The sequence below is a fragment of the Fistularia commersonii genome, chromosome 28 (assembly GCF_037954325.1).
Source record: "Fistularia commersonii isolate RoL2024-O1a breed Wild chromosome 28, RoL_Fcom_v1.0, whole genome shotgun sequence".
Classification (NCBI taxonomy): domain Eukaryota; kingdom Metazoa; phylum Chordata; class Actinopteri; order Syngnathiformes; family Fistulariidae; genus Fistularia; species Fistularia commersonii.
Window position 1 is genome coordinate 11,926,849 of NC_141311.1, and position 144,179 is coordinate 12,071,027.

Here is a 144,179-nt window from a genome sequence, read left to right on the forward strand (position 1 = left end):
TAATTGTGAAAAACATCTCTATAAAGTAAGGCAAAAAAATCATCCGTATCAATGAAACAAAATTTTGAGCACATTAAAAATGATATATTTGAAGTGTTTTCCTCAAAGGATTTGTTGTCTGTATCAAACGAAAACTTTTTAATATCCTAAAATTTGTACATTTTAATTAGGGGTTTGTCCTTTTTCCAGGATTTATATGGGAATGTTTACAGAATTTAATAGAATTAGAAGTCTCCTTCCTGTCTATTCAGGCCATTCTCAAGGTAACATGAAAAACACATCGCAGAGGAGAAATCACTGAAAAGGGCGCAACACTGGGGATAGAGGGAGCAAGACACTGGATAGAGATGAGGAGAAAATAATACTGAAGAAAAAAGGAAAGAACAGATAAAGAGATGACATAGATGAGAAGGAGGAGGAGGAGGAGGAGGAGGAAGAGAGGGGGAATGCTGTTAGGAGGGGAGGACGCTTTGTAAATCAGAGAGACTGAAGGCGCATTTGAATTCAGCCTGTGTGTCTCCTGCGCTAGCTGAATGTTACCTGCTCCAGCATGGCAACAGAGAGAGCAAGAGCTGTGAGCTTAAGCTGCAGCCTCAACACACACACACAGGCACACGCACGGCTTACACAGTTACAACAGGAGAGCAAAGAGTGACTCAGGTAAGCAACAACACCCCCGGTGAGAGAGGACCCTTCAGCAGGGGGGTAGCAGGGTGAAGTGAAAGGGAGAGATGCCGGAGGAGGAGCTACAGAGCTGTATTTTTGAGGAGGAGGAAGAAAAGCACAGAACCCCAAATCTATCTGGACTCCCTGGGTGGGTTTACGAGGGAGGGGAGACAGGCAAGACGGATGTGGAGCGATGCAAGAGCTCTGACTGGATTATTCCGAAAGACAACAGATGCAAATGAAAGAAGATAAGATAGTTGTTTCAAGACTACACAAGGTGCTTAAATTGGAGGAGACTGAAGAAGGCGGCTCTGACAGGGTTGAGGTATGGTAGGCGGGTAAATAAAAAGAGGATGGCAGATGAACCACCCCTCTTCTTGCAATAAGGTGAGCAATCATACACCTTGACACAAGAAGACATACAAACCAAAGGCTCTCATTCTTAAGCACACCAGACTGGTCTCACTGGGATTTAAAGACACTGTGAGACTCCTGGATTTGAAGACAGAACTTATGAGAGGGATCATTCAGTGAAACTCCAGCTAATCCTCTCCTGCAATAACCTGTGGACACAGGACATCTGATAATGTTGTCTTGTATTTCTGATGACCCGGTGATCAAGTAGATCATCTTTGCCATGAGGATCCTGTGTATGAACCTGATTTGAAACAAACCACCTCTGGAGGCTTTATCAGCCTGTCCCACTCTTTCCCTCCAACTGGATGTCTTGATGTATTGCTGTGGGCTGGGACACTGGCGGAGAGTGCAGTCCACCTATGTAAGTGACCATCACATCATTAACAGCACCCATCCCCATCTTATGGATCCCATAGCAACAGCGAAATTTTTTTGTGGCATTGTGAGGGGGGGCGTCTGGCATTTGAATGCCCGATTTGAAAACACGAACCCTGGAGGATTATCACAGATCATTTACAAGCTGTTGCAACATGCTTTCGGTGTGGCAATAAGTATGCGTATTCTTGTGAATGACCGCGAAGGTGGTTCATTCATTACTTGCAGACATACTTTGCGGCCACATTGCGGTGCCTACAACCTGTTATTTTCTGTTTCTCAGTGAAAGTCTGCCTGAGTTGGCAACAGTTTGCATCTTCCTCAGTTGTTCTGCTGTTGTGGCGTACAAGAGACAAGGTGTTTTTTGAAAGAATATCAGAGTTATTGAAACTCTTCTTCATCGTCCTCCCTGGCGGAGCTGTCTGAATGAGGAGAAGGGTGGGGAGGACAGACAGGTGTAGAGATCTCATTACAAGACAGGTTTGGCTGAACTCTCAATGACAGAGGAGCAGAGGACAGCCTCGCTCTTCCTTTTGACTTTCCTCTGATGCTTTCTACATTGCCTTCCTCTTTTTCTTCCAATTTTCTGGTAGTTTTGTAATTGCATTCATGACGGATTTCATGTGTCTGTTTGACCTCTATGAAATCTTGTTGCTGATGATAGTATGGTCTTAGAGGTGAATATTGTGCGGTGGTGCTGACTGCAATAATAACCACACTCCAACATGAAAACAGGCTTACTGTGAGCCGTCACTGCTTGATGACTTGTTAGCACAGAACCTTGCAGATTACCAAAAACTGCTGCATGCAATGTGTGCCCACTTGAGAGACAAGCCAAGGAAATAAGCTTATAGAATCAAAAGCTATGATGGCTAAAATCAGTTGCGTATGAAGAATTTGAACCGCGGGTCCATACGCGATGTAGTTTTATAGGTCTTGTGCTGTTGTGATTAGCAGAGAGGAGCCACAGTCAAATGAATATATTCAGATATAAAAATGTTTAAATTTGCCGATTGAATTTAAAAGAAAAAGAAAACAAATCAATATACAAACAAAAACAACAAATGTACAGTGATATGTGGCTGATTGTCCTTTGACAGTTGCAATCCAAATATCAGTTCCTTACCAATCCATATGTCTTGCCAAGTGTACATTGTGATAAGATGAATTTAAAAAGAAGCCTTTACAGATTTCAAAATGGAGACCGCAATGAAGTACAAATCAGAAAAATTGTAAGATGACAAACTTCAGTTGCCGTGGAAGAAAAAGTATATTCTGCAGCAGTCAGCTGCATTAAAAAATATTTTTTATCATGGTTGAGTACCATTGCTTGATACAGTTTTGACTCAGCACTCCATTCACATCATCATTGCTATTGCACATTCCTGCAGGTGTGCCCTTTGTTGGCAGACGACAGCGCTAGATTGCCTAAAGAGCCTCCCTGGCTTTGAGGAAGAAGTGAAGGAACAGCTCTGCCAACAGGTGAAAGGCCCAGCACAGATAAAATGTAGTCAGCCTGTTCAACAACTCTACCAAATGAATGGAATTCTTAGAATGTATGAATAAAATATCATACATGTCGTCACATAAAAGCCCATGTACTGTTATGACACAAATTCCAACAGTAATCTGATTACATAAAACACTTAATCATTTATTATTTTGACAGTTTCAGCTGTCCCCTTCCTTTTAGACCATGAAAATGGTGTTCTTCTTTGTAGAAGCAGCAAGGCTTCTCGATCGAGATAAAATATGCTTAACGTAGCATTGTTATTCTTTGTTTAGCATCATAAATTACCAGTAATCTAAAGATTATACAGTGGATGTGACAAGAACGATGTTGCATAAACTTTGAATAACAAATGTAAAAGTGCCAAAATGATTTTGCTTTCTTGACCAGAAAAGGGTATTTGATATAAACGTCCAGGAGCGTGTACCACTGAGGACATTTATTGTATGTTAGTTTTGCACACCTCACATGCATTTTCATGATGGGGTAGGTGGGTTCTAACCACTGTACAGCTGGTCTACATGAATTTACTGAACTGAGTCAATTATAGAAATATATCATAGAAGCAAATAGCGCGATAAATACTAATGTGAATTTATCAAATTACAAGTCAGTCCCTACATAGTTTACTTATTTCCCCCTTATTTCCCCCTACGTAATTCATATTTCCAGTGTGCTTGTAAACTGTTGACCCAGTTGTAAATTATACCAAATCCTGTCAAAGTCTGCATATATTTTTCAATTCACCATATCATATTTATATATCATATAAAATTAGATGAATTTCATTTTACATAATATTGGTCTGTTGCATCCAATGCTTAACATTTATTATTTAAAGAAAATTACCAAAGGAAATATGAAAATATGTATACAAATAAAAACTATCAAAAATTATTTTAAATGATTTATTATTATATAGGTGTTGAGACTAAACTACATCATAACATCAATACATCTCTGATCTCATGTGCCATTAAAAGCCAGACATGTGTCCAATGAACATTTACCTCTTCTAAGACTTGACCCTTAAGATTACTTTTTACTCTTCAGAAATGCACCATGCCATTTTCTAGAAATTTTCTAGAACTTCAAACAAAGAGTATATTTATAAGCTTCATTGACTTTATGACTCTCTCCTGCCTGGGAAAACAATTTCGAATTTCTGCACAAACAGAGGTTGCAACGACTCCAAGGTATTTTTTTATTGTTTTTTGGGGGCACTAGACATATGTTCTAATTATTTTTCTCCCAGAAAGCGTTTTCACTCATTTGGATCATTTTTCCTTTTCAGCTAACAATGCATTTTGTTAGATGAAATTCTTGTCCTTGTTCTGTACCTGTAGGTTGTTGAAAGGTCTGCATCTTTTGATTGCTGTTGCCGATTGATTGATTTAACACAAATGTGATTATTGCTGTGGCATAGAATTCAATAGTTGTTGCCTGTCTATCACACATTCCCAGCAATTGGATCTACAGTATTTTTAAATTATATAATGGTTTCTACATCCCCAATATCTCAAAACATTATCAGTGGATGGTATGTCTTATCCTTTCTGCAGACAGTTCCTCGCAGAATATGAGGAATGCCTTTTAGGGTGGTTATATGCTACTTTGCTGACACTTCCTTCTTCAAAGAGGCAGAGAACATCAGTTATTTGGGTGCTATGGGAACATACAAACACAATTTAATTTTTTCCCAAGCGGACAAATTCTGTTCACACCACTTGCTGTTGCTCATGCAATCTATCCGTCAAACACAGTACAAATTTTCATTATGCAGTTGGGAGAACAAGTATTTGATACGCCTTCTGATTTTTTAGGGGATTTGGTGGATGAACTGAGCAAAATTAGTGCCTGTCTTAATGAAGTCACAGATTGTTTACAGCTCGGGTTTCGGCACTGGTGAGACCACATTTTGCTTCACTGTAAAAAACAAAACGGACCTCTCTGTTTGCACCCCAGTTGTCAATAACTTTATTTGGATTTCAGATATTTTCTCCTCTGTGTGTTTTAGAGCTGCATGAACCACAGCAAGTGTATAAGACTGCATCTGCCAGTTCTGATCAATGATGTGTCCTGACAAAGTAAAAAAAGCATCAGTTGTTTTTCACTGCCCACTCATTATTTGCTCAAACCTCACTGTTTGCAGAGTCTATGTTCAGTGATAATGGGACTCTAGACTTTCTTCAACAGATTCTTTATGTAGTATTGAATACATTTAAAAGATGACAAAAGCCCCTATCTTTTATGGCTAAATATAGGTTGCAAATTAGTAATAATTAACTGGGCAGTAACTCTTTTGATCCTTCAGGATCTCTGGGAATCATCTGGAAAGGATTAAGGTTTTACACAACAATGGGAAGCGGAATTATAATTGTCATAATTATTAATTTTTATTCAACAATAAAATTCAAAATAAAACGAGAGTGACAGTCCTAAAGTTTGCATAGATACATTTATGAATTCATTTTGCATTAAGTTTACCATGCACACTCAGTCCATAGGATACAATGTCATCTATCATAAGGCGAGAGACAGGGAATGTCCTCATAAGAGCACCAATTGATGTAATGGCAGATTAATAAAAAAGGCAAATAAAAATAAAGTCTCTATGTAATTCTACATATTCTAAATATCTGTCCAACATGAGCTGGGGCATGTCAGCTATATACTGCAGTATAATTTGTCTGGCATTCTTTGTCTTGCATCATTTAATTTTCTTTTACCTACTTCATAGTTTTCTTAGTTTTTCATAAATTAATCCATGTGTAAACAATGTGTAAACAATGATAGAGCATCATTCTTGGTCAAATGCAGAACTTGCAGATGAGCAACAACTGTCTTGGAAATTGATTAATTGACTAAAGTTTTACCCTGATACAATTGACTTGATCTAAAAACCATAGACTTTGCAAATTTCTCAATTGGGGTAGCAATCCATAGCACTGATACCTGGATATGCCTGTGTAAACTCTATTGTTCTGTCTTTTGTCAGGTGAGGAATGGCACAGGAGCCTGGGGGTTTGAGCATACTGCTGTTTTTGTTCAGCCTCCAATCTATACTTTTGGTATTTTATGTGTGGTACTTATTTCTCTAGTTGCTGTACTTTCCTACCACACATGTGTAGCTTCTGGATTTTCTGCCACAGTCTGACAATTTCACTGCTTTTCGCCACCACATAATCAAGACCACCCACACCTTCTTGCCCCTTAATTTTTCCATGTGTCAATTACTTTTTAAAAGACTCAATAAAGCAGAAATAGCTTTAAGTATCATAACATTAATAATAAATTTAAATCCACTCATTATCATATACTAGCATTGAGTGTATTGTGGGAGAAGGAACTGTAACAGAAGAAACTCATCACCAAAAAGTGATTTTTTTTGGACATGGTTTTGCTGTTGATGTCCATGTATAAGATTTTATTTAAGCTCCAGATGATCAGAAGGGAGTGAAGTTTTTTGTTGCTTAATTTCACGAAAAAGTAGTGGTTTGCAAATCACTGCAATTCTATTTTTTGTGTATCACGGTGGTGGCAAATCGCTACCTCACCACCAAATGGAAGCATGAAAACATTAAAATAAAACAAGAGCTCAAAGAAGATATTGACATGGACAGAAGTCCTTTGACAACAGGCTCGAAATATCAAGGTGCTGGGTTACTGTATGAACAGTACAGCTACTAGTCTGTACTCTAAGAATGAAAAGGCGTTACATTGTGTATCAAAATTTAAACTGTATTTTAAATCAAATGTAATTTGTAAAGGCTTTTTGTGCGACTAATGTAAAATTTATGACAAATGTTAAAATGCATTTGGAGATCGGAGAATATAGTGCAGAGCGGGGGGTCTTGCTTCTCATTCCTCACTCCATTTTCAGTTATTTACTGGAAATGATTTTTAACTCTTGCAGTAAAATTTCATCATCAGAACAAGCTGCGATTTTTTTTAGGATGAACTTAATACACTTCTTAGCCCTGGATTTATTGAATGTGGAGGATGCAGACTTAAGATGGTCTCCTATCATCTTTTATGCGGGCGTATGTGTCATTTTTATCCTCTGGTAGGCCACTTCCCTCTAGCCTAATCTGTTGAAGCCACCATACTATTGCATGGGTGGACATTGATTCTAATGCTGAGAAAAAATACTCTAAGATTTGGTTAGTATTGACTTGTTTTTACACCCGTGTTGCCATTTACAACTTCACCTGAGGAGATGTGACTGGATCAAGACAGGCATTTGCTCCTTGTCAGATATTTATGTTTCATTCAAACTGAGTTTCAAGAAATGAAAGGGGAGACATAACTTGCTAATAGATTCAATAAATGACAGGGTCTTGCTGTTATGACCGGCAAGCTTGTTGTGCGTCCAGTAGAAATGGTAATTTAGTCAGGTGCTTAAATAAGTTTAATATTTGTGATGATAACTGGTTGCGTATTCGACTCTACAAGCTTCAAAAATTTTGATAGTCAATTTACTAATGCGTGTTTCACACACTCAACGAGTTTGTGTGTTTTTTCATGGAATTTGAAGTTGGGTAAGTAGCAAGAATAAACAGCCTGGACTCATAAACCTACATTAATTATGTGTGACTCATGATTTTGAATATATATATATGGTTGGTAATGCTAATTATGTTATCATATATACATAAATATATAGGATAGTAACATAATAAAAAATAAAACAATATTAGGGGCTGCAACAGCTTACATTTGCCCAATCTAGAGAAGAGACAACAATTTAACATTAAACTTGAATATTTTACTTTTATTCATGCTTACCTCAGGGCTTTCCTCACAAAATATCACCAGCATGTTGTTTTCCCATCAAGAGGAGACACCACCTTGGACTTGGTCTAGACCACCCACAAAGGAGCATACAAGGCCTCCCTTCACCTTGGACTCTCTGACCACACCACTGCTATGCTAACACCGGCTCACAGACCCCGGGTGAAAGTCACTAGACCGATTCGGAAGCAGATACAGGCGTGGTCAGATGGGGCCACCTCTGCTCTTTAGGACTGCTTCTACAAGACGAGACTGACTGGAATATACGCAACCAGGCAGCCACCTACGACGACCAGCCGAAAATTGAGGAGTATACAGTTACTGTTACTTCTTACATCGGAAAATGCATTGACAATGTAACCCACACCAAAACCGTCATCACCTGAGCTAACCAGAAGCCATGGCTGAGAGGGTATATCCAACGGCTGCTGAGAGCCATACCCTCCACAGAGGACGCAATCTGCTCAGCTCTCCACCCAACCCTTACCCACCTGGACACCAAAGAATCTTATGTGAGAATGTTGTTTCTGGACTTCAGCTCCACATTCAACGCCATAATCCTGCAACAGCTGATCACCAAATTACAACAGCTAGGGCTCAACACCTCACTCTGCAACCGGCTGCTGGACATCCTCTGTGAGAGGCCACAACCAGTACCAGTCCCAGTCGGCAAAAACATCTCGAGCAGCATCACACTCAGCACAGGGGCTCCCCAGAGCTGTGTTCTCAGTCCCCTGCTCTTCAGCCTGCTGACTCATCACTGCAAACCTACCTGCAGAACAAATCACATGGTGAAGTTTGCAGATGACACAACTCTGGTGGGTCTCATCACCAAGGACAATGAGACCTACAACAGGAAGGAGGTTGACCTTCCAACCACGTGGTGCAGAGACAACAACCTCCTGCTGAGCGTCAGCAAGACCAAGGAGATTGTTGTCAACTTCCGGAGGCCACACCATGCACGCCCTGTTGACCATCGATGGCACTGCTTCGAGAGAGAGATCGCACCAAATTCCTGGGGGTGCACACCAGTGTGGACTTCTCCTGGACCACCTGCATCACTGGCGAAGAAAGCACCTCTACTTCCTTTCCAAACAGAGCAAGCGAAAGCCCCACACACATCATGCACACCTTCTACCAGGGCACCATCAAGAGTGTCCTGACCAACTGTGTTCCTTTGTGGGGCAGAAGCTGCAAGGACTACAACAGGAAAGTTCTGCAGCATCGTGAACACAGCTGGAAGGATCATCGGTGCCCCACTCCCCTCCCTGAAAGACATACACACCACCTGCCTCACCCATAAAGCGTCCTCAATTGTGACGCCAGCCACCCCACACGGCCTCCTGCCTTCAGGGAGAAGGTACTGGAGCCTCTATATTATCGATATTATCAATATCAAGTCAGGAAGTGAAAACATGTATACAAAAATATATAGAAATTTTTTAAAACCTACAACACAAGGGTACAAAGGTTAAGGAATCTACAAACTCCACAAGAACCAAGAATTCTGCGTAAGCCAACAGGGGACAGGTGAAACACATTAGGACACAGATACAGTTGAGACTCTTTAAGGCAGGTCGGGCAATCAGAGCACAGACATATAACACTAACTCAGAGGTGGGCAAACTACAGCCTGCGGGCTGCATTCGGCCCATTGGTCTTATAAAGACCGCCAAAAATTAGTAAAGAATTCATACTTGATGTGATAGATTGAATGATTGGATCAATGAATGTGGGAGCTCAAACAGGAGATTATTTCATTTTTGGAGCTACTTGAGAACACTTGAGAATTTTCCTGTGCTGAATGACACAGATTGGGTTTGAGATTTAGCCTTTACTCTAGACATACTGACATACATGAATGAGCTGGACGTGAAGCAACAAGGGAAAAACGGTTTGTGCGTGAAATCCAAGCAAACATCAGAGCCTTCAAAACAAAGCTGGCTTTATTTTCAAAGCAAACGTCAGACGAGTATGATGTGTACTGTTAACAAATACGCTTTTTTTTCTTTTTCATATGTACCGTATCTTGTGGTGACCCACCCCGTCCATCAAATTTCAAGTCAATGCGGCCTCTGAGCCAAAAAGTTTGCCCACCCCTGCACTAACCGTATCATGGCTCTTTTTCCCATATAGCAAGCTCAACACAACCTATGCAATGTAACAAGCTTTTTTTTCTCTTTAATCTCATGCCGGGTAACAGTTGCCAGCCTTCAGTGTGTGACTCCCCAATATGCTTTCTGTTGTCTGTCTAACTCCACTCGTCTGTCAGCTGTCGCTCCTCAACTCCATCATAATCCCCCTCCCTCTCTTGATTTATTCCACTACATACCCTCTCCTGCTCTGCGATCCCCTAACATCCATCCTTGTATTTTACCCTTCCTTTCCATCTCTCCATCAATCCTACTATTCTCAGTCTCTCCTCTCCCAGATGTTAGTTTTGCTGGCTCAAGCCTCTGGCATCACGGAGGAGGGGCAACAGCCAGATGTTTGCTTGCATATTCATACAGGGTTTATGAGTCTGAGGAGAACAGACAGTCACTGACAAGGAAAAAGGAGAGATATTCATGTGGACAAAGTTCTCTGCACACCTCTACGAGTTGCAATTCAGAGCTATCTTTTCTTGGTCTCTCTCTTGCTATGCTCCTCCTCCGCGTTCTTGAGTCAGTTTCAGTGTAAATGCAGCTGGGTGTGATCAGAAGGCAACAGTCCAGGCGGATGTAAATCTGGCAATACTTGATAGCACAGTGGGGAAAAGTGGAGGATATTAAATGAAAAAAAAAACTTCATCTGCTGGAGTGCTACAGCTCAAGGTGAACTGGGTTCACTTTGTATGAGGACTGCCACCGAATCTGGAGTTGGGCCCTTGTACCTGTGAGCCATGTCAAAAATGCCCAAGATCAAAAATGTCTCCTGGGTGAGTACTACCTTTCCAGTTGGGATGTCGGGGAGGGTTTAAGAGCTCTTCATTTCATAAATTCTTATCTATCTGTCTTAAAACATGTTTTTTTTTTCTCTGATTCACGGCATGGAGGCTATTAGAAGCATGAACACAATGTGGAATGGCATCCTTTTTTATTTAAAACACAGTTGCTTTGTATTGCCCAATTAAGGAGGCATTTTTCTATTTGCAAAATTTAAAAAAACTATGAAAGATCAACCAGCAATTGTTTTGGATGGCCCATTTGTGCATCTTTAATTACATTACACCTGTCTGGTTAATAATAGTTGAATTGATTTAATTGATACATACAAGACCACTAACATAAATAAGTCAACAAGAGGTGAGCTCCAGTCATTTCCCATAGAATGGGAGACATTTACATGTGTGCATGACCACAGTTTGCAGTTGAGTGACTCGGAACTGCCCCCTTGGTAATTAATTATTTTTGGGTCAGGACAGATGTTGTGATTATCTGTGTGGACACAGTGAAAACTGGGAAGCTGAAGTCTGGAGGTTTGCCTGGAATTGTGCGTGTTATCTATAACTGCCAAGGCAGCCCTGCTCTGCAGTTGTAGCTCCAGCTTGATGGCACTGGGCGCGCACACACACACACACACACACACACACACACACACACACACACACACACACACACACACACACACACACACACACGTTATAGTTATAAGAAGCTTAGGGACAGATGTTTGTTGATGGGTGAGAGCACATGTACACATGGACACGTGTCCATGAGAGCACTTCAAGTGGTCATGTGGTCCAGAATGTGTAAATGATCCAAAAGGAGTAGACTTCATTGTTTATGTTTTAGGTGAAAAAAAAAAATATATCTCCTGTCTTAATGTAAGCACATTAAAACGGCAATTCAGATAAAAGGAAAGATATGAAAGGAGCTTGATTAATGATCAAAAACTGCAAAGTCAATCTACTTTAACTTTAACTTTAACTTTAACAATCTACATTAACTTTTGGAGAACATCATGCCATTTCACAACTTTGCTTGTCCTGCAAGTATCTAAATTCTAATCATGAATACCTTTCTAACTGCATCAAAAGGCATCTAGATATTTAATAGTTAAGGGAATACAGACCTATTGCGAGATTTAAGCTGATGGTATTATGATATATATGCTACATGATATAAGCTGTGTAAAACCCGCATGTGTTTGTATGAAATATATATTAAAAAAAATTTAAATTCCTCATCTCACTTCACAGATTTTAATAGGAAGGCCCATTGACATTATTTGTGACATCACAAATATTTTGTTGGCCTTGATTACAATACACAGCATACCTGGAATATTTTCAAGCTATGAATCAACTTCATAACAAAATCATATATATATATATGTATATATATATATATATATACATATATATATAGTAGCAGGATAAAGAAAAATGCCAGAGTCAAAGATGAGTTTAGAATTTAGTCCTCACCTCCTAAACCAAGCTAAAAAAGAATACTTTGTGCCAGAACTACCCAAGAACGTAAACCATGCCCCATTTCACAGCCCTGTAGGATGAGAACGTACACATCGTGTGTGTGTGTATGTGTACGTCTTGTCAAAAAAAAAAAAAAAAAACCTCACTAACCCAAGCTTACTGTTCTGTATATTTCCTGTGCATCTTGTATTTGCAAGTGTTATTTGCAGTCCTTATGTCCTCTATTGTAAGTCGCTTTGGATAAAAGCGTCTGCCAAATGTAATGTAATGCAATGTAATGAGAGGCACCGCCTCTGGTGTCTGCCACTCAGGCCCCTTCTTCCATCCAAAATCCAGCCCGAGGGGCTGAGGTAACACAAGTACACACAACAGAAAATAGAAAACTTGCAACAGGGTTGGACTTCCCAGCCACATGCTGAATGTTCATTTTGAAAGACAGCACTCATCAGGAGCAGAACATGTGAGTGTACTCAGCTCCGTCCGTTGACAGGGTCATGTGCCTGTTAAAGCCAGAGAGCTCCATAAACTGGCTACAGGTGGTGCCCAAGGGATGAAACAGTTATAAAAATTCACCACAACTAAGAACTCCTGTAATACCTAGACATAGACTGGGCATCAAAAATAAAGTCCACGGGTGTAACCAAGCCATGAACCAGTTGGAACACATTTGGTCGCATCTGGAGGTTGCCTGTAGCAGTCTTCCAGCAGCGGTGGAGAAGGCCATCATGGCTTAAAAGGCTGGTCCACTGTGAACAGAGAGCCTTTGTCTTTGTGTCAAGCATCGAGACTGCTTGACACAGTGTGGTTAGTATGTAGGAGGACCTTTTTGTCTAAAGAAGAATAAGCTAAAGCAGCTGAGGGCCAGGTCAATGGACAGCAGCTCCCGGGAGGTGATGCAGTAGTTCCTCTAGGCGGCTGGGGGCAAGACTGAAGTAGGTAATGTCCTGCTCACCTTGTTTCCCTTCCTGGGAAAGGCCAAAATCACTGGCATCTGTATCCACAGAGACGGGACACTGGGGACCAGGGTAGGCCAAAAAGGAGGCCTTGATGAGTGCTGACAGGAGTTGGCAGAAAGCACAGTACAGTCGTCACCTTACTGAATTGCCCGTCCCTTCTGGTTCAGTGTGCCCAAGGTGCTCGGGATGGTAAAGTCTCTGACAAACTGATGGTAGTAGGCTAGGCCATGGAAACGCAACAGGCCACCAATATTTTGGGAAACTGGCCATGGCAGCTCTTGGCTGGGTCAGTGGTTACCCTGGCTTGGATATCTCTGGACAAAGCAGGCTGCACTTTTTTGGGTCAAGGTGAAGACAAGCATGACAAATGGTTAGAAAGACATCACTAAGGTTGTCCAGAGCACACTGGAAGTCTGCAGTTTGTACGAGGAGGTCATCCAAACAGACCACAGGCCAGCTTCGTGGAATGTCACTCTGGACCCTCTCCGCCAAGTGTTCAAAGATGGCAGAGGCATTGCAAAGCCCGAAGGGCATCACCCTGAACTGCCAGAACTCTTGGCCTGTGATGGAAAATGCAGTCTCCAGGTGTGCCTTTGGTGCTAACTCCACATGCCAGTAGCAACTCCTAATGTCAAGGGAGGTAAACCAGCAGAACAAGGAGATGAAATCCATGGCGTCATCCACCCAGGGAAGGGGCTAGATATATATATAGGTAACTGTTTATTAGCCAATACTCAACACAGAAGTGCAAAGATTCATCATTTTTCTTGGCCAGGACCATTGGAGCTGTCCACAGCTGGCTGAGGACTAGATGATTCCAACCACCAACATTTCTTGTAGTTTTTGTTCTGCTGCAGACCACTTGGCGAACAATAGAGGACGGGGGTGGAAATGGATCTAATGGGTCCCACCAGTGTCAATCTCATGCTGAACCAGTCCGCTCTGTGTGCATTCCTTGTGATTTGCTGGAAAAATGTCATAAAACACGTCCAGTGGGTTCCTTAGCTGGCATTTCTGGCCTGTCTCCAGGCCGCCACAGCTTTGGAAGTACAGGTCATCAATGGCCTGCTTGGGTCCGAGGAAGATGTCTGAGGTGCTCTGATGCTGCAGGCTTTATGTTTTCGAGGAGGGACAAGGTGGCCAGTTTGTGAGCTGAAGAGGAGGTGCACTGTAGTTCTTCCAGCAGGATGGAGTGCAATGGCTTCTGAACCCAGGTGGAGTGTAGCCCCAGTTACAACCACCACCGCTCTCCAATTCTCCAACAAGTCCAGACCAATTATGCAGAGGTCTTGTGTCCTTGCCAACTAGAAAATGGTGCTGCTGAGGATGGTGCATTTCCAGCCCTGAAGTCCCAGGCAAGTGGTGCCAGGCAGGACCCTGAGGCGGATAATCGAGATGGTGGACCCTGTGTCTATTGGAGCCATACATTGGGTGCCACCAATGCAGCACTCCACATAAAGTATAGTCCATGAGGTTGGCAGCAGGGAGTCTCTCAAACTTGGTGTAGAAGATTTTTGGATTGCCAGCTTGTCCTGGGGAAAAAGGGGGTAGCAGGGCTTTTTCCTTTTGTAATTAGTGAGAGCTCTGAAAGTTCTCCAGAGAGCAACAGGATTGTTAGTGACCGACTCACGCTCCAGTCTGGCTCTACAGACCTCCTTGACAGATTCAATGGCCTTCTTGAGGTCCTGTCTGGCCAGCCTGTCCATGCTGATCTCTCTGTATGCCTTCTCTCTCTGATGCCCGAGTTCTCTGAGCTGCTTTGGAAACCAGCATTTTTGGTCATTATATCTTGTGATGGTTTTAGTTGGGAAGCAGACCTGCTCACTGAGTAGCTGTTGTAGGCTCATACTGTGTCAGCAAAACTGTTGTTGTCATCCTTAGGGCCTCTCAGTGACTCCAAGACTGTGGACTCCATGCAGTACTGAAGCACGTGCATCGCCTTTGGAGTCTATCTCGTCATTGTGGCCCTGAATGGTTGACCAACTTCAGTTGATGTAGTAAGGTGCAATGGTCCAAACGCCCAAGGGGTAAGCGGTAATACGGTTTTTATGGTGGAGTAGAAACGGTATAATGTTTAAATGTTGTGTGTGGCGCATGCCATCAGCCGTTCTAGCTAAGCAGCTCCTGAGAGAGCTTACACAAGTTAAAATCTTGCATTACGAGAACTCTCGGGTTTGGCCGAGGGTTATTCACAGCGGCGATTTGCTTAGCAAGCTGCCGTGCTGCTACGTGGGTGAGGGCTTTCGGGAGGATGTAAACACCCGAAAGGATAATGGAGGAAAAGTCTCAGGGAATAGTATGGTTTGCACTCAGTAAAAATGGATTCCAGGATATCACAACAGTGTTGGTGAAGAAATCACGACTTACGAGCACCAGTTATTATTTCAGTGAAAGCATAAACCTCCTCCCTTTGATTTCCCGCTGGCTTCCGTGTTACGATCCGCTCTAATCAGCTGGTATCCAGGTTAGTCCACCACCGTGTTAGAAACTCCATCTTTAAACCAAGTCCTTATTAGTCTTTAAAAGTATGTTGATTTAATTCATTTTACTGGGAAGAGTTCGCATGTTGAAAATGCAGATGGCAGAGAGCATAGTACAGCGTCCCCTTCTCCATCTGCGCTGGGCACCGGCCTGCTGCCCCCTGCAGCTTCTGGAAGGACACTTGTGTGCCAGTCTGCGTTCCAAGTTTCTTCCGGTGGGGTTACAGTCTTTAATTGTCTTCTTCTTCTTCTTCTTCTTCTTCTTCTTCTTCTTCTTCTTCTTCTTCTTCTTCTTCTTCTTCTTCTTCTTCTTCTTCTTCTTCTTCTTCTCCTTTGGGGTCTTCCCTTCAGGGAAGAATCAGCGAATCAACCTTCTCCATCTACCCCTGTTCTCTGTATCCTCCTCTCTCACACCAACTACCTTTACATCCTCTCTCACTACATCCATAAATCTTCTACATTCCTTAATGTCATTCAATGGATTGAAAAAAAGTTGGACGCCTCAAGAGGCTTTGATTCCCTAAGGAGTAGGAGGGAATTTTGGTCATTATTTGGCACATGATGGATAAATGTACAAATGAAAAACACTGCAAAATTACACAAATAAAATCCCCCATGAATAAAAAAAGTTTGAAATATGATAAATAATAAAAATCATCATTTAAATACTAAGCATAGTAGGATTAGTCTGTGATGAAAAACCACAAGGAAAAAACTTACAGTCAAGGTTATTGAAATACCATTTCTTACCATAATTTATCCTTTTTATGGTTTATAACCATCAACCATAATTTTTCACCTTTTCGCATTCTGTGACCAAAAAGTGTCTGGGATTTATTCCACAACATTGTTCCAAAATATTGATAATGTATTGACAATCATTAATACCAATGTATCTGAAGTTCCTTAAGACACTCCACTACAAATACAGAACTAAGTTTCACTGCAGTGTCCGGCTGCATATTGAAGTAAACAAGCTTGAATTTGTAGCTTTGCTTGATAAATGCTATAGATAAATAAATACATGCATACACACATTGAAGAGTGTGTTGGCGGCTTGTACCCAGATTGCTGCCAGAGAGTTTCATCCGAAGGTAACATGAGGACAGCAGAGAGGGGGAAGGGGCTCCTTTACAATTATTTTAATGGCTTAATAAGTGTTTTAGTAACACTGATAACAAGCAGTTGAAGCGTTGTCAGACGTAAATCGGACATAGAAAAAATCCCTTTTATTTTCTTTATCCATTTTTTGGACAAAGGCTATTATAATGCTCGCACGCACATTGCGCTTACAAACACATGCACGCGCAAACCCACACTAATCAGGCTTCTCACACACAGAACGGACCGAGCCAAATGATTCCTCACCAGGCGATCTGGCGGCGTTATTTAACAGGGCGTGCAGGGGCGGACGGTTCGGACACCTTCTTTTATTTGTTTGGTACTGGAGGTCAGGATGAGAGGACCGAAGCACAACAGATGCCGCACCGGGAAATAAGCTTTTAATACCCTGGGGACTCGGGAACCATACTCACAATACAGACTTAAGTGAAACCCCTCACGCAACTCAACCGCGTCTTGGCCGCGTCCCGCGCCTCGCTGTTCCTCGGGGAACCTCACACCTTTACGCACGAAACGGTGCCATGCGTTCTGCGTCTCTTTCATTCTTTCCTGGCGGTTTTGTTTTAGTTATTTAACAGCACCTGCAGGACACCAGAGTTCTCAGAGCCAAAAAACGGATCTCAAGAATGGAGCCAGGTGAACGATAATCTGAACTGTCTTTGTAAACGTGGAATGGTTGCGTCATAGACCACTTTACTCGCCATGCCACCCAAGAAAAAGGTAATGATATTTTAATATTTCAGTGTTGTATTTATGCATTTTCTGGTGGGTGCGCGTGCGCGTGCGCCAAGCACGAAGGGTTGGAGTACGCGCCATCTGTTGCACTGGGCGTTAATCCGTGTGTGAGGCCTTTCCACATCATTGCGCTCACTAAACCAGTCCTGGTGCTCAGAGACGATACATGCTGCATGTATCATGTCCTGTGTCTGGCTGAATCCTGCAGGCTCAAGCCAATCACTGATATATTACATAACCCTTGTAGATTAGACAAGGAAGCCTGGGCCTTTGCCTTATTTCTATTAAGGTAGAACTGTGGTGGTTGAATCCTTTTTTGGGGGGCGTATAACAAGATTCAAATACTTTTTTCAGACATTAATTACCTCAGCCATGTCAAAAGGTATGGCTCAGAGTGTAAAAAAAAATGACTTATTAAGATACGACACATTTTACACTGTTCAAGTTTGAATAGGAATAGCACCTGTATAAGTCAGTTGCAAGTTCATAAACTGGCACATTTAGCAACTAAACAGGCATTCTTTTTTAGTATTATTTGTTTTTGTTGGAGGTCTGAAAGGAGCACAATGGAACATGAAGAATGGCAAGCAGTAGTTATTTTATGCAACATTGTGACCACATATTCTTAATTGTCTAGCCAGATTCCAGAGAATATGTAATACTTTTAAGACATTGCATAAGCATTTATTATCTTCTCCCTCGTGGTCTAATGAAACTTGAAATCAATGCACAACACAATGGTTTTAATTCATTTTCCCTGTATATGTGGGTGAGTGTGTCACTGGTTAGGCTCTTGCCAATCTTTGTGTAACAGACGAGTGCTAATGGCTCTTTCTAGCAGTATGTTTAACAACTATAGCTGTTATGTGGATAATTCATTGTTTACTGGCATCGAAAACCCTGAATTTACCATATCCATTTGGGTGAAATGATGCACTCCATCATTACGGAAACACCTTCTGTGAGGGCTTAAAAGCACAATAATGATGAAAGTGCTGTCTTTGTTGTTGTTGTTTGTTAATTATATTAGAGAATGTGTATCTCAAGATGCAAGATAGAGACACTTTGTTCAACACTGGCAATTTAAACCCCTCCCTACTGCAACTAAGGCTCTTGTATTGTTTATTTATTTTTATTTTTTTTGAAATATTTTCATTATGTCTGTCCTCTCAGCAATAACATGGATTAGAAAAACCTGGTCAATATTGAGGAATGTGTAATAAGTCCCCCTTTCAGGGCCAAAAATTCCTAGTCAAAAACAAGACATGAAAAACAGAAATAAATATGTTGAAAATGTTTTCTCTATATGTATATGACTATGCAATCTGGATGATACTTTCAATTTGAGATACAATAGTGACCTCCGTGTCCCCACTGTCACTGTGCGGCAGAAACTTCAATAATTGATGAAAAGTCTGAAATATCTAAAGCATTCTTAAAGCAGGAGTGGTATCTAATACCCCTGGATATTTTTTGACAAATAAAACAAAATAGATTTTATGGCATTTGAATTCATTTTTGAGTGGCCACAGGCCATTTCACATTTTCAGGAGAGTCTTCTGCTTAATGCAGGTAATGTTGACCCTCTGCTTATAACCCATATAATAAACTATATAGTTGTGTTTATGAGGACATTACATCCAGATACCTCTTCTTCTTTCAAGCAAGAAGAGCAGCAATTTAGATCAGGTTGTTTCGTATGATCAGCAAAAATGTCCACTTCTTTGTTCTACTATACAAATTTTATTTACATTAAAGAGCATTATTTATTCATAATTGATGTTAAATCTGAATGTTTGCTTTATTACCCCTTTTTACACCAGTCATAGTGTATCACATTACAATGCAACATAACAGAGCGCTGTGATTTATGAACTGTAAATGAAATGTATCTGAAAGCGAGAAATTAAGTAGATAATTTAAATATAACTATTATATATTTATCTGATAAGTGTCCAGGACCCTGAGCACATGTAGTCCAAGCAGCCCTGCTGGCCTTATTTCTCCCCCTCTTTAAATCCTGGATTGACGCATGCTATCTTAATCGCCTTACCCAGAAACAATCATGGTCCAGAGAGAGAGAGGGAGGGAGAGAAAGAGAGAAAAGGGCGACAGGTAGAGAAGCAGGTGGTAATGTTAAATACCCCTTTTTGCAATGACTTTTAAATTTGTTTTGAGGTCTCATTGCTGTCATTTTATTTGTAGCAAATTGATTCTTTTTAAGTCTCACATGAAATGAGCGGATTATCTTTCTTATAGTGGTTAAACCCCGTCAAAATGTATTTTAATAAGATTTTAACGACGAATGATTCAAAGTTGACTGTTCTAAGTAAAACTGTTTTACTAAACATTCAGGATGAGACCCGATCACATATTTTAAAATGAATAAAAACATTAATTAAGTGGTGCACTTGTAGCTGCAAACTTACAAACATCAATAATAAAAGTCAAAGCCACATACATTTTACTAACGGCAATACAAATTTGTTGCCACTTTTAATCTTCAATTAGAGATTTAAAGGATAGTGATGCAGCCTTTAACTTCACAGACAGAGGCAGGTGCCAAAGTAAAAGTGGCAGTGGCAGCTGCAACATAGCTGCACTGCACTATGGAAGCATGAATCAGAGGGCAGATAGCCAGTCTCCTTCAAACAGATGTTTCAAAACAGCTGATCAGACAGGGGACACAGTCTGCAGGGAAATGCTTGGGTTGATAATGGCCAAGAAATAGAATGGCAACGCCACAGTGTAAGTCAATTTTAATAACTTGACATAATTTCCCCAATTCCTCAGCTAAAGGGTTGACTCATATACATATTTTAACCCTCTCAGGCTCAAATTAAGTTGTAGTTGCAGGAAAAATCTGATATTTGGCTGTCGCAAATCTGCAACATCTGCCTGGAGAAGGTTAATAGCAAAAGACATATTTTTAAATACCAGGGATCTGAGCCAAATGCTCATTGGACAGTTACCACAAAATTAGACACAATGACATTTGTGACCTGCTTCCCCAAAAATAATTTTGGTCCCTTTTTGATGGCTACATTTATCATCCTATGGCCAAAAGTAGCATTCTAATCAGTTTTGCACGTTTGACAAAAATACCACTACTACTACTACTACTACTACTACTATTTTTATTATGACCACTACTTCTTATAATGATAACAATAGTGGCATGGTGTTGTGGTTAGCGCTCACGTCACGATCAAGTGCTTCCTGTGTGTTTTTCTCGGTCCTCAGGTTTCCTCCCACAGTCCAAAAATATGCAGTAGCTTCATTGGAGACCCTAAATTGGCCGCTTGTGTGAATGAGAGAGTGAATGATCGTTTGTGGGCCGATGTGGCCCGCAAGCCGTTAATCTGCCCCGCTAAAGATTCGTACAGAATTCATACTTGAATGATTGGATCTTTGAATATGGGAGCTCAAATAGGAGACTTTTTCATTTTTGGAGCCACTTGAGAACACTTGAGAATTTTCCTGAGCTGATTGACACAGATTGGCTTTGTGATTTAGCCTTTACTGTGCACGTACAGACACACATGAATGAGCTGGACGTGAAGCTACAAGGGAAAAACCGGTTTGTGCATGAAATGCAAGCAAACCTCAGAGCCTTCAAAACCAAGCTGTCAGACAATGTTCAGACAAATGTCGGACGAGTCTGATATGAAATGTTAACAAATGCATTTTTTTTTTATGTGTCGTATCTTGTTGTGAATCGTCCCGTCTTTCAAAAAGTTTGCCCACCCCTAGTCTAGGGTCTACCCTGCCTCTTGCCTGGTAGTTGGGATAGGCTTAAGCCCACTTGGACCTTGAGTATATATATATATACTGCTCAAAAAAATAAAGGGAACACTTAAACAACACAATGTAACTCCAAGTCAATCACACTTCTGTGAAATCATAGTGTCCACTCAGGAAGCAACACAGATTCATTTTGACTTGTTTTAAGGACATTACATCAAAGTTGGATCAGCCTGGAGTTTGTTTTTACACTTTAATTTTGAGTGTGATTCCTAATCCAGACCTCCATGGGTTGATACAATTGATTTCCATTGATCATTTTTGTGTGATTTTGTTGTCAGCACATTGAACTGTGTAAAGAGCAAAGTATTTCATAAGAATATTTCATTCATTTAGATCTAGGATGTTTTTTAAGTGTTCCCTTTATTTTTTTGAGCAGTGTATATATATATATATAATTATTTTATTTTATTTTTTAATATATTTCATATCAAAGTACATATCGCAGGATTTCTCACATTTTTCAGATACTTGCATACCAAATAGCGGAGTAATCGTGGAAATATTAAAATTATGATCGTATCAAATCAATTATGGGCATAAGTTACATGGATAATGAGAAACACAAATAATCGTATGTTGAAGTTGGCTATACCTGAAATTAGTTTCATGTCAGGTTTATATTGTAACTACAACAGTAAAATCCCATACTAAAGTCATTGAACTAAAACAGGCTATGAAAAAACATATAAACAAAACCATCATGTTAATCCACTAAGTAGAGATTCCCCTAATTTGTCTCATAAAAACATGGAATCTTTTTTGATCTTCTGTAGCTGCAAATGATATATAGAGTCATCATCATGATTACTATCATTTTCCTTGATTTTGTCACCTGAACAGCTGGCAATTAGTTTTTTTTTGAGGCAAGCAGAAAGAATACCAGAATAGAGTACATAATACTGCACATAAGGTATCCTGCATTTCAAACATTCAAAATATCTTTCAGAGAATTAGTCTCAACTAATGTAATTTCAATAAGGACAACAGAAACTCTCAATTTAGACAGCTGGTTAATAGTGGTTTTTACACATTTTGGTCACTATCTACAGTTAGTTAGTCTTGTTTAAATTCAAAGAGATGAAGAGTTGAGAGTAATTGTAACATAACTGATTAATTTGAAGTGGCCTATTATGAAAATTGCTAGAATTTAAATCCACCAATGTCTGTAGTCCTCTCTGATTTTAACTGCACAGTGTAGCGTAAAAACATTTTTATTTTTTTTCGTGAGAAAAGAAGCAGATGCTAATTCAACATGTACATTTCAACGCTACACCACACATTTATTTGTATATTCTTAGTGTACATTTATTGAGTTTTTGCATGTGATGACTGAAAGTGTAAATTCATGAAAAAATGCAAGTGTGCCATTAGATATTTTCTATGAAGGATGTAATTTGATAAAGTGATTTAAAATTTAGCAATAGTATGTATTACTCATTTTTGATGCTGTAATGCTAAATGCCATTATACATTCCTCAAAGTATTCAATGCACAGTAGGGGAGAAATTTTACAGTAGTGGAAGGTATTTATGCTTACATTGCACATTGCTTTCAAAGGTTGCCATAGTGACATTTCCCCAGTTTTTGAAAGAGAATGCCTCAAGTATTGCAATCGTATACTATCTGCTGATTTTAATGTTTTTACTTGTGCTTGCCTCTTAGGAAGGGGAGTTGTAAATACCGAGTCTACTCTGCTATTATAGTGACAGTTGTTTAAAATCAAGATGTGTTTTCGTAGCAGACTTTCCTATTTAATTAACTATTAATTTTGTCATTAAATTTAACTTTAATCTTATTTTAGAATAATTCATTTGATCATATTTGCATCAGTGGGAACAATAGTGGTTTGTGAGTGAATGTAATTTCTGTGCATTACATCCCAACCGTATTCGGATCATATGTGATTTGTCAGGATTTTAGTGGATAATAATTGAATAAGTAGTAGACAAAGTTATTGTTGTGCCCAGTTTTAAACCAACCATTTAGAGTTATATTTGCAAGGGAATAGCATTCCTTAGAGACTCTGATTTAGAAATGCCCCCTCCTGAGGTGTCTGTTTCATGCAGTGATGTCTGCTTTTTTTGGAAACTTGATAATAATTCAAGGTGCCATAGAAAAACCACGAAGGCAAGGGAGTCAACAGGAGCAAAAATGGGCCCTGAAAATCCTAAAAGACTGATTAATTTCACTGTGAGAGGATATATATCTCATCAAATCCATATCTATATTATCAAGGCAAAAATGGATTTAGTAGTTCCCAATCACACCATTGTGTTCCGCTCCTCTGTCTGATTATACAGTTAAAAGAGATGGAAAAAGGTGACTTACACAAGGAGTAATTTGCCCTCCAATTTCTATCATACCTTCTAAGGCAGCTTCCTAATTTTTCCTCTAGAAAGAGATGAGCAAGTAAAACACAAAAAAAAATTGAAAATACCAACAAGACAAAAATGTAACAAAAATCCTACCTTAAATTATACAGATGTCAATTAGCATGCTACCTCTGTTATTGCTGTATATGCTGTGTTAAGATCCATTCTTTTATAAATTGCATAGCAGATTCGAGCCAGATGAAGATCAATAATCATTACAAAACACATAAGGTCCACATTAATACTACTTAAACATGAGTTGGATTCAAGAGTTCTTCTTTGCTTGGTAGGATATCCTGAAATAGGAACAAATAATATGAGGTGTACCTTCAAACATACCAAGTTACTTTGTATGTCAGTAGTATTTATAAGCCTTTCTAGATAAATTCAGGCAACGTATTTCTCACTAGTGTCCACTTACAAACATTTGAATAAGAGAATTAATGAACAGGATATGTCATTGTGACCTTTCAAAGCACTGAGACTTGCTATTCACATCTGCCATGTGCACAATGTCCATAGTGTTTGTATCCTGCTGCAAATAGCTTTAAATAAGCTCTTCAGAGTACGGGGAGATCCTTGTCAATGATATCTTTATGATAGATTCAACAAGTAATCAGAAAAGTCTGTGACTAAATGCGCTCTGTGTGTTCATTGAACCAGTGTCATCTTTCTTTCATGCCTGGTCCGAAAATCATTTCATCCTCTGTGGAACCACAGTGCTCCATGTCAGCCAGCGGGCTCTTTGTGACTCACTGGTGCTGGTTATTTCTGGTCAGGGATGAGTTCTATATCCTCAATCAGTTGCTCCTTTCCTAATGTACGCTCTTGGCACATTCTGAAATAGCTGTGTACACACTTTTGGGTAGGAAAGGGGTCACCTTCAGGTAGCGCACTAGGAAATGCGGCCTTAATTTTTAAAATACTCTCGTCATCATTCATGTCGATTACATTTGCTCACCTTCTGAGCCACTTAATTGCATTAATTGCTTGAGATGGCCCTCAAAATGTGAGGATAGAGGTGAGAAAGGAAGGGAAGACAAGACTTCAGATGAGGGATGAATGAATGAGTGGTTTATGAAACTGAAAGTAGAACGTAATCAAAGGCATACTGGATATTTCATTTGGCTAGAAAACACTGAATTAGAAAAATATATACAAACAAAAATATAATATATTAGAAATTTATTTGCTGTGAAATCTTGAAACGATCTGTTGTTTCTGCTCAGGTATAAAGTTGATTTTTTTTTAAAAGGTTATTTAGGTGATAATTATCTATCTCAGTAGGAAACGCATTGCTTTTTGCGATTAACACTAAAGCAGAACAAAAATGCCAGTTGTTAATTCAAATATATATCCCTATATAGAGAGAGAGATATATTTTGTCCAAGTAAGAAACTCAACATTGTATAATAATTCAGTGGGGGGGTTTTTGTACTTTTGGCTGAATGACATTGGCTTGCAGGAGAGGCGTGTGCTGTGCGAACAGATGCCTTTACCAGCCCTGGGAAAACACATGATTATCCAGGGCATAATTCTGCCACAGGGTGATTTTACTTCCTCTTCCTCTCCATTTCCTCTGTCTCCCCCTCATGTTGAATTCCCTACTATGTCCGTCTGCTTCGCTCCCATTTTTTCTTTCTTCTCTAAATACTTGTTAACCACTGTTTGAGGTTAATTTGTTGCAAGATGATTTCAAAATTCCAGTTGTTTAATAAAGGTCCTGTGTTAGAAATCCACAACTAATGTGACCATATGAATAAATTAGATTTATTCTTGAACCAACGCTTTAATAAATCCCTTGCATTGTGTTGTCAGCCTAATTTTTGTTCAACCAAAGGAAAACAGTTACTACTTGATAAGTCTAAGTAGCCTTTAACAAAATAAATCAAACATAGAAAACAACTAAATAGTTAATTGATGGGGAATTCAAATTGGCTAAAAAGTCATGGCACTATTCTTTGTAATTTACAATCAAATAATCTCCAAGATCCTTTGTGGGATTAAATTTGGCTTAAAGAAGTCCAGGCCATAATTATGCACAATTTGATAATTTTTGCATTCTTATGTGAGGACTAAGAGGTCATGATTGAAGTGTTATAAATATTTGGGAAAGGTCTCTTCCCAATATACCCCTTTTTACCTCTAATAGCAAAAAAAAACAAAAAAAAACACCGGTTTCTCGCTAGCTACAAATCTGTACATATGCATGTCTCTACGGTGTGCTCGAGTATCAAGAGAGGCACCTTCAAATAAAAAGCATTTTCATTGTTATTATAATATCTTAACAGAATAGCTCAGGTTGAGATTAATTACAGCTAAGTATTGATTGCCTGGATAAGAAAAGCCAATGTAATTTAAATGTTTGTAGTTGCAAGAAACTGTTAAGAATAGGAGGTGGAATTTGGCAGCAGGGAGGCGCAGTACTAAGCGCTGCCTTATAACCCTGTTTCGTTTCTCACAGGTGGCCTTTTTTTGTGGCGTTTCCATGTTCTCTCAGTGTCTCCGTGGGTTTGCTCCGGTTTCCTCCAAAAGTTGCCCAGATGTGTGAATGAGAGAGTGTATGGCTGTTTGTCTCAGTATGTGGCAATTGACTCACGACCATACCTGGGGATACCACCTCTTGCCTAGTAACGGTTGGTATAGGCTCCATCATCCCTGCAACTTTGAGTGGTGTATATGCGGTGGATACAGAGTGAATGGATGTCATTAATTTGGTGGGTGTGTTTCTCTCTACATTAGTTGACTCCCTCATTCCCTTCAGCCATGCTTTTCTGCCAGATTTCATTTCATAATAAACGGTATTTAAGCCGAAATCTTAATAAGTTGACAATGGACCCATTTACAACTGACTTCAAGGCTTGTGGTAAAATCCATCAATGTCTCAAAGTCACACAATGGTTGGCCTGGCAAGTCAATGTGCATCAAAATGTTATCGTGTCAAAAAGAGTGTTGAATGAAACCAAGGGCAATAAAACAATGCATCAATCATGTAGAACAATCAGTTTTTCGATGTTGTTGGATTGCGTGTGCAAGAAGTTTTGAACCTAGACAATGTGCATGAATATGAAAGTATTACTATAATTATTATTCATTGCTATTATTATATTTAAGCTTTTTCATGTCAGTCCATGCAGTGTAGAACTGGAGCTGGCCTGAGTCAAAGATTAGACTCAAAAGAAAATAGCAATATCCTTTCCGCTCCAAAGTTAAAATAAAGCAAAATAATTAATAGATATAATGGAATAGATGGTTCCAAATTATTATACCTAAAGTTCTGAAGAACTGAAGAAGCTCCTCAGATGAGTGGTGAAACATCTTCAAGTGAAGACATTCAAGTGCAGTTGCCAAGACAAGAAGATTTCAACAAGATTTATACTATCATGGTACTGACAGGAAGAGAAATGGAGTAAGAGTTGTCTTGAAAGAGGAATTTGTGAGGAATGTTCTGGAGGTGAAGAGAATGTCAGATAGACTTATGAGTCTGAAACTGGATATTGAAGGTGTGATGCTCAATGTTGTTAGTGGCTATGCCTCCTCAAACTCACACCACACCTCTGGAGAAGGAGAAGTTCTAGAATGAGTTAGATGAAGTGATGCAGAATATCCCCAGAGATGAGAGCAGTAATTGGTATTGACTTCAGTGGGCATGTTGGTGCAGGCAATAGAGCTGATGAAGAAGTGATGGGCAGGTTCGGTATACAGGATAGGAATGCAGGGGGACAAATGGTGGTAGACTTTGCGAAAAGGATGGCAAAGGCTGTAGTAAATATGTGAAGTTGGACAAAAGAAGTGGCACACTAAGGGGACTGAAGAGAAGAGACAGGAGTACTGGGAGACACAGAGTAAGGTAAAGATAGAGGTTGATGACTTGTATGCTTGTATACAATAAGGGGGGAGAGCATGATTGATACAAGTTGGCGAAACAGAGAGATAAAGATGGAAAGGATGTACAGCAGGTCCGGGCGATTAAGGATAGAGAGGGAAGTGTCTAGGTGAGGCAGCAGCGGAGTTTCTGGTTAGATTATTCAACAGGATCTTAGAGAGTGAGAAGATACCTAAGGGATGGAGACGAAGTGTGATGGTGCCCATTTTTAAGAATAAGGTGGATTTGCAGAACTGCGGTAAATATAGAAGGAAAAAGCTGATGACATACAATGAAGTTATGGGAAAGACTAGTGGAAACTAGACTGAGAGCAGAAGTCGGCATTTGTGAACAGCAGTGTGGCTTCATGCCTAGAAAGAGTACTATAAATGCAGCATTTACTTTGAGAATGCTAACAGAGAAGTACAGAGAAGGTCACAAGGAGCTGCATTGCAGTTTTGTAGACCTAGAAAAAGCATGCAACAGGGTGCCATGAGAGGAACTCTGGTATTGTATGAGGAAGTCTTGAGTGGCAGTGGTTAGACTGGTGTAGTAGAACATGCGTGCTAGCTGGTAGACAGTGGTAAGGTGTGTTGTAGCTGTAGAAGTTCAAGGTGGAGGTGGGACTCCATCAGGGATCAGCTCTGAGCCCCTTCTTGTTTGCAGTGGAGATGGATAGGCTCACAGATGAGATCAGACAGTAATCTCCATGGACCATGACATTTGCAGATGACATTTGGATGTATAGTGAGAGCAGGGAGCAGGTTGAGGAAAATCTAGAGAGGTGGAGGTATGCTCTGGAAAGGAGAGGAATGAAGGTTAGTCACAGCAAGACAGAATATATTTGTGTGAATGAGAGGAACCCGGGTAGAACGGTGAGGCTACAGGGCAGTGGAGATCAAGTTGATGGAGGATTTCAAGAACTTAGGGTCCAGAGAAATGGAGAGTGTGAAAAAGAGGTAAAGAAACAGGTTCAAGCAGGTTGGAATGGGTGGAAAAAAGTGTCAGGGGCACTATGGTACTATAGAAGACTATCAGACAGAATGAAAGGTGTACAATACATTGGTGATACCAGCAATTCTCTATGGTTTAGAAACAGTGACATTGATGAAAAGACAGGAGGCAGAGCTGGAGGTCACAGAGATGAAGAGGTTCTTAATTGGAGTAACAAGTATGGGATATGATCAGGAATGAGTCCATCAGAGGTACAGCACATGTCAGATGTTTTGGAGAGAGGGTCATGTACAGAATACAGGCATTTGGCAAATGCTTTTATCCAAAGCAACAGTGGAGATGCCAGGGATTGAACCCAGCACCTCATGTATGCGAAACATGCACTACACATTACAGAATATATTGATAGACTAGGAATGGAATTAGAGCTGCACATGCAGGAGGTCTAGAGGAAGACCAAAGAGATAATTTTATAGATGCAGTGAGAGAGGATGTAAAGTTAGTTGGTGTGATAGAGGAGGATACAGAGAATAGGTTTGGATGGAGAGGGTTGATTCGCTGTGGCAACCCCTGAAGGAAAAGAAGAAGATGTCAGCATCAGTTGTGAATGGGCTCTAACCCAGATTCCTAGAAATCAAATTTACCAAGTCAATTTTCTTTTAAAGAAATTCCATCCATCAATCCATTAATTGTCTTTCGGCTTGTTTGGGATCCCGTTTTGTACCAAAAATTGTTCCTTGTTTATTTCTTCATTTTGCTATGTTTTAGAAGATGTATGTGTTCATGGCCCATTTGCTACACCAATTCAAAAACATGTGTACTCCACACACAAAGGGACCCAGTGAGAATCGTACTAAGGAATACAACATCATAAAAATCTGATGTTTTGTACATTCTTGCTTCCTTCTTGCTCTGCGGAAGCGCTAAACACTGCGCCGCCATGCAGCAAATATATATATATCAATCCATCTACTGCTGGAGGTGGGTGATATACATATACAGTACATATGTGTGTGTGTGTGTGTGTGTGTGTGTGTATTCTGAACATGTCTCTGAACATGTCAACCTCACAGTACCGAGTATGTTTATGAAACCATTTTTAAACATTAACCTAACCATTGGTAATGTGCATTTGTAAAAAATTGGACCGCTAAAGTCCTAATAATTTGACTTTGTGATTCAGACATGTATCTTGACAAGCCACTGATATTGGGGCCTGTAATGCCCCCTGCATAACATAGAGGGCATTAATTACCATATCTGCAAGGGTACAATCTAATCTCTGCCATGCAGAAACCTTGAGGTTTCTACTGTACCAGCTTTGTGATATTCAAAGACAGAAATTGGTCTGTAGTTGAGAGGCACAGCGCTTAGAAGAAAAGAAATGATAAAGTAGCCACTGTAAAAATGAGTCACTACAATTAGCTAAAATGTCAAGCTAACCTAGCTTTATAAAGCATTTGTGATAATTTCTTTCAACTTCTATTATATAAGTAATGTAATGCAAGGGGAAATCAAAATTATCTGGGCGGCATGGTTGCGCACTGATTAGGGCTTCCTGGTTGAATTTCAACAGGAATTTGTGTGGAGTTTGATTGTTTTCTGCATGGATCCCTTGAAGAGTGAATGAGTAACTGAATGATTGTATGTGTCGATATGACGTGAATGACAGAAAGCATGATTTTACTGTATGCCTATATGTGGCCCTGTGATTGACCGTTGACTAATCCAGGGTGAACCCCCGGCTCTTGCTAAATTTCAGGTGGGAAAGGCTTCTGTCTATGCTCAATGCAAGATAAAACAGTGTGGATGGTAAAAAATGAAAATATTTGTATTCATTCGTATTTCCTCTCAGAAATATTTTTGACTGTCATAAAAAAGAAAAACAAGTAAAAGAAAAATTGGACAGGTACTTGGAATTTGGTTTTAATTATTTAGAAATAAAACAATGAAAAGTTTTTTTGCCCCTTCTGAGTTGCATGTATGACTAACATTATACAGACATGTGTGAGGCATATACTCCACCTCCTGGGCAAAAGAAGCTTTGTCCTGCTGCATCAGCTGTCTCTCTCTCTGCTGCAGTGACTTGGTCTATGGATGGAGAGACGCCGCCGCGGCAGCACTCTGAGCACCAGAGGATCCCAGACATCCACCTACTTATCAGTGCTCTCTGTGTGATTAGTGACCTACTTTTTACCATTTTTTGGCCCCACAAATGAGAAATGAACACACATATAAAATTTGCGCTGTTGACTGTGAACAGTCGTTTCAAAAGTGACAGCAGCAGCAGGTCATTTATGGTTGTTGAACCTCAGATCCAGGAGGAAAAGTGTGGTTTTCATCCAGGTCATAGAACTGTGGACCAGCTCTATACCCTCACCAGGGGGTGGGGGGGTGGGAGTTTGCCCAACCAGTCTACATGTGTTTTGTGGAACTAGAGAAGGCATTTGACCGTGTCCCACAGGCAATCCTGTTGGGGGGGTTCTCCAGGAGTATGGGGTACTAAATCCCGTTATACGGGCTGTTCGGTCCCTGTATGACCGGCTTTTATGGTATCCATAACTTTTATGGACAGAATTTCTAGGCGCAGCCAGGGCATCGAGGGGAACCAGTTTGGTGGCCGCAGGGTCGAGTCCCTGCTTTTTACAGATGACGTGGCTTGGGCATCTGGTCATGATGCCCAAGCATCATGTTCCAGACATGTAAATTTGGGAGGAGACCAGGGGGACCCAGGACACACTGGAAAGACTATATCTCCAGGCTGGCCTGAGAATGCCCTGGGGTCCCCCCAGAGGAGTTGGACCATGTGGGGGAGGAGAGGGAGGTCTGGGTCTCACTGCTCCGGATGCTGCCCCGTTACCTGACTCCGTGTAAGCGGGGGAAGATGGATGGACGGATATATTTATAATTGTGTCCATACTAACAGTCAATGTTCAAATGCAGTTTTGTCGTTCTATTATGTGTTTGTATACGTACAGGTATATATTCTTTAAATGTTCTGCTCTCCTTTCCTAGGTTTTAGCAAGCTTGAAACTAATATTGTATAAGACTACATCAGCATTGTTCAAATTTCATCTCTTGAGTTATCGTGAATCACATCAAGCTTTTAAAATGATGTTAACCACCCACAAAATATAATGTTGATCATTTTTAGTTCTTATGTCGTTTCAGGTTATATTCAACACAGTTTGTTTCTTTATTCATCTTACCCCCCCTAAAATATTACTGACGACGTTCCACCATTAGATGCCAGTGACATTATATCTTTGATATGTAATCAACATATCAATGTTTGATACGTAAGGCCTCCTTGGAATGACACTGATTTCAGATATTTCGGTGAAAACCGACATCAGTATGTTTATATGTATGAAAAATAATACTCACTTATCATGCGCGTTGAGTATGATCCAGGTAATGTTTTTGTTTTTTTTAATACAATGCAAAGTATGTTGCTTATCTTATTCTATCCAATTCTGTCCCAGGGAGAACGTCAGGACTCAGATGCTGTTGAGGAAAGAAATGCACAGGTGCAGCTGGAGAAAGCGAAGGTAACGTTATTTGCACCGCAACACCTACACCAACGCTTCCTTTATTCACGCATTCTGTTCTCAAGGATATTATATAACATAAAGGAAACACAGACATTACAGACAAATTACATTGTGTTTAAAAATGAATAATTCATGTATTGTCTTGCTGTATTTTTAGACAATTAGTGTTTGTAGAAGCATGTTGATACTGATTCTAGTTGATGTTGGAAATAAATCTGAAGTAACTCTTACACTTTCTGCCTTCCTCCTCTGTATTTCATCTGAAGAATGGTATCAGTTTACCTAGTTCTGTATTTTCTACAGCAACAGTATACTTTCCCTGCCAAATGCAGAGACACAACACTTGTGTACATGTCTAGCTTTTATAGAAGTCACTTTAAGTCCAGGTTAGGTAAATACTGGTGTTCTGGTGTGAGAAGAAAGGATTGCGGAGATGACGGCAGGTTCTAACATTATTCATCAAACGCCAACAACAACTGATTGTGAACTTCTGGGATGGCTGATATATCCCCACCTTAACCGCGCCCCCCCAGCCCCTTGTCCCATGGGGTGAGTTGCCACGCCCCTTAGTGTCTGCCACACAAGCCCCCCCGAACACCCAAAACACCCTGAAACCCTAATGAATCCCTCATGGGAGGCCTGGTCAGCCATAACAGCTGTGTTGTCCCTCGATTGAAGGGGGACAATGTGAACAGGAGGCACCGGACGCTTGACCTGCAGTGGCGCTGCTGGAGTCCTGGACAGAGGGCGACCACCGCGGGTAACCTGGAAGGGAGACACTACTTCACGAGCCACCCTGTGTTCAACCAATCCAGCGTGACACGCTGCCTACACCCATGTCCAGCACGAAACTCTTAGCGTCCGCATCAAGAGCCTGCAACAGCCTATCGTAAGGGGGATGTAGAGGCGAGCAGTGAATGTCATGCCTCACAAACACGACATGAGGTCCGCAGGCACAAAAGCCTGTGGGAAACTGGGCCTGGAAACTGAGAGCCAAGAGGCACGACAAGATCTGTGGACAGACGGGGTGGTGAAGCAGAACTCTCAGGCAAAAATGTATCCGGGACCCGTAGCTGCTGACTTAGCACTAGCTTGGTGACTAAGACGTTGAGGTTGTAATCCAGAGCAAATGGTCAATCCAGTTGTCGCCTTAGAGCGTGGCCCACAATGCTGCCTTAAGGGACCAGTGGAACTGCTCACACAAGCCTGAGGGCGGTATGTCGTCATGCGGTGTACCGTCCCCCCCAAAGACCCTGCCAGTGCTGACCAGAGCGCCAACACAGACTGTGGACCTCTGTCCAAAATATCTGTCCAAAGTAATGTCGGATGGGGTGCCAAAATGTGCAACCCAGGAAGAAAGATTACCCTGGGACATATCCGTGGTGTCATTGAAGACAGCGGGACCATTTCCAGCTACCTGGTGGTTCAATCAACCATGGTGAGCAGGTGGGTAAAGCCCTGTGAAGGAGGTAGAGGGCCCACCAGTTCGACGCAAATGTCGTCAAAGCACTTGGCAGGAATCGGAAATGGCTCGAGGGCTGCGCCAATGTGCTGGTGAATTTTGGCGCACTGGCATGCCACACATGCAGCTGCCTTCTCCTTGACGTCTCTAAGAACGCCAGACCAGAGAAACTTAGTGCACACCAGATTCACTGACACCCAGCCCCCTGGATGTGAGAAGGTGTATACCAAGTCGAAAACAACAGCCAGCCACTAGAACCACTGGGAAGGAACTGCTGGTAGAGACGTCACAGAGGAGGGTAGGGCTACCTTCCTGCACAACCACGTCCTCTATCTCGAGGCCAGTGTTTGTTGACTTCAGGGCAAGGAAGTCCACATCGCCGGGTTGGTTGGCAGTAATAACAGAGAAATCCATCACGAAGTGCACAGGGCACACGAGCACCCATTACAGGCAGGCTATCCTGTTTGTGGCTAAAGAACGCAAGGGGTTGCAATGCATTCGCCACTTGCTGTTCCCCCACAGCCCCGACCCATCAGTCGTATATGCAATGGGAGCCACGGGTGTGGGATGGGCGAGAAAAGCCGCAATAGCCTCATTAAAAGCCCAAATGCATTCCAGAGTAGAGTCACTCGACCTTTGCCTGCCTGGACTGCAAAGCCCCATAAAGCAGCTGAAGGAGGTGGGAAATGTGAGAGAGCAAACAGTTGTAGAAATTCACCATGCCCAAGAACTCCTGCAATGCCTTGACCGAGCCTGGGCAAGGAAATTCAGGTACCGCTTGTACCTTTAAAGAGAAGGGGACTCCGCGAAATGCGGCGCCCCAACAAGTCAATAACCGGCAGTCCAAGCTGGCACCAATCCGGGTTGACTATGAGGCTATGTTCGTTTAAACCAATGGAAAACCTGTGTCAGGTGTTTCGGGTGCTCATCAGCCAATTGGCTGGCCACAAGAATGTCATTGAGATAGATGAATACAAACGCAAGTTCGCACAGCACTGAGTCCATGAACCTCTGGAGCAGCTCCTGTCAAACCGAAAGGCATGTGTAGAAACTCGAAAAGCCCAAATGGTGTGATCACTATAGGCTAGGGAACGTCTTCCATATGCACGATCACCTGGTGATAACGACTCACCGTGTCCACCTTGGAAATGATCGTGGCACCACACAGCCACATGGAGAAATCCTGAATGGGGGGGATGGGGTAGCAGTCATTCGTGGTGACATTGTTCAACCTGCGAAAGTCACCGCAAGGACGCCACGCCCTGTCAGCCTTGGGCAGATGTGTAGCGGGAGGGCGGCATGGGCTGTTGGACTGCCTCACAATTCCCAGATGCTCCATGATGGCGCACTCCTCTTGAGCAGTTGCTAGCTTGACCATCTTCTGTGTGAAAACAGGAAGTCCCAACGTGGGGATGAAGAGTTCCACACCATGGTTAGTAAATGCGGTGGAAAAGGCGGGCGTAGTGAGCATCGGAAATTCTGCCAGTTTCCTCACGTCAACGAGCAGACCATTCACACACAGGAAGTACGTGTCAATGATGGGGACCATGATGGAGGTGATCACAAAATACCACTCAAAATGATGGTCATGAAAAAAAACAGACACTGACCTCAAGTCAAATGTCTCAGTTGACAAACCGTTAGCAGCACTCAGCAGCAGGCTGCCATCTAATGCCTGTGTATCCGCTGGCGCCAGAGGGAGTAGGCTCTTATGTGAGCCAGAGTCCACCAGAAATCATCTTCCTGACCTCAACTCCCTGATGAACAACAACTCGGTGTGTCCACCGCCGTCCACAGCTGCCACTTGAGCACCAGCCATGGATCTCCTCGGCGCCTTGAAGGAGCACGGTGGAACGCAGCGACGAGCCTTTCCGCCGAACCGCTGGTAGAAAAAGCAGAGGCGAGTCCTGCGTCACCTCTGGACGGTCACTCCGGCCACTGCAGCGGGATCCACGTTCCCTGGCACCGTCTGCAGTGAATCCGGCATGTCGCTCTGGACAGCTTGCTGCCTGGTAGATAGGAGGACGCGGTTGGTCTCCTCCGCCAGACCCTGGCGGTCACCAGCGGCCAGACAGTGGAGGCAGAAGCTGCCGCAGGAAGATGTGCAGGAAAAGGAAACTGCCTTCATCCAATCTGCACAGTGACAGTATGTTGTCCATGAAGTCGACAATGGCCCCATCGCCCGAACCAGACTGGAACAGGAGTCCTTGGAAGACAGACTGCTTCCAGAGCAGAAGCTGTTTGAAGGCAGCGCGTGTCGCACAACAGCTGCAAAACTTGCCTTGCGGACTGTTGATCTAGCACAGTAACAATGAGGAAGTACCTGGCATCATTCGAGACAATTCCACACAGGTGGAAAAGCGCCTTGACGTACTGCAACCAGGAAGCAGGGTTGCTCTGCCTGACCTCCAGGAGCGCAAAGCCGAAGGAGGAACGGCCTGCTGTGGGAGTTGGGCCAACGTGGCTGAAGTGTAGTCGCGCACTCTGTTCGAGTCAGACATGTCCAGAACGGAGTCCCCAATGTGGTGTGAGAAAGAAGAATTGGAGAGACAACGTTCTAACTTATTCATCAAACACCAACAACAACTGTCTGAACTGCCGGGATCGATAATATATCCCTGGCTTAATCGACCTCCCAGCCCCTTGTCCTGTGGGGTGAGAGGCCACGTCATTTAGTGTCAGCCACTAAAAATACAACACATTATTGAAACACCTTTGGCAGTTTTCATTGGCGTAACAACATTATTTTTTTTTAACGATGATTTTCAGTGGTTGTAGTGTAAGAATTTGGTCAGGTTGTAGTGTAAACATTTGTCGAATGCCAAGATATTGAGTCTTTCAGTCATCTCTTTATCTTGAGCCTTAGAGAATTAATGATGCATAATCGATGACAGTCTTTAGCATGTCAAAGGTATGGTGTAGATGAGAAGCATAATTTCAACTTCATAGTTCGTTTAACAGAATGTATCTTCTTATTACAGGTAAAATGAGGGGATTTGAAAAAATGAAATAAATAAATACATTTCTAAAAAATCTAATTATGAAAGTGTAAAATCTTAGTACCTTGTATTTTGATTTATCCTTCATAGTTCATGTTAATTACCAATGTATTAGTTACATATATTTTAAAAAGTACACTCCAATTGATTTAAAAACATTTTCTATCATTTGGTTGTATACTTGTATGCTTTTATGTTATGGGAAATAAGTTGAAACATGTCCATACAAGTTTCAAAAAGAGTGGCATTGTAGCTTCTACTTCACAGCAAGAATGTTCAAGCCTGACAGAGGACCTTCTTGTGTGGAGTCTCCATGTTCTCCTTGTATATGTGTGCCGAATTATGACCCAGCCTACCCATGAACCTGGGTGCAAATAAGTTATATAGATAATGAATGTATGTTTCAAAAGTGCAGAACTTGACAGGTTTTTTTGGGGGGTTGTTTTTTTTTCCAATTTTGAACCAGAACATTGTGTGAAATATTTGATGGAAAAAATGAGTGTCAAGTCAAACAAAAACTATCAGCCTTACTCAAGTGGGCAGGTCCCCTGCCATGGCCATAAAGCACTCAGATAGATAAAGACAAATACAACATAAAAACCGGTATAAAATTATTGGAGTAGAACCACTGTTTACTCCTTAAAAGCATGAAATATTGAATATTGAATTTATTGGTCTCCTTTGGATTTCATGTATTCCTCCCATGGTTATATTCCCATGGTATAATTAAAGCAGCGAACATACTCATATGGTCCCTTGCTTTCTTGCAGGCCATTTTATTCCTATAAATTAATATCTCCATTGTAAAATGATCAGCCTAATTGTCACAACACTGCTACTCCACTTTCATAAGCTTATGACACCAATAGGCATTTCATCAGAAGAAAGCTCTCATCCCACCAAGAGATGGACAAAACAGGCCTTTTCAGAACAAATATTTAAGTTTATTGCTGTAATAGCATGACTGTTTATAGGATTATTGATGAGTCTGTCCTTAGACTGTCATAACTGTCACAAAGAACTGCTATTTTTTGCATTAGATGCATAAATTAAAAGCCAAGGATGTTTGTGATTCATACATTCATGTACACAAGTTCCTGTGCATTGTGCGTCAATGAAAGAGTTGAGTTCAGCATAATCAAATCAAATCTCCTTATTGGTATCAAATTCATCTGATATGTTTATAAGCTGTGAGTAAACTCCAGAGGGAACAGTGAACAAAATTACTGTATGATGCATACACTTCTATAAGACCCAAGTCTTGGATTAAAAATTTGTCACAATCCACCATCTTGTTTCCACAGTACAAGCCTGTTGCTTTTGCTGTACGCTGCAACTTCTCTTACATGCCAGCTGATGACGACAACGTCCCTGTGCCAGGTCAGGCTGTTACCTTTGAGGCCAAAGATTTCCTCCATGTTAAAGAGGTATGGAAGACACACACACACATACACAGAAACACACAGACACTCACACATGCATGGACGGTAATTTTTGCTGGAAGACTGTGCTGACCTTTTTAAATTGACATTTTTCTTTTGCTAAAAACAGAAGTTTAACAACGAGTGGTGGATTGGACGGCCAGTGAAGGAGGATGGTGTGGTGGGATTCATCCCCAGTCCTGTCAATCTGGAAACTATTCTCATTAGAAGAGAAGTCCAGGCAAGGAAAGCTGCAAAGGCCTTAGCAAAGTATGTACAACAACTTTATTTTTTAATTTGTAAGTTAGATGGTAAGTTAGTCCTTTGAATAACTGAAAGTTGTATGCATGCTATAGATTTAACCACTTAAGTAATTCATATTTCAATTTTAATAATTAACGATTAATGAATTGATTGATTCATGCATTCATTTCAATGTAAAATTCATAGGTTTAACCAATACCTGTAATGCCAGTACCTCCTTGGAATTTTGACAGACCAGTGCAAATTGACAGGACCTCTCAGCACAAGACATTCAGCCATATAACACCAAGTACAACTAATTCTTTGTATATGTGTGTGTGTGTGTGTGTGTGTGTGTGTGTGTGTGTGTGTGTGTGTGTGTGTGTATGTTTCTGTGTATGTGTTAGTGTGAGACAGTGAGAGAGACTGCATTCACACAACTTTTATTATCATAATTCTTTTAATATGAATAGATAATAAAATATTGACAAATACATTGGTTTTTATGTTAATGTAATTTGCTACCAAAACAACTGTAAACACTAACTTGGAAATTTGTCATTGAAGCAAACTCTACACTAGATTCAAGGGTTTACACATTAAAGTTTTACACAAAAGGTTCCTCTTTCGACATGAATAAATGACTTTGGAAATATATCATCATTTATCATTTTTGGAAAGAAATTGTGAAATTCGGTTAATCATATAGGCTTTAAAAACATCTTACATCTCATCCAAAAAGACAGATCTGTTTTTGCTCTATATATGTATGTGTGTGTCTTGTAATGTATTACAAAATATGAATAATCGTGCGCAGCATACACATCGAACTTCATTTGACAGCACGGTTGTGGAAACAGGTGGAAGCACCAATTAACTGAGTGACGCTGCAGTCTTGGTAATGACCCATACATACTTAGGTGTCCCCATTAATCACTACATACTGATGAACTCTCATGGATAAGCAGTGAAACTATATATTCAATTTGCATCTACATAGATTACTCACTGAATTCCCTTTTGGTCATAGGTAGCACTACATTTTGGTGTAAGAACAATACCATGTAGCATGATGTTATAACGAATAGGTAAACTCTATTGAAACATGAGTTAGAGCATTAGTTTGGTTGTCGTCATAGTTTCAAGCAGATTTCTCTTAATGAAACACAAAATAGTATATGTGGCAACAAAATTGTTATAGAATTACTTGAAAATCATCGAGAAAATTATCTCATTTTTTTAGAGAAAAGAATTTCAAAAAAGGAAAACAGACTGTTAAAAATAACTAAAATAATCCAGGAAATGAAAAGGGGATATTTTACAAGAGAACCACCGGGGGATGAGCAGTAAATAATTATAATATTGAGGGGTGACATTTTTTTTTTTTTAAATCTCTTCAAGTATGATCTGCTCTGACATTTCAGCAAAGCAGCAGCTCAAGCAGCTCAAGATATGAACTCAAAGAAATACACGCCACCCTCACAAGGTTAGTGTTTTTGTTTAAAAATACTCATACATCCTTTGTTTGGTATGGTGATGAGTTCTCCTATTGTATCTATTAACAGCCAATCAGCAGGTGAAAAAGAAACCAGTAAGTGGCTTACCTCTACATTTTTATCATTTTTATCATTTTTTTGTATACACTATATGTGAGTTGTAGATATATATATATATAAAATGAAACCACTGTCACTTTATATTTTTACTTTGAACAGTATGTGTAGATATAAACATGCAAGCATGAGAATAAACAGAAACTTTATCAGCAGTCTATTGACAATATTATAAAATATTATAGCTCGACAGATTTGAGTACAAGAAAATATAAAATCACTTTCACACCCAATTTTCAACATTGCTAAGCTCAGCCATGCCTTACACTGTATGACCAAAGCTAACTTTATGAATCTGCATGGATTTAGGGGGAGCAGGTAGCAATGTATGATGTCGTGCCCACAATGCGCCCTTTGGTTCTAATGGGACCATCACTTAAGGGTTTAGAGGTAAGTCCTCTTAAATCTCAATATATCTACTTTTGATGCCTTTTGTCCATCTTCTTGTTAAGTGAATCTAGATTTTTTTTTTGTTTTGTTTTGTTTTGTTTTGTTTTGTTTTGTTTGATTTGAAGAAAATATCAATTTGAAATGTATGTTTTTTTGTTATATTCTAGGTTACAGATATGATGCAAAAAGCACTATTTGACTTTTTAAAACATCGATTTGAAGGCAGGTTTGTTCTGATTTGTATAATCACACACTCACAAAGACAATAAAAGCACATTAAAATCTAACATCAGAAACCACTGCAATCAGAAAATGCTTATTTTCTTTTTTCTTTTTCTGCAGAATTACAATAACACGGGTCACAGCAGACATCTCTCTGGCCAAAAGGTCCATACTCAACAATCCTGGGAAAAAGGCCTTAATAGACCGGTCAAACACTCGCTCAAATTTAGGTACATGGTTTACTTCTCTCATTCTAACACTGGTATTTTTGACTAATTGAGTTTTGGCATTACTGAAACAATAAAAAAAAAGTAGTCGTAGCTGATTTCAGAAATATATTCCTCAAAACTTGTTCATCTCTTATGCTCCTACAAATGAAACCGTCCTTCTGAAATAGTTAGCAGGAATATTTATTTATTAAGTATTAATTTTCAAAACCAGTACACATCATGGGTACATTTACAATATATTCACAATATAAAGTGATATGTCTTACTGCCTCATTTTAATGGATGAGATTGTTAGAGATAACAGTATGTGTCAAAGTTAATTTGACATACAGTAGCTGCCTTATGGACAATAATGTGTTTGAATCGAAATGTAAGATGAGAAAATGTATCTTCTAATCAAGATAAAAACTGAGCTTATCAACACTGATGACTCGTAGTGCTATCATGCGATGTGTCTTCAGTTTAATCCTGGGTAACTAAGAGGAAAGTGGCATTAAGTTATCTTGTCTTTTAGCTCTCAGCTGGACAGCAAGTAAATAAAATGTCCTCTTTAAGCGCAAGACAAGAAATAGACATTTGATAAAAATATAGGTTGTTGAATTATTTCTGTAAATTACTTGTCGACATCTTTGTGTCGTGGCAAGTGAACTTGAATTTCTTCACTGATAGACATTTCACCCCTCATCTGAGAGGCTTCTTCAGTTCTAATGACCTTTCGGGAGTTTGCAAATATAACTGCCAGGCTTTTGGGCGGGTCGAGATTCTGGTGGCTTGTTATGTTAATATAGGAGTTGATCGCCCAAAACTAGGTCTAAGTGGGTTGTTGTGCTAATGGGGGATGTCGTTTGTTAGGACAAAAAAAGCAACTTTAGTGGGATTATTTGGATAAAACAAAGGATTGAAACCTGTTGGATCACATGAATTGAAGCGCAATGGAAGTTACATTGACTGGCTCTGGTGGTGAATCTTTCCTTGGTGTTTGGAGGGTGCAGAAGGACCTGGTCCGTGTGTGCTGATGCATAGCATCATACATTTGTAAAATACTGTGCCTAAGGCTTCTCCTCTGTTCAGAGATGCTTTTTCTTTTTTGACAGACAGCTTCTTTGACTCCTCTCTCGAACCAGTATCTGTCCAGAATACAGAAATTGCTGTCTCCAAAAGAATGGCCTTTGTCCTTCAGGTATAGGTGGACTGCTGAGTCCTGTCCTGAAGTGGTGGATATCCTGTTGGCCCCTCCGTTTGTGCTGAGGTTGTTTGGTCTCTCCAGTGTAGACATCATCACAATCCTCAGTGCACGTGACAGCATACACCATATTCTCTATCTTATGCATGGGCGTTTTGTCCCTGGGGTGCATCTGTTTTTGTCCCAGGGTGTTGTGGGGATGCTTAGCGTCACCTTTTCACATTCCAATCCAGATAATCCCACAAAAGTTGCTTTTCTCCCAAGGAACAACACCCCCATTAGCTTAACAACCCCCTTAGACCTAGTTTCTGCCAATCAACTCCTACATTTACATAACAAGCCACCATAATCTCAACCCGCCCAAAACCCTGGCAGTTCTATTTGGAAACTCCCCACAGGTCATTAGAACTGAAAAAGCCTCTTGGTTGAGGGTGAAACGTCTTCAAGTGAAGAAATTCAAGTCAAGTTGCCACAACAAGAAGATTTTTCAACAAGACACCATGACCTGGATGCCTCAGAGCCTCCACAGACATGTTCTGGAAAATACTTTTTCACATCATGTTTACATGGTATACTTTTTTCCCCACAGATGTTGCATAATACTATAAGTCATCTTGGGTGCAAGAGAACATTTACTTAGTTTTTTCTACTCTTGTCTTTCTAATTGCTCTCTTTGATCCCAGATGCTGCTGGTATGTATGGCTGAAAGCTCCAGTAGTTCATAAATGTTTGAACACACCACCTTCCCTCTCAGGCCAAAAAGATTAATCATGTTTTTACCAATGGCATATTTTGGCAATATTGTTTAGATATATTGTAATGACTTTGTCCCTCACCGTAAATATGAGTATTATTGATGTGAAGTATATAGTATAGATAAAGTACATAATATATAGCAATATGTTTCCATTGCTGTCCCTGATTGTATTTTCTTCCCCTCCCTCTAGTGGTTTATAAAATCTACTTCACCAGCATAGAGCTCTGGTTATTCAGTAGGATGTGTGTTTCTAAGCAAAGAAAATAGAAGTATATCAGTTGATCTAGTAGCCACATGTCATCTTTTGTGTTATTTTATGAACCTATTTTATGATCCTTATGAACCATTTACCATTTGTCAAGTGATTAGTGCAAATATATGTATCATTTGTTGGATTTGTTTTCAGAAGTGAATCACTGTCCACATAAGTACATGGACTCATTAACTTTACTCTCCCACCCATTTCAGGGTCATGTTTTAATCCCTCTGTAGATTAATGTGGATAATATAGTCAAGACCATTGTCATTTTATAATGCATATTGTGGAATAACTAGATGTAATATAAACTTAGTAATTTATTTTAAATGCTAGTGCAGCAAACATATTCATTTATGTAAAATACCTTATGGCTTTTCATCTCCAGCTCAGATCCAAGGGGAGGTGGAGCGGATCTTTGAGCTGGCCCGCAGCATGCAGTTGGTGGTTCTGGATGCAGACACAGTGAACCACCCCCTCCAAGTCTCCAAAACGTCCCTGGCACCAATTCTTGTTTATGTCAAGATTTCCTCACCCAAAGTAAGCTTCCTGTGAGGAAATTGTAAAAGATGTATATCTTTTTTTTTCCTGACATTATGGATGACTGTCAGTTTCATGATAGAGTTCCTCTTCTTTTCCTTCTGGCTGTTGCTTTCAAGGGTGGCTAAAGTTAATCATCTTCCTCCATCTAACCCTATTCTCTGCATCCTCTTCTCTCACACCAACTAACCTCATGTCTTCTTTCATTACATTTACCGGTACATTAAATAAATCTCCTCTTTGGACTTCCTCTAGGCCTCCTGCCTGGCAATTCCAACTTCAGCAGTCTTCAAACAGTATAGTCAATATAGCATGCGTGCGCTGAACATGTCCAGACTATCTCAATTAGAGTCTCTCTGACTTCTGATGGACTCATTCCTGATCCTATCCACCCTGGTAACTCCCAAAGAGAACCCCCAAATTGCTGATGAAACTGCCACCTCTCGCTCCCCTGCCTATCTTTACCTTGTTTTTTCAACGCCACTTTTACAACACCACCGGTTTCACCATTTTCTTGTACACCTTGCCTTTATTCTGGCTAATAGCGGTAAAGGCATTTAATGCTGAAAAGTGTAATATATACCATTAAATGATTTGTCCCTTTTTCCTGCCTTACAATTTGGGTGTGTAGGTATTGACTCGACTGATCAAGACTCGAGGGAAGTCACAGACAAAACACCTTAATGTGCAGTTGGTTGCAGCAGACAAGCTTGCCCAGTGTCCTCCGGTGAGTCCCTCCAATTGGTATGCACACATATACCTATACACACACACGCCAGAATTGACTGTCAAAATTACTAAAAGCATATGCATATTACTTGAAATTTCATTTAGTATTCAGGGATTTGGTTTTCCCTCTTGCCCACACTGCACTTTTCCATGATGTGTCATAACACTTGTTTGTTATATATGTCATTACCTCCAAAAGAGGTCATTGATAAATTCACAGCCTTTCATTTTTGGTCAGGGACAGTCAATGTACTTCATTGGACATTTTATTCAAGGTAGAGGATTGTATTTATAATCTAAATATATTAGAGGAATTTGTATTGTACACATTTAAAATGTAGGGGACTTTATTGGCATGATCTTTTCAGGAAAAAGGAAACTGTGCTTAAGCCTAAAAATCAGCATTTCTTAATGAATGAATGAATGAATTGATAGACATCAGGACATCACATTTGAATGAAATGTATTTCTCAGTTAATTTCTCATTTATATCACTTTATTCAATGTCTTTTTCTTTCTCCTGTACTCACCCTAATTTTCTTGTAGGAAATGTTCGATGTTATCTTAGATGAGAACCAGCTAACTGACGCCTGTGAGCACATTGCTGATTATTTAGAGTCTTACTGGAGAGCCACACATCCCCCAGAGATGGAGCCTGCAAATGTACTGGTGGCTCAGCTGGCAGAGAATACACTACCCACTAATCCCTCAGCGATACCGGTACTTGAAAAACAATACATATGACATAACAATCCATGAACACTTTAGAATAATAGGATTCATCTCATTTCATTCATCACATCAGTAAGTCTGTTCAATGTGTGAATAATCAGATTGCATGGTTAAATCATTGCTCAGCAAAAAAGGTTTAACATGAATTCACAGTGTGCCAGGTTTGCTTGAAACCACCTAACATCTTCATTTCATCTCTTCTCATCCTTCTCCACTGGAAAGATGCTGAAATGAGATAGGTCTGCCTCTGGTGAGTGAGATGCTGAACAAAAACTCAAATTGCCTTGTAAAGCTAAATGCTAAATATGATGCTAAATATGATCTGTCATTCCTTTTCATTAAAAGATATGATTCTCAGGTGAGTTTTTTTTTCCAATACTTTTCTGTGGGAAATATAATGGTAAAAGTACAGAACAGTATCCTCTTACAAGCCAGTAGCCTACTTATTAAAGGTCGGATGCAAGGCCAGGTTACAGCAGTGGCCCGACTCGCATCCACAACTACAACCCTAACAGTGTTTGTAGCAACTGAAGGGTATGAAGATCGGTTAGTTTGAGAAGTGTCAGGATGAGGCAACGGCTAGGCAGAGTGGAGTAGAAGGAGCATCGGATGAGCGGATATGGAGGAGCACTGTGCCATTTCTTGCATAACCAGGCTGATGAGGCAGGCTTTTTAGCATTGCAATCACTGAATATTGCTATTTAACCCTATGTACATGGCTCAAGAAGACTAGCGAACGCCACCCTATCTCTCAGCTAAAAATAGTGTTAAAGATGGGATGGCTTAATGTGAGTCCTACCAGAGTTGGACCAGGATTTGGTACAGGGCCATAGTGTGATTAGATCATTATGGCCATGTATATGCTTTGAATACAAAGTCAGTGAGCATGAGTTAGATATTGTAGTAAAAATGTGCTGACTGTTTGAGAGCAGCACCAGTGGATATGCACTATAAAGTATCCAAAGCATGTGTTCTCTAACATCTAAGCATTAATATTTTTTGCAGAAAGGCATAACCAACTACAGCTTCTCCTTGTAATGAATTTCTTTTGCATACTAACCGTGGGGTGACAGAAATTGGTCTGCCACATTATTGCTGAAACAAATGTCTTTTTCCAGTTTGTTAATTAAGTAAAATGTGTTGTGAATATTTTATTTCCTGTGTCTTGGTCATCATATTTAAAAATAGAATAAGGGTATCCGAGGCAGATGGCCCATCTTCCTACAGACAGTCGCACAGGGCTACACTGGATAGCTCAAGCTCAGAGACTAAAACAAAATATAATTCACTTCCAAACTCAAACTGCCACTTTGTATACCTTTCAATCATTTAATTTTTAAAACACAGTGGATGTAATTGTGTTTGAACAAGTGGTTTGCTTGTTCTATATGTGATTGATTAAATGATGCTGAACCACTTTTCATTTCTCAGGATGAGCCGAAAGGCAAGAAGGCTACAGCCCCTAAAAGGAAGAGCTCCCGTGAAAACCACTTGGATGAGGAACCTCCTGTAGTCCAGGCCCCTGAGCAAAGGGGAGAGGTGGCTCAAAGAGAGGAAGAAGAGCATCTCATGAGGACTGAACCAAAGAGGATCCAGCACGGTCACCACCACCATCACCATCACCACCATCATAACCGTAGAATGGAACAACAGAGCTATGCTCAACACAGCCAGACCTCTGGGGCGATGGGCATGCAATCTAGTCGGGATTATACCCAAAGGCTGCCCCGCAGGCATCCTCATGAGGTTAGGCAGGAGGAGATAGAGGATGTGGTCGAGGAGGATGAGGAGGAGTTTCGCTATAATCATAGGGGCCACAACCACCACCATCACAACAGTAACCACCACCATCATCATCACCACCACCAACATCATCGGGGGAACAGCCAACCGCACGTCGGGGAAGAGTATGAGGAGGAGCACAATGACCACAACAGGCAGCACAGACACCATCAGCGTGTTCCGCAGCCGACGCATCATGTGGATCACAATCCCATTCACAATCATCACAACTACCACCACTACCATGGCAGAGAGAGAGACAGAGATAGAGACAGACACAGGAACAAGGAGAGAGACACGGAGAGAGAGAGAGAAAAGGATAGGTGCAGAGACAGAGATGTTCGACAGTGGCACAGGGATTCCTGTATACACTAGTGTTTCAACTGTCGGTTGGATTTATGCTGCTCATGTTAAAATGCACTAATGGACAGCAAAGTATTGCATCTATGTAAACTATGTTTAGCCATTTTGTTTTGCCATTTTCATATTAAATCCCTGCCAGACTCAAGCACTTCTCCTTTTTTTTGCTCAACCTTGTCCAGTCATATTCTTCAGTTTGTCTTTTATTTTTTTCAAAATAATTCTTGTGGCTCTGTCAGAAGCCATTTTGTACTGAAACAATGGTCAACCTGAAAATTTAGTTTTGCAGTTTTTTGTTCTAGATATAAATTTTGCAGGGGAGCGATCACAATGACTTTATTCTTTCTGTTTCTTGATATTTTTGTGATATGAAAAATATTATAATTATTATAATATTATGGATTTTGTGAGCCATGAAAAGAGTTTCAGATATCCCTCTGACACCGTCTTCTCAAGAATAGAATAATTATATCATTCATTAATAGGATAGAAAGCTGTTACCAGCGGGAGATATATTTAGTATTATTCCAAAACAGCCGTTGAATTACTAAATTATAGATTAATGAATTAATAAAATCAAAATAGAATTGAATTTAACACTGAATTTCCAATTTGAAATAAAATTGGGAAGACTAATGTCTCACTGCACTATAGGGAATTATCTGGAAAAAAATTTTAAGGGTATTTTTAATGTTACCCCCACTATCAAAAAAATGAAGGGTCTTTTGTCTTAACAAACAGAACTGGTTTTACTTTGAATTTAAGTTGGTTAATTTGGCTGTGAGAATCACAATTCTGTGGGAATCACAATTCACTATCAACAATATATTGTGCGCAATAACAGAAACAGTTATTGTCACCAAAAGGGATGTATTAGCCAAACAAATGTTAAAATTAGTGTGGGTATATGATTCTTTGTATTTCTCTCTCAAGCATTACTCCTCTCCCGCATATATAAATTCAGTGTGTGAGGTTACCGGTAATCTGTTTATTTTTAAACACAGTAAAAAAAGTCACACTATTTTTATACATGATTCTAAAAGGGCAACTATACTTCGCTTCCAACTTTTCTTAAAGGTGGTCAAGCATACTTACTGACCTGCATTTAGAAGCATGAATAATATATTTTGACTCTTGATTTGTTCTCTGAGCTGGATACACTATGCATCTTCTTGTGATAAAATATATTGCTTGAATACAATCTCTATGCATTTGTAAATACTTCATAATTGCCTTGTTGTAGAGAACTAGAAAGCCTGTTTAAAAGAACTTGACACCAGTGAGTGGAAGAGAGTGAGATATTGCTGCTCATCAGAAAATGATGTGTTTGGGTTAGCTGTGTTTTGTACAGCATTCAGAAGTTAAATTTTACACACAGGCATTATATTGTTGAAAATAATTTAAAAATTAAACATTGAGTCTTAAATTTGTTATTTTGTAGAGACTGTCCATTTGAATTTACCATTTTCCCCTGCAGCCTTTTGACCACAGAATTGACTACTGAAAAAAAGCATTGAAAACAAAACAACTTTGGGGTTCCACTCTGGCTTTGTGATAAGATTTCATACTTCCTTGTGAGGATAACAAATAAAAGCCCAAAGAAACCTCAAATCCCATGCGCTGTTCTGTAATCAGTTTAATCCTGTCTTTCCCTGTGCTCAATTGACTGTGCGTTTGTGTGGATGGGCCGATTGCTGAAGAAGTTCCCTATTGTCGATAACCAAAACCAAATATTATTGAACAAAATAAAGTATTTTTCTATATTCTTCTTCACCCATTTTACCACCCCCACCACCTCTTGCAGGTGAATCTATAGAAATTGATCAGGGGGGGAGGTGGGCCCGATGATTGGCACATATGTGGAGCCCCATCCTGACCTTCTGTATATGACTGGCAGTTGGTGATTTCTGTCTTATATGTTAAATCAATTAGCTCATGTGAAAGTAAGTGTAATGAAGCATAAAAGTAATGTATAAAATTCTATTTCAGTTTCAACTCCTTTTGATTAATATACATCAGGGGTCTCAGACTCACGGCCAATTGCGGCCCTCGGAATAATATTTTGTAGCCCCCTGCCCGAAATCAAATCTGTGTGTTCTGCGGCCCGCGCCTTTTTTCTAACATACATCTGGTGGTTTTATACAGTGGGTTTAAAAAAAACAGGGCGAGGAAAAAATGAAAAAGTAACTTTGCAACAAATTTTTTGCTCAAAAATTTGAAAACAAAATGATTTCTAGATGGAAAAAAACATCTGTTGATATTGTTAAAACGAGCAAAATTAAAATGATTGATTAAATAACCAGAGTAGCCACCACTATCCTTGTAAAAACTATTCCTCCTCTTATACATTCTACCAATCAATTTTCTAATAAATTCTAGAGGCAAATTTTCTCTCAAATTTTCTCTTGTAACTCAGCAATATATTTTGTGTGTAACTTCATCAATTCTTTTTTAATATTCATTTTTAACATTAATTGTGTATTTTTTAGAGGAACACTTCATTACATAAAAAGGTTTATTATAATTTACCTGTTAATCTCCTTTACACTAAAACAAATGAAAAATTTGAATTTAGGGCATGGAGGCACAGTGGTTATGCTTCTTGCATATACATATATATTTTCTTTTTTCAAGCTTTGTAATGAACTTATTCATAATCATTTCATATTTGGGTTTGAGTTCCTCCTGAAGAATTAATCAAGCCAAATTACAAGTCTGTTCAATATCTTTTAAGTTTTATTTGATCTGGCAGCCAGGGTCATGTTAAGACAGAATCATGTTTTGGGATGGTTTTCTATTTGGTTGCAAATTAGAGTAAAGACCCTCAGCAAAGAATAAGAGGAGGAACTGAACAGTGGGGCAAACATTTTTCACAGAGCTGGCGACTGATGATGACCATTTTATTTGTCAGACTGCCCATGATTAAGATAGGAGGAATACAGATTTACATTCGAAGATTATGTGTAATAATAGAATCAATGTGTGCTCCATTTTCAGTCCTGAGGATGGTTGAATCTTTGTCATAATTCTAGTTGAATATCCTATATTTGACATATTCAATCAGATCGTCAGGTTTTTTTTATGAATAGAAAAAAATCTTCTCATGGGATGTTTTAGCAGGAGAAAAGCAAAAGGTTACCTTCTATGGATCAAGCTAAGTATGAATATCAACCAGTTTGTGAAACAAAGTTGTAATATGAACAGTACTTCCATGATATGTTTGATGAGGGCAAACATAATATATTCTTGTACAAATTAACAAGTAAAGGTCTAAAAGGATTTTTTTATTATTTATGTATACATTTTAAAAAGTCACTAAAGGAGTGACAAGGTTAATGTTCATTTTAGGCAAATAATTTGTACATATTTCATGAATAACAAGCAATGAACAGCATCTAGTGGGTATGACAACAATACCAAAATTATATACAGTAATTTGCATGTAAAAAAAATCAAGTACATATCAATTCCATTTAGACATCCCAGAGCCTAAATCCTTCAGTTCCATGAGGTCAGACAATGCCAACTTCACTGACACTCAAGTTTACTGACATTTTGTTAAATATATACTGTATAAAGATAAAAAAAAAAAAGAAATCCTATTAACAACAAAAATGAAGCATGAGACTTGGATTTAGTTGCCTGAAATACAGTATAGTGACCCACTAGATTGAGTTACACCCAAAATCACAGAGTAATAATTGGCTCGGGACTTTCTTCTTCAGCCTTCTCTATTAGTTTGTTGGTGTCGACCACATCAGGCTGTGACCGTTCACTGCCAAAGTAGAGCGGGTTGTCAAAGGTTGGAAAAGAACGAGGATGTCTCTTGTACAGGTAGAATCCTGCTCCTACAAGCCCGACAGTGATTCCTATAACTAAAATAACTATCAAGCTGGTATGAGCACGACTTCCAGGCACCACATAGTCTGGAACTGCAAAGATTCAACAGGAAACAAAATCAATGACAGACTTGGATTTGTGTCGAGTCTAAATTGATAATATTACGACATACTTGATCCATATATAATAAGTCTTCAAATACTATATATAAGATAGTTTTACTGTCTTATGTATACCATCTTATTCACTACTAAGAGAGAAAATGTCACTTACTTTTATTCTTGCTCACATCCTCCACCAACACTGGTAAGGAATATTGAGAAAATTGATTAGAAATCCAACTGAAATTGATGGTTGCTTGACACTCGCATTCAGACAAGATTGCTGTATCCTAGTTTCAATATTAGTGTGTCGATAATAAACCTATATTAGTATGAGCAAACCTTACATTTAGCTGTCTCACAGATGTATGCTCTGTCATTCCATCTGCGGCCAGACTCCCACTGGCCATCATAGGTTCTAACCTCTCCAAAGTCTCTGTGATCTGAATCTTCTGGACCCCAGTTGGTGTAGTCCATTACAGTATTGTCCAACCACTTCCATGTCCCTAGGGCCAAACAGAAACATGCTGTATAACTACTTTAAATATCTGTCATTGAGGCAAAATAAAATAAGAATAGACGGTAAGGTTACGTGGTGAAGTATAAGCCATCATGTAGACATTGAGTTTTTTTTACATCAAAATTAACTGTATGGAACGTTTCTCTCAAAGTTCTATTTCCTTATGAATGAGTATGTTTATTTATGGCCCTATTCCACCCTTATGTATTCATGTATGAGCAGTGTGATCATACCTTTGTGGCTTTTATACAAGCCAACCCAAAAGCTGCTGTGGCTATCTTTGAATAATTCCACATTACTGGCAATAAATACTTGCTCATCAGGATCTCCAATACTGGCCAAGGATCCCCCTTCAGAGTATAAAACAAAGCAAGCAAGTTAATCAAACAAAATTCAACTTTAATAATAAGAATGAAATGTTTCTCTGAATTGCTCACCATGTCTCATACAGCTACTAGCAGCATCTGCCCATTCAATTTCATCCGTAACAAACATGTAACAGCTACCCTTAAATGGTATCCAGGAAAAAGTATTTTGATACTCCACTGTTATTTCTTCAGGACAAACTCCTGGATAGATGGATGATTCCGTTGGTGGCAAATCTGTTGGAGACAAAATACAATGAAACTGTTGTATTGTATAGTACTGCCTTTAAAAATGTAATGTAACCTAATAAACCTGAAAGAACAATATGTTGCAACACTGGTGTTAGATCCAGTAGATCCTGGATGGGACAGTCTTTTTCTCAATGATTGTGCTTTAAAATGTGATAAATGTAAAAACAATCTGTTACCCGAGCTCTTAAATGTTACAACAAGATATATATTGCCTTCCATCAGCTCCTGCATCAAGTTTTTAAATCCCTCTATTTATCTAAGACAGAGCTTTTTGCATAGTGATGCAATGGCAGGCACAGACAGGTACAATTTCAGTAATATAATAATAACATTTTAATTTCTAGAACATCTTTTTCTCTTTTTGATTTTGGTCACGACTATGCAAACTCCCAAGCTGCTTTATTTTTGATTGAAGGAACAATTAAACCTATTTTTGAGTATTAAAACACAAGAAAAAAATGAATTAAAAAAAGAAAAGATAAATAAATCAATTTGAGTCGTTTATCTTATATTAAACAACCTAAAAAACTCTCCACTCATACGAAATGATTATAGAGGCCTCGATGATTTCCATCCATCCAACCAATCCGCTCGATCGGCAGGAAATCATTATGTTATTTTCCCAGGGAGGCAAACACCTCTAAATATTTTGAATTCCAAAGATCTAGTGTTTTGTGTTTGTTTTTATATACCAGTTTTTCATAATGTGAATTATTGACATTCTTTTATATTGCCAAGTTCAATGGGTTAATATTTCATGAGTTATTAAACTATTTATTTTTATCCGAGAGTTTTTCAAATATGACACATTTTTATTTTCTTCACTTTGGTGTGTCATGTTTATTGTCTGTGCATTTTGTTTTTGTGTGGACAGGAATAATACAGTAGTGTGAGTTTTATAGATGATAATGGGAGTCCATAAAACTATATAAATAAACACACACACACACACACACACACACACACACACAAACCCACACACACACAGACCCACACACGCACACACATACAAACACGCACACACAAACACACATATATCTTTAGCATTTATTTTTGTATGAATTTTGGCTAACATGCTAAAATTACTCCAGCAACACCCTGAAGAGTATTGCAAAATCCAAATTGAGGCCTACAATTTTTCAACAGAAAATGCATTTTCCAGACATTTCCTCTCAACAAACTCAGACAAACATACCCAAGGACATCATGCAAACACTGCTCATGGTTCGATTGCAGAGTGCAGTCTTCCATTTTCCATTCCCAAGCATGTACACACAAGGTCTGTCCCTGCTTGGTTCACCCTCTGCCCAGTTGACTGATTTCATGTGCCAGCCATCAATGTACTTAAAGTAACCCCCAGTCTAAAAGAGACAATACATTAAATGTTAGTATTATATTTTACAGAATCTAAACAACATGTAACAACAGTTAAACATTGCAAATGACATTACTTCATTAGTGGCTGAAACATCTCATGCGCCCTGTTTATTCGGTTTATTCTGTTTGTTTGTTTGCTTGTTTTTCACCTTCCCACCATCAACTGACCATGATATGGTTGTACTGTATGTCGGAAAAAAAATATCCAATTGCTATCCAAATGCAATATATGAGAAATAACGAGTCTGTGAGATGTCTATAAAACATAATAAACATATTTCACTTTTTTTTTTTTTTTGTTTCTATTTCATACTTTTTTGCCCCTTAAAAATCCCTTTTGAATTTCTGCAAGGAGGAGAACCATGAGGAGTTTGTAGATTGTGGTTTGCAGTAATTTCATGATATGGGATTTAGTGTTGTACCTTCTCTTTGTTAAGACCAATCCACAGAGGAGTGTTGAGGCGCATAGAGAGTAACTCAACATAGGCCTGTGTCAACTCGTTTTTTATGCTTGCCAGGTTGGCTTTGTCGTGTTCACATTGCATTTGGGCATCACTCCATGTAAGATTTTGTCTTACAACCTTGATGCTGTCATTTCCCAGGTGGTTGTAAATGTCAGGAATTTCCTGCTCTTGTTGAGGTGGGTATCTTTGGTCTGTTGAGAGAGACACCTATAATTACAAAAATTTCCAACATCAGGAGCTATAGATTCATTTTTTTCCTAATCATTTCTCAAATTGCTGTTTTGTGCAGATAAACTTTCGTTATGAAACTTAAATGATTATTATATTACATTCATGATGATATTACAAGAGTAATCTTCTACAAAATGAAGCTACCCTCAGTGAAATTTCTTTTTCAATGCTTCGTAATTATTGGTATTTCTGATAACTTTGTCACAGAAAATGAACTCACTACATAATATACTCCATATCAGTCAGCTTTCATTTAGAGGTTGCTTCACATTATTCCAGAAATTTGTCTAAGAAGATAGGCGGGTCTCATATCCTAGCAATGAGTCTTGCTACCAGCAAAACTGGGCGTGACAAGATATAGAAGCAATCCCTTAATGTGTCTAGTGATATTGTATCTGGTCTTCTAGCTCAAAATACAGTTGGTACAGTAATTATTTCCAGTATATGTAGCATGCCAATAATGGCCTTGTGCATCTACCAAGCCAGGAGATTAAACTATTATCACTACTCTCAGGGGTTACATTTTAAACTGTTTTAATGTACTTATTCATTGTATATCTATGAAATGTTCAGCTACCTAGAAGTACCAAAGGTGATACCAAAGGAAGCGAAACGTTAGTGAGCGAGACACTGAATCCCTAAATTCTCAAGTGGCTGCCCACTGCTCATGGTTATCCTTGATGGGATAAATGTACTGAACAGTTTCCCACAAGGGAAAGTATCTTATAAGTAATTAGGTATCTTACTTATGGAAATGAAATAAAATTAAAATAAATCTTAATCAAATAAAAAAAAAATGAAAGATAAAAAATTAAAAGACAAGATTAATTAAAAAAAAAAGTAAAGTAAAAAAACAAACATATCTCATATTACTGAGATGCCACAATTATAATGAATACAAAGTAACAATCACTCATTAGGAGGCAACCTTAATTCTTCTGTGCCTATTCAATGAATTCAATTCAATGTGAAAGAACAGAAATTCCAATCGTTTTTATCTTTTTATTGCTTCGGCCTGTGAAAAAGCGATCATTTTTAAACTTACCAACATTCTTATGACAAATATATCCATTGGTGTTATTGCAGGCCTTTGTCACCCATTTCCCAAGACCAAGAAGATGGTTGCTGGTCATTGCAACACAATTTCCCTAGTGTGGGGAGAGAATTTTAAAGTTCATTTCAACAAGTTATAGCTATAATATGATTTTTTCAGAAAACATTAGTCAACATGTTGGGTTTGCATTGAGAATAATTCTTTACTGAATTTCACGTTGAAAGAAGAACTGTGTATAAATTTAAATATTTGTGTTTCCTTACAGAATAGAACCCAAATTGTGTATTGTGGTTTTCTCATTGAATGTCCAATGACTAGATGAACCTGTAAAAATGATGTTTGTCTTTGATTGAAGTTTTATGGTCTACTACAGTCTTGCTCTAGTGCTTTAAGAGCAAATTTGTTCTAAACAATTACTAAAAGTAACTAGTACCAGTATTTCACTCTTAATATCATTCAGAGAAATTCTACCTCATTCCATCTTTGATAAAAGGACCCCTGGCGCCGCCTTTGTTTCTATGAAGCACAATCATAAAATCCAGATCAATAATAACCCAACCATGAAAAAGTAGTGAGGTTTTTTCGTATACTCACAGAATAAGACCACCAAGTATACTCCCTTTTTCTTCCATCTGTCCAAAAATATTCGTCTTGTTTTATGCTATTCAAACCAATCCACAGGTCTGTAGTTTCGACTAGCCCGATTTTTGTGGTGAGAAATACTGGAAGGTTCAGAGTCAGATGTAACCATGATATCAGTACATTTTTAAAAAGCTTTCACTTGAATAATATTCCAGGTTATTATCACATTATGACTAAATGACTAAAGACAGAGAAATCAATCTTTTTCCCTTCCTCGAGTTCTTAAAAATCAAATATTCTCACTGTATTTAATTTAGCTTCTACATTATTGATGCTTTTTATCATCACAAAACTAGTTGAAAAATATAACGCACCTTGTACACGCCTCGAGGGAATGGACACTAAATTTCCTCCAACAGCGATGCACTCTTTCCTTGCATCTTCCCATGTCATCTTCCGGTTATCTTTGATGCTGTAGCACTGTAAAAAATAAAAACAGATAGTAATTTTTAACTATCGGCCAAACTTCGACTTTTATTGATACCTCATGGTGTCTGTAAGACCAATCAAGAATCTATAATTTATGCTTTCTTGGATTTTAAATGGCTTATATAAGCACAATTTACCCAATAATAATAACAATAATAATAACATTTTTTGATTACCACAGAGTTTTTAACATTATAATGCATATTATCATTTTATTCTATGGAAGCAATCGAACATGTGCTCTAACTGTGATGAATACAAGATTCAAAAAACACATTTATCTTGCAAGAATGATCTATATTTGTGATATTTTTTTCCTAAAAGGCAAGGTCTGTAATCCCCTGAGACGCACAATATCTGTAGAAACCACTATTTTGCAACCGACCTTTACAACAACAGCTGTAACTTGAAGATGAAATGAAATTTACATTGATGCTCTAAATACATACTCTATAAAATTATTGCAGACCTTTAAGTCAAATTGTGTCCACCCAGGTGGACAGCCACCCTGTGGAGGAGCTGTGGGGGCTGCAGTGGTATTGACAGCCTTTGAACTTCTACGTTTACAAATAGACTGGTATTCTTGGCCACAGTTACAAGTGCTCCAGAAGCCTGTGAGTAAAGAAAAGTTTCTTGTGACAGTTTTCACAACGTGTGTCATCTTAATTTTATCGGCGATTGGCATTCTAACTAATGAGTCCCGAGGAACCTTTATAATACTCACCCATGTAGTGTGTCATTACAGCACAGTTTGAATCAAAAGAATTTGGGTCCGGCTGATTTTGATCCCATCTTTGAAAGGCCACTGAAGAGCCATCCATCCACCTTAAAACACATTATAGTTGATTTAATATGCTTAAATTCAGAAAAGTATTCAGTTTAATGTTTTTAATTAATTGAGAGTAACACAAAACATCAAACATGCCACATATAAGCCACCTGTGCTTGGTAATGATTGTCAGTAAATCAGAACATTTTCAGTGAATTCCTTTCACTTACCAAAATGAACCATCAATATCCACGGATAAGCCTATATAATGCGTTGAATAACCTCGGGAAATCTGTGCAAACGAACACAGAGAATGCAAGGTTCTTATGTTACAACTCATATGATGTAGACATCCTATGCAAGCTTAAGATAGTCGCGTGAGATGTAACACTGAACTATCTTTTATTTCATGAACGTGAATTGCATAAGTAAACAAAAACACAACATACCTGTTTCCATACAAAGTTGTTTTCAGCCTCACTGTTAATAGTGAGCAGATCACCATGTCTCTGTTGACAAAAATAACGAGCATCCTCCATTGCCATTGAGCGCATGTTGATAAAGTACTGATTCCCTCTCCACTCCAACCAACCATCTGCAGTGGTATTAAATTCTGGGAAAATTTTAGATACCTGTTTATTATTTCTGTTTTATATTCCACCAGTTTACATCAAGGCTTCATGATCAACATATGAGGTTATATTTGGTTTCAATAGCACATTCAAAATGTCAGTTTTTTTCAAAGCAATTGCCAAAGCATCTCTCCCATGTGGTTATGCAAAGTGTCAGCACCACTTGCTGTTGGAAATAGCCTTGGATTATATTTATACATTCAGATATTTATTCTTTTGTGTGTTTTTGTGTATCTGTGTGTGTCAGATATATTTTTGATCTAGTGGAATGTTTACCTTTTGCAGTATCATTTGGAGGTAGTCTTGGAGTCAACCCTGCAAGATTTAAAATTTGCTGTGAGACAAACATATTTTGATTTATATTAACTTTGAACAAGCAAAAACTATTAACAATAGTAAGAGAGTAATAAAATAAGTAATTGAAAATATAAGTAATAGAAATATATAATTATATTAATAACCAATGCAAAGTATTTTTGTATGTCTTGCAGCCAAACCACTTGGAAAAGCAGTCCACAAATGTTGTACAGTCCTGGTGTTAACATAGATGAATGTTAAGAATAGTTTCTGACCTATTCGGATCTGACATAGCCAGTCATTGTAACTCTCACAGTGAACGTCATTCCAGGATCCACCTTGATTTGAACTGTATAAACTGATTCTGAATTCAGTACAAGACTCTGCATTGTTAAAATTATTTGGCTCTCCTTGTTGCCAGTGTTGAAAGTTTACCTGCGGACAAAAACATTGAAACAAAAAATAAAGTTTACATATTTAAAAAAAAAAGAAAAAAATAGATAGTCTATTTAATACATATTGAATTGCCAAACAAAAGACATGACGAACTAACCGGGGACCCATCACTCCATACATAGCCTGTGCTTGGATCAGCAACATGAAGTCCAATCCAGGCTTTACCATATCTTTGGCACATGAAATTATAATGATAGAATATTGAAACAAATACAATGGCTCAACATTAGAGACAAATTCAATTTTGTGTAATAATTTTAATGTTAAGTCCGAATAATAAGAGAGGCAAGTGGGACGTGTGAAATCTTTTTTTTTTTCAGTTCTTCCGAAATACTATTTTATAGAAAAATCAATTTCTATTTCATACTTGATCCATGTGATGTTGTTATTATTATAATTACACTTTAAACAGTGTCCTATTACACAGAAAAAAAATATTGTGTGCAGAGAATAGTTTTCTATTTTGAGGTTTACTACCCTCCCACATACAGTATGCATGAGTCTTCAACTGGCAAAAGCAAGAAGTTTTATTGTGTTTTGCAGCAACACAGCCAGTGTTGCAGTCTTAATGTAGTATTAGGTTTCAAAAAAGTTCATACCCTCCGACAAGCAGCTCTGCATTGCTATGGATGCTGAGTAGATCTCCACCGATGGCTCTGCAATAATCTCTGGCTTCAAACCACGTCTTCTCTTCTGACCGTTGTCCTGTAAAAAACTTAAATGCAAGAAAACCATAGAGTGGAAGTTTTTAAAAAGTCACTGATGACTATTAACTGTTGTATATTTTTGTCAGACAAATCTCTTCCGTTCAGAACTCGCGCATCCCCTCTGATGAGAGCTAAACATCCAGAGATGCCAAACTAGTCCATTTGCTTTATCAAGGTTATATATTGTACCATGTTCTGTATGACATAAATATATACTCTATATGGCCGATAGTATTTGCTCACCCATCCAAAAAATCAGAATCAGGCATTCCAATCACTTCCAAAGCCAAAGGTGTATAAAATCAAGCACCTTGGTATGCAAACTGTTTTTACAAACATTTGTGAAAGAATGGGTCGCTCTCAGGAACTCAGTGAATTTCAGCATGGAACTGTGATAGGATGACACCTGTGCAACAAATCCAGTCGTGAAATTTCCTCGCTCCTAAATATTCTTGTCAACTGTCAGCTCTATTATAAAACCATGGAAGTGTTTGGGAATGACTACAACTCAGCCACAAAGTGGTAGGCAATGTAACCTGATGGAGCGGGGTCAGCAGATGCTGAGGTGCAAGTGCAAAGAGGTCGCCAACTTTCTGCAGATTAAATCTCTATAGAGCTCCAAACTTCACATGGCCTTCAGATTAGCTCAAGAACAGTGTGCAGAGAGCTTTATAGAATGGGTTTCCATGGCCAAGCAGCTGCAGCCGAGCCACACATCAACAAGTGCAATGCAAAGCATAGGATGCAGTGGTGTAAAGCACGCCACAACTGGACTCTAGAGCAGTGTAGACACGTTCTCTAGAGAGACAAATCATGCTTTTCCATCTGGCAATCTGATGGACAAATCTGGGTTTGGCGGTTGCCAAGAGAATGCTACTTGTCTGACTGCACTGTGTGAAGTGTGGTGGAGAGGGGGTCATGTTGTGGGTTGTTTATCAGGAGCTGGGCTTGGCCCCTTAGTTCCAGTGAAAGGAACTCTGAAATCTTCAGCATACCAAGAAGTTATGTACAATTCCATGCTCTCAACTTCGTGGGAGCAGTTTAGAGCTGGTCTCTTCCTTTTCCAACATGAATGTGCAGCAGTGCACAAAACAAGATCCTTAAAGACATGGATGACAGAGTCTGTTGTGGATGGTCCTGACCTCAACCTGATAGAACACCTTTGGGATGAATTAGAGTGGAGACTGAGAGCCAGGGCTTCTCGTCCAACATCAGTGTGTGACCTCACAAATGCGCTTCTGGAAGAATGGTCAAAAATTCCCATAAAAATACTCCTGAACCTTGTGAACAGCCATCCCAGAAGAGTTGACGCTATAAAGGGTGGACCCACATCATATTGAACCCTATGGATTTGGAATGGAATGTCACTTAAGTTCATATGCAAATCAAGATGGGTGAGCGAATACTTTTGCAGATATAGTGTATATGTGTGCTTGTGTGTGTTTATATATATATATATATATATATATATATATATATATATATATATATAGACATATCTATATAGGGAAATGGAAAAGTGCCCAAATGAGTGAGTGAGTGAACCGATATCTGTCTCTACATGTGGCCCTGCGATTGACTGGCGACCAGCCCAGGGTGAACCCCGCTTCTCGCCCAATGACAGCAAGGATAGGCTCCAGGCATACCCTTTGACCCTGAGTGTAAGATAAGCGGAAAAGATGGATGGATGGATGGTAATGTATGTGTGTGTGTGTGTGTGTGTGTGTGTGTGTGTGTGTGTGTATGTGTGTGTGTGTGTTTGTATCTATATATACATATATTTATATATATTTTATTTGTATTTTTTTATATATATATATTGAATATATTAATATTATTAGTGTTCAGGTACCAATATAGTGAAATAATTTCCTCAAGCCTTGGAATGTTGTGGATTGATTTTCTGGCTTTATTTCATTTGTTGCAAAAAAGGACAAGTTCCCTTTTACTCGGCCTACATATCAATAGTGGATGTAGCAATGTATCCAAGGGTAGTTTGTTGTTTTCATTTTGGCTTTACCTTAGTGCAGATGTTTCTTGTTCCCAGTCTGATCCAGCCCTCTGGACACTTGGGAGGGGTGGCAGTTGGTGGTGGGCGGGTGATAACAGCCCCTTCTGCCTGATGTTTGCAGATGAATTTCTCTTTATTGGTGCAAGGCAGAAGATCCCAGAGTCCGGCAAAAACTCCGGTTGTCATGGCAACACAGCCCTGTCTGTTACCTTGAGTTGTGAAAAAAAAAAACTCAAAATGACGCTACAATTTGTATGCAAAAAGTTAGAGATGTAGGGAAGCATATTTTCATACCTGGCATTTCATGGTTCCAGTGAGTAAATCTTACTAAATCTGTGTTGGTCCACACAAATTCTTCTGGATTTTTCATGTTTGATAGCCCTAGCCAGAAGTATTTCTCTGATCTTAGCCCCACCAAGCTGATTAGGAAAGCATTATCCACTCTGGAAATATTTAGAGAACTTCATGAGTATCATGTTTCAATGGAAGGTTTGACATATGAAACATATGCACACAGGATTGGTTTTTTGTTGCTATTATTCTTGTGTTCACAGTCCCTAAAAATGTTGTTACCCATTTGCAACATCAGCCAAGTAGGACTCCATGGTCTTGCAGTCCTCTTTGGCTTCATCAAATGTTTTGGTCTCTTTTGCCACAAAGTAGCAGTAGGAGCCATGCCTTCTCCAACCCTGGATAGTTTGAAACATATATTTGAATGCTGTATATTGAATATATAAATATACCTCAAATACTGTTCAGCCTCACTTGACAACACTTGAATCTTCAATATTACATGTCTTTGGAATACACAAAATTGTGCAACACAATACTACTGTGTGCTAGAATATCAACAATGATTTCAGTGTTTGAAATTGTAATGATTAATGATCATTTCATTTCCAAGCAGGAACAATATGAAACTCTGTAAGACTTTCCAATGTACATGGATAGCATCCAGTGTTTATGTTCATAGTCACATTTGCATTAAAAAGCTTCTGAATACAAAGATATTTACATGATGGCCATATATGCATGCATGACTTTTCTGCAGATTGGAGTGATGATTTGACAAGGTCCTATAAAGATATCTTATTTCTTTCTTTATATAACATGTTAAATTTACTCACAGCTTTGCAGCCAAGATCCAATTTTATTTCATCCCCATGGCTCTCAGAACCACTTGCCTTCATACAGATAAAGCCATGTTCCTCATCACAGGACCTATCTGCCCAGTTACCATTCTGTAACAAGATACAGTAACGGCAATCTTATATTGAAAAATACATATAATATGACAATGATCATGGATCCTAGTTGTATTATTATATAGCACTGTGATGGTGGGACCTGTCTTACCTCTCCTCTGATTAAAACACAGTCTTCTTCATTAGTGGAGGTACTTGGTTTTCCATACTCCCAGCTGGTGAAGCTGACGGTTACAGCGCGATCACTCCACTCAAACAGCCCCTCTATCTGTCTGTCATTGAGTCCAATCCAGAGCTCATCTGTAGATGCTGTGGTAATGAAGAGGAAAATACATATCATCCACACTTACAGTAGTAAAGGTCAGCCAGGGCAGCTCCAAATCATTCAAAAATGAAGTAGGCTGACTGCTTATATTTGAGCATTTGAGCAGTGGATGTGAAAATGTCACTGCATATTTTCGATTTCAAAAGTGAACTATTTATAAAATGTACTATTCAGCTGTTAATTCAATTAAATTAAATGTAATTTACACAAGTCATAGACAGTGAGCCAAAAAATAACAGGCAGATATGGATATTGATTAAAAATCCAGACAGCTTTAATTTAAATAAATTAAATCTAATTTAATTTAAAGATCAAGAAGTTGGAGAATTTCAGGTTCTTGGGGTCAACAGTCCCGAGCAATGGAGAGTTTGGAAGAGAGGTGAAGAGACAGGTTCAAGGAGGTTGGACTGGGTGGAGAAAAGTGTCAGGGGTACTATGTGATAGAAGACTATCAGCCAGAATGAAAGGAAAGGTGTACAAGAAAGTTGTGAGACCAGCAATGCTGTATGGACTAGAAACAGTTACAATGATGAAAAGACAGGAAGCAGAACTAGAGGTCGCAGAGTTGAAGATGTTGAGGTTCTCTTTGGGAGTGACCAGGATGGATAGGATCAGGAATGAGTCTATCTGAGGAACAGCACATGTTAGATGTTTTGGAGAGCAGGTCAGAGAAGCCAGACTGAGATGGTTGGGTCATGTACAGAGGAGGGATAGCGAATATATTGGTAGACGGATGCTGGGGGTCTCGAGGAAGACCGACGAGAAGATTTATGGACGTAGTGAGAAAGGTTATGAAGGTAGTTGGTGTGAGAGAGGAGGATACAGAGAAGGAGGTCAGATGGTGAAGGTTGATTCGCTGTGGCGACTCCTGAAGGGAAAATGCGAAAGGAGAAGAAAAATGAAGAAGAAGACGTCTCATTTAATTTAAGTAGCCAACTACTGCAAGCCAGTAAAATCAATTAGAGCAAGCTGATATTATATTATATTATATTATATTATATTATATTATATTATATTATATTATATTATATTATATTATATTATATTATATTATATTATATTATATTATATTTAATATAGGTTCTGAGAAATGCTTAATACAGTCTATACTGGAATCGATTTCGTTAACTCAGAACGTATGCTGGTGAGGTTGCTCAGTGTAGAACAGAGTTGTATTTCTCTTGTGGTCCAAAGAGCATATTTTTTTCCTTTAAATGATTAATGAATCACTTAAAAATACTCAACCTTAATAAAAAGCTATACATTGCTTGCTATATAATCTTGTTTGAGTTATAAAGTGCACAAAAAAACCATAATACTAAAGTTTATGGACTATCTATGATAACCAGGTTGTTGTTACAGGTTCCTTTGGTTGTGAGTACGATTATGCGAAAAACATCACTGCTATTTTAGATAACCCTGGTTGAAGGGTGGATCACAGGGCAAGAATAAGACTTTAATTTCGACAGATCAAGCAATGATTTTCAGTTTTCTTCAACTTTCCAACTTCGGGCTATGTTGATAATTTCATACATAAAAGTAAAACATTATATGACCCTTTAAAAAGTGAAGTGTGGATTCCGATAAAATTCAAATGAAACCATCATCATTTAATAATAGGTTGGTAAAAGAATTGCAACAAAATCACATCCTGCTTCACTGTCAGATTTGTCGAGCTATTTAAAAGTATCACATTTTAAAATGTGATGACTGCAAAAATAGACCATTTAAGAAAACAAAACAGTTCCCATTGCTGTTGTCTTCACTTACCATACCCAAGCTGAGCAATAACAAAGCTTTGGTCTTCCAAGGTGCCAATGCTCACAAGCTCCCCTCCTTCCTTGCGACACTCCTTTTGAGCGTTAATCCATGTTAGAGCATTACGGTGAAGGTGGAAACAATGCCCATTGTAGGGAATCCATGGGTTGGAACAAAATCCTTGTTCAACTGAGGATGAACAGCAAATATGATTATGAGTAAACACAGAGTATGATGAGGGTGTCAGACCAGGAGACAGTAGAGGAGTAGCAGAAACAAATAAGGGTTGAGGAAATGATTTTTTTACTGTGCACAGGAGGTGGCGCAGTTCCTTCTTTATAGCAGACATATCCCATTTTCTTGGAACAGGTTGAACTTTGCCAAGTGTGCAGTCCACTCATGTCAAGAAGACCACAATTGTGTCCAGGATTAGGAAGTGGATGTCCTAAAATCAGTCATCAGTCAAGGTCAGTCATGCTAACTGACCTAGTAACCCATTACTTGTTGAGATTCACATTATGTTACACATTTTCGAGAGAAAAATTTTTTTCATATTATAAATTGAGATCGATGTTTTAGAAAGCAACTGAAATGTTGTATATGTTGTCTCTAAATTTGACTTCAATTAAACAATTTTTATACACAAATCATATGCATTCTTTGTAGTTGGACAATTTGTCCATTATTGTCAGCTATCTGCACTGCTACTTGTTCAACTGCCTTATCTTTTATGTGCATTGAGAGATCACACCTTAACACAATTTCCACGATTTCAGCAAACGTCCGTCTCATGCATGCTTACTTATTCTGCAGCAGTTCCTGATGATTCTTTTATTCACTGTCCTGTTTGGGCTTGTCACATATATATATATATATATATATATATATATATATATATATACACACACATATATATATGCATATATATATATTGCCAATTCAAAGTATTCTGAATCTGCTGCAGGAAACAATAACAAGAAAATATCTCTCACCTTCTTTTTATATTCTAAATCTTTAAGTGAAGTTAAGGCGTACCAGTATTCCATCTCAGATAACGGAAAGGGCTCCCATTACTCCACTGCCACCCATGGTCAGGGCTCAGGACCAGTCCAATCCAAAGTTTATACTTCCCAGATCCTAATAGTGCTGTAAGTTTATGGGTGTTTGTATGGTTTGAGGGAACAAAGAAAGAAAAGAAGTAAGGAGATTGTTCCTCATTTTAATGCAAAATAAGTTCACAAATAGACTGAAATCATTAATCATTGATCAAGCAAAACTAAGATAGATTTATTGTGTTATATTGTGTGGGAAAATTATATTATACTATTTGCAATAAATCTGTAATATTACTATATTATTATGATAATACGATTTTTTTTCATATGTTTTAAGTTATTAAGTATACATAGTGACAGCATGGTTGGAATATTAACCCACACTCAAATGTAACTCAAATTACAATCTCTGTTTACAGCACAGAGGCTTCATAGGATTGGAAAAGTCCACTGCTCTGTCAGTGATCAAACTGTCACACGGATCAAGATTCTCCAAAGTATCATTCACAGCCATCCATTCTTTCACTGAATGGTTGCTCGAAACAGCATTTTCATTTGCAGTTAATATCTATAGAAATACAAAACTCACATTGCAGTGAATTATTTTGATTAGATTAAAATCATAACTTTGAGCTTCAGCAATTGTGTAATATTGTGTCTTGTTTAGTAGCAGTAAATGTCCACCGAGTGGCGTCTTACCTGAGACAAGAGACTGCTCATTGGGATCGTAGATACTGAGCAGGGAAGCACCCTGCTGTTTGCAGCTGACGTCAGCTTGCGGCCAAGTCAGTACTGACTGAGGGTTCAGCTGGTAATAAGCTCCTGTTACAATGTTTTTTTTCCAGTGTTCCGTGGCTGAAAGTTTGTAAGCAAAGATGAAATTCAAGACTTTTCTCAAGTAAGAATTATAAAACCGTAGACCTGAAGTCGACAGTTTTGCAGTGCAAATTAAGTTGTTTTTCCATTAACAATGTATGTAATCCACTTTGAATTCAATAATAGATAATAGATTTTTTACTCACATGTAGATGGGCAATATCCCCACTGTTCATTTTCATATTTTGTGCTAACTGCACACCAAGCACGCTTTATAGAAGAGTCAAATGTAGTGCAATCTCCAAACCATCGGTCTTTATAGAGGAAGGGAAACATGCAGATCTTACCAAATGCATTTCCCTCAATGGTATAAAGTTCTAGAAGAGAGGAAAGGGAGAGATTGATTAAATCAGAACTTCCAAACAAACAATACAGCATCATTTCTATCTATCTGTCTCTCTCTATGTCTTTAGATGGTTAGATAAAAATACATTTCTTCTGTTCTTAAACCTTTATTTATTTTATTTTCTAATATGAAAAATAAAGCAATAGCTGATTTTTTTTCAAAACTAAGTTTTACCTCTGTATGTCCTTGAGCAAGCACCACTCGCTGTCCCAGCAATTTTGAAGTGGTTAGTGGGTCCTACTATTCTAGAGAGACTGAGTGATCCGTCAGCTTTGGATTCAATGAAGAGCTGCCGGCCTTTGAGTGCAAGTACAGTGTTATTCTTGCATTCCCACTTTTGGAGTTCACTCTTCTCATTGCAATCATAGAGGTTAACCTCACTGCCCACGGTTTTGCCTTGTACTCCCAGGCATTTTTTGGTGCTCGTGACAAAAAGTCGGTCATCTGTTGTCCAGCGCACTTCCAGGCAGCGGATGCCTTTCTTCAACAAACATAAACTATTGGCTGTATTAATGAGTATAAACGATGAATCTGTGCAGGGAGAAAAACTTAAATGAAACAAAATAAATGAGATAAACAAATTCACAAGCAGTCACACATTCAAATTAGCACCGTTTGGTGTTTTTTTTCAATTCCTCTTATCATTTTTGTCCAAACAGAGAACTATTCTAAAGCTGAAACACAGTATGAAGTTGCATCTGTGTTTAAACTCTGAACTTAATGCATATTTGCATCAGCTTTGGCTCTGATCCAGTGATGAGCTCAGTTAAAAAGATTAAATAACTACTACAATTACCCATGAGAAAGATGCTGACACACAAAGTAGCAAGAAAATGCACAATAGGAAAAAACAAATTTATATATAAAAACACCAGCTTGGCAGCTTAATGTTATACTGTACCGTCTAATGCAGAAGTTTTATATATTGGGATGAGGAGCACGAAGGCTGCTAGAGTTATCCTTAGTGTCGGCATTGTCTTGATAAGTCTCAGAGCTGCAAGCAGGGGACTTATGAGCCTGCCCATGGAAAGGAGGGTATCTTAAAAGATTTGACACTCGCCTTGCATTTTTTTCCCTCTTCATTGAGAAAGCATCATGTTTCACATTGGCAGATTTCAACAATGTGCAAAAATGGAGGAGGGGAAGCAATGACACAAACTCAGACCCTGACAGTTGCCTGATACATTAAAGAAAGGCACAGCAGCCCCCTTCACTTCCTGCTAAGGAAACTGATGTGTAGGAGAATTTATGTTTAAATTTGCCCTGTCAACGCTTGTCTTTCACCTTCCCTAACAGACTCATAGATATGATGCAACTTGAGTTTTTCAGCTCATGGGGATTTAATCGATGTGTACGAGTGTTCAGAGCCCCTTTGAAAAGACATTTAAGCCTCTTAAGGCACCTTTCCCATAAATCTATGATCTTGAAGTTCTATCCACACTATAATATTTTACTTTTCTTGCCCAACCTCAGAGTGCTCAAGGTTTGAGTAACATGAATGATGATGAATGAATATTCGGTTATTGAGGTCTCTAGTTGACCAAACCAGAATAAGTTATTAATGATAAAAGATCCCCTCCTCGAGCCACCATCTTAGCATAGCAGAAGTCTGCGCATCCCAGTTAAGTTTAGGGGCTTTATTCCCCTGAAAGGGTTGCCCAAGGCAAACAGGCCTCAGGTGAGGGACCAGACAAAGCATGGTTCTGTGGAACCCAATGACAAAAAAGAAAAATGGTTTTTCCCTGGCACAGGGGCTCCTCCCTGCAGCCAAGCTCAGGGATGGGTGCTTGATGGAGAGCACCTGTCTGCCAGGCCCGGCTCACAAGGGCAACGTGCACCCCCCTTCCCTTGGGTTCACCAGCCATAAGAGGGGCCAAGGGGATCAGGTGCAATTTGAGCCGGATAGTGCCCAGGGTGGGGGATCTTGGCAGAGGATCGTTCTAGGAACACGACATGTCACCTCTCTGGTGGGGAAGGAGCCTGAGTTAGGCCTTGAACCAGTGAATCAGCTCTATAATCAGGGGATCCAGTTTGGTGGTCTAAGAATTGGGTCTCCTCTTCTTGAGGACGATATTGCTCTGTTGGCTTCATTGGACCGTGATCTCCGGCTCTCACTGGAGCAGTTTCCAGCCAAATATGATTGAGATCGGCACCTCTAAATCCGAGACCATTGTTCTCAGCCAGCAAAGCGTGGAGTGCCCACTCCGGGCCAGGGAGGAGGTCCCGCCTCAAGTGGAAAAGTTCGAGTATCTCGGGGTCTTGTTCACAAGTGAGGGAAGGATTGACAAGCAGATCGGTGCAGTGTCTGCTGTGATATGAACTCTGCACTAGTCTGTTGTGGTTAAGTGCTGAGCCAAAAGTTGAATCTATTTCCCATTTAGATGTAGATATGGATGTGCGGTGGTGGTTGAAAGTTTGTGAACCGTTTAACATTTGCTGTGTTTTCCCATTACTGTGACCTAAAACATAATATCATTCCCATAGGAGAGAATACCATTTATCAAATGTTGAAATCTTGGATAAATATTGGATTTGGTTATGTTTTTATTGAAAAAAGTTATTCTACATCATAATTGTATGTGGCAAAATCCTTAGGATTATCACATCATAAAGGTAAAATCACAGTCTCCCTTTTAAATCAATTGAATTAAAATTAAAACGGTAAAACAGTTATGTAACAATGAGATATCGCAAGACAACATCCTGTTTTTGGGAGGCAATCAGATTTTTCTCTCAAAACATTTTTTAATAACTACCAAAGTATGTTGTTTTTCACTTCCTCAATAGTAGCAAGTGCTCGGAGGATTGTGCTGAAATATGACCCTCTGTTACTGAACTGCTTGCGATCATCTTTCTTCAATCAAACATTCTTGGTTTTTCAGAACTAACTTTGTTTTAATGATATAGATGATTGTTCATGTCCTTGTCCCAAATCATTGTTGTCAACTCTGAATATGCAAAGTATTTCTCCAAGAATGATTTTCTAAGATAGAAAACGGACGCCTGTCAAGATTACTGTGCATGAATATTTTATTGTTTTCACAGAGTCACTTGTGAACCCAGTTGTCCTTGCAATTGTTCCTTGAGATATTCCATTTCCTGAGCACTTGCAAACCTTTGGTCAGGTTTCTTGATAGTGTACTATGTATCACCCTGTGTCATTGTCAAGTTTTATTGGCCAGAGATCAGCACATTTGCCATGCACCTGTCAGTTTCCCCCTACTGTGAGTAAAAATGGTAGAATAAGTATTGGGCAGGGACTAACCCGATAGAATTATTGTTGGTCGTAGTCAGTTGTTGGTATATTCATACAAATGTAATTCTAATATTTGATGGTTGTTGGGACCCTTCAAGTAGACACCAGATATAACTATGGTGAATACATAATGATTGTCAGATGGAACCCATAAATTCCAGATATTAGAATTTGTTGTGTTTGAGTTGCAGATGATGTTTCAAAAAACTGTAACCTTAACGAAAAAGTAAGGTATAAAAAAGGAAGATTTCTGTAGTTTATTTATTTCAGTTTATTTATCACTGTTAGTTTCAGTAACATCTTATCGTCCCAGAGAGATGATCTGAGTAGTCATTTAGTGTCTTCAGTGTCAAATACCAGCTGCCCTTCACGAAAGACTATCTTCATTCAAAGGCAATAAGTCGGAGATAATAAAACAAAGCAGTAAAGTATCGATCCATCACAACTGACATTCAGTGCTAAACAGACGATGATCTATCTCATTTTTGTGGTCATTTAATGTGAATCCATGTTTTGCAAAGCACTTGTTGACCTCATACACTGAAACTGCGTCCTGTAGTTTCTTTTGTGTCTATCTCTCAGTTGTTAGTTCAGATAAGATAAGGTGAATCCTTGACATTAAATATTTTTTACAAAGTAAAACAAGTCTGTTTCAATTCACAGACAACTTAATGTGAAAAATTAATAATACACATATTTGTGGAAACTGCACAGGGAAAAATTTCCAAGAATTGCATACCATCAGAGTAAATGAAAGTTGTCTTTGTAATAATTACATTTAAATTCGAACTTCCAAAACTTGTCGATATACATACCTATTCTTGTTTTATTGATTGCTTGCACATTAAGCAACACATCCCAGTATGTAGCCATGCCATCGTGTCTTGTTATCTAAACCTCTGCTGCGTTATGGTGTGAAAATTGCTGAGAACCATAAATGCAAGCAACATAAATGTTAAGCAGTATCCGGAGAACACCATGGACTTTACGCTATACGGGTGTGCTTGCTGCCTTAGCCAACCTGCTGTTATAAAAGTTCAAGTAATCCATCATCAACCTATTAATCAGAGGTTTAGCTGAGTCCATGATGATTATTTGAGAGTCTCGCCATCGCGTTGCCATGTTTCTCAAGACAGTGAATCTAATACTTGTTCTGCTTTCAGGTAAGGATCTTCAGTATTATATATTCCATATGACATAGTTCTTGCTTCAAAAAGGGGTGACTATGCGGGAAAAGACCCAAGAGATACAAAACGGTTTAAATGAATTTTATTTAAACCACACTCCGATTGACGCTTTAATTGAACTTCTTTACAGTATTGTCTGTCACTTTGAAAAGCTGTCCTGACGGGAACTTCAAATGTAAAACCGGAGAATGTGTTCCTGCTAAATTTGTCTGCAATTTCAAGGTGGATTGTAAAGATGGCTCAGATGAGGAGTTTTGTGGTAAGCAGATTTGTTTGCTTTTTGTTGTTTGTTTTGTTTTTTTGTTCTGCTTCCAGGCTGTATCAGTTTTGCATTTCGAATGAAATTCCACCATATGCAGGGATTTTTGATTGCACCTCAAAAATAAATGACATACAATTCTGTACAGGAAAACGGTAAAAATATTTAAAAAATGTCAAATCTTATTTTTTCTTACGTGGTGACTGCTACTCAAAGGCTCATGCACCTTTGAGAAACACTCCTGTGGATGGAACAGCCCCTGTGATACCACCTACTGTTGGAAGCGGCAAAGGGCAAATATTACTTTGATACCTGGACTGGACCATACCTCAGGAAGCCCTTTCGGTACTTTGAAGATTAATTCCATGTTCAATCTTGTTATTATTTTGATTTCTGTGTTTAATTAAATGATCTATCCAATGCTGGATGCAGGGCATGTCATGCATATAGATGGCAAACAAGGTAGTATCTTTGAAACGGCTATTTTAGAGCATTCTGTTGACAAAGTTGCAGCTCTGGGATGCCAACTCAGGTACAGTAACAATCTGACAATCGCTTTGTTTAAGAAAATGTGTGAGGTATTTAAGCAGCAACCTTCTTTGTGACCGGTATTTCAGGTTTTGGTATCATATTTATGAAGAGCACGCTGTATCATCATCAAGTCCTCTTGAAGTTAAACTTGTGCGAGACACAGCTGTGAACTTGTTGGATATCTCTAAAACAACAAATGGATGGGAGAATGCTACAGTTTTCATCGGTAATCAGCCTGGAGGATATAAGGTTAATTACATATTCTATATAAGAAACGTGGTAAAAAGTAAAGGTCTTGAACTGTTTAGTCAGACAAAGAAAAATTATAACACCAATTTGGAATTTAGGAGCCCAGGTGATATTGTAAAATGACAAATGGTGGTTATATCCGCCAAGTCAATTCCAAATATCTTTGATAACACGAATTGATAACTAACATTGTTCAGGTTGTGCAAAGTAACTTTTCCTGCAATCATTTTTCAATTACTGGGTGGACATTAACAGAAATACATTTATTGAATCCGTTTATTGACGATTATGACAATTGTAACGATTATGGTTGCTTATTGCTAAATTTAACTGTCTTGAGAAAAAAATCATTCATAGACAACAAATTTGGACAAGGCTGTAAAAGTTTTTTGTTGCTTTTGTTCCTGGTTCAAAGCAATATCAAACAGTACAATAGTGTACTGGGTGGTTGTACTTGCGTACTTATATTTATGATGCACAGGAAGTGGATTGAAACATGTGTGTTAAACATGATGTCTCCTTCCTGAGAGTAAAGCTTTTTTATGTTTCTCAACAGCTGCAGTTTTCATTCAAATGTTCATTTTTCGGATGCAGCAGTGTTATGTTGGATGATATTTCCTTTGAGAATTGTGGAGAGGGAGATATTCCTACAGGATCGGAAAAGTTGTCGTGCGATTTTGAAAAGGGCACCTGTTCATGGTACCATGACTACACTGCCAGCCTTTTGTGGAAAAGGAGCCGCGGGGCATATGGAGGCCCTTCTGGGAACGGTATGTGGGTATTTTGTCTGTGCATGTATTTGTCTTGATTTTCCCATTTTTTTAACTTTATATTTAAAGTAATCAACTTCAGTTTAAGCCGTAATTATAACATAATTTAGAATCCAGCCACTCCTTTCACTCTAAGACAGACTCTCAAAATTACAGAATATGATTCCATTTCAATTGTTTCTCGAACAACGCAAAAATTGATTGATTGTTCTTAATTATTTCTCATCTCTAGGTATGAGATAAAGAGGGTAACTAATTACACCTGTATATATATCCCAGACATTATGTTTGATGATTTTCTTTTTTGAAAAAGAGAAATATACCATATTTACTTGATATTCTCATTCACAGGATACTATATGCTCATAGAAAGTCAAAGGGGTCTCAATATCTCATCAAAAGCAAGACTCATCAGCTTTCCACAGCCTGCCGGTCAAGTCATCTGTGTCACGTTCAACTACCACATTTTTGGCAACAGCATTGGTACATAAAAAAGATATATATGAATCCAAGTGAATCCAGATGAAAAAATAGAAAAAATAGCTGGAATTTTCTAAGATCCATAGAATTACAAATTAATGGTGAATTGCAGCTGGCTGTTTATGGTAGTCATATCTCAGGGGCACACAAGGAGCTTTAGTATTCTGACCATTTGATGACATTTCTTCAATACCAGGATCGTTGCGATTCATCGTAAAGCACCCTGGTGAGCCAGAGCAAATCACATGGATAAGAAGTGGAACCCAGGGAAACAAATGGAGATTCGCTGATCTCACCTTCACCAGTGACAAACCAATACAGGTTTCTCCCTCTTGCTTTTTCTTTTTTGTCTTCATATTGCATCACTTTGAATTTCTTGTGAGTTTATTGCATTAACATATTTTCCTCGAATCCCAAATAATTTCCCCATCAAGAATGTTTCCTTTTTTTAATGTTTCTATATGAAACACTAACTGAATGTCTTATCAAATAATATTTAGCATTTTGCATTATATTTCCTGATAAAAAGTCTCCATGACCGGCTTTACAGTTCCAGTAATTCCCAACATACTCCAGTTTATCATAGAAGCTGAGGTTGGTGGAAAGCAAGGCACCATATCCATTGATGACATCGTGGTCTACAGCAGTGACAAAGGCTCTTGTCCAGCAGAGAGAGAGTGCACCTTCCAGGGCTCCCTCTGTGGTATGCAGCCTGACCCTACTGCAGACTTCAGCTGGATCCGGATAAAAGGGACCTCCCAACCAGACAACTCTTCAGGCCCCCATACGGATCACACTTTGGAGACAGATCAAGGTTTCAAACTCACTGACCAGATTCACATTACATGGCCAAAATGTGTCTTTAACCTACATATGGATACTTATGATGATAGGGTCTTTCAAAAGACATCTCATCTACAACCTAATATTTCATAGTATCTAAGACAACCTGTTGACCAAAATATAAAATAAGATAGTATGATTTGATTTCAAGATGTTTTACAGTTTCCTATTGCATGCATGTGTTAGATGTGACATTTTACAAGCTTCATGCATGAACACTGTCAAATAAAATTCCACTGTGTAGGCTATTACCTGAGTGCCCAGTTATGGAGTCACCCATCGAGGTCAAGTGGCCAAATGATGACTGCAATGATGGAACCCACCCCTCCTGATGGTGAATGCTTGATGTTTTGGTACTACATGGAAGGAAGAAATGTGGGTAGACTCAGTGTTTACCTTAGAACCCTTGACAACGATATCAAACTGTGGACCAGAAGTGGAGACCAAGGAAGCCACTGGAGGCATGGAAGAGTGGATCTTCTTAGTACTGAAACGGCTTATCAGGTACCTGTCAGGTAGTTTTTGCTCAAATTAATCAAATATCAGTCACAAATGCAGCCTCAAGGGTGACAGACCAGTGTCTCCCTGAGTTGGTCCCAAGTCCCGAGGGTTGCGTCAGGAAGATGGGATGTGAGGTAGAGGAGAAGGAGAATTTCTGGAGTGAGTAAATTAAGTGATGCAGAATATCCCCAGAGATGAGAGAGTGCTAATTGGTGCAGACTTCAGTGGACGTGTTGGTGCATGCAATCAAAGTGATGAAGAAGGGATGGGCAGGTTTGGTATCCGGGGTAGGAATGCAGAGGGCCGAATGGTGGCAATTTTTGCAAAAAGGATGGAAATGGCTGTAGTGAATACTTTTTTCCAGAAAAGACAGGAACATAAGGTAACTTATATGAGCATGGGTAGGAGCATGCAGGTAGACAACATCTTGTATAGACGAGGTAATCTGACGTAGTGGTCGGTGAGAGTGTAGCCAGGCAGCATAGGATGGTGGTTTGTAGGATGACTCTGGTGACAAGGAAGATCAAGAGGACAAAGGCAGAGCAGAGGAAGCAGAGAGGAAGTCTGGTATTGCATGAGGATGTCTGGAGTGGTCGAGAAGTATGTTAGACTGGTGCAGGACATGTATGCTAGCGAAGAGACAGTGGTGAGGTGTGATGTAGGTGAAACAGAGAAGTTTAAGGTGGAGGTGGGACTCCATTAGGGATCAGCTCTGAGTCCCTTCTTGTTTGCAGTGGTGATGCCCAGGATGACCAAAGAGGTTGGACAGGAATCTCCATGAACCATGATGTGATCAGTAGTGAGTGCAGGGAACAGGTTGACGAAAGGTGGAGGGTTGACGAGGGTTGGAAAGGTTGACGAGAGGTGGAGGTATGCTCTGGAAAGCAGCGGAAAGAAAGTTAATCGCAGCAAGATAGAATATATGTGTGTGGATGGGAGGAACCTGGGTGGAACGGTGAGGCTACAGGGAGTGGAGATTGAGAAGTTGGAGTACTTCAAGCTCTTAGGGTCATCAGTCCAGAGCAATGGAGAGTGTGGAAAAGAGGTAAAGAAATAGGTTCAAGTAGGTTGGAATGGATGCCTTGTTTAGTTTCTTATTCATACATGTAAACTGATTCATACATGTAAACTAACATTTAGCTCGCTGTTTTGAGATGACATGTTTATAGAAAATTTCACCACATAAGTAAATATATAACAGTGTTTGATATAAGTTGAATCCATTTGTCTTTGTGAGGACAGGTGATTTTTGAAGCGGTGGCAGGGGATGGACCAAGGAGGGATATTGCTATTGATGACCTAACTGTCCTTAATGGGGCCTGTCCACCTCCAGGTAAATAAGTTTATCTTCTGTATTTTCAGTTTGTTTGTTGTTGTTTTTTTTTTAAAATCATTTTCATTTGCTGGTATCACCGGCAACTTAAGATGTGTGTCTGGTTTGTTCTTTTTCAGATTTCTGTGATTTTGAGATGGACTTCTGTGGATGGGTCAACAGTCCTCCAACAGAATCTGCAGTGGACTGGGACTGGCTGTCAGCTTCCAGCGAGGGACGTTTAATCCCAAACAAGGATCACTCTACACACTCATCCTTGGGTTAGTCACCACACAAATAGAACTGTTATCATATACTGCACAATTATGGGTGTTTGGGCTGTGTGTGATATTTTTGTTTTTATTAAATATAATGGGGTGAGAGGAAAAGAGAAAGGAGAGAGGAGAGGGTGAGGAGGAAGCACTAGCCACTGTGCTTTCTCCTCACAACAAAAAGTACCCCTGGTCCAAGTAACTGCCATTTCATACATCATCGAATTGTAATCTTGAAAACTTATATGAAACAAGGGCTACATGTTTGTAAATCAAGAAAAATTAACCCATAGTTTGGCCCATGGTCCAATGTTATCTGTAATCTAACGATGGCTACATTTAGAAATGATATGATACTTGAAATGGAAGAGTTGTGTGCTTGGAATCTGTGTTGTTCGGGGGAAGCTCTTGTATATAAGAACTTGTGTCTTCTCTTTCTGTAGGTCACTTTGCTTTCTTTATGGCGTTTAATTCAGAAAAAGAGGAAATTGCTCGACTTGAGAGTGAGCCCATGGGGGCCACAAAGGAAGCTTGCCTGGAGTTCTGGCACCATGCTTCAGGCTGGTCAATAAACAGTGAGGAAAATGTTGATGAATGTGTCATTTGTTAAAATGTTTTTTTTTTTCAGCCAGATTAAGTGTATAGTCCCATTGGTCTGTTAAGCCTAAACTAGTTCTAACGATGTGCACCCCTCAAAAGAAATAAATAATTACACATTCAAGGAAAATTTTATCCTTATCTATCAACATAAATAAGTACCTTTTACAATTTCTGCACTCAATTTCAATGCCTGTATACAATTTAGCAATTTCCAGATCTGCATTGCCTGCATAGGTCACGTTTATGTATAAAAGACTTGCTTATCCAAATGATTATGGTTCTATGCTTGTAAGGGTGGCCTGGTGGTCTCATTTGGATTTTTTCTCACTCTCTTAAGGTACCTGATAATGTAAATATGTTTCTTGTGTTTGTTTTTTTTTTTTTTATTGTACCTTAATCCAACCAGCCAAATACTAAACTCTCTGACCATCCGATCTCATTAATTATGTGGTTGGTGGTCAGTGACTATTAACATTTATGTTGCCAATGATTCTAATGTAAAAAAAAATCACATTAGTGCTCAAAAATTACACATAATTTATCAGACACTTTATCAGACACAGATTAATATCTCATTGTCCGAGGCTCACTTCATTACTGATCACTGCATTTTATTTGTCATTCAAATTTGATTGGTGTGACATTTTTGATAACTCATGAAATCAAAACTGCGTAACTCTTAATAGTATTGTAGTTACTTAGGGATATGAGTGGATCTCATTTGCCATGCGTCTTAATAGAGGAGCTTGAAAACAAATTGTGCAGTACATTATGGATTTACAAATATGAAGGCTTAAAGAAACCAGACCAAAATTCTGTTTATTCTTCCTTCTATTGCAGAAATGTTCTTGTATGCCTCATTGGGCTTTAAAAACCTTATTATTCAGGATGTTCTCTCAAAACCCCAACAAATAACTCAAGTTTTTATCTTGTCTTTTTATGATACATGTTATTTTCTCAGCGCCTTCAGTCATTACATTGACAGTGTTTCTAAATGAGACTTCAGGCCTGCATCCTATTTGGCAAATGAACGGGTACAGGAACTCATCATGGATCAAGGAAAAGATTAGCTACAGTGCAACAGACACTCACAAGGTAAAATAATCATTTTATCATTTGTGTCTTATTTGTGTCTTCGGATATGAAATACATGATTCGAAATTTTGATTAAATTATATACCTTGAAACAGATTATTTTGCAAGCCAGATGTCCTCCGTCAGAGGAGGAAAGTTTTGCCCTGGATGACGTACGCATCATAAGGAACAGGTCTTGCATTGACACGATACCAACTCCCTCTCCGATCCCTTCCACCACAGCTGCCCCTCCCCCTGAGTCTGTCATGACCTGTTCTTTTGAAAAAGGTGAGATGAAACCAACAGTCAGTGTTTTAAGCTTTTCAACATTTTTTAAAAGAAAAAGAAATCCCAACTCGAGGAATACATGCTAGTTCCTAAAGAATGGATCAGTGGAGTTAACGATGGGTTGGGCAATAGCGGTTATAGATGAACTAATATAGTTATTGTTAATGTATAAAGTCTTTTTTCTATATATTTTGGGTCTGTCTCTGCAAAAAAATTAAGGTTTATGTGACTGGATCCAGGACGTCAATTATGATTTTAAGTGGACTCTCAGTAATGGACTTAATGCTGCTAAGCCATGGGATGGACCTCAGTATGATCATTCTGTTGGAAATTATGAAGGTATTGAAAAGATCTGGTCTTTTTTTTCTTTTTTTAGTGTGATTTACGCTGTTTATTTATTTTTCTTTTCTCTCTATCCTAAAACTGGAATCGTACTAACTTGAAAACAGATGAACAAAATGAGACAAAATAAGCAATAGATCAGCAAAATGCACTATATATCCTTAATAATTCTGCTGTGATCCTCTGACATAACCAGTTTCCTTATAAACTGACTAATGTCGATGTGTTTAATTGTTATGATATACAGTCTGGCAGATTCTCTCTGGTTTCTTTCCTTCAGGGAACTATTTACTCTTGAAAAGAGCTGGATTAAAAGATGGCGAGAGGGCTGCCATAGCTGTTGCTGTCAGCAATTTTCCTTCAGACATTTGCGTTGGATTCTGGCATTACATGTTAGGGCCTTCAGTGTCAACTCTTGATCTGCTGGTTGAGACAGTACGTTGACTCAACTGTGTTCCAGTTTGCCCTTTATACAAGAACATGATTGCAATCTAGTATCTTAAAACAGAACATCTTTTGTTCTAGAAATCCTCCAAAGACTTGGTCTGGACACAAAGTGGAACACAGAATCCCAAATGGACAAACGTACAAGTAACGATCAACAGGAATGACACAATTTGGGTATATTTTGCTAACTTGAAAAATACTTAAACCGAAAATAATGTATTGTTTATGATTTTAATAATGTGTTTAAGAATTACTAGAATCAGCCTGTTGATAAATTTGTTCTTTCAAGTTAGCACATGTGGTGCTCTTGCCACCAGGTGATGTTCACAGGTCACAGAAACAGCAACAGTCAAGGATTTATTGCCATTGATGATATTTCATTGACAGATGGTCCCTGCAGTTCTCAAGGTATGTGAACCCCCAAACTGTGCCCATATCTTCTATTATGATGTCTTTTGGGATGTTTTTTTAATTAATTTACAAAAAGTTCTTTTGCGAGACATATACAAAAACACATAACCTGGGAAGGATTCAAAACAATTAAAGCAATAACTTACTGAATCAGAAACAGCTTTTACCCCACACCTGTCTGTTAATATGGCACAGAAGTACTCAGACACTTTGATGTTGTAGAACTTAAACATTAAAAACTCAGTTATACATGCACATATGGCTGATATTAGGTATTTACAATTGTATCTACTACTGCACTACTTTGAGCATCACTGACACCTTATGGTGTTTCTACTTTTTATTGCTGTTTTACCACATTTTAGAAAATGATGTTTTCTCATTTCCTTTTTTTAAAAAAACATGGTTCTAAATGTTTGATTTTTCAACTGAGAGGCCAAATAGAATGTCATTATATGACAACAATAAAGATTACATCTTTCCTTTTTTTCTCTTTCAATTCAGCACTTGGCTCTTTAAAACATGTTAAAGATTGAAGAGCCTTTTTTTCTTCATTTTAGATATATGTGGGTTTGAGTCCAGCTGGTGCAGCTTTGAGAACGACGTTAGTTACTTGGGTCGCTGGGAGCGCAAAAGAGGCTCAACTGTTGATCATACCTATGGAACTAAAAATGGTGAGTGACAAATGATGGTGCAAGCAAGCGAGCAGCCTCAAGGTGAGACAATGTGACTGAGAGAATCATCGAGAGTGGGCAGTGAAGGTACATGTAGCACAAAGCAAGAAAATGGCTCAAGTGACCAAGTGCTGAACATGTGATGTAGTCTTTGAGAGTGCCTATGCATCATGGATTCAAACTCATTTAACAAGGTAGACATATTTCCAGAAATACATGTAAAGGTTTTGCAAAGGTTCACCCCCCATGGACTGTTTAAATGAATTTGAGAAATTGAAAACAGACATGTTGTGCGACAAAAAAAAATCACATGCCAAAGGATTTGGGAAAATTTTTTTCCAATTAGATTGAGTATTGACCGATGACTATATGGAGTGAACCACTTTTTTAGCTTTTAATTTATCCTGTTATCACCATTCTATAATGCTTGTACTGTTATCAAAAAGTGAACATGGATGTATGAGGAGTAAGACATAATGTAAGTCTGCAAAAGAAAACCTTGGCTGCCTTCAACATTGATCTGATTCATTGCAGGTTTCTACATGTCTGTCATGAAATCAAATTCCACATATCGTGAAGAGGCTCATCTGCTCACATCAGAATTAAACCCACGGTCAGAGATATGTGTTCGGTTCTGGTAAGACCAGTTTTACTGATGGATAACAGTAAAATGAAATACTCTTTCATTAAACCAAATACAATTGAAAATAAGATTATGAAAAAAGGTCAGACCCTGTTTGTCTCTCTCCAAAAGATCTTTTCTCGGAATTAGGTTTTATTTTATTTCCGCTTTCAGATTTCTACTATGAGATTTTTTACGATGCCGGCTGATCCTCCCTTGTTCTCAATTGTCCTTTGTGGGAAAAAAAAATGCAGACGTGGATATAACATATTTGTCCAGGTATTGGCTAACAGCTGAGGCTTCAAGCATCCTGTCAGTTCATGTGATGCAGAGTGGGGCACAAGGTCAGGCCCTATGGCAGCAATCTGGATCGTCTGTTGCAGGCTGGGAGGTTGCTGAGGTCACTGTTTCTTCCCCTGGAATTTTCCGTGTAAGCCATTTCTCTCCGGGCAAAGACCCTTGTCCGGTCTGACATTACAAGTCTCAGTGACTTCCAATGGTCATTGCTTGCTGGCCATTACCTAAAATTAATCAATTTACATTGCCAGGTAGCATTTAAGGCAGTCCACATGCCGGGCACAAATTATACAATACAAATAGATGATTTTTCTATGAGGAACGGCGCCTGCCCTCCTTCAGGAACCTGTGACTTTGAATCTGGACAGTGCAACTGGGTCAACATTCCCACAGAAGATGGACATGAATGGGTGCTGGCCAGTGGAGCCTTCCAGGGTCCACTTACAGATCACACCACAGACACACCAGATGGTATGAACTTGATCAAACAAAATAAAACAACAGTTAGTTTGGTCTGTTAAATGGGCAAAATTGGTAATTGGTATCCAAAAACCCATTGAAACATATGTGAAGAAATCAAGTATTTAAGTACATGAAAAAAAATCTGTTTTTGGATCAGAAATGTACATATATTTTATGACAGGTTTTGCTGGTCAAGTTAAAAAGCCAAATAAGTGATAGTTGATTATTCTCCAGGAAGGAAAAAAATAGCATTCTTAACTGTACTGATTTTTTACTCCTGGACTCTTCACTATAATTACCTATTTCGAATAGCAGTAGTGTACTGAAGACACTCTCAGAAACTACATGTTTCTCATCCAGTACCATCGTTTTAAAAAAGTTGCATTTCAGAATTACAATTGTGGCACAATTGTGGCAATTACATTGTGGCACATTTACCCCCACATTTGTTATTTTCTCAGAATTGGTTTAGGAATCATAGCAAATCTACAAGAAAATTTGAATATACCTAGCCTAGCTGACACATACAGGATGTAATCAAACACTAATATTGCTGTGTGATTGCTGACTTTGTCATGAGATTATGTTTGCACTCATTCACCATGACAATCTTGTAAAGTGGTGTGTCAATGTTGTAGTGAAAACTTGTGACTAATCCATTGATCCACATAAACACATTTTTATTCCTTTGCATGACAGTACCGGAACTAATCATTCTCATATTTTAAATGTATTTTGTTTGCATCTTCTTTCAGGCCGCTTCCTGTTAAGCTTACCACAGCATCAATCAACTCTAGCTCAGGTTGCATCAGAACGGATTGAAGTGAGAGATGCAACCTTCTGTCTCACTCTTTGGTACCATATAAATTCTAGGTTAGTTGAATTAATATGTTAATTCATAAATCAAAAAAACAAACCTCAGCTCTTTTCACACCATGCAAAGTGTGTCAATTCAGAGGATACATGGCTGGTTGTTTCCTAACTTACTTCCTCTGAAAGTGTGTACAAATGTCATGTAGATGTGAATCACCAGTTTTACTTTGTGCAAGATCAATATTATTTAACATAGCTTAGTCTGTGGGCAAAAAAGGCATATTGTCAATGTGCTTCAATGTACAATTAACAGGGTGCTATATAAATTGTATATAAATCTTCGATGGAAAGCGTACACAAAAAAGAGCTTTCTTAATGCCTTTTTACATAATCTTCTAGGAAAATCTGATGTGAAATTCTCCAAACTCTAACTTCTATTTCAGCATAAGTGTGAGAAAAATATTTGATTTTCAAAATTATGACAAAGTTTGCATTCTGCCAATTAATTGCAAAGCCTTGTGCAAAGACATGAGCAAAGATCATCTGACTCTTTTGAAATATATTAAAATCATTGACTTCTTATTTGCCTGTTCTTTCTCAGCATCCCTGGAGCATTGAAGGTTCTCATGCATTCAGGTCGAACACAAGAGCTCATCTTTGAAAGTAATGGAAGTCAACACAGTTGGACTAGATTCTCCAAGACATTGGAGGGGCCAAAACATTTCAAGGTAACCGTAAACAGATTTTCTGATAAAAACAATCATGTTGATAACTATATGACTATCAATGATTCTCACTGGTTTCTTAATCTACATTATTCTTAGTTGCTGCTCAAAGCTCAACCCAGCAAAGGAGGATTTATTGCTGTTGATGACATCAGTCTCGAACCAGGCCTTTGTCAAGGTAAAATTGTTATTTTTTTTTGTCTCATTCTATATTCTATCTCTGAAAAATGAATATCCAACAAGTATGCTTTCAAAAAAAAACTTAATCATATATTTCCTTGTAGTGAATGAAACAAGTCTAGGGTTTATGGGATGCACATTTGAAAATGGCACATGTGATTGGAAGGACATAAGCGCTGGCCAGTACCAGTGGGTGAGAGGAAGGAACACTGGACCCTCAGTCGACCACACGTTAGGCACTAAGCTCGGTAAGGCACAAACTAAACCATTCATTTACTGTTTCTATGTAATATAGTGCGCACGACTGCATCACCGGAGGACACTGATATATTGTACTGGTAGGACATATTGAGATTCCCTTGTAGAGTTAGACCTCTAAGATGAATGTGGCGGAGTACAGTAAAGGTCTGTCCAAAACAGTAAAACCAATTATTAAATTATTCTTGATCCATATAGCGGTGAATCATCTCCATACACTTTCCAAAACAAGAACAGCTTTCTTGTTCATGCTGCTTTGGAAAACTAAAGGTGTAATTAAACAAAGCGTTATAATGTAGACTGTCCCTAATTATTTCCTCAATCCTGCAGGTTGGTTCATGGCAATAGAGTCTGAAAGAGGAGAGAAAATAAGCCCTGCTGTCCTGCAGAGTCCAATCATGAAGGAGGCTAGTGCCACTTGCACGCTCCACTTCTACCACAACATGTATCAAGAGGGTAATTTTTTACATGTACATGCCCAGCCACAACAAATCCCGTGTTCATGCTTCCTAGAAATGTGTATAATCACTCATCTATATGACTGCGTTCCAGACATCAAAAAGCTGAATGTGCTACTGATGAAAAACCAAAGGGCCACAACCCTATGGTGGCATCCAGGAAACACCGGAAATATTTGGCAACATGGCGAAGTAAGAATTGGCAGAAGCCATCAAGACTTCACCATCATCTTTGAGGCCTCCAGGACCTTCAACAAGCCTGGTCACATCGCCATTGATGACATTAACTTCACTGGGTGCACTCTACCTGGTAGAATCGCTGCCTGGCCTAAAATTTTCAATTCAGAGTTTTCAATTCGGTATGGTTTGAAATGAAATGTTTCTTTTTTCTTTTATTGTTGCTTTTTTTTCTCAGAGTCGTCAGTCCTTTGTCCCGAGAATTTATTCACTTGTAATAACAACGTGTGCATTGAGAAGCACCAAGTGTGTGACTTCAGCGATGACTGTGGGGACAGGTCTGATGAGAACTCTTGTGGTGAGATATCCAAAATTTTAACAGTTGCTTGTTGTGCGTAAATGAAAAGAAAAAAGGCTGTTAGTGTGCACATTTTTCCACTTGGATATGTTTTTTATTCCAAAACAAAAAAGGAAGTATTCATCTGTGAACCATATCATTTGAAATTTTAGATGACGGTTGTCAGACCTTTAAAATTTAATTTTGCTGATGAAATGCTACTTTTATCTTGAATGTTATAATTTGACCTACATGATTTTTTAACTCAGTGTTCATGAATGCAATGACTTTATTCATTGTTTTTTTTAATGACTAGTGTTGTTTCCCCACCTCTCTTTTTGTTCCTCACCCAAAAATGACTTTGATTGTAGAACAATACGGTGTTGAGGAACGTTGCAGCTTTGAGCAAGGCCTATGTTCATGGACAAATAGTGAGGTGGATACACCTGGAAGTGAGTGGACCCATCACAGTGGACAAGATGCCTGGCCTGACCATGGACCTCCCAGGGACCATACCCTAAACAATGCTGCAGGTATAAAAACTAGATGTTGAATAAAACTAGTGGGTCATTTGCAAAATCCATGTTTAGCTCCACGTGTAGGTATGGGTTTCCTTCCGCAGGTCAGAAACATGCAGAAGGTGAATTGGAAAAATTGGGGAAAATTGCTCTACTATGTGAATGAGAGAGTGCATGTTTATTTGTCTCGATTCTACATATGGCCCTGTGATTGACTAATGACCAGTCCAGTGTATACAGGATAGGATAGGATAGGATAGGATAGGATAGGATAGGATAGGATAGGATAGGATAGGATAGGATAGGATAGGATAGGATAGGATAGGATAGGCTCCAGCATCTCTCACGACCCTAAGTGTAGGATAAGCGGTAGATGATAGATGGATAAATGGTTGGATGATATGGTCGTGTTGAGTATTAAGCAACAACAAAAATCCACAAGCCAAACAATGTTTGTAACTTGCTGAAATCACTTGAGACTTTTGCTCTCCTCATCAATTAATTCTACACAGAAATTGTGCAACAAATTGTCTCGTAATCAGTAACCCATACTGTTAAACATCCATCTCCCATTGTTATTCCACAGGTCATTATATAATCCCCGGAATTTACCTCACCAAGAAGGGGCAGACCTCAGAAATTCTGTCCAAAACATTGCTACCCAGCACTAATTGTACTGTAAGTAACATTAAAGTGCTCATTTTACAGTCAAATAAAACACTTCTAAAAGTTTTTTTTTTAAAGAGACTTTCTGTAATGTTCAAGACCTGTATTATTTCTTAAACATCACTCACATATCATGTGATCATTACATGATAGTCACCTACAACATTTTAAGGTCAAATGTTCAAGGTCTCAAAGTCTTTGTCTCCATAAGTAGAAATTTGTCTTGGAGCAAAGGAGAACTGCATATGCAAATACAAACAATTATACATCAACATCACAAATAAACACCACATACAACATCACATTAGAGCAATACACCTTGTCATCCCCATCCATCCATACCTCATCCTATTGGTTGTTGATGTTGCTGCTTAATTGACTAAGAAATTAATTAGTTTTTGAAATCCGGTACATTTGCATAATAGTACCTTATATCTTCAGCCAAATTTTTATTGTTCATTCACATGGTTCAGTACACGCAGGCAGTCCAATAACATTTTTTTGAATTTTATCCACTGTCTGTTGTTCAAATGTTACGGGAGAGGAGTTCAGATATGTTTATTTTACATATGTAAAATGTTGTAGGTGTCTACGATAGGATACGTCAATATGGCATAAGTGAATATAGTTGATATGAAAATGCTACGTCTACCAGTGTTTAAGAAAAAAATGCTTTTTGCTTTTATTTTTGTTTTTGAGGTTTTTTTGGGTGTTGGAGGGGTTGTTGAGAAAAATCAGCTTGCTGAACATCTGACAGCATTTGATGACATGCACATTGTTAAATTTTCCCAAGTCTGTACATAATGTCAGTCCCCCCTTAACTCTGATTTCGCTGTTTCACTATACTGTTTCTCCCATATTTAAGTTGATCGAAGTGAAGACACAACACGACTTTTACCTACCTTGAGGGGTCATAGAAAACTGCTACTCACGAGTTTTTTTCATTTGTTTTTTTGTTTTTAATCATTGTGTTTTTTTAGTTGAATTTTATCTTTTATATCCTTGTAGATAAGATTTTTCTTCTATAGCTTGGATGACACAGCTGCTGGACTGACAGCAAAGTCCAGGACACTACAGTCTGGCAACAATGATAATTTATTATGGCAAGGTTGGAATTCAAGGACATACAGCTGGCAGAAAGGGGTTGTCACCGTTTCCTCTTCATACATTTTTAAGGTTAGTGATGAAAATGCCCAGCAGGTACAAGGGAAATGAAATGTCTTTACAAGCAAGAGTCTGATTTTTGAAAGTGCAGATAGACTGTTAATGTCACCATATGAGAAAGCAAAAATAAAAACTGTTTATTTTCAAAAGATGACACCTTAAAGTTACACCTACAGCACACTTCACCACTGTCTCAGATCTTCCATACATGTCCTGCACCAGTTTAACATACTTCTCTGCCACTCCAGACTTCCTCATACGATACCACAGTTAATCTCAGGGCACCCTGTTGTATGCTTTTTCTAGTACTACAAAGGCACAGTGCAGCTCCCCCTGACCTTTTTTGTACTTATCTAACAGCATTCTTAAAGCAAATACTGCATCTGTACTTCTCTTTTACATTCTTTTTTTCTCCGTTTTTCTATCCTGTATACCAAACCTGCCCATCACTTCATTATCGCCTCTGTTGCCTGCACCAACATGCCCATCGATGTCTGCACCAATTATCACCGTCTCACCTCTGGGGATATTCCGCATCACTTCATTTAACTCACTCCAGAAAATCTCCCTCTCCTCTAACTCACATCACACCTGTGGGGCATAAACAAGAACAACACTGAGCATAACACCTTCATTTTCCAGTTTCAGGCTCATAAGTCTATCTGCCACTCTTTTCACCTCCAAAACATTCCTAACCAACTCCTCCTTCAAGACAACTCCTACTCCAATGCATCTGATGCATCTGCATCATGTCAACCAACTCCCTGGCTTTCCCTGTCATAGTCCCAATATTCAAAGTCCCCATTCTCAGTCCCAGACTCATGCCTTTCCTCTTCTCTCTTTGCTTCCGAACACACCTTCCTCTTCTAATTCTTTGACCTACATTAGCCTTACTTCCATTGGTACGCTGTAGGTTATCATGATAGTTGTTAACCCGGCCCTCAACCGATCCGATATGAGATTCATAGGTTTGATTCACATACGAGGTTTTGGCGTACGTTTTACACCTGGTTGCCCTTCCTGACACAACTCTCTGCATTCATTCATGCTTGGAACCAGCTCAGAGGGACACTGGCCTGTGCCCACACAGACTGTATTATCAATGTGCTTTCATAATCACTGTAATTAGATGCGGCAGCAACGTAATTGTGTTATGTTTTTTACATTTTCATAGGTTGTCTTCAGTTATGAGATACTGAAGGACACAGTTGAAGGTCAAAGACGACTGGTTGCACTTGACGATGTCTCTTTCTCCAAAGACTGTGTAATCGACCCTTCCAATGGCAAACTTCCAGATACATCACCCACCGCTGCCCCATCTACATCCACCCAAACACCCACACCTGTCACTGCAACTACCAATCCATGCCAGGTAAGTGTATTGAAACCACAAGCACCTGGCTGTGAGTTCAATTATATTAAATACTTTCCAAATTTAAAAAACACATCAGTTAATTGTTTCAGTAAATCTGATTTTTTTTTTTCTCAATGTATTGTAGGATAACTTTTATTTTTGTTGGAGGTCACCTGGAAATGTGTGTATTCCAGCAGTTTTACATTGTGACTACCATCTGGACTGTCCCCAAGGAGAGGATGAGGATGGCTGTGGTAAGTTTTACTTTTCTGTGCATCTAAAACAGTGATGGTAGACTCTGTGGATACCAGCAGTGAGATATGTCGTCAACCTGATACTGGCAGGCCAGCCAGAATGCAGCATCAGAAATTTCTTTGGCAAAAAAGGGTGAGAGGAGTTTGATGTAGCCATGAAGAGCATCCTCTTCATGCTTTTAGGAGATTGGGATCCACATATGGCAACCCAGAAGGGTAAGCAAGTGCACCATCAACACTGTGTATGGTGGGGTTGGGGTGCAGCTGACCTAAACTTGGAATTTGTCAGTTGGTAGAGGGAATACTTCAAAGACTATTTTAGAGTCCTGGAGAGGAGGTTCCCTCAGAAAATTCAAATCTCAGATTCAGGAGGAGCAGTGTTAATTTCATCCTGCTTGTGAAACAGTAGACTAGCGCTTCACTCACAGCAGGATCATGAAGGGTGTATGGGAGTTGGTCCAATCAGTCTGCATGTGCTTGTTAGATTTGGAAAAAGGTAATCAACTGTGTCCCTTAGGAATCCTTCAGGGGTGCTCTGGATGCATGGGGTACCCTCTGAATGACCGGCATTAGGATCAGCTTTGCTAGTTGTAAGTGGGATTTGTTTTCAGGGAAGGTTGAACTTCACCATTCTGCCTCTTTTCACTAATTCTGTTCATAATATTGATGGGCGGCATTATCAGGAGCACCCATGGCATTGAGGGGACCTGGTTTGGTGACGTTAGGTTCGGGTCTGCTTTCTGCAGATGTTTTGTTGATGTCCAACTCTCACTGGAGAGGGTCACAGCCCAGTTGTGAAACAGCAGGGATGCGAATCAGCACTCCCATATTCATGGCCATGGTCCTCAGCAACAAAGGGTTAGAGTACCCCTCTCAGGGTCAAAGATGATATCCTGCACCCAATGGAACAGTCTAATATCTCTTGGTCTTGTTCCAGGTGAGGGAAAAATAGGGCATGAGTTTCCTCTGAGGGTGTCAGGGCTCTCCTTTAGAGATGAAATGAGAAGCTCCGTCATCTGGAACAGGTGTAGATTAGAGCTTTTGCTCCTTGTGATCAAGGAGGGGCAGATGAGGTGCATCTGGTCAGGATGGGCATGTCCCACCAATATGAGGCACTGAGGAAGAACAAGGAATCAGAACTAGAACCATGCTGGTGGGACGTTACCCCTCAGCCTGGAAACACCTTGGAATTCCCCCCAGAGGGAGGGAGGGAAGTCTGGATCTCTCTGCTGAGTTGACCTTTACTCAAATACGTAGCAGAAGATAAATAGAATGGTTGAATATTATTTATGGGAGCAAAACACAGAAGCATTTTACATTTGATAATGAATTAATTTGCTCAAATAGAGGGTAGTAATCATAAAAAGAATAAATGATTATGGCAAAATACAAATAAGATTTAGACAGGTGGACAACTGTTCACACGCAAATACAATATATAACAGTGAAAATGCAAGTGGTGCAAGGTCTCAGAAACTGACTCTCTGGGTCAAAGTCCTGCACAGGCATAGTTGCACCTCAGGAAACCCCTGACAGGCAGGGCAATTGTGTTGAGTCATGGATGCCCGACTGCCTATGGCATGTTTTCAGCAGATAAAGGGGTAATGCAATCCTAATTCAATATTGTGACATCCCCTGCAGTAATAGTACAACTGTCATTGTACAGCTCCTTGAATATTCAAATTCAGCCTTGACACAAGCAATTTGTTTTTTTTTTGTGGTTAAAAGAATCTGCTGAAGTCTCACAGATGAGCAATATCCTTTCAGCAAAACTGTGAGAAAAACACAAATTCTTTAGCGCCAAACGTTTCTCTGAAATCTGTGACTCATAAAGAAATATTCTCAAAAAGTCTTTTCACAGTAATAGTACTAATACCATGTGCTTTGTTTTCAGGTCCATGCTCATTTGAAATTGAGCAGTGTCAATGGCTTGACATAAGTCACGGAAAGACAAAGTGGAAAAGACAAAAAGCCACTAACAACACACAGCCAAGTAGTGATCACACAACTAATACAGGTGATTATTTGTGTAATTATAATACACACTATAATACACACTATTTATTTTATGGCACACATAAATAAGATTAGCTGTTGAAGTGTAAGAATCAAGGATGTAATGGTTGAAATGACCCTCTTCACACAGCATTTGAATCAGCAACTTTGACTGTCAGCTCCTGCTGTTCTGAATGCTTTCCTCTGTTCTCAGGCTACTACATGCAAGCAAACTTCAATAAGATTTCCAAACAGAGTGAGGCCCGACTCCAGAGTCCCACTCTGCCCCCTTCGTCACCCTTCTGCCAGATTTTGTAAGTGAAAACCAGGACATTGATAGTACTTAGTATCTGTTAGAATGTTTTTAAAATATGTTTGATACACTGTTGAATATTTTAGTCTATGAATTGCTCAATGTTCCCCACCACCCCTGTCTTTCTACCACGCAACTCCCTTCCTAATCCAACACTCTCCTCTCCTTCCTTCCTTCTTTCCTACACCCAGGTTTCACTTCTACATCAGTCCAGAGTGTGCTGGGTCACTCAGAGTGCTTATGCAGCAAGCTGATGGAAGTGAAGCAATCTTGTGGTCACGCAGTCACAACACTGTCTCCCATTGGACATCGGAGTATCTTCCTCTAGGCCAGCACCTGCAAGCCTATAAAGTTTGTGTTTTTCTATGCATTAAACAGCCACATACACACTGCATGCTGATAGATACTCCTATGTGTATCAGTGTAACTGCAAAAGGTGATCTTGATCTGAATTGTATGAGATGCGATGAGATGAGATGAGATGAGATGAGATGAGATGAGATGAGATGAGATGAGATGAGATGAGATGAGATGAGATGAGATGAGATGAGATGAGATGAGATGTACTTTAATGATTCCGTGCTTGGGAAATTGTTTGGCAACACACGACATACAAGACATACAAGGACAAGATAGTGACAAGCTAAAAATACAAATAAAAAATAAATAAAATAAATGAACTCTGAAGTGTGAAAGTATAAAGTACAATCTAAAAAAAATGTCTCCGTATTTACCAATATACAGAAATAAATAATGCGCGGCAAAGTGGCAATTTGAAGTAGCACAGTAACTGACAAGAGTGACTTGTTGTTTAGGGTCATGGCGTGAGGGAAGAAAGATTTCCTGTATCTCTCTGTTCGGCAGCGGAGCTGTAACAGCCTGCTGGAGAAACTCCTTCGCTGTCTATCAATTGTGAGGTGGAGGGGGTGGTCCGGACGACAGTTTCTTAAGCGGCCTCCTTTTCACCACGGTCTCAAAGTTCTCCATTCTGAGACCAATCACAGAGCTAGCCCTGCTTGAATGACCCTGCCATGTCTGCAGAAATTTTTGGGTCTGATGCTGCTCCCCTAACTCACAGTTGCAAATGATGGCACTGGAACAGACTGATAAAAGATCTCCAACATCTTGCTGCATAGATTAAAGGATCTCAGCTTCCTGAGGAAATACAGGCAGATACATGCTAGAGACACAATACGCTGATATAATACTATTATCCTAACAACACTTCATACTTACAACACAATTTCAACAAACAATTGATTTGTCAGTGTTACCTAAAAGTACTTTTTTCAGTCACATTTTTAATCTCACACATTGTTATTTTTTATCACATAATACATTGATTGGGCAGCATGGGGGCACAGTGGTCAGCGTGTCGCAGCACGAAGGACCCTGGTTCGATTCCAACAAAGGGGACCTTTCTGTGTTGAGTTCTCCCCGCGTTTGTGTAGGTTTAATCCCACACTCCAAAAACATGCGGCAGGTTAATTGGAAAAAGTTGGGAAAATTGCCCCAAGTGACAGAGTGAATGGTCGTCCGTCAGCATATATGGCCCTGCAACTGACTGGCGACCAGTCCAGGGTGTACCCCGCCTCTCGCTAATGACAGATGGGATAGTCTCCAGCACCCCACAACCCAACTCCCCACGACCCCGAGTGCAGGATAAGCGGCAGAAGATGGATGGATACATTGAGTTTGGGATATTTTTGTATTGTCAGTACAATGGGGTGTCTTTCATGTATGTCAAATAGCATTTATAGAACATGCTTTGAATAAGGGTAAGTATATTTAACCCAAAGGACAATGATAACAAATATCTCAGGTGAAGCATATTTGATTACAAAATAAAATGTTATTGAATAATTTCAAAAATAAAACAAAAGTCTTTTATGTTGTATTCCAGATTTTGTTCAGTTGCAGTAAAAGTGAAACTTGGGGTAACATCACCTCAGGAGATTGTGTATTTGCCCTGGATGATATCACATTTCTGGACTGTGAACAGTCTTTCCAACCACCAGGTAAAATATTAAGAAATTTAAAGAAAAAATATGATCATATTTAATTTGGGTAATATATAAAATGAAATAAGAATTTGTGGGTGTGGTGCATGTTTTACAATTTTTCAAGTGCAAAGTAGTTGACACTGATTTTCTGACAGATTGTGCAAACATAAAATGTAATCACAGTATATATCCTTCTGTCATCTACAGCTTTGCAAGCCTTCAACTGCTCTTTTGAAAACGGCCTCTGTCAGTGGGTGCAGGGGGCTGAAGATGAGCTTGACTGGATCCTTCGGTCAGGGCCCACAGATACACCGAACACAGGGCCTGCAGGAGATCACACCACTGGCAAAGGTCATTCCAGTGCTTATCCATGTGAACTCTAGTTATACAGTTACAATACCCAGGATCAACTTTTTGTAGTAGTAGTCATACAGTTTAATTCAGTTTAAAGATGAGTGCAAGTATTAAAAAAAAATTTGTTCTGTTTTGTTCTGCTTTGAAAATACTGTAAACATTTGTCCGCCCAGAACTCTAAAAACACTCCTTTGCTTAGGCATATGCAGTTCATGGACAACCTTTGACATGCAAATATTTTCGTGCTGCATGTTGCTTCACAGGAAAGTACCTTTATATCAAGAGTTCACCACCAAGTGTAAAGAGGAATGTTGCCCAGCTGAAGTCGTCACTGCTGCTTCCCACTGGTGAAAAAGGATACTGTTTCACTTTTTGGTACCACATGTTTGGAGCTACAGTTGGCTCTTTGATGATGCTCCTACAAACAGCTGATCCCCTGAAGAAAACTCTGGTGAACATTCATTAAAACATGTCCGATAATAGATGGCAGAATTAATAGATTGTACTTGAATATTTGTTTACTTAACGATCTCTTTTTTGTCAGGCTACAAAACTTCCTCATAATACAGTGTTGGCAGGGTTGTTGGGAAACATACAGAGCGCGGCCTCTTTCTCATTTATTATACTTTTATAATAGTTGTGAAATGTTGATTGCAAAATAACATTGATGTTTGGCATAAGGACTGCAAGTTGCACATTTTTAGTGTGTACCGTGGTGTTGCAAAAATCTCCTCACATCCTCATTGTGAAGAGTGAATCAGCCTTCTGTCTTTCCTGTAGGTGTGGCAAAAATCAGGAAACCAAGGGGATGAGTGGCTGTTTGTGCAGAGCCATGTGACCCTTCAGGACATCCACCAAGTAATTCTGGCAGCAACAGTAGGAGGAGAGGCAGGGGATATTGCAATTGATGACATCTCCCTTCTCAGTGGTCCCTGTCCTGCTTCTGGTAATAAAACTGCAGCTGAAATATTATTTAAATTAGAGTCAGTCGTTCGTTATTGCAACGTCATGGTTTGCAGCAACATTCCAAGTATTTTCATTGATTGATAAACTTAGTTGGGAGAGTACCTTCCAAAACACAGCTTTTTATAGAAATGCAGCAAAATAAGCAGATACTAGAAAGGAGAATGGGAGACAGACATTTTTTTATTCCTTTATTACTGTGGTTCAGAAATATTATCTGTTTATAGATTTGTGTGATTTTGAGGGGGGAAGCTGTAACTGGCAGCAACAGACCTCTGATGACACTGACTGGGTCAGACATTCAGGCCCAACAGCCAACCCCAACACAGGACCAGACAGTGACCACACCACCAACACACCCGCTGGTCATTACTACTACCTGCCCTCCTCTGCTGCTGACAGCTCTGGCGAGGCTGCTGTGATGTTTTCACCACTGTACCCGCCAGGTGATGACGTCTGGATTATTGTTTCCAGTATCTAGTATGTGTCCTGTCATGGCTTTTGAGGCCTTCATGCAAAGGACAATATTCCAGTGCGAATGAGTAGAGAGAAAAGTTAAATATCAGTAATAACTATAGGTATCCCTTTCAGTTTCTGCATGCCGGGGTCACCCCAGGTACATTTTGGCAAGATGGAAATGAGTTATGTGGTTTAATGCTCTAAAAAGAAAGACACCTGTTTAAAAAGGGACTGTACAAGTTTCCAATCTATAAAAACCTTGGATCATCTTTTTTCTATTTTTTTTTTTGTCTTCTAAACATTAAATTGATTTCACTGTTTAGCTGCAGGCCTACTTTACCTTTCTCGACAAGCAAGCACATATCTGGAGATCTCACAATATAGAATTCACAGATGGAAAAGATGAAAATAATGAAATTTGCTCACTGAATATTTGATTCGTTTTTTCTTTAAAAAGTAAAAAAAAACACACATTTCTGACTGCTTCCTTCCTGTGTCTTTTAGGTAGAGGGGCTTGTCTGCAGCTTTGGTACCACATGTATGGCAAAGGCGTTGGGACTTTGAAAGTCTATCAGGAAAATGACAAAGGGAACCGATTGCTTATTTTTTCTCAGAGCGGAGACCAGGGGAAACTGTGGCGATTTGCTCAGGCCTCACTAATGCCGCTGGATCAACCTAAAAGGGTAAGACTGAAAGAGATATTGAAAAGGGATATGTAAAATGAATGGAATTGTTGAAGTGCCTTTTTTGTTTTTGTTGCTTTTGGCATCATAATAGAAACAACTTTCATTATGGGAGAAGGCTGATGGATAAATGGACAGTAAATGTATTTAAAAAAAATTAAAGTATGCATCAGCACCCCAGTAAGCAGTTTCCATAAAGACATTCTCTGTTCATAGATAGTGGTGGAGGGTGTGAAAGTCGGTCCTACCCAGGAGGGAGACATGGCGTTTGATGATGTATGGATATCCGATGCCCAGTGTCCTCCCGACGGATATTGTAACTTTGAGACAAACATGTGCAGCTGGAGCAATCTGGGCGGAGGAGTCGACCAGGGTGACTGGCTCCGTGGTCGAGGAGCCTCCCCAAATCCTAGTACTGGACCAAGTTTTGACCACACAACAAATTCAACAAATGGTCTGTATCTTTAGTGACTGAAAGTGCTGGCTTAAATGCTTGACAAAACTGTCAATAAAGTTAATTGTATTAAACTGTTTTTAACCCAATAGCAGAAAACTACCAATTCAAAAATGTTTGCTTTAAGCGACTGAAATGCCAAGTATTAATATTTGGGCATGTTGGAGAGGCCAAAATAGCTCATAATAAACAACATAACTACAAAAATAATTCTAGCTATCTAGTGGCGCAACAGATATTCCTAAACATTCAACTCTGTCATCTCATTTTACTGAGCAGACAGATCATCTCTGCTCTCGCTATTTTGCACTAGTCTGTAACTGTTTTAGTTTCTTCATCTGCAAAAACACAAATTATATCATCTTCCAAATATGACGTTTTGTGTAAAAACCCTTATTGTCTAGTGTCAGGCTCACACATTCTGTGTGGGATTTGTCAGCCAGTATCAGACTCTCAGCCACTCTTGAGCTAGAAGGCATATAAAAACATCCCTTGCAGTGAGATGACAGGGAGATTAACTTATTATTATACTAGCATCAAATCTGCACACATCAGTAAGGCTGTAATTCAGACCTAGGAAAAGTGTCCAAGGCTTTTAGGCTTTTAAACCGCCTGCATGTATACCTGTCTCAGCTCAATCTCTAATAGTCGATTTGGTCATTTTCTGCATTAACTTGTTTTTGTATGTGTGTGTATGTTTCACTTCCTCTTCTCCTCATTTTTTTTCTGTCTTTTGTTATTTCTCTAAGTGCTACCATTACAAAAGCATTTTTTATCTTTTTAACTTAAAGATGAACTCCAATATTACCCTGTTGTAGGAATTCATTTTATGCAGTAAGCCAGCATCCTATATTTGTTCATATTTTTGGGTAACGCAGGGATATACTACTGTTAATGTAATGATTAATTCTACCTGCCCTGATTCTTTTTGTGGTGTTCCTCGCTTTCCCCCAGGTTACTATCTGTATGTAGATAGCTCAGTGGGACTGCAAGGAGACCTGTACTTCCTGATCAGTGATGTACTCCAACCCTCTGCTAGAGGGCACTGTCTTCAATTCTGGTACCATATGTTTGGCGACCACGTCGGGACTCTACGAGTCTACTTAAATGATAGGTAATGCATTTGTCAATGTGATAGCAATATTAACCACAATTGCACTAAATTTGAAAAGAATGATATAGAATTAAATGATGATGTATTTTCTTACAGAAAAGTACATACAAACAAGGAAGAATTTCTGAAGTGGTCTGAGTCAGGAAACAAGGGGGATATGTGGCTGATGGCCAATGTGTTCATCAAACCTGAAAAAACATTCCAGGTAATAATATTGTTGTGCTGGGGATCTGCAGAGTGAGTGCAGAAAGTGGCCAAGTCAAAACTGAAGGCTTGTTGGTCATTTTTAACTATGTCAAATGAGTGTCCTTCTGTATTTTCTCCTGTGGAACAAAGTTACATGAAAGATTAGAGCAGAAGTCTGGGGTGACAGTTTCATATGGAACAAACTTGAAATTAAGTGTCCCTCCTTTTTGATAAATGAATCGTTATCACAAGTTATCACAAATTATCACAAATTAGTATAAACATGTTTCCTTTGAAGACTGGAATTTCCAAAATGTCTTCAATTATCTTTACAAGTATTTGTTTTGCCACAGTTTGTATTGGCATATCAAAGAGGGAAGACCTCTAATGGGAATGTGGCTCTTGATGATATCACCATTCTCCCTGGATCCTGCTACTCAGAGCCTCCACCCAAAGATAACATTGGTAATGTGAACCTTCAAAATATATGTCAAATTAACAATTTCATATATATTAATTCATTCATTTATTATTTATATCACATTGCTTACATTTGGGGTTGCAGTGTCAATTTTGAATGTGTAGTTAACCTACTATTTGTTTTTGGACTCTGGGAGTAGATCAAAGAACCTGAAGGAAACCAACACAATTGTACCCCACTGTGAAATATTTTATAGAATAGCGGCATTGTCCCCTTTGGAACACCTTACTGTGGTGGAGGGGTTTGTGCGGCCCAATGATTCTGGAACTTCTGTTGTAAGGAAGGGTCACCCGAGGTCCAAGGTGAAGTGCCAGACAATGTGTGGCTCAGTTGCAGACAGAAGACCGTCATGAAGAAGGCAAACATTGGACGTAGTTTTCCCTTCCCCCAGATGCAGGTCACTTGGGAGACCCTCCCCCTGGAGCCAGCTAGGCCCAGGGGAGAGGATGTATGGCGAGCGTCTGGTGGCCGGGCCTTCACCCATGGCTCTCGGCCTAGCACAGGCCAAAGGAACGACATGGGTCCCTCTTCCCCAGGGCTCACTACCAACAGGAAGGGCCAAGGGGGTTGGATGCAGCGTGAGCTGGGCTGTAGCCAGAGCGGGGGACCTTGGCGGTCCAATCCTCGGCTGCAGAAGCTGGCTCTTGGAACATGGAATGTGACCTCTCTGTCGGGGAAGAAGCCCAAGCCGGTGCATGAGGCCGAGAGATTTCGATGAGCTACAGTCGGACTCACCTTGATGCACAGCGTGGGGTCTGGAGCCAGGCCTCTGTATTGTTTTTTTACTCAGGAGTTGCCCCCCGGTGAGAGGCGCCGGGCAGGTGTTGGCATATTGATTGCCCCTCGTCCCGGCGTCTGCACATTGCAGTTCAACACGTTGGATGAGAGCCTCCCTCCGCCTTGAGATGGGGGGACAGGTTCTGTTTGTGTCTATGCACCCAACAACAGTTCAGTTTACTCACCCTTCTTGGGGTCCTGCTCCTTTGGGGACTCCGTCATTCTACCAGGGAACTTTAACGCTCACGTGGGCAATGACAGTGCGACTTGGAAGGGGGTGATTGGGAGGAATGGCCCCCCGGAACTGAACCCGAGCAGTGTTTCATTATTGGACTTCTGTGCTCGTCACAGATTGTCGATAACAAACACCATGTTCAGACATAAAGGTGTCCATATGTGCTTTTGGCACCAGCACACCTCAGGCCACAGTTCTTTGATCGACCTTGTGGTCATATTGTCGGACTTGCGGCCGCATGTCCTGGACACTCGGGTGAAGAGAGAGGTGGACCTGTCAACTGATCACCACCTGGTGACGAGCTGGCTCCAATGGTGGGGGGAGGACGCCGGTAAGACCTGGCAGACCCAAACATAATGTGAGGGTCTAGTGGAAAAAACATCTGGCAGAGTCCCCTGTCAGAAGGAGTTTCAACTCCCACCTCTGGCAGAGCTGCAACCACGTCCCAGGGGAGGCGGGGGACATTGAGTCCGAACGGGCCACGTTCCGTGCTTCCCTTGTCGAGGTGGTAGACCATAGCTGCCGCCGTAGCTCAGTCAGCGCCTGTCGGGGCGGCAACCCTTGAACCTGGTGGGGGACTCCAGCAGTGAGGGACGCTGTCAAACTGAAGGAGTCCTATTGGGCCTTTCTGGCCTTCCAATGAGGGGGGGACTCTGGAGCAGCCATATCCATCTCCAGGGCTATCTCCAAGTTGCTGAAGCCGTCAAAAAGCTCTTCAGTAGCTCCAGTAGCTTCAGTAGGATGAGGTCCGCCCTGGGTTCCTCAAGGCTCTGGATGCTGTACGGCCGTCCAGTTTGGTGGCTGCAGGATTGAGTCTCTACTTTTTTGCAGATGATGTTGGCCTCATCAGACCATGATCACCAGCTCTCACTGGAACGGTTCACAGCCGAGTGTGAAGCGGGCGGGATGAGGATCAGTCCCTCCAAATCCGAGACCATGGTTCTCAACCGGAGCAAACGGAGCATTCCACCCTCAACGGATGGAATGCCCCCTCTGGGTTGGGGAAGAGATCCTGCCCCGAGTGGAGGAGTTCCAGTATCTTGTTCACAAATGAGGGAAGGATGGAATGGGAGATCAATAGATGTGGCGTCTGCAGCGATGCGGACTTTGTACCGATCTGTTGTGGTGAAGAGGCCTGTCGTTCCCAACCTTAGCTATGGTCACATGCTGTGGTTAGTGACCGGAAGAATGAGATTGCGGGTACAAGCGACCGAAATGAGTTTCCTCCACAGGGTGGCCGGACTCTCCCTTAGAGATAGGGTGAGAAGTTTAGTCATCCATGAGGAGCTCGGAGTAGAGCCCCTGCTCCTCCGCATAGAGAGGAGTCAGATGAGGTGGCTCGGGCATCTGGTCAGGATGCTTCCTGGACACCTCCCGGGAGAGGTATTCCGGGCATGTCCATCTGGAAGGAGACCGCGAGGAAGACCCAGGACACGCTGGATAGTGTATGTCTCCAGGCAGGCTTGGGAACGCCTTGGGGTCCCGCCAGAGTAGCTGGACCATGTGGCGGAGGAGAGGGAGGTCTGGGCCTCACTGCTCCAGCTGCTGCCCCCATGACCTGACTCTGGATAAGGGGGGAAGATGGATAGATGGCTGGATAGGCAGCATTGTGCCGATTTGGCCTTTTCGTAATAGTGACTAAATCAACAGGTTGAATAATGTAAACCAATGAGTCAACACCTTGTGGTCCCCAGAGAATGCTTATTTTTGTAACTGATACAGTGAGAATGCTATAAGTATTATCATATTTGTTAACATTCGACTAAGTACAATGCAGATATTATTGACATGATGAATCATCATTTAGCCCATTATCCTACCCCCCTGTTTACAGATCTATTGTCAACCCAATGATCTTAGCTAACAGTAGAATGTTTTTTGTTGATTTTTTTTTAAATCTGCTGCTGCATTTTCCCCTGGGAGAAAGTACTTTCACAAAGAAATGCTCCTCCTTTTTTACAGTGCAGGGGAAGTTTTTGTGAAATAGTCTGTTTGCACTGACATCATGCAATGTGTGGTGTGACATTTTGCTGCAACAAATCATAGGGGCACAAATGTCATCTCAACTGTTAGTATGCTTCTCCTACATACCCCAGCAAGAAAGCTGAAAGACTTTTAACCACATTTATAGTTTTGTGCTCTTAAACCTTCTCAGGTCTTATAAAATCATGTATCACAGCAAATGCACTTTTTGGTTGTCAATTGTTATAATGTAATAATTGTTATAAACAATTGTTTTCTCAATTTCTGCAGATATGCTCTATGTTTGCCTAGCGGTGGGCCTGACTTTCTTTGCTGGGTGCATCATCTGCATTATCCTCTATATGCTACACAGGAAACATCATAAATTGTATGGCGTGATGGAAATATTCCAAAAAAAATTATGCAAATATAGTTTGTTTACATATTGGTCAATAATGATGTCTATATCCCTGTTTGTGTCTCACAGGAACCAACCAAACCACTCGAATAGTGTTACATTTCACCAGAACTCTGTGTTTGACTTCTATGACTGCAAAATTGATGTAAATTGGCCGGTATTCTTTAAAAATATATATATTGCTGGTTCCATATGGCACAATAAATTTATAAATGTCTATTTGTTGGCAGGGCACAAACCATGGAACTGACTTCCACTTTTCCTTCAACAACCTAAAGTATGATCCGTCTCCCCATGCAGCTGAAGAGACAACAGCCTGATCAACTGCTTAGGGTTTGCGGGTGTTGTTTATGACTTATTAATCAAAACGGAATAATTGAGACAATCCTTTCCTGAGGAAAATGATCCAATTATGTACTAGCACCTCAGTGATACTATTTTGTGTTTTTGATCAATGTATTTTGATTACACAAGTATTATTAGAGAAATGCAGGTCATTAAATTACTGATCATGATTAGGGCGCAATGGATAGTGGTCGAAAGGTTTAGCACAGCATGTTAAAAACAATCTTGGAAATTGTCCTTGACCGGGGCACTGCTCACTGTTATTAAAGTAAAACATATGCAAAGTTTACAATTTTGTTATAAATGTGCTATAACAATGACTATTCTGTATGTTTGTTGATTATAAAAAATCATTTGAGCCTTCGTCTTCTTTTGAGTTGCAAAAAAATAACAATCACCAGCTTTCCTTTGCACTGGATAATATTTGATATCAATACATGACTCTGTGCTTACTTACCACCTTATATCTACTTGTGATTAATTCTTTAATGGTGGTATAAATGTGGATTCAAATGGTGTCAGTTTTGAAAATTATGAATGTTTGGGTCCACAACTCAAGTAATCAACAGTCCAGAGCAACGGAGAGTGTAGAAAAGAAGTCAAGAAGTGGGTCCAGGCAGTTTGGAATGGGCGGAGAAATGTCTCAGGGGTACCATGGGATAGAATCAGACAAAATGAAATGCAACCTGCACAAGATAGTGGTGAGACCAGCTACGCTGTATTGCCTAGAAACAGTTACAATGACAAAAAGACAGGAGGCAGAGCTAGAGGTTGCAGAGATGAAGATGCTAAGGTTCTCTTTAGAAGTGACCAGGATGGATAGGATCAGGAATGAGTCTATCAGAGGAGCAGCACATGTTAGATGTTTTGGTTGGGTCATGTACAGAGGAGGGATGGTGAATATATTGGTAGACGGATGCTGGAATTGGAGCTGCCAGGCAGGAGGTCTCGAGGAAGACCAAAGAGAAGACTTATGGACGTAGTGAGAGAGGATATGAAGGTAGTTGGTGTGAGAGAGAAGGATACAGAGATAGGGTTAGATGGAGAAGGTTGATTTGCTCTGGCGACCCCTGAAGGGAAAAGCCGAAAGGAGAAGTTTTGGTCTACAACTGCTCAAAGGCCTTTGGTACTTACATAATCGTTGAAGGTTGAGCTAGACAAATTGGTTTGCTATGGTGACAGACAGGCTGACATTAGGTTAGAAAGGAATCTCCCTGGACTACTATGTTTGCAGATGACATTGTGATTTGTAGTGAGAGCAGGGAGCAGGTGGAGGAAAATCTAGAGAGGTGGAGGCATGCACTGGAAAGGAAAGGAATGAAGGTTAGCTGCAGCAAGACAGAGTATATGTGTGTGAATGAGAGGGAATTCAAGTGGAACAGTGAGGTTACAGAGAGTGGATGTAAAGAAGGTGGATGATTTTAAAAACTTGTGATCAATAGTCCAGAGAAATGGAGAGTATGGAAAAGAGCTGAGGACACGTGTGCTAGCAGGTTGGAACAGGTGGGAAATAAGGAAAAGAAGGGTGTAAAAGATGGTGTTGAGACCAGCCATGTTGCTTGGTTTAGAAAGGAAAGGACACAAAGCTGAGCTGGAGGTTGCAGAGATGAAGACATTGGGTTTTCTTCTGGAGTGATGAGGATGGGTGGGGTCAAGAATGAGCCCATCAAAGAGACAGCACATGTTAGAAGTCAGAGAAACCAGAATTTGATGCTTTTGACATGTACAGAGGAGGGATAGTGTAAATTTCAGTACAGGGATGGTGAGGTTTTTGAACTACCAGGCAGGAGGCCTGGAGGAGGACCACAGAGGATATTTGTGAATGGAGTAAAAGAGAACATTAACTTAGTCACAGGGGTTCAGAGAAAAGGATCTGAAATCTGAATAGAAGATGGAACTAGACATGTAGTATCAAAAACATAGCTGGGTGGCGGTAATGCTCATAAAATCCGTTAACCAACCAAACAATTTAGCTGAAAGAAGAAGAACAAGCCGGCCATCTGATCCATGCGAGTCGACTTGACTGCAGGGACCAGCCCACCCACGAACGATCAGAGCAGACGGCGCCGCCTTTCCACGGAGAGTGACACCTCGGTGAGAACAATGGGAGTAGACGTTGAGATCGTAAAAAATGGAGACGGTGAGACTTTTCTTTTAAATTATTTCTATTGATTTTTTGCAATTGCTCGAAATATCTGTTTACAAGACACCCCTGTCTAAAGCATATTTTCATATCTGCAGGGAAGACTTTCCCGAAAAATGGGAGGTCAGTCACCGTGCACTATGTTGGTAAGATCCCATTGTGACTTTATATCTCGTTGCCGAAAGGCAAAGATAAATTCACTCACCCACTTCCACCCGAAACAAAGTTCAGGTTTATATTTCGACATTTTATATGCGTGAAATGTATGTATCTTTTGGTCGCACTTCCATTTCGCTTCATCGGGTAACACGGAGCTAAGGCTATCGTACGCGACAGATACACTTGGAAAATGTATGTATTTTTTCATAATTACCTCAATGGAGCATTAGCTATTCGCATTTTGATAGCCGCCCCGTGAATAAATGTGTGCTGTTTCCATAGCATCTGACTGCTAATTTTGAATGCACAGCCGAGGTAGGGTTAGCTTAGCTTCCGTAAGGAGACACCATGTTATCTTGCGGTGAGCAAGCTGGTTCATACCCGGTACGTTGTAGTCCTATTATGGTCAGAGAAGATAAATTAATAATAATAATAATTATGGAAATACCCCCTGCTCTAACCGTCTCTCTGTGATGTTTTTTAGGTTATTATTTAATGGTCTCAATTGTCTATTTTTTTTCAGGCACTTTGCCGAACGGCTCAACGTTCGACTCCTCCAGGAAGCGCGGCGAGCCTTTCAAATTCACAATCGGAAGAGGTGAAGTCATTCGTGGATGGGACGAAGGTGTTGCCCGGGTAAGACTTCAAACACTTGAATTTAAAAAGTTGCCTCTCTGTCGTGTTTTTGTTTGTTTACAAGTACTCCACCCATCGCAAATAAGGGATTTAAGGCTTCTAATTTCCCCCTGGCCCTGGTAAACAATTACACTGACAGCAGACTTGATTTTTCATTCATGTATTACCGATGTGGTGACTCGTAAAGTAATCGAAAACCATAAAAATAGCACAAGCTCTCACCTGTAACACTGAAGTGACAATAGATAATATTAGACATTATAGCTCGATTTGAGACATTGATATGGATAAAATGTATATTGGGATACTGTATCCCAACAAATGAATGTTAAGAATACATAAAGATTAATCTAAATATTTATAAATTCTATGGCTTGTTATTTGATCTGCTTTTTTCCAATTGTCTGTTACGGTTTGCCTCCTGCTTAAACAACAATTCAACTAAATGCTATTCAGCGTTTGTTTTAGAATGCAAATGCTTTAATAGGATTCGTATATAAGATGGCAGATCTGTTTATTTTTTTGCACCTTGTTGCCATCATAGTTTCATTCACATCAGTTGTTTGTATGCGAAGCTTTTTTGTTTTGCTTTTGCTTTCAAAATTTGAGTGCAACCGTTCAAGTAAGACCATGAGGATGTCTAAGTCTGGTATTCTTCCTCCACAGATGAGCATTGGCGAAAGGTCCAAGTTGACAATAAGTCCGGATTATGCGTACGGGGCCGATGGATACCCACCACTCATCCCACCAAATTCCACTCTGGTTTTTGATGTGGAGTTGATCGCTTGTTAAATTCAAGCTTGACACCCCGCCTTTCTCATTCCACTCATCTCAAGACACAAATTACTGATTAATGAAAGGTTCCTTAAGGAGGATTGACAAATGAATTGTAATTCAGTGCAACAATTAACTTAAAACTTATGTATAAGGAGTTACATCAGGGAAATTATATTGGGTAGTAAGATAAATTTCCAGGATATATTAAAGTTACATCCTCATTTGTCAAATATACTTAAATGTTAGTTTTGGTTTCTACAGAGTAACAAGCACTTATTAGTAGAGATTTACCCTGATGTTCTATGAACCATTTATATGCCAGCTTTTCAATGAGTGCCATAAAAAAATTGGTCTTGGTTATTAATGGACTTGGTTATGTATCCTGATGAGTAGAATGATATATTACCACCTTCTTTAATGAAAAGCATTCCTTGACCTCCCCCACCACTACAACCACCTAATTTTTTTCCCTAGATGTAGGAGGTGATAGCTTCTAACTTGGGCACAATCATGCTAAGGTCATTTTACACATCCACACTGCTTGTGTTTTTGATATTTTGCACACCTTTTTTTTTCAACTATACTTTGTATCCTCAATCCTTAATTTTTTTCATTTCTGTATGACGTATCCTTGTATAATGTCTTCATGCTTCATGTTACCTCAGTGACAAGTAATTTTCAGAAAATGTCCTACAATTGGTTATTATAGTCATTCATTAAAATTATTGGTCAGTATTTGTGCCTCCATTTTTTGTTAGATATTGGCTCCTTGTTTATACCACAGCATAGCCAAACTAGCCTCGGATGATATTTCCGACACCAAAACAGCAGTTTCATCTGAAAACCCTGATCTAGTCAACATGTGTGTGTTTTTCCTCCTGTTATTATGAAATCACATAGTACTAATATAAAACATCTCTCAATGGTTTTATAGGCTGCAAGAAAACTACTTTATAAGTATTTTAAAGAAATTACTAGAAAAACACATGCTACAAATTTTTCTTTTTTAGTCAGAGTCTGCGACTGCAATATTTTAGTGGATGCTTACCATTGGTAAAGGTTTTCAGGATTTATGCATTCATTCTGACCTTGGTAGTTTTCATTTGGTAAAACAAATAGTTGCCTGAATTCCGAAAAAAAATTATGTCTTATCTATTTTACACCCACATTTTAGTATGCACTTATTGTGTATTATATGTATATTTAGTTACTGAAAAGAATGACTTTGAGACTGTCACGTTGTCTGTATGCAGTCAAATGTTACTCGACTTTTAGTGTCATGATAAAATTTGGCAACAATCCCCCAGGAATGTTATTTTTGTAGTGACCAATCACATGTATATTTTGATTTGCATACATTGATGGAAAAATAAGGTGCAAAGTGGAGACTACCCCCTCAAAGGCTCATTAGTACATGTATAATAGGGCTAAGAATTAAGAAGAAGCAAGTTCCAGTACCCTTTAGAAAAGCCGAAAGGAAAAGACAATGAACAACATCTATCTGCTGATATCTGGTGGTCAAATCTGTAATTGCAGCACAGGGAACCCTGCCTCCAGCATGTTGATATTAGAATAGAAAATTTTATTTTCGTTGTAAAGCGCAAAGCAACGAAATTAAGGATAACATAAGAACTGTAACCAAAAGTACAAAAAAAAAAAAAACGTAAAAAATACAGATACGAATTACTGCTTTCTTTACTCCAAGCTAACCCGACAGCTATTCTACAGATTGTTTAGATTATTTTTTGTTCAAACGGGATTTATTTAATTTGATTAAGAATGTATTCTTTCTTTCTTTCTTTATTTCTTTCTTTCTTCAGCCATTCATTCATTCATTGTCAATGTTTTTAGGTTTTCTGCGCGTTTGGTCTCCAAATGATGAAAATTCCCATTGCACTAAAAGGTACCGGGACTTTCTTCAGCCACTGCCTGTCATTCCTGGGAAGTGCAAACTGGCGCACATTTGCGTCTGCGGTCAGTGTGTAAGTCTGGGCCCTGACGCCAAGTTATCGAGAAACTGAGAAACGTTTCTCTTTGGGCGCCTGGGACATTTGTTTCCTGTCTTTGCAACTTGATAACATCCAACAGGGAGTCCGTACGGGCATAGTTCCACTTAGTGCCCATTCATGATTTTCCCTGCGCTTTTTATCCCCAAGAAGACAATGAGGAAGACACTGCAAGCAGTTACAGAACTGATCGTTATTTTCTATGTTCATATAAGCTTCACGGTGCTTAACACTGCCTATGGTAAGTCAAAAATATTCTATGTTTTTGATTTTTTTTGATACACATATAACTGGAACCCTGTTTTTGTATTTGAGGATTCTGCCGCATAAGCAAGTACCGTGCCGCTTCGTAATTATGAAAATATACTGCTCAAAAAAATAAAGGGAACACTTGAACAACACAATGTAACTCCAAGTCAATCACACTTCTGTGAAATCATAGTGTCCACTCAGGAAGCAACACAGATTCATTTTGACTTGTTTTAAGAACATTACATCAAAGTTGGATCAGCCTGGAGTTTGTTTTTACACTTTAATTTTGAGTGTGATTCCTAATCCAGACCTCCATGGGTTGATACAATTGATTTCCATTGATCATTTTTGTGTGATTTTGTTGTCAGCACATTCAACTGTGTAAAGAGCAAAGTATTTCATAAGAATATTTCATTCATTTAGATCTCGGATGTGTTTTTTAAGTGTTCCCTTTATTTTTTTGAGCAGTGTGGTTTGGCTGTGATAATTATTACCTATTTCACAATCTGCTTTTTTTTTGTTATCAACTGTCGGCAATTTTGACAGCATTGTTTGCGCGTTTACCTTTTGTATTGAAATGTGCAATAAAGTCACGAAATCAAAAAGAATCAACCCTTTATCATGGTGTAGGTATTCCGTGGATTTTCGTTTTTTGCAGATTAGTAATTTGTTTGTCACACACTATCAGAGGAAAATGTCCTGCATATGTTTCTAATGCGAATCACGAACAGAGAATTTGGGGTAACTGGGTGTTTCATGCGATATCAGGGTGATGACTTGTGTCCCACAGAGGTTCACTAGGATAAAAGTGTCCTTGACAGCAAAAAACAGGATTTCTCACACGTTTGTTTGATAAAACTATATTTCTACTGCTCCGCTAACTAAATCACTATACAGTTAACATTCTGTATCCATCCTGTATCTGTATTCTATTGTAAGTCACTTTGGATAAAAGCGTCTGCCAAATGCAATGTAATGTAATGTAATGCAATGTAATGTAATGTATCCACATCATCGACTCATCATCTGCATCCACTGTTCACTTTTATACCAATGCAGATTTTGTAGAATTAGTGTGCAGGCCGAAGTTGTGCAAAGGTCTCTTCGGATACTCTGTATGTGGGACACAAACAAGGTCTGCTGCTGCTGCAGTTTGGGCTCACATGTCTGGTGCTGGAGCTGCTGGTATGAGGAATTCAAACCCTGTTTTCACCCTCTGCTGTGAAGAGAAAATTTAGTCACAGCAGGACAGAATGAAGGGGATGACCATGCATGTTTGCCTCATTGCATGTTAGCTGAGGACTCTGGAATTGATGCACAGATGAACAGAATGGCATTTTGAACGATTACCCAAATAAAGTGTACGCTTTCTTCCTTTTGGTTTTACTTCTTTTCACGTAAAGAGTAATAGATATCACGTGTCAGCACATTTTAGATCTTGGTTGGGGCTAAATTAATTTTGCAGTGAGGACAAGGGGAAACCCAATTAAAGATGTTTCCATGTTGTTGGGACACAATGTCATATGTCGTATTAAAATGTTGTCCTCTTAAATCTGCTTTTATTTATTTGAACTGTAACCCTGCTTGAATAGCATCTTTAAAAGAAGATCTTTAACATGCTGTGAGAATCTTCCCCATTTGTCTAGCTACTGTATGTAAGATCTTCATTATAAACTTAACTTACATTTTGCAGAAAGTCCTTACATAAGTAAAATTATTACTAAATGTTTCTACACATGCATCGCGCTGTATTTTAGGACTTAGATTTATTCCTTGTCATAATGTCTTTAATTAAATTGACATTATCTTGTTCACTTATTGATCTATTTCAGTAGTTCACATTTCAAGAGTGTATGTTCTTTTTCCCGAGGGTTGTTTATTACAATGTAGGGGGCATTAGGTATTTTCACAATTAGAAAGTCGGATCTGAATAAACAGCTTGTTAGTGAACAGTTTACTTTATTTATATGTTTTCTCTTTGTTTAAGGAGACAGGTGTTTTTTCCCTATAACTTTGGCATGGATAATAAAACCCATGAAATGTAAACATGACATAATATGCATCTTATCAGCTTCTGTTTTTCTTACTAGGGATCAAGCTCACTGACACAGGAATACCGTCTTCTCGAGAGGAAAGACTATCTCTACTTTCCTACAACCACAAACCCAAGGTGAAGAGATGGGCTTCCAGGCCCAGGTCCGAAGCTCCCAGCTGGGGCACGGATACAAGGGGCCACTACAGAGACCAGCATCTGCCCGAGGAGTCCGATGCAGACCTGCTGATGGAGGAGGGTCATGATAACTCCACAGAGATTGTGGTGAGGACACTGAGCATCAAAAACTCAATAGCCAGCAGTGAAACGAATAATGGGGTTTTTGGTTTATCATTACATTCCCTATTGAAGTAGTAGGGCATATGTATATTTCTGGATGTAGAATCTAGATAGTAACAGAAAAAGTTAAAAAGTTGAGTACTTTACATCCTGTGATTTTTATTTTTTTTTACAATGAAATAAAGATAATTCATTCATTAATTGTGTATTCCGCCTATCCTGTCGTCAGGGTTGTGGTGGGTCATGGTGGATGGTCTCAAATTAACCTACTGTATGTTTTGGACCGTTTTGAAATGTATCAAAACTTTTTGTTCTCACAATACAAAACAGAATTGGAAAAAAAAGTCAGTTCTTTAGAACCCCAAAAGGTGATACTGAGCTGAAATGATGACCATATTATCAGCTAAAATGTTCACAGTAAATGCTTGAATTAGATAAAACATGCTAATGTATGGCTGTTTCTGCAGTGAGTGGTGAATTTGCAGTAAACTCCTTTAACAGATGTCTGCTGACATCCCATTTCTATTTTGGAAAATAATCTGTCAGTGTGTACCAACTTGCATTTACAGTTAACCTGGCTGACTTTAGACAGCAGTCTTATAACATCTTCTTGGCCATGTGATGAAACAAAAGAAACATAAAATAGTCAGGACAGCACTGCGGTGCAGTGATTAGTACTTCCACTTCACAGAGAGAAGCTCTCTGGTTCAATCCCAACAGTGTGCCTTTCTGTTTACAGCTTGCATGTCCTCTCAATGTCTGTGTTCTCTGGGTTCTCCTGCTCCACAAACCCAAAAAATAGGCATTTGGTTTATTCAAAACTGAGCGACTGACTGTAGATATTGTGGCAGGATGAGGAAAAACATTGGAGACAAAGGCAAGTTCAAACTCCATTCCTCTGATCCTTAACCCAACTAACAAACGAACACCTTGTACCAGAAAACCCAGGGAATGTAAACCACACGCCCTGGCTCAGTCCTGTAGGGTGAGAGGAGCCGCCCCTATTGTCTGCCACACAGTACCTGCGAACATCCTGAAGGGACTCCAGGAAACAAAATAGTCTGTCACTGGAGGCTTAAGCTGCCAAGCATAATGGCTGTGTCAACCCCCCAAGCCAAAACGGCAGGAGAACAGGGTCCAGTGCCGGCTGAGAAACAGAACCAATGGAGACACTACCAAGGCCCTGGAAGGAGGGTGACCCCAACAGGGAACCTTGGCTTGGAAACTCAACTTCGTACATCATCCTGTGCGCCGGTTTGAGTCTATGCACCATGATCCACTCCCTATGCCCACCCATTTCCAGCTCAAAAAACCTTTGGAACTGTCTCAAGAACCCAAAAAGGGCCATCGTATGGGTGTGAGAGGGGCGCATTAAAATAAAAATAAAAAAAAGGAGCAGACATGTGCTCCACAGACACGAACGATTGCGAAAACCTTAATGAATGGGGCCTGGAATCTAAACACTGATGTAGAAAAAAAGGTTAAGAGCGCAACACGCAGTACTGCCGTGAGCGATCCGGTGAAATCATTCATGCAAATTTTTAGCCCCGGGGGTGTTGTGCAGTGCACCTGCGAGTGCGGTGATCATGCAAGTGCTGACACGATCTCTGAAATGAACGGGGGAAATGTGTCTGAGGTGATATCTGATTTGCCCAGACAGGTGACCCAGTCAAAGTCAAAGTCAACTTTATAGCTAATACTGCCATATATGTTTCACATTTATAGAGGGTTAAAGTACCATTTGTCTAATACATACGGTGCAAAAGTACAAACATTTTAAATCATACCATAAGCAATAAGTGGTATGGCGCAAGTGTTTTGTTTTTAAGTGACAGCATTTAAAAAAAGCACAGGGGCAGAGATAAACAGTTTTTGTTTGTGTGGGTGAGTCCATGAGACAGTCATTGTGATAGTTCTTAAGGATATCTTGCAGTTTGCAGCTAAAAATGTAAGTGGTTGTAAGTGGATGGGCAAGGAGCCAGCTTTAGCCACATTTGCAAACACAGGAACCTGATGATAGCCATGCACCAGGTCCACCTGTGAGAAAATAGTGGCACCAGCCAGGTGTATGGAGGATCCTGTATCTGGATGATGGGATAGCAGCCATTTGTGGTGATGTTCAAATGGCGACGGTTGCCACACAGCCATCTTGACCAATCAATCTTGGACACCATGTGAAGCATCAATACCCATGGGCTCAACCCAACCCTCACTTTACCCCGACACTACATGGTGGCTAACTCCCCCTTAGCGGTTGCCAATATTACCGCTTCAATGCCCCATGTCCACACGAAAACTAGCTGTCCCATAGTCGGAATGAAATCTTCAACTCTGTGTCTTGTAACCACGATAGAACCTTTTCAATCATGGTTACCAAATACGGTGCAGTGAGCAATGGAAAATCCGGCAGCAAAGATTGAAAGACATCACCCAATGCTAAAAAGTTAGCATGTTAGAGGTCCCCTGTCTGGCATGGAAAGGTGGCAAAAGACACAGCATCAAATAAAACCGCAGTGGGTAACATCAACAAGTTGACTATTTACACACAGAAAATCCATGCTGATGATAGAACCAGTAATGGAGGCGATTACAAAGTCCCACTTGAAATGGCACTTGTGAAAATAGTTACCGACCTTGTGCCATATGTCACAATAAACAAATCGTTCAGTGCACTCAGTTGCCGGCCACTGCCTTCAGCTGTGTCTGCTGTGGTCCGAGGCAGTAGGCTTCCTTTGTGAGTCAGACTCCAACATCAGCCGTCCCACTGACCTTTAGTCCTTAATGAAGAGCAGCTCACTACATCCACCAGGACCCACAGCTGCTTCTCAAATCCTTTGAGTTACCCTGGGCCTTGAGGAGGGACACAGCGCAGAGCCTTGCCACTGAACCACTGGTTGAAAAAACAGTGGCTGTTCCCACGCTGTATCTGGGCAGTCACTCCAGTCACCAGGGCCACATCCACGTCTCCTGACGCTGTCTGCAGGGGCTCCGGCACAACACTCAGGACAGTAAACTGGACCAGACCTGCTAAAGTCCGGCTGATCTCCTCAGCCGGACCTTGGCAGTCACCAGCGGCGAGACACCGGAGTTAGGGAAAGCCGCGCTCACCGAAGGCAAGAGCTGATGCAGGAAAATGTGGGGGAAATGGAAACCACCTTCATCTGAACCTAGCATTAACAGCGTATTGTCCATGAAGTCCACTGCTATCCCGTTGACCAAGCAGACAAGGGAAAGAGGTCTATCTGCTCTCTCTGCGGCAGACAGACTGTACCTCCAGAGCAGAAGTTGTTTAAGGGAAGCGTATCTGCCATGTTGCAGGAAGGCGTGCAACAGCCGCATGGCATGCCATTTGGACTGCTGGTCTAGCGCAGTGACAGTTAAAAAATATCTGGAGTCATCCGTGGAGATTTTATGCCGATGAAACAACGCTTTACAAGTCACGGTGAGAGCTACTGTGAGAGTTGGAGTTTCATGGCCAAAGTAGAGCGACATACTTTCTCTGAGTCAGACATCTACAATACAGGCTCACCAACGTGGCAGGATGAGGAAAAACAACAAACATGAAGGCAAGTTCAAACTTAATTCCTAAGTTCCTAAACCAAACTAACAAAGGAACTCCCTGTAACCATGCCACACTACTGAAGGGTGCGAGGCACCACACCTACTGTCCACCACAGTATGTCTATATGTGGCCCATGTGATCCAGTAGCGATTGAGCCAGGGTGTGTACCCCGCCTCTTGCCCAGTGACAGCTGGGATTGGCTCAAAGCCACCTGCAGCCCTGAATGCAGGATAAGCCACATAGATCACGAATCAATGACTTCAAAACAACAACGGGACTACAACAGTAAGTTAAATTTCCTAAGAGGGGAGTCAAATATATACATCTTCCATCCATCTTCTACCACTTATCCTGCACTCAGGGGATGCTGAAGTCACCTATCACCACGTGAAAGGCAGAACCCACGCAGAACATGCAAACTCAAGCACAGAAAGGCCCCCTTGTCAGAATCGAACCAGGGTCCTTCGTACTGTGAGGCAGAAGCGCTAACCACTGTCCTAAATTATGTCTTTTCTGATTTTATATTCGTTTGAGTCAATGATTATTCTAACAACGCATCCATCTATAAAATGTAAACTTGAAATTAAGATAAAAATCCTTCCTAAGTTTGCCATTTCTTCTGTATCATGAAGCACTTTATTCGTTATCAGCTTGGATTGATTGGACTGTACTTGGTACTTTTTTCTATTGATTACATCATACTGGCTGTCACTGCATCAAGACTGCTCATGACTACTATTGTCAAAGGATATGTATATATATGTATATATATATATGTATATATGTACATATATACATATCTATAATACATATATGTATACGTATATATATGTATATATGTGAACACACACATATATATACATAATACATATATATGTATGTATATATATATACATATATAGGGTCCCTTTATACCTACATACACTCATATATTTATGTGTATGTAGGTATAAGAGGACCTTTCTCTGTGAAGAAAGGTCTTGTTCTCCCCGTGTCTACATGGGTTTCTTCCGGATTCTCGTGCTCTCCCACAGTCCAAAAAAATATGCAGCAGGTTAATCAGAAAAAATTGCGAAAATTGCCCTTTTTTTTTTTTTATTCTCACTTAGTTTTCTTGCTAGGCTCTCTGATAAAATTACATCCTTTTTTGGGTCCTGTCATTTTCTTTGTGAAGGCAGCTTTAAGACATGTATTCAAAACACACATAATTCAACTTCAATTATATATGTCTATGACCCGCGACCAGCACATCATTCGGATATTTTGAGCATCATTCGGATATGAGATGAACTGGGACTAATCCAAATGCGATGACTTGTTCAGTTACCACGAAATAAAAAAGATAACAGCGTCCTAAAAAAAAAGCAGAAATCAATGGCTTGGACTCATTGGAAAGAAGCTAATTGGCTGTGCCATGACATATAAAAATTCTAAAATAAAATCGCCAGGGCACTATTACATAAATGTGTGTAAAATCGAAACAATGTTGTTCCATCTTAAAGAAATAATAGTCACAGTTGTATTGTTATAAAACATTTCTGACTCATGTTTATTTTTTCAAAATTAATTCATTATTTGATATGCTAGTGTTTTGCATCCAGCCTTAACACATCACAAACAACTTGTCTGTATGTTTAATGCATGTCAGTCCGCATTATTTTTGGACAGAATTTTGATCATGCCTACTACACATCTAAAATGTATGGCACTGGAGAAGCAGCCAGTAAAGACCTGTGGGTGAACATTGATGAGGCGAAGAGAAACAGCTGGAAGGCACATGGCTTTCTGTCAAGCACCCACAGACAAGCTGAGGTAGGATTTCAATACTTCATTAATTTCAATTTGAATGTGCCCTTTTGTTTATACTCTGGTGGCTCACTTTAACAAAGTGAAGGATTTAAATGGAATTATGGCAGTGATGAGATGACCCAGAAAAGATATTTAACTACAGAGTTTAGAGTAATTCTAGTGATACGGATATTTTATCAATGGTTGCTAGGCAGGTAATTACCCCAAAGTTTGTAGAAATGTTGCCTTTTTCCAATTTTCCAGTGACATTTTCATTATTTCAGTTTTTAGCATCTGTTTGATCTACTGTTTTTAACATTTTTTTTTAAATAATTTTTATACTAAGTTCTTAAAATATTATTGACGGTTGGTCTCACCTAAGCATATAAGTATTGAAATGATAAGCTGATCAGTAAACAATAACAACGCATCATATCTCGTAACTGAATGGAGAAATGCATAACTTGGGTTTGTTAGTTACTATAAAAATAAGCAATAAGTTATGAAGAATATAAGAAAATACACATTTTAAGAAATGATCCAATGCCTCTTTTAACAATTAACAAGCCCTTTTCAGAAGCTTATGAAGTAACTTACTTTGTTTGTAATTTTAATTGAAATACATGAATGTTAATGAGGTTACCAAAAGGCCTTATAAGTACCAATTATTGATTTACTTGAGTTAATTAAAATCACCCAAATATAAGGGACTGACAACTTATTTCTGGCTTTAATGCGTTTTTTCAGTAAAGTTATTGTATGTATGTATGTATGTATGTATTATTATTATTATTATTATTATTTGATCAAGGGATTTAGCTTCTTCAACCTACTGATGATACACCTTGTCTTTTTTGGCTTCCAGAGGGTAAAGCTTTCCTTTGGCTTTCCTTTCTATGGTCATGTACTCAAGGAAATCACAGTGGCAAGTGGAGGTTAGTATCTCATGGTTGTCCAGTAATAAATATAGACCATAGACAATGAGCTATGAAGGTATAACTAATCCCAAAACACAACACTTACACAGCAGGAAATACAACCTGTATTTATTGTCAGCAAATTTTAATTCTGACATCATTTGTATGTAAAAATCTGAGAATATTTTAAGTGCTGTGATTTTTTTGGATTATCTGTCCCTGATTGAATTGTAATGAAAAATTAGGGAAAAAAATGCACAATTCACACTTAATTAGAGTAGAACTGCTATATCATCTAGAGGTGTCTCTTCATTGTTACATCTGGGATAACTTTATGTTTTTTTCTCTTAGGTTTTATTTACACTGGAGATATAATTCACAGAATGCTCACCGCCACTCAGTACATCGCTCCGCTCATGGCTAATTTTGATCCAAGTCTTTCAATAAACTCCTCTGTGTTTTACTTTGACAATGGTAAGAAGGTCTTTATAATTATGTTTTCTTTTTCTCTCCAGCCAAATTTTCAATTGTCTCAGTTTTTAATTTTTTTTTGTCTCTTGGCAGGCACGTCATTGGTGGTTCAGTGGAGCCACCTTCATCTCCAAGACAATATCAGTGTGGGAACCTTCACTTTCCAAGCTGTTCTGCACAGTGATGGAGGCATCATCTTTGCTTACAAAGATGTAATATTTCTTCCCTTTTTTTTTTTTTTTTTATTATTTCAAGGCAAGATCAGTTTTAAGTGAAGGCCCTTTTTCTGTTTCAGATTCCCGTTGACCTCAGCAACATCAGCAGTGAGAATCATCCCGTCAAAGTTGGTTTATCTGATGCTTTCATGGTGCTTCACAAGATTGAGCAGATTCCCAGTAAGTAGCTGCAGAAGGCCGGACAAGCCACTAAATATCCAGGCTGTAAATCTGTAAATTATAACATGGTATTCGTTCTGACATTCTCAAGATGTTCGCAGGAGAACGATTTACGAGTATCATAAAGTTGACATCCTCAAGTCTAAAATCTCCAATACATCAGCAGTAGAGATGTTACCTCTTCCCAGTAAGTCCTTTTTTTGTTGAAAACTAAAATAACTGCAGCTAAAGACAAACATTTTTCTGCACACTCTTCAATCCACGCGTTTATTTTCAGCGTGTCTCCAGTTCTCCAGTTGTATTCCGTGTGTTACTTCTCAGATTGGCTTCAACTGCAGCTGGTGCAGTCGGATACAAAGGTGACATGGAAATGCTACTAAGTAGAACAAATGCAGCTGACAATGCTAGGCTACTCGCTCCTCAAACTATTTTATTATTAAAAAAATGTTTTCAATTTTAGATTTCAATAAAAAGAAATCTATTAAATAACATAAGCTATTGCATCATATGGCAAATAATTATAGAATGATTGTTTGATCACAAATGCAGTTAAGTGCATTTTAATTTGTCAGATTATCATACAATGCATTCTTGCACCTCTGTTTTCAGATGCTCTAGCGGGTTTGATCGTAACCGCCAGGATTGGGTGGACCTTGGCTGCCAGGAGGAGGTTTGCATGATTTTCCAAGACAAAAAATAAAATCAGGAACCTAAAAGAGAAGATTGTTTCACTTTTTTTTTTCTTTCCAGAGACGAGATTCCCAGTGTCTTCAAGAGACCAACATGGCCAACGCCATGTCTCACTCACTCGCGCGGACAACCACCGCAGTAACAGTGACTGCAGATCCACAGCAGATCTCCAGCGTGACCTCGATCCCCCACATCAAGATGCCGACTGAGGCTCCGTCAGCACAGGGCAGCACAAGCAGGAGAACAACATCCACGTCACAACCTGTGACAAGTAGACCCAATGAAGGTCGGTTCGTCTGTTATTATCTGACCTTAACCTTTAAGAAATTGCGTGATTAGTATGGGTCATGGTTGAAAAAGAAATGTATCAAAAAAATCTAGGGATAATGAGACCAAAGTTTCTGTTTTAGTGTGAAGAAGTCTGCACTCTAAAACTTAAACAAATAAATGCAAATTGCTGTCTTATTTGATTATATTTAAGATTTATGACATGAATCAGGCCTTCTGCTTGGGTCATTGTATTTCAGATTCTTTTAATATCCCAATGTTTTCAGCAACACATATATTTGATCCCAATGTTTAGGAATCTTTTTTTTTTTAATAATATCAATAAATAACAAATATTTTTATTGAACCTTTTCCATCAAAGTGCTCTACAAATGAGAGGAGATAAGGTTTTTTTTAACAATCAATGTGTAGATTTAAGCCAACCAGTTAGCTCGAACCAAACGTAAAGCGGAAGTGAAATTGGTCCTTATTACAGTATTTGCACATATTCTGATTTCTCAAAACTTTTATTGTTGTATCATTACCCATTTAAATGATCCTCTTCCTCAACATTTTGTCAGTAAGTAATTTTTTAACATTATAGGTCAGTCCTTATTTAGGGATGTCATGACTGTTCGAGGGGGGCGGCAAGGTGGCGCAGTGGTTAGCGCTTCCCTACCAGAGTAAGGGTCAAGTGGTCAGCTATTTCCCAGCACTCTGTGAGCTCAGAGCTGAGTGTATACAGCGCCATGTAAAATACTACAGTTTCCTCAGAGACTGAAGGATGACTGAATGTATGTGTTTTGCTCTGTTCCGCTCCGGGCAGAATCTGGCTGTTATTTTTCACTGTCGTGGCTATTGAGGGCAGTTGTGGCTCAGTTAGCAATCTAAATCCCAGCTCATTGGGTCTGCATGCCAAAGTTTCCTTGGGCAAGACACTGAACCACTAAATATTGCTCCCGATAGTATGGTTAGCGCTGTGCATGGCAGTTCTGTTGCCAAAGGTGTGTAGGTTTTTTGTGTGAATGGATAAATGCAATCAAGTGTAAATAGGCTATATAAGCTGGGATCATTTATTTGCTTGTCAAAGAAAGTAAAAATATTTTTAATATGTGATTTGAAGGATCTACAAATATTTTACCAAATAATTATTCATTATTCACAAATGAAACTTTTGAAAACGTTATTGTAGTATATATGTTTGATTCTAGTATGTCAAGTATTTTGAATCTTCTGAAAATGTTGGCAACATTAAGGCTCAGTGAGTCAAGTAAAAAAAAAGACCCTTCATTGAAATTATATTTTTATGACAGCTTAAATGCCTAAATTGGTCTTATTTGGTTTAAAAATGTCTTTTACACACACACACACACACACAGTGCCATTTGCCTGCATTTAATCATACCAGTCATTGATTCCACTGTTAATGGTGTCCTTCGTTTTTTTCTAGATGATGCAAAGATATCTTTCCACATGAATAAAACATGTAAGTCTTCAGTGACATGTTGCTTCAAGGTCCCTCTCAAACCACATATTTTTTTCAATAAATCTCATCATTATTATCATTATATCTGCACCTTTGTAAACTATTTTGCAGCAGTGGACAAGGAGGACACTGGAGCACAAGCTCAGCAGCTGCAGATTGGACTGCTGACAGGAATTGTAATGCTGATAGTCATTATGGCTTTAGCTGTCCTTCTGTCTGTCTACATGTACAACCACCCCACGTCAAGCCCCAGCCTCTTCTTCATGGAGGTCAGCCTATCACATGTTTCACTTGTCATTTCCCTCCTGGAATGTTGAAATGGATAGAATATTAATTGAATTATACCCATGTGTAGCTATTGACAACCCTTGGAACGTAATTTCCATTTTTCTTCATCCATTGCTTCAACCACGAGATTTAGTTTAAATTGTTCATTGCAATGAAACATAACTTAGGTTATCGGTCATCCGAGAGGCTTTTTCACTTCAAAAGAAGCCTTTCCGATGAAAGGTGAAATATATTCAAGGGAAGAGAATGAAGTCCGGTTGGTACATGAAGATGATTTTGACAAGAAATAACTTCCAGACATTTGTGGATTAAGTCAAAAAATGTTTGTTTTTGCAATACTTATTTTGACCACAAGAGAGAGTCAGCACCCCTTATTCTACAGCCAAGCCCATCCATTCTTCCAAGTGCATTTGAAGTTTGGCTTACACTGTAGACACCCAGTGCATACACATCATGTCTGGTAAAATCAATGTGTTTGTGGGAAAGTGAATTTCAGTCTGTACTTATTCGCTGTTCGTATTACAGAGATAGTTACATAGGACGGGAAAACTCACTCATGTTCTCTCACCATCTTTGGAAACAGAATTTGAAAGAAATTAGTCGTATTTTTTTGCACATTGCCACTGATAAACATGCACCACAAATTTCAAATTTCGTTACCCCTTTATGCTTCCACACTTCAGCTCAGTCTTGGCAGCTTTTTCAACTAAAATCAAATGACTGACATTGAATTGTCACTAAGACAAATAAACCAGACATGAGAATTTTGACTTTTCATAAATTTAAGTGGATTTTGCTGGTAAATCTTATACACAATTATATGAAGAATACTCAAAAATATATTGACGTGTTCGTCCCACATACTCAAATTTGATCTTTTTCAAGACCTTTCCGCTCTTAAACAAATAGTTGCTCTGTTTAAGTGTATTGAGAAAGAAATTTGAATGCTTATAGTGCCTTACTGGTACTTTTGTATCATCAGCATCACTGATTTCTCGTCATGTATTTCAAATGATGTTCCCAACAGCTTGATATATTTTATTTTCCTTTAGATAAACACACAAATTCATTTTGTGTTATTTGTACATCCACAGCGGCGCCCAACACGCTGGCCAATCATGAAGTTCAGGCGCGGCCCAGGTTGGCCTTCCTACGCTGAGGTGGAAGCCCCTGGTCATGACAAAGAGGGTACCTCAGTCATCGATCCCAAACAGGCATTTATCATATCAGACAGAAGAGAGAGCGAACAGAAAGAAGGATTCATTCTTCCAGATCAAAGGGAGCATTTCCTTGTTTCAGACACTTCCTGACTATTGCCACACAACCAGAGAGCTTTTGGACAGAGCTGGCTCTCTATGCAAGGACATTTATTTTATTTTCAGCTCTTGCACAAGTTCACAGAATTTGAGCATTCAGAGAGTAAAGACTCATACCTCTATGAGGATATCTTTAGCTCCAGAGTAGTGTCTTTTTCTACACATTTGCTGGGTAAGCTGTAGCTTGTGTATATTCAAAAGCACAGACATGATCATGATCATGATTTTACTCTGCACAAGACATTACATTTATGGCAGCGTCACAAGGAGAAAGAAGAGATGCAGCTGAATGTTTATCTTGAGACCTTTTCTCTCAGGTGGCTGTTGTGTGTCGTTCCCACACTTTCCTCTCAAGGAGGAATGTATTATTCAGGTGTCATATCCTCATCTCAAAAATACAGCCTAAATTCCTCACCATTATACCCACCTTCACCTGAGGGGCAAACAGGGTGCAGTTTTCTGTCATTTATCGTTCTGCAAACAATATTTTCATGAAGGAACAAATATTTGGAATTTTTCGTCTTTATTTTCTGTCCTTATCAATAAAAAGCCAAAAATAACACATGATTTCCTTGCTGAAAAATATGTAGCCTACAACATTACAAACTCCAAGATTCATGGTTAAAGTACAGCACTGTATCCATGCTTTGATTATGGCCACAACTTGTTATCAAGTTGATGCATGTAATTTATATGTATATTCACTTCAGGTATTTTTAACACACTGTATAATTTGTTTATTTTCCATCAGCATGGCAATATTATATCTATATTCACTAAAATATCTTATTTAAAATTATTTAAATCTCTACAAAAGTGTTTAAATAAACTTTTTTTTTACAGATATTTTATGTAGTAGTTTTAAGTCATTTCTTTTTTAAGTACTAAGCTAAGGCTTTGCCAGCTACCTCTCTGGTTGATAAATAAATCGCCCTAAAATGAAAACAATGAAAACAAGCCATCCTATTAACACCGTGGCTCAACCAGGATGACATTAAGGCATATGGTAACCGCATGGATCCCTTCAGGCTGGTCTGTAGGCTGCTGATGGGGAAAAGGCAGTGCAAATGCTGGAAGAATTAGGTGTCCTTGTCTTCTGTTATGGAGGAGACAATGTCTATAAAAAAAGAAGATTGAGCAAAGGAAGAGAAAAAATGTATTGTATGTATCATATTATTGTAATGAAATAAGCAAAGTGTTTCTTACCTTTGAGTGGTGGGGCAGGTAACCGCCTCCTCAGCTGTCTAGATGAGTCCAGGGTAAGTGGCTAAAGAGGTTTTGAAGATTTCTATCATTCCAGTATGGTGTACATGATATTGTGTGGTAGTAGTTATGTATTTGTGTGTGTTTCTGTCTGTACATTATACCGTGACTGGATATGCCCTGAATTTACTCAAGCGGGATTGCGGGTCCACGTTGAGGCCTGCACTCTTCAGAGCAGCAATCCTTGCTGATATGTCAGATACCTCGCAACCAAAAAAAAACAAGTAATTGAGTATGTTGCCTCTTAAATATGACAGGTTTAAAAAAATCCTACTGTCCTGATTAGAAGTTTTTAACGATGCCTCAATGCCTTCATCCATAACGCTTTCATTAAAAAGTAATCTATCACATATTCAGAACTGAAGAGGCCCCAAAAATGATAAGTTTTTATGAGATGTTTAACCTAACAGTCTAGATGCAATGACGAGCTTTAACAATTCCAAAAAATTTGAAACTTAAATTACTTCTTACTTGCATGTCTTCCGGTTCCGAAGTTTACTCTTTCCATACTTTTTATTTATAGTGATGTCTGGTTTATAATTCTAGTATCTTTAATGTCTAGTTTACTACTTGTAAATTACTTGATAATTTTCAGAGATTTTAATCTCTGAAAATGCTGCAAATGCTTACAGACACAATAATAACAGTACAGCATCGACAGATCATATTGTGTCCAACACCAATTCTATTGAATAACAGATCACCAATGGCATTGCGCTGCTTTTCTGCCATGCCTTGTGTGTAAATGTACAGTCGAATGAGTCATTTGAATACAAAATCAACAGTGAAGACAGTCACAGATATATGTATTTGTTCTGCTGTGGCACAAGCACTATAGCTTAGACCCACCTTTAGCTCAGAATGCTGAACCTTGGCTGCAGCGGATGCTACTTGATCCTCTAGGAAGGAGAGCTCCATGTCAGATGTTTTGCTGCAGATGCCTCTGGCACTCTCCTCCAGGTCACTCAGCTCAGCCTCCAGGTGATAGACTGTGCCTGCTGCTACGTACACCTGCAGAAAGAAAATAAGTGCACTGACCTCTACCCAACTCTGATTTGAAAAAAATCAAGTCAACTAGAGAAAGGAACTGAACTTACATTCTCCTCTAGCCTAGAAAACTGTTGATCCAGTTTTTTGAGATCTATGTTGTGTGGCAGTGTGTTAGCGAGTGGACTGGTATCTCCTCCTTCAATTCCTTGCATCAGCTCCTCGGTGGCATTGAGCACCCTCAGTACCTCAGTGGTGATGCTTCGTAAAGATGCTGCTGAGTACCGCTGTAATACACAGATATTTTATAAGGCCGAAGGAAAGAGGTCTCCACCACAAAACAACTCCTCCATCTGACACTATTCTCTGTATCCTCCTCTATCACACTAACTAAATTCATGTCCTTGCTTACTCCATCCATAAATCTTCACTTTCTCACACCCTCATATTCTTGACCCAGTCCATCCCTGTGATTCCTAAAGAGAATCTTATTGGTCACATCACTGTCTTGAGCACTTTCCCTGTCTTTTCAGTTCTCCAATCTGCTTGAATGCATTTCGTCACCTCTTTTCCACACCCTCCATGAACCGCAATAATAATAATTACAATAATCATCATCATCCAAGTAATGCAAGTGTTCATAGTCAGCATGGAATGATAGGCACAGAAAATCATGTAAATGGCAGAACAGATCAGGTCATATGATTAACTAAAGAGAAAGATGAACACCATGGACAGGAAGTAGAAAAATGAAAAAAAAAATTATAATAATACATAGCAGTAAATTACATTCCAAATAAAATATGAAAAAACCTGGGAGTTTGGAATTATATAATTACATGAATAACATTGAACCAAAAAAAAATCCATGTTTTTTATTGGTGAATAATTGTAAAAAATTAAACTTAAACTTTCTCTGAAAATATATTCAACTGGTAATAATGGCAAGACTAAAAAAAATCCCACCAAATAAACTGAACAATAGCCATCACCCAGTGATTCATAAGATATGCAGGAAAATATAGTGACAAGGAAAAATAGGACATTAAGGACAAAAGATTACCACATTCATTATATCATACCCTTGATTCAAGGTGACATGCAGCAATACAGAGACAGTACAAGTATGTTTTAGTAGCAGGATAGATAGATAGATAGATAGATAGATAGATAGATAGATAGATAGATAGATAGATAGATAGATAGACAGACAGACAGACAGACAGACAGACAGACAGACAGACAGACAGACAGACAGACAGACAGACAGACAATTTTTTTTATCAAAAAGGACACAATAAGGTCCTCTCTCAGTTATATGAATTAATTTTTGAGGTGTGCTCACAAATATTTGCATATGGTCACTAACATTGGTCATCACAGTACTACACAAATTGCTTTCAGCCATGTTTTCTCACTAAGTCTGCAAAACCCCAGCCTATTTCTTTTTAAAGTACATTGAATTTCAAGAATTAGAGTTATAATGAAACGATGTATTAGTATGTCCTACCTTTAAAAATTACTTTATTTGAGTTAACATTTGTTCGTTAACTGAATCAAAATCAAAAATCAGGTTTTCAAAAAATATAAGTAAATTTGAGATGTTGTGGTTTGGATAATCCTGACGACTCGCTTTCCAATGAGGAAGCAGAGACGGGGGACTTTGGGGTGGACTCTCCTTTTTTCTGGCGCTGAGGTTGCCCAGGTAGTCAAAAAACCCAGTGGGTCGATGAGATCTGCAGTGGGTTCCTTAAGGCTCTGGATGTTGTAGGGCTATACTGGCTGTACTGGTCATCTTCTAAACTGTAGTGTACTGGGGCAGCAGCCGATGCTATCAGACACCATAAACTCATCAGGAAGGCTGGTTCCACCACCAAGGAGCACCACAGAATGGTCGGAGGTCTTTTCTATCTGTGGCCATCAAACTATATAACTCCTCCCCTTTCTGTCGAAAGGAAGTTACTCAGTAACATGGGCAATATCTAATTAAATTCATTATCCTGTGCAATATATTCTCTATCTTGTCGTGTAAAGTCAGTTTTTTATACAATGTGCAATATTGTTTTTCAATTTTGGAGCCATTTGGCACAACAATTTTCTTTGAGACTGATAAAATATGTATCTTATCAACTTCTTCAACAGAACTGATATGAGCTTGATATTTAGTAATATCCCATGTGACACAGATAATCAACAAAAGGAAAGAAGAAGAGGACAGACAGAAAAAAATGATTTTAAGTGGGTAGTGGAAGTGTTGAAGAAATAGTCAGTCAAAGTCTGGCTTTATCAGCAGTAGTAAAGAACTTAAGAAACAAATTTAGTGAAAATGAAAGTTTCAATGCTCACACTTTGAATCTCCTCAGGTGACAGTAAGCCCTGCTGAGGGGAGGCAGTGCTGCTCCTTTCCATGTCATTTGCATGTTTTCCTTCAGTTTCCTCGGGCTTTTCATCCATTTCTTCATTTTCACTTTCTCCTTTGACATTAACTTCCCGTGTCTCATTTTGGAGAGCCATTGTCAATTTCTCTTCGCTGTTCTCTTTTTTCACCATTGCATGTTTTTTTTTGGCCTCATTTGTCTCTTCACTTAAAGTAACCATAGTTCTGTCTTTTGCTGAACTGCATTCTTTTAGATTGTTAGCATTTCCTCTCTGCCCATCTTCATCAACTAGCTCCCCTTCTCTAAAAATATATTCTGCAGTTGCCTCAGCTACTATTTCCCCTGAACATGCATCTGACTCCTGATTCCCTGTTTCGCCTTGACTTTGTGACTCGTGTGCCCTTATTGTCTCTTCTGTGTTTGAGTCCATGTTAACTCCGTTATCTACTTTTGCTTCCTCTAACTCTCTTATCCCCCGATCATTCACTGTTTCAGTCTTCTGTGTTTCTACCTGCATGTCTTCTAAGGTCATCATTAACATGCTGCTTATAATTTTGTTGAATTCTGCATCTTCATCATCACTGTCTGATGCTAATTCCCATTCCTCTTTTCTGTGTCCGCTTTCTGTAATCATGTCCTCTTCCCATCTCTCCTCTCTTTTGCCTTTGACAAACCATTTTGCCTCCGGCTGATTTTGCTGCCCGGCTATTATCTCCTCTGCCTGTTCCTCCTTTGTCTCTGCATTCACTATTGCCATTAACATCTTCTGTTTTGTCCCAGTAGATGTTGAAATACTTTCTGCTATCCTTTTGTCTTCATTCTCTATTGTTGATGCTTTTCCTTTTTGGATTCTCCATTCCATCTGACCTACTTGATTATTCTTAATTGGTACTTCTGCTTCTTTTTCCAAACAGCTCTCCTTAATTATTTCACAACTTCCGTCCCTTAAATCAAACATTGTCACATCCAGATCTCCAATGGATTCTCTCCTATCCTTACTGACTCCCATGTCCCACCGCACCTCTTCTTGACTTAAATCATGCTTTAAAAGTCCTTCATTTTCTCGAAATGTTTGCGGCTCATCCTCATCGGAGGAAAACTGGAAGACGTTTACTAAATTGGCCAAGTGGTGCACTCCAGTTGTCTGGGCTGCATCTTCATCCTGTAGTTTCCAAAGTGTTTCTTTATCTGTCATCTTGTCTTTTTCTTCCCCTACTCTGTCCAGCTCATCCTCTGTAGATGAAAAATTAGTGGCATTGACTTGGTTAGCCAATTTGCACACTTTCACAGCTAGCTCTTCATCCCTTTCACCCCCCTTTTCCTCTTCTGCTTCTATGTCATCATCCACAATTCTGTCCAGCTCATCTTCTGTGGAGGAAAACAGTGTAGCTCTGACTTCATTTTCCAGCTGACACAGATGGTAAGTAAGTCCCTCTGTGGATCTTTCTCTCTCTTCTTTGAATTCCTCCTCCTCAGTTTCATCAAGCTCTCTGTCCCATTCTCCTTCAAGCTGGCTTGCTTTGTCTAAGTCATCATCAGTCGAAGAGAAGTATGTGAGTCTTGACTGTGCAACGAGCCTATACAATCTGTTTTTCATCTCTTCATCAATCTGATCTTCCTCTTCCTCATTCTCATCCTCTGTTCTGCTCCCTGCCATGTCAGTGCCTATCCTCTCATCATATTGCTCGCCCACTGTATTTTTGTTTCTTCCTTCCTCACTTTCTGCTTTGTCAAAATCAGCATCTTTCATTTCATGTGGCTCATTGTCTCTAGCAGAGGGGTCAGAAAGTCTGCCTGCCAGCTGGACTAGTTTTGATGTAAGCTCCTGATCAATCTGATGTGCTCCATGTCCAGTGATATCATCTCCAAGGTTTAACAGTTCTGGGGTAATGACCCCAGAGGTCAAAGTGTCAGGGGTCGCAGCATCAGAAGAATGTTGGAACTGGTCTATTTTCATGTGATCCTGTAAATACAAGAAATTTTTTGACTGAGGTAAGTACAGTTTATTTGAACATTAATATTTTCATGACAATTCCTTGAAATGAGAAGTTCTATATCATTTATTTTATATTGTGTGTAATTATGTTATATTTCTCTGTGCTTTAGCTGCATTTCAAGAGAACATGACAATCAGAACTCACAAAATCTCCTGTTATCGAAATGATTCTTGCTTTCAATTCAAAACCTTCAACTAAAGTTTAAAGTTGTCCAACTTTCAGTAACATTTGGGAGGGATAGTACAGAACACCAGGAAAGAAAATCGAATTTGTCTTATTAAATTATACCTTTCCACCAAGTACATGGAAAATAACATGGAAATGTTTGCACTATCCTGTACATAAGCAAACAACTGGGGTAAATCTTAACTGAAAAGCCAAGATATCATTAGTGTGCAAATAATCATAATCTAACATCAGGTTAGAAAAGTTGCTTCTTCTTGAATGATCACTGTGGTCTCCTCTCATAATCTGAGGAAAACATAAGCCTAAACCTGCTATGTCATGGTATATCAAAATATTCATCCCATCTTTTTAGTTGAATGCAAACTGGTCCTTACATGCTCAGGGGATGACCTCTTTTTACTCTTCCTCCTCTTCCGAGATCTCTTGAATTTTCCAACTTCTGTGTCAGGAACCGCAGTGCTCTTCTCCCCTGCTCCTTTCACATTAAAGTTCACATCAATGATGTTTGTCCTGCGGGATGATGATGATGGGCGTCTGATCTCAGCAGGGACCTTCCTCTTGAAAACCGCCAACTGAGGATTTTTATGTTTTCTGTTCCCCTCAGAGTCTGAATACAGATTTTCCCCATCATCAGAAACGCTAACTAGCTCTGCTGAAATCTCATCCTGGTGGTCCTGGATGTGAAATTTAGAGTCTGTCATTTTCCTGTGGATCTCCTGCAGGACAGCACCCCAGGATCTTTCATCAGGCTGGTTTTCGTTATCAGAGTCCATGCCCTCGTAGGCAGACACGACACCAGACTCACGCTCCAAGGCACTGTAGACCAGACTTTTCCTTTTGGTCAGCAGGCTAGGGCGTGACAGCTGGGAACTCTGTAGAGCTAGCCAGTTCCCATCAGGGCTTTTGAGCACTGATGACACACCTCAATATCCAAATATTTGTGCAGCCATGCATGTACACAAACATCATGCAGAAAGCAAACACAATCACAGAGACATGTTTTAGTTTAAAATAAACACAATTATATACTACTGTTTTTAAATGACTAATATATGAATTCCTGAAAAAACTGTCCTATTGATCAATTGATAATTTTCTACATAACAGATCAACCGCAATCTCTAGGTTTTAATGGCTCCACCATTCAAACAAATCCTTCCTCCTACCCCTAATTTGACATTCTTCCGAGGCGATCGTGACAGTGATCGCCACTAGAGTTTAAGGAAATCCCTTTCAAGGATGTATTTCTTCCAGCTGTAATCAAATTTTGAAGGACAAATCACCCTAACAATTACCTAGTAGTTTTACAAATTAGATTACATTTCCGATCATTAAAATGGGTCAATCACTCAAAACACCTTGAACAGTCTTGAATGATAAGTCTAATCATTCTGATGCTATGATGGGAAATTACTAGAATGTGTAAGAGACAAATTTTACACCAAGAAACTTTCCATTTTGTTTTTCTTTGTGCCTTCCCGCTGGAAACACTATTAAATACATTTTTTTTTAATTTTCAATTTTCAATTTGATCCAGATGTATGTTCTGTATCATGTGATAAGGAAATAAAATGCTTCTTTACAAAATAAACTAAAAGAGAAATAAAGATTTTTTTCTTTCTGTACATTATATTTATATTTTTCCTCCTCGATCATAAAAATCATACAAAAATCAAATTCCGATTTCATTTTTCAGTAACAAATAAAAGTTGCTCAAATTGGTAGGCAAAGTAAGTGAGAAACAGATGATTCTCACTTAGAAGAGCTTCCACTCTTTTTTACATCCTTCAAGAATGAAGTGATCTAAATACTTCTGAGTAAATATAAGTATTTACTTCCTGCAGTATAGTCTCAAGTAAAATTGTCGCAGGATAATGCTCACATGAATGGTGGTCCCAGCCGAGTCATAGTGACTTCACAGCTGGATCAAGAAGTGCCTGTTTTTTATGCTCTGGTTAGTATCTCTTTTTCCCTTACTTTGAACGCTATTTTGGGGTAAAGCAAAGAGCTACATAATCTTACCAGAATTGTCCAGGCGGTCCACACTCTTCCATGTATCCAGTCCATCGTCTTTAATCTTTCGTGCTTGTTGTGTCTGCTTTATCAAGGCAGGCAGTTCTTTGTCCAGCAGTGAGGAGGCAGAGTGAGACCTCTGGGAAGGGAGAGGGAACAAATCAAACCAAAAAAATGAATGAATATGAATAAATATGTGTGTGTGTGTGTGTGTGTGTGTGTGTGTGTGTAGTCTCAGAATACAGGGTGCTGTGACATGTCTAATGCAGTGGTTAGAGGGAAGGTGCATGTCTCTTCCTGTCTGCCTGCTACCTCTTGCTTTCAGACCAGCTGCTGGCCAGCCCTTTTTGTGAATGAAGAAGCAACTTATGCATCAGTCTTCTCTTGCAAGTACAAAGTCTCGCCATCACCAAGATTCCTGCTAGGCCACCTCCTTGCAGCACCAGGCTAACTTGGCAGTGCATCTGGAAGTAGCAGTGGGCCCCATTGATATAGTGCCCTGGCCCACCAGAGTGGATACACCCTGGCACCTATCAACCTCTGCCCCACTACCTTGTGAGTGAGCCTTTGGACTCATTGCGGCTCATCGAGCACCAGCTGGGCAGGTGAGGCGTCGAGGTCGTCTTTAGGGGTGGACCGCAGCCCTAGCATGACCCACGGCAAACGGTCTACCCAGTTGTCATCCAAGAGTGCAGCCCGCAACGCTGCCTTGAGGGACCGGTCAAACTGCTCACACAAGCTGTTAGCTTGAGGGTGGTACGCCGTTGTACAGTGCACCGTCATCCCCAAAGACACTGCCAGCACCGAGCGCCGACACGAACTGCGAACTTGTCTGAAGTAATGTCAAACAGGGCGACCCAAGAAGACAGAAAAGCCTGAAACATGTCTGCGGCCGTCGTGGAGGACAACGGGACCACCTCTGGCCATCTGGGGGTTGGATCAAGGATGGTGAGCAGGTGTTTAAATCCCTGCGAAGGGGGTAGGGGACTGACCTGGTCAACATGGCCACTCAAGGGCTGCCCTAACGTGCCGGTGAACCTTGGCACACTGACAAGCCACAGAAGCGGCCGCCCACTCCTTGACATCTCTATGAACGCCAGGCCAGACAAACCACGAGATCCACCAGGCGGGCCCAGCCGGGAGAGATGTCACAGAGAAGGGCAGGGCTACCGTCTTGCACAGCAACATCTTCCGGCTCAAGGCCAGTGTGCGATGACTTTACGGCGAGGACGTCTGCATAACCGGGCTGGTCGGCGGCCATAGCCACAAAATCAATCCCAACACGTACAGAACACACAACAACCCATGAAAGGCAATCCACAACTGGGTTGGACGTCTCAGCCACATGCCTGTGTCTGTGGTGGACTCTGAAACGGCCACAAGGTGCCACTGCTGGAGGGCGGACCCCAGCTCAGCCACTCTTGACATGGCAAAAGTCCACAGCTTGTGGTCCACATACGCTGTGAAGGAGCGGCCCTCCAGAAGAAAGTGGAAGTGCCATTCCCCCACAGACGCATCACTCGTCAACGCTATGGGAGCTGTGGGCACAGGATGTGAGAAGAGGGCCACGTTAGCCTTGCCACGCTTGGCTCCGTCCAAAGCCCGAACCCGCTAGGAGCCGAAGTCCAGAAAACTGCATCCTTAGCCCATCGGGATCGTAAACCCCCATAAAACGGCAGAAGGATGTGGCCAGCATGCGGGAGGAACTGATTGTAAAAACTGACCATGCCCAAGAACTCCTGCAACGCCTTGACCGAGGCCGGGAAGGAATCAGTCAACACTTGCACTTTAGATGGTAACAGAACCGCACCCTGCGACGAAATGTGGGGCCTCAAGAAATCTATGACCGACAGACCAAACTGGCACAGCCAGGTTGATAATGAGACCATGCTTGTCCAGACGGCAGAAAACCGTTAGATGATGTGAGGGTTGGTTGGGAGGACAGGCAAAAATAATCTCATTCTAATAACAACAGAAATTCAAACAGCTACAAGGTACTGGGGACATAATGCAATAGTATCTTACATATTCATAAGTGCCTTGCAGGACCACTACCACTAGACCTCTAAGTCAAGCCAAAATTATTGGGAATCTGCAAAATAAGAGGGGCTTGGGAGAAGACACGATGTTACTACCATGCAATGATAGGGAAACCTGAGTGCAGACAGGATCAGGAAGAGTAGAAGGAATAAGACAAGTGCCTTACGTTACGATATCCCTCAGTAGAGTATAGGCTATGGCAGCATAACTTGCCATTTATTCAATGAATCGTTCATACAGTATTTACCCAGAGTTTAAGGGACCTGCTGGCTTCAGTCCCAGACCGATGATGGACATCAGTGTTACGTTTATGTGTCCAATCCTCATCATCCTCTTCATTCATCTCACCCAAAGTCTTCCTCCTAGTAATGATCTTACGCACATGCAACAGGAGAAAAATCAGTGAATGGCTGTAACTATCAGACACAGCATTGATATTGACGTTACAATTGAATATCGTTACTTGATATGATCTAACTATGAGTAAGTCATATATAAATTCTTGAATTTTTCTTACTTTTTGGATAATAGTTTTTGCCAATTCTTTAATGAGCTCTCCTCTGTGCTCCCGCAGATAGTGTGCCTCGTTCTGCTTCTCCTGGTGTAAAACAAATGGCAAAGTTACAATACTCAGCAACACAGACACATGGTATATAACAATGCACTATAAATGCATGGCAACTTAATACATGCTCTACATTTTCCACAGTCAATTCTTATGATTTGGAATATGTACAGTACTTATCATGTCCAGTGAAAGATGTGTATGATGGGTATCTTTTGCTATCTTTGGCTATCTTTTAAAACCATTATGGTAAATCATTACTTTGACAGAAAATCAGAGAAATCAGTGAGTTGATTTAGGAGAAAATCTATAGTTTCAAACTTCTGGAGATTGAAGTCTATGAACTTCCCAAGCTGCAAGAAATAGATCCTTAGCAAAACTTGGGTTGTCTTGATAGAAAGATTAAATCTATGGTGATAAGTGCTTAGTGTATCTTAAGTTATTATTATTAAACACATGACAGTTACAGAGAACAAATGTGTATACAATTACAGGTTGTTTTTAGGGCATGAATTACAACAATAACCTGACAGGCCAGATGGATTTCTGCATTGGAAATGGCCTCATCTATGGCCTCCTCAGCCACCCGCAAGGCAACAGACAGCGTCTCTGCCATGCTGTGATCTGAATACAAACAAAACCAAAAACATTCAAAATAAGAATTACTTAGTCCCTGTAATTCAGATGTATCTGTTCAAATCTTTTCTTATCCTACAGATCTGGCTGCAACCAATCTATCTGCAATGTTATAAAACATCTACAGAACAGTTCTCTGCAGCCTGTCACTCATGCCTGTGATCACTCATATTGTAAGTGCGCTGAACTGGGAGGAAAAACGGGGCAGAATAAGACCAGCAGTAACAAGATTTAAACCGCTCTTTGAAATGCATTTAGCCTCATAGAGTGTATACATAAGTATCTCTACCATTATATAAAATATAACGTATTCATAATCAGCACATCATTTGAACTGATTTACAAGCTTTAAAACTGATATGAAAGTGACATTAAGGAAAATCATTATTACAGAAACTCGGAAGCCCTGTGATGTTGAAGCAGATATATTACATTTACATGCAATAATAGAAAAGCAATAAAAAATTCAAACTTCTTTGAGGGTCTGGCAATTGATTATTATTGCCATTTTTTGTTTTGACACCTCCTCAGTATTTTACTGGTATCTCAGTGTCTGAGCACTGGTTGTAACTATTTGATGGACAATATGTGAGGGATGCCTGGAAGACTACAGTCTATAAAATGAAAGTTAAATATAAACTAACTACTTTTCTATTGCCATTATAAAAATGGTTTTAACTGGATTTTTACAGTAGAGTGGTAACTATATGATGAAGACTCAGCTGGTAATACAGGTGTCACACAAGGTGTAGCAAGAATGTAGAATTTCTTCCTTTTTTGTTCACTTCCAACATCAGATACCAAAGCAAAACATTTTTCCCTTCATTATTTGTATCTTGGAGTTTTAAACTAGACATCACACCTTGTTGATCTCTGTGTACTGTGTAGCAGACTTTCTTCTTTACGGTGATGTGGCATGTTTTGTTTTTGATAAAAGTAAATATACATTTCAAGGAGACAAATGATAAAGTAACTTTCAAAAATGCGAAATGTATCTAAAACACAAAACCTTCAGTTTGCTTGTAGAATGTTGAGTCAGTCTCACTGACGCTGCCTTCATTGTAGATGCTGTCTTCAAAGGCACTTCCCTCTGCACGGACACAGACACAATATCATTTAATACATAAAATTCAAACACAAGAAAACATCTCTTATCCGGTAATGCTTATGCTGCCTCTATCCTCAGACATTTAAAATCATTATACCAAGGCTTGACAGTTTGTATTTCTCCAGCCCCAATGAATTCTCCATAAAAAGCAGTAACGAGTGATTCATCTTTTGTACACATAGGCATTATGATAACACTTTCATTGTGAGTCCAATTTTATGATTGACATGTGTTTCATTTATAGGTGGCAATAACTCAAATATAGTGAATTGGATATCAGTAATTTAACAGGAAAACATTAATTCAACGGAAAAACAAAACATAGCAATTTTGCTTTGATGGGTGCATGTAGTCGCTAGGAGTTTCTCCTAGGGACTACACTGAGCTGTTTCACATTGAGTAAAAGTGCAGGCAACAATGCACCAATTGTGATTATGTAAGTCCATTAGAGCAGCCTCATGCGCAGTATTACCAGGCGACCTAATGCAAGCTCAGTTGACACCGGCTCAGTACGTTTGAGTTTACGAGGTAATTTTCATTCATTTAAGGGGGTAAACAAAACATGTCAAACATGTAATGTAGACTGTGGATGGTTGAGAAAATAAAGCATTCTCCACATTAATCTTTAGAAGTCCCCTTCTGGATGTTTAACATCCAGTAAATTAATACAAACTCAGGGCATTTATTTGTTCCAGTGACCCTGGTGCATTTGTCTGCATACATTTGTGCTGAAACATCTCTGTAAGTCGCATTTGGCCTGAACTCAGGAACATGACTAACATTCATAGCCCAACAAATCAGCAAAAGGTTATTTTTCCCCGAAAGGCACCATATGATTAATTGGGTTGGTGAACTGGAAAAAAGGAGGATGGTGTCCACACAGAAATAATAACTAAGATTTGATAGGCATCCTTATATCTAAATTTCTATCACACTATATTGAATTATCACATATTGAATTATGAAAAATGCGAATGAGAACTTTTCTGAACTAATTGATGAATCCATTTCCTGGCACTGGTTACAAATGAAATGAAAACCAGAACTGCAGAAATATGTATTTTTCAAACACACAAATGCAGTTTCAGTGTGATCAATACCATTAAAAAGAAAGACTGCTTGCCTAAGGTAGCCTATGGGCTTTGGGTGCTATAATATCAGGTGACTAATGGTAATCTGTTTAATATAGGTATTAATTGAAATTACAGAAAAATACAACATCAGACTTGCGGTCCCCAATACCTGTAGTGTCTGAAATACTGAAAGTAACCTTTAAGTAATATCCTGCATATTTTCAAGGGATTTTGTTCTTTTAATGTTTTCCATGCTAATTATGGGCCTGTTTTGGTTTGTTTGTTTTCGAATAATTTCCCGCATTTTTTAATCCATGATAGATGTACTTGGCATTAGGTAACCACTGCTCGTTGTTCTCATTTCAGTTGTCTCTCCTCAAGGTCACTATTCTACTGCATTGCTCTGAGGGTTTCTCTCTGGGGTTCAGTGCGTCACACACTTACGTTTGGTGGCTTAATGGGAGAGTGTTACAGTGCTTCATATATCCCACAAATGCTGTGCTGATTTTGACACTGTGGATGCAACTCATACTGAAAAGTGACATTAGCCGGACCTTTCACAAGTCAAAAAAATAGATTTGCAAGATCATTAAACTGAGTGAATTTTGTGTGTGGGTCAAGAAACAAATTAACAACAATTAAAATGTTTGATCAAGCTGTGAGTGCATGTGAGCTGCCTAAATAACGATGAGCAATGGCCTGTTTTTTGAATTTGAATTTGAATCTGTTGACAGCCTACATCAAGCCTCCTCCCACAGGGCCAGGACTCTGCATCATCTCCACAATGACCTTTCGTCTACAAAACATGCATAACGCACTGAAATCCCTTGTCTTTTCCATCAAATCAGAGTATCTGAACTAAAGGGCCAGAGAGATTCCTCTGCCTGAACCAACCTGTCCCTGACTTCCATACACTATACTGCTGGTGATGACTTTCATGCAAATACAGTGAATATGTTTTTAGCAGTGTTGAAGCCTGTGAAGCTCAAAAACTAATGGATAGTGGAAATAATGGCATAATGACAGTCTGTCAACTATTTTTTTCTTTTTGCATTTTTTTAGAGAATGATGAGTTTCAATTCATTTCTGAAAATATCTTCCCAGTCTAATAAATGTAGGCAAATGACTAATTGATCCCCTGTTATTTCTATATGCCCAACCATGTGAGCGTTTTACTTTGGTGTAAAATTTGCCATTGGATTCCTTGCAAACTATCATAAGTCATATAACTCTGCTGCTCTATAGATTGTTACATTTGTTTTGACTGTTTTATTTTGATTTTTTTCTGTCATGGATGACCCATGAGCTGTGAGCAGCCACTGACCAGCAGCCAGGGAGCAGTTAGTGGTTCAGTGACTTGACTTCAAAATGCAAGGGGGAGCTCAGGAATCAAACCAAGACAACAGCTCTTACCATCTCAGCTATGCCACCCCCATATTGACAAATAAGCCCCGGTGCACATTTTTCTAGAATTCCATAATTTATTCTCTAATGAATTCAAACGACAACTGGCATTTGGATTTTGACTGGAAGGATAACACATGGTTGATATCTTGTATTTAGTACAATAAAGTAGTTTTATTGGCATTTAATTTGCTCATGATGAAGAAGTCTAATGCTCTTACAGTAGTTCTCATTAGCAAACTCCATGTGGATATGAGTTTGGCCAGCAGTTTGGGGCGGCATGGCGCAAGGGTAGAGCAATCGTGTTTGAAACTGAGCATTTGGGACCTGGTTCGATTCCTGGCTTGTCGAAGTGTTGTTGAGCAAGACACTGAACCCCTAACTGCTCCACTGGCGCTGGTGGATGGCAGCCACCAGCTCATGGTTCATCCTTGGTGGGTTAATTGCAGAGAAAGAATTTCCTCATAGGAATTATTGAAGGATAAATTACTATAAGGGTAATATATGGGTAGTCTCTAAGTTATGATTGTTTACATATCAATACAATTCACCTCTCGTTTTTTACATTATGGCCTTTGACAAAATATTAATATTATATAATCGAAAAAAAATAAAAGCTCTAATCAGGACTACTAATCAAAATACTATACCAGTAAGCTCTGAAAGTCCACTGTGGTGGACCAAGTGCTTCTTATAAAGAGTCTTCAGCACTTTTGCGCTGCCGAATCTCTTAAAGCGCCTTTTGACATTGGTATAGAACCATTCCAGAGATTGAGTCTTCAGTAACCTGAGAAACAGAAAGCAGTTCCAAATGTCATCAATGTACATCTCAGAAAACTCAGTAGGCTACACTTGACCAGCAGCACACCGCATGGATCAATGAAGAATTGGAGTGAGGTATAATATGCATTTGTATTGTATGCTTACCAATTATAAAAATGAAATTATATTTCTATATTATATATTTCTAGAGCCCTTTCAGTCAAAATGCTATATAAACGAGAAGAGATGAACAGGATACAAAAGAAATGAAAATTACGTTCATTTTTAGTTGATTTAATTAATTTATTAACCAGCAATATATGATATGACGATGTTCTTTCGGGTTTTGTTGTCTTCCTCCTGTTCTATGTTCACGTGCCTGGAGGTTTCTGATTTGCCGAAGGTAGCCACAGCCTCTCATGGCTTTCCTTGCATGTTGTATCTCGGTCTTGCTTCATTCAGCGGTAGATGGGATGGTCTTGGACAGGTGGTGGAGAGTTCTGATTACCCGCGGTTTGTGCTCAAGGGGGTAAAATTCGACACATACAACACAAGATTCTTGTGAATCTTCGGGAGTCCATAGATGCAAGGCATGGTTTCTCCTGGGTACAGTCGATAATAAAGTGGTTTGTCTATAGCCGCATCCTTTTCTAGATGCTGTAGACCAGTGACTACTTTCTTTTTGTATGCATTGGTTGGGTCCCATCTCAGGGTTTCATACATTGTTGTGTCCCCGAGGAGACTGTCCATCTTTGCTTGGTAATCCTTTTTATCCAGAACCACCATACATCTACCTTTGTCAGCTCGGAGGACGGTGACGCTCTCATCTTTCTGAAGTGAGGAGAGCACCGTCTTCTCTTCAGGTGTCAGATTGGACGGGGGTGGTTTGGCACTGAAGAGTGCTGCTGAGACATTTTGGATTTGCTCAGCTTCTGTGCTGGACATGTGGTTGTTGCGCATGGCTGTTTCCGTTGCTGTGATGAGGTCTACTGTTGAAATTCAATCTGCTGTAACCGCAAAGTTTAGACCCTTAGACAGGGCACCTTGTCAGGGTTAAATTGGCTGCTGGATGAGTTCCTAACCCACTTCTTGTTGTTGCTGTTTGTGATGTTGTCATTTCTGTTCCATGTACAGGTTGAGTTAGAAAAAGTCCTGTTGAGTTTTTTTCTTGAGGAAGCAGATTTTCCGTCTGTCTTTCCTTGCTAACGTTTTGTTGAGCCATCTGTGCTGTCTCTACAAACCTGTTAACCTCCTCCATGTCCAAACCAGGAAGGAGTGATGGCGTTTCTTCCCTTATCTATGTAAGTTAGGTTTCCAGGACGTCTATCATGAAGTGTGTCTGTCTTACTCTTTCATTTAGGAGCTGTAGTTGTGTTCTCAGAAGGATGCCCTCGGCTCCGTGTCCCTTTATTCAATATTCAGCTCTCTGTAAGTTAGTGTTCTGGGGAAATCTAAAGTAGAAATCTGTCAAATGGTGCAGAGGCCAGAAGCATTGTAGGGACACAAGATAATATCCAAAGAGCTCATCAAATCTTAAAATCGTCAATGAAACGTGTTGTGTTTTAATGAATTTAATTTACCTTAATTTCTTCAGAAATATTCATTATAACTTTTATATATTTTCTAACTCTAATATAATATACTGATATAATATGACTATTATGTAACTTATATAACTTAAAATTATATAACTATAATTTTTTATCATCTCGGTAGTATCCTAAAATGTCATTATAAATTGCCACATAGGGCCATGCCCTATGTGCCATCAACAAAAGCAACATGTGGCCTATGTTGTATGTAATTTACCAGAAAACTACAAGAAATCAACAAAGAAACCAGTTATAGATAACCTATAACTTGACAAATGAAACAAAAATATTGCAAGACATAGTCCTGAATAATTTGTTCACTGTGATCATGGGAAACATAAAGTTAAAATGACAGCGAGGGCTCTGGCACCTCCTTGTTCACTTGAGACCTGAAAATTTGAGAAACACCTGACCTACAGTCCATTAAGCACAGACTATAAATCATGGCTTCATGAAACCAAAAAAAAACCCTTGTCTTTGCTTATGGGAATCCACATCTTTTGAATTAAATGATAACAAAAAATGATCATATTTTTATACACCCATATCATATCCGCAGTATGAAGATGAGACACTACATTTTGCTGTTGATTATACCCTCAGTTAAGTGCAACTATATGAACAAATCTTTAGTAAATCCTCCCACCATAGAATAATTTATGTTTTCTTTTATCTTGGTCTGTTTAAGATAGTGGATTGTAGAGTTTAAAAAAATGTCTACATTAATTCATATAATTCAAGCTAATGAATCAAAATCATTAATGCATTCAAACAAATGGCACAAAAATGTGTGTCGAAATGACAAGAGGCTTTTCTCCAGACATTCTAGTCGTGTTGGACCAAACAGTAATAAGCTGGTTTTCCACCTGCTATGTTCAAATTAGTATAATGTGACATGTACACACTAAAACGAGACAGTAGCGATCACTGTGTTCACAGACTGTGGGGCTGAACGCAAACTCTGCAAGAGAACGACTGAAGTTTTTGAAGTGTCAATGTAACACAATATCAGAAAACATCCATTCCAGCCAGAAATAGACTTTATCCTGATCATATTAACTATGTTGAGTGCAATAGGTTCTGAGCCAATTGTTTCAACAGTAACACACCTTTGTAATTTCTGATGTCACTATCAGCCTTTCATTCTTAATCTAGCCTCCTTTTCATAGGACAACATGCAAAAACATGAACAAACAAACAAACACGCACCAACGGCACAAAAAATTCAGATTTTACCTGCTCTTTTGGCAGGATGTGCAGAGCCAAGATTTGTCCCGCTTGCTGTAAATGCGGCAGGCCTTGCAGACGTTGTAGAGACAGTCCTGACACTGGCGCTTGGGGTTAAGCAGGAAAGTGAAGGGTGCGCAGCAACGGATACAGCAGCGTCTATTGAAACAGCTTTGTCGTGACAGCAGAAGGCAACGACTGCCCTCTTCGACCAACTGCTGCTTTAGTTCACTGTGGGGAAGGGGGGTGGGGGATAGAGAACGGACACAGAAGGGGGGATTGCGGGGACAATGAAGGTTAAACTAGAAAGAAATAAAGTCTGTGCATGGTTATAAGTGGAATAATGAAGGGATGATTTAGTACATCATTGCTATCAAAAAATAGCTGGATTTTAACATCAACAGACATGCAGTGACATCATCATCATCAACAAAGAAGACATCAATAACAACAACTCAATCTTCTTCTTCTTCTTCTTCTTTCGGCTTTTCCCGTCAGGGGTCACCACAGCGAGTCAACTTTCTCCATCTAACCCTATTCTCTGTATCTTCCTCTCTCACACCAACTACCTTCATATCCTCTCTCACTACGTCCATAAATCTTCTCTTTGGTCTTCCTCGAGACCTCTTGCTTGGCAGCTCCAATTCCAGCATCCGTCTACCAATATATTCACTATCTCTTCTCTGTACATGACCGAACCATCTCAGTCTGGCTTCTCTGACCTTCTCTCCAAAACATCGAACATGTGCAATCCCTCTGATAGACTCATTCCTGATCCTCTCCATCCTGGTCACTCCCAAAGAGAACCTCAACATGTTCATCTCTGCAACCTCCAGTTCTGCCTGCTGTCTTTTGGTCATTGTAACAGTTTCTAGTCCAAACATCATCGCTAGTCTCACCACTGTCTTGTACACCTTTCCTTTTATTCTGGCTGAAAGTCTTCTATCACATAGTACCCCTGACACTTTTCTCCACCCATTCCAACCTGCTTGGCCCCGTCTCTTCACCTCTTTTCCGCACTCTCCGTTGCTCTGGACTGTTGACCCTAAGTACCTGAAATCCTCCAGCTTCTTGATCTCCACTCCCTGTAGCCTCACCGCTCCACCCGAGTTCCTCTCATTCACACACATATATTCTGTCTTGCTGCGACTAACTTTCATTCCTCTCCTTTCCAGAGCATACCTCCACCACTCTAGATTTTCCTCTACCTGTTTACTGCTCTCACTACAGATCACAATGTCATCCGCAAACATCATGGTCCATGGGGATTCCTGTCTAACCTCATCTGTCAGCCTATCCATCACCATTGCGAACAAGAAGGGGCTCAGAGCTGATCCCTGATGGAGTCCCACCTCCACCTTGAACTTCTCTGTTACCCCTACAGCACACCGTACCAGTGTCTCACAGCTAGCATACATGTCCTGCACCAGTCTAACATACTTCTCTGCCACTCCAGACTTCCTCATACAATACCAGAGCTCCTCTCTTGGCACCCTGTCATATGCTTTTTCTAGGTCTACAAAAACGCAATGCAACTCCCTCTGGCCTTCTCTGTACTTTTCTATTAGCATTCTCAACGCAAATACTGCATCTGTAGTACTCTTCCTAGGCATGAAGCCATACTGCTGTTCACAAATGCTGACTTCTGCTCTCAGTCTAGTTTCCACTACTCTTTCCCATAACTTCATTGTATGGCTCATCAACTTAATCCCTCTACAGTTGCCACAATTCTGCACATCCCCTTTATTCTTAAAAATAGGCACCATCACACATTGTCTCCATTCTTCAGGCATCTTCTCACTCTCTAAGATCCTGTTGAATAATCTAGTCAGGAAATCTACTGCTGCCTCTCCTAGACACTTCCACACCTCCACAGGTATATCATCAGGACCAACTGCTTTTCCACTCTTCATCCTCTTCAATGCCTTCCTCACTTCACTTTTACTAATTTTTGCTACTTTGTGGTCTACAATAATCACCTCTTCTACCCTTGCCTCTCTTTCATTTTCCATATTCATCAGCTCTTCAAAGTACTCTTTCCATCTTCCCATCACTCTTCCAGCATCTGTCAATACATTCCCCTCTCTGTCCTTAATCACCCGGATCTGTTGTACATCCTTTCCATCTTTATCTCTCTGTTTCGCCAACCTGTATAGATCATTCTCACCCTCCTTACTATCCAACCGAGCATACAAGTCATCATAAGCCCTTTACTCTTATCTGTTCTCTTCAGTCCTCTCAGTATCCCACTTCTTCTTCGCTAACCACTTTCTCTGTATACACTCCTGCACTTCCTCATTCCACCACCAAGTCTCCTTATCTACTTTCCTTCCAGATGACACACCAAGTACTCTTCTACCTGTCTCCCTGATGACACTAGCTGTTGTTGTCCAATCATCTGGAAGCTCACCCTGACCACCCAGACCCTTTCTCAACTCCTCCCTGAAAACAACAACAACAACTCAATAATAGGTATTATTATCTACTGCTTATCACTATTATTATTATTAATATTATCATATAACCCATTAATATTATTACTATAGAGCATTTTTCATCACAGTACTAAGATAAGTCTGTAACACAAATTAAATTCTGATGATTTGGGTTTGTGAGAAGATACCCACACAGACCTAAGGGGAACATGCAAACGCCACATAGAAAGACCCCCTGCAGGAATCAAACCAGGAACCCTCAAGCAGTGAGGGGGAAGCACTAATCACTGCGCTGTCCAAAAAAACTGTAAAACAGTAAAAACTTAACAACACAAATCATGTTCAATAACAAACTGTGTCTTTAGCTTTGCTTTAAAGACCTTGACAGAGCAGGACTGCTTGATGTCAAGAGGCAGACTGTTCCCCAAAGAAAACTCCCTCTAACCAACAGTCTTTTATCTGACCTTGGGAAAAATTTAGATTTGGACTTAGTCAATTACATAAAATGCATAAGGTGCCAATGCCATTGACTGTTTTATAGGTGAAGAACAACACTTAAAAGTCTGCTCCTGAATGAACAGGAAGCCGGATGAACAAAGGCAGCACTATAGTAATATGTAATAATAAGCAAAACACAATGTCTCACATTGCATGGGATAAGACCGTTGCATCTTTAACATCAAAACAGATCTTAGCAATGTGTTATCATTCGAAATGGGCGACCTTAGTGATATCTTCAATCTTTTCCTTTCCTTTTTGGCTTTCCAAGTGAAGCAACCTCCTCCATCTAACCCTATTTTCAACTAACATCAACTAACTTCATTCCCTCTTTCACTAGATCTATACAGCCTCTCTTTGGTCTTCCTCTAGACCTTCTGCCTGGCAATTCCAACCCCAGCATCTCTCTACCAATATATTCACTATCTCTCATCTGTACATGACCGAACCGTCTCAGCCAGCCTGCTCTGAGCTTATCTCTAAAACATTTAACATGTCCTGTCTCTCTGATAGACTTACTCCTGATCCTATCCATCCGAGTCACTTGAAAACTCAACATCTTCATCTGTGCTACCTCGAACTCTGCTTCCTGTCTTTTCCTCAATGCCACGGTTTCCACACCATGCATTGCTGGTCTTACCACGGTCTTGTTTAAAGCAGTGAAGAGCCCTTGAATTGAACACAGAATCTTGCGCAGTTCTACCATGTATTATACAGTAGATACAGCAGCAGCCCCAAACAAAACCCTGTGGCACCCATACCTCACAGCACAGGGCTAAAAGGGCATTGTTGAGCAGAACACTGTGAGATCTCTCAGACAGGTACAAATGTAACCACTTGAGAACCTGACCTGAGATGGGCAAAAAAGTTCTCTGATCTTACTAACAATACACAATAATCCCTGGTATCAAAAGCAGCACTCAGGTCGAACGATTATATTATTTCTACTTTTTTTTGTTGGGATCCAGGGCTGGGAGCCTGTGTGCACTTCCCTTCACCTCTCAGTTCTTCACCAGAGAGCCTGATTTAGCAGCAGCCCTGCAGGAGGAAGGATTTCAGCTGGGGTGCAGTGCACATGTGTAGACCATCAAGCCTTCTCACACTGTAGATAAGAGGAGCCTGCTGCTGGCTCTTCAGGGCAGAGTGGTAACCTTCAGTGGCTACTGCCACATGGGCTCATTTGCCCAGAGTCAAGTTGGCCCTTCCTGGAGGAGTTTCATCCCTACAGTAAGAGCCATTATCTCGGTTTTGTTCCTGAGTCCAGAATTCTACGTCTCTCCTCGCAAGTTCCCTGTTCCCGAGTCTCCTGCAACATGACCCAGAGGCAATCTGGGTCCTGCTCGCTTCCCTTGTAAAAA

At 39.6% G+C, this 144,179-nt stretch overlaps 6 protein-coding genes across 10 annotated transcripts in view; 4 read left to right on the plus strand and 2 right to left on the minus strand.

Moving 5' to 3' along the window:
* The first annotated feature begins 752 nt into the window (after positions 1-752).
* cacnb2b (calcium channel, voltage-dependent, beta 2b) lies at positions 753-48,548 on the plus strand. 2 transcript variants are annotated; one of them, XM_086175670.1, is made up of 13 exons: positions 753-1,444; positions 31,950-32,015; positions 37,784-37,906; positions 38,031-38,170; positions 39,568-39,629; positions 39,709-39,734; positions 40,066-40,146; positions 40,314-40,372; positions 40,489-40,598; positions 43,183-43,334; positions 43,966-44,061; positions 44,610-44,783; positions 46,227-48,548. In XM_086175670.1, exons 1-13 carry the CDS (start codon positions 1,397-1,399, stop codon positions 46,950-46,952), a joined length of 1,863 nt encoding a protein of 620 aa, XP_086031796.1. In that variant the 5' UTR covers positions 753-1,396; the 3' UTR covers positions 46,953-48,548. The 2 variants fall into 2 exon arrangements, with proteins under 2 accessions (XP_086031796.1, XP_086031797.1); XM_086175671.1 differs by lacking the exon at positions 753-1,444 and adding an exon at positions 16,986-17,451.
* A 1,652-nt stretch (positions 48,549-50,200) lies between these two features.
* mrc1b (mannose receptor, C type 1b) lies at positions 50,201-67,713 on the minus strand. The gene is made up of 31 exons (XM_086175672.1): positions 67,551-67,713; positions 66,824-67,180; positions 66,450-66,620; positions 66,127-66,282; positions 65,408-65,518; positions 64,680-64,817; positions 64,385-64,561; positions 62,441-62,598; positions 62,212-62,325; positions 61,658-61,773; positions 61,379-61,527; positions 61,094-61,293; positions 58,966-59,081; positions 58,464-58,536; positions 58,186-58,345; positions 57,890-57,928; positions 57,431-57,594; positions 57,212-57,273; positions 56,937-57,037; positions 56,682-56,824; positions 56,098-56,203; positions 55,736-55,863; positions 55,613-55,657; positions 55,133-55,235; positions 53,815-54,047; positions 53,211-53,376; positions 51,836-52,000; positions 51,632-51,748; positions 51,226-51,384; positions 51,051-51,080; positions 50,201-50,869 (listed from the first exon to the last, which is right to left on the minus strand). The coding sequence occupies exons 1-31, from the start codon at positions 67,672-67,674 to the stop codon at positions 50,625-50,627; spliced, it is 4,326 nt and encodes a 1,441-aa protein (XP_086031798.1). The 5' UTR covers positions 67,675-67,713; the 3' UTR covers positions 50,201-50,624.
* Positions 67,714-71,783: 4,070 nt separating this feature from the next.
* Positions 71,784-101,528, plus strand: LOC147217627 (MAM and LDL-receptor class A domain-containing protein 1). The gene is made up of 48 exons (XM_086175998.1): positions 71,784-71,883; positions 71,969-72,131; positions 72,688-72,901; positions 73,253-73,384; positions 73,578-73,702; positions 73,958-74,195; positions 74,469-74,728; positions 75,968-76,058; positions 76,178-76,318; positions 76,753-76,884; positions 77,871-78,004; positions 78,100-78,271; positions 78,491-78,610; positions 78,894-79,048; positions 79,139-79,234; positions 79,378-79,468; positions 80,032-80,145; positions 80,680-80,782; positions 81,047-81,197; positions 81,316-81,535; positions 82,282-82,399; positions 82,941-83,067; positions 83,164-83,242; positions 83,349-83,492; positions 83,833-83,958; positions 84,055-84,270; positions 84,376-84,495; positions 84,846-85,007; positions 85,579-85,670; positions 86,667-86,834; positions 87,997-88,194; positions 88,322-88,430; positions 90,325-90,447; positions 90,640-90,739; positions 90,930-91,089; positions 92,642-92,756; positions 92,949-93,092; positions 93,359-93,546; positions 93,876-94,041; positions 94,286-94,504; positions 95,022-95,200; positions 95,417-95,654; positions 96,609-96,768; positions 96,865-96,973; positions 97,308-97,419; positions 100,701-100,797; positions 100,897-100,972; positions 101,058-101,528. The coding sequence occupies exons 1-48, from the start codon at positions 71,792-71,794 to the stop codon at positions 101,145-101,147; spliced, it is 6,879 nt and encodes a 2,292-aa protein (XP_086032124.1). The 5' UTR covers positions 71,784-71,791; the 3' UTR covers positions 101,148-101,528.
* Positions 101,529-103,170: 1,642 nt separating this feature from the next.
* Positions 103,171-105,622, plus strand: LOC147217628 (peptidyl-prolyl cis-trans isomerase FKBP1A-like). Its single transcript, XM_086175996.1, has 4 exons — positions 103,171-103,312; positions 103,414-103,461; positions 103,998-104,110; positions 104,777-105,622. The coding sequence occupies exons 1-4, from the start codon at positions 103,180-103,182 to the stop codon at positions 104,900-104,902; spliced, it is 420 nt and encodes a 139-aa protein (XP_086032122.1). The 5' UTR covers positions 103,171-103,179; the 3' UTR covers positions 104,903-105,622.
* A 1,427-nt stretch (positions 105,623-107,049) lies between these two features.
* Positions 107,050-120,651, plus strand: plxdc2a (plexin domain containing 2a). The gene is made up of 13 exons (XM_086176450.1): positions 107,050-107,134; positions 109,236-109,462; positions 114,708-114,851; positions 115,693-115,762; positions 116,096-116,218; positions 116,309-116,427; positions 116,511-116,610; positions 116,702-116,797; positions 116,932-116,956; positions 117,220-117,280; positions 117,361-117,586; positions 119,018-119,322; positions 120,436-120,651. The coding sequence occupies exons 1-13, from the start codon at positions 107,050-107,052 to the stop codon at positions 120,649-120,651; spliced, it is 1,797 nt and encodes a 598-aa protein (XP_086032576.1).
* Positions 120,652-120,875: 224 nt separating this feature from the next.
* Positions 120,876-144,179, minus strand: part of myripa (myosin VIIA and Rab interacting protein a) — a 32,137-nt gene continuing 8,833 nt past the window's right edge. For 3 of the 4 annotated variants that reach the window (XM_086176064.1, XM_086176063.1, XM_086176062.1), the window contains 14 exons: positions 139,898-140,119; positions 136,958-137,094; positions 133,732-133,812; positions 132,613-132,710; positions 132,039-132,119; positions 131,769-131,894; positions 129,491-129,620; positions 127,843-128,390; positions 125,254-127,248; positions 123,018-123,194; positions 122,770-122,931; positions 122,025-122,123; positions 121,864-121,924; positions 120,876-121,774 (listed from right to left, as the gene is read on the minus strand). In XM_086176064.1, coding sequence (XP_086032190.1) covers positions 121,737-121,774; positions 121,864-121,924; positions 122,025-122,123; positions 122,770-122,931; positions 123,018-123,194; positions 125,254-127,248; positions 127,843-128,390; positions 129,491-129,620; positions 131,769-131,894; positions 132,039-132,119; positions 132,613-132,710; positions 133,732-133,812; positions 136,958-137,094; positions 139,898-140,119 — 3,955 coding nt within the window. In that variant the 3' untranslated portion in view covers positions 120,876-121,736. The remainder of the gene's footprint in view (positions 121,775-121,863; positions 121,925-122,024; positions 122,124-122,769; positions 122,932-123,017; positions 123,195-125,253; positions 127,249-127,842; positions 128,391-129,490; positions 129,621-131,768; positions 131,895-132,038; positions 132,120-132,612; positions 132,711-133,731; positions 133,813-136,957; positions 137,095-139,897; positions 140,120-144,179) is intronic. The other variant, XM_086176065.1, reaches the window with a different exon arrangement.

Excerpts from the sequence above, each read along its gene's own strand:
- cacnb2b (XM_086175670.1), top strand. The coding sequence starts at position 1,397 with ATGTATTGCTGTGGGCTGGGACACTGGCGGAGAGTGCAGTCCACCTAT. Across the intron at positions 1,445-31,949 it reads GGAGAGTGCAGTCCACCTAT|GGAGAACGTCAGGACTCAGA; the intron begins GTAAGTGACCAT and ends ATTCTGTCCCAG. Across the intron at positions 39,735-40,065 it reads AGCAGGTGAAAAAGAAACCA|GGGGAGCAGGTAGCAATGTA; the intron begins GTAAGTGGCTTA and ends GCATGGATTTAG.
- mrc1b (XM_086175672.1), bottom strand. The coding sequence starts at position 67,674 with ATGGGCAGGCTCATAAGTCCCCTGCTTGCAGCTCTGAGACTTATCAAG. Across the intron at positions 52,001-53,210 it reads TGTTTGCATGATGTCCTTGG|ATTTGCCACCAACGGAATCA; the intron begins GTATGTTTGTCT and ends TGTCTCCAACAG. Across the intron at positions 51,081-51,225 it reads CATCTGTGAGACAGCTAAAT|TGTTGGTGGAGGATGTGAGC; the intron begins GTAAGGTTTGCT and ends ATTCCTTACCAG.
- LOC147217627 (XM_086175998.1), top strand. The coding sequence starts at position 71,792 with ATGCATATAGATGGCAAACAAGGTAGTATCTTTGAAACGGCTATTTTA. Across the intron at positions 97,420-100,700 it reads TCCACCCAAAGATAACATTG|ATATGCTCTATGTTTGCCTA; the intron begins GTAATGTGAACC and ends CAATTTCTGCAG. Across the intron at positions 100,798-100,896 it reads CACAGGAAACATCATAAATT|GAACCAACCAAACCACTCGA; the intron begins GTATGGCGTGAT and ends TGTGTCTCACAG.
- LOC147217628 (XM_086175996.1), top strand. The coding sequence starts at position 103,180 with ATGCGAGTCGACTTGACTGCAGGGACCAGCCCACCCACGAACGATCAG. Across the intron at positions 103,313-103,413 it reads GATCGTAAAAAATGGAGACG|GGAAGACTTTCCCGAAAAAT; the intron begins GTGAGACTTTTC and ends TCATATCTGCAG. Across the intron at positions 103,462-103,997 it reads AGTCACCGTGCACTATGTTG|GCACTTTGCCGAACGGCTCA; the intron begins GTAAGATCCCAT and ends ATTTTTTTTCAG.
- plxdc2a (XM_086176450.1), top strand. The coding sequence starts at position 107,050 with ATGAGGAAGACACTGCAAGCAGTTACAGAACTGATCGTTATTTTCTAT. Across the intron at positions 115,763-116,095 it reads AATCACAGTGGCAAGTGGAG|GTTTTATTTACACTGGAGAT; the intron begins GTTAGTATCTCA and ends TTTTTCTCTTAG. Across the intron at positions 116,219-116,308 it reads TGTGTTTTACTTTGACAATG|GCACGTCATTGGTGGTTCAG; the intron begins GTAAGAAGGTCT and ends GTCTCTTGGCAG.